This window comes from Chelon labrosus (assembly GCF_963514085.1).
Source record: "Chelon labrosus genome assembly, chromosome: 1".
Classification (NCBI taxonomy): Eukaryota; Metazoa; Chordata; class Actinopteri; order Mugiliformes; family Mugilidae; genus Chelon; species Chelon labrosus.
This window is the reverse complement of record NC_140337.1, coordinates 30,219,489-30,363,667: the sequence shown is the minus strand read 5'-3', so window position 1 is coordinate 30,363,667 and position 144,179 is coordinate 30,219,489. Positions and strand designations below refer to the sequence as shown.

The 144,179-nt window shown below is 40.2% G+C and overlaps 6 protein-coding genes and 1 long non-coding RNA gene across 13 annotated transcripts; 6 read left to right on the top strand and 1 right to left on the bottom strand.

The window, feature by feature from the left end:
* Positions 1-49,576: 49,576 nt before the first annotated feature.
* Positions 49,577-53,919, bottom strand: LOC311492325 (sialoadhesin-like; the record flags this gene model as incomplete). Its single annotated transcript, XM_084550577.1, has 6 exons — positions 49,577-51,812; positions 51,908-52,153; positions 52,902-53,165; positions 53,257-53,553; positions 53,651-53,716; positions 53,889-53,919. The coding sequence occupies 6 exons, from the start codon at positions 53,917-53,919 to the stop codon at positions 51,643-51,645; spliced, it is 1,074 nt and encodes a 357-aa protein (XP_084406703.1). The 3' UTR covers positions 49,577-51,642.
* A 15,591-nt stretch (positions 53,920-69,510) lies between these two features.
* LOC311488516 (myelin-oligodendrocyte glycoprotein-like) lies at positions 69,511-74,218 on the top strand. 2 transcript variants are annotated; one of them, XM_084545271.1, is made up of 5 exons: positions 69,511-69,624; positions 72,857-73,189; positions 73,265-73,330; positions 73,419-73,541; positions 73,656-74,218. In XM_084545271.1, the coding sequence occupies exons 1-5, from the start codon at positions 69,561-69,563 to the stop codon at positions 73,760-73,762; spliced, it is 693 nt and encodes a 230-aa protein (XP_084401397.1). In that variant the 5' UTR covers positions 69,511-69,560; the 3' UTR covers positions 73,763-74,218. The 2 variants fall into 2 exon arrangements, with proteins under 2 accessions (XP_084401397.1, XP_084401396.1); XM_084545270.1 differs by having other exon boundaries at positions 72,848-73,189.
* Positions 74,219-76,117: 1,899 nt separating this feature from the next.
* On the top strand, positions 76,118-79,003 carry LOC311488505 (myelin-oligodendrocyte glycoprotein-like). 2 transcript variants are annotated; one of them, XM_084545250.1, is made up of 6 exons: positions 76,118-76,408; positions 77,560-77,901; positions 77,986-78,051; positions 78,140-78,268; positions 78,386-78,490; positions 78,687-79,003. In XM_084545250.1, the coding sequence occupies exons 1-6, from the start codon at positions 76,345-76,347 to the stop codon at positions 78,707-78,709; spliced, it is 729 nt and encodes a 242-aa protein (XP_084401376.1). In that variant the 5' UTR covers positions 76,118-76,344; the 3' UTR covers positions 78,710-79,003. The 2 variants fall into 2 exon arrangements, with proteins under 2 accessions (XP_084401376.1, XP_084401377.1); XM_084545251.1 differs by lacking the exon at positions 77,986-78,051.
* Positions 79,004-80,177: 1,174 nt separating this feature from the next.
* On the top strand, positions 80,178-85,802 carry LOC311488531 (myelin-oligodendrocyte glycoprotein-like). Of its 2 annotated transcripts, XM_084545290.1 has the most exons (7): positions 80,178-80,310; positions 82,879-82,935; positions 83,067-83,154; positions 84,413-84,754; positions 84,839-84,904; positions 84,993-85,112; positions 85,230-85,802. In XM_084545290.1, exons 3-7 carry the CDS (start codon positions 83,091-83,093, stop codon positions 85,334-85,336), a joined length of 699 nt encoding a protein of 232 aa, XP_084401416.1. In that variant the 5' UTR covers positions 80,178-80,310; positions 82,879-82,935; positions 83,067-83,090; the 3' UTR covers positions 85,337-85,802. The 2 variants fall into 2 exon arrangements, with proteins under 2 accessions (XP_084401416.1, XP_084401415.1); XM_084545289.1 differs by lacking the exon at positions 82,879-82,935.
* A 4,965-nt stretch (positions 85,803-90,767) lies between these two features.
* On the top strand, positions 90,768-93,877 carry LOC311488545 (myelin-oligodendrocyte glycoprotein-like). Its single transcript, XM_084545314.1, has 5 exons — positions 90,768-91,012; positions 92,424-92,765; positions 92,856-92,915; positions 93,004-93,129; positions 93,247-93,877. The coding sequence occupies exons 1-5, from the start codon at positions 90,949-90,951 to the stop codon at positions 93,351-93,353; spliced, it is 699 nt and encodes a 232-aa protein (XP_084401440.1). The 5' UTR covers positions 90,768-90,948; the 3' UTR covers positions 93,354-93,877.
* A 1,643-nt stretch (positions 93,878-95,520) lies between these two features.
* LOC311488486 (butyrophilin subfamily 3 member A2-like) lies at positions 95,521-123,827 on the top strand. 4 transcript variants are annotated; one of them, XR_014699083.1, is made up of 10 exons: positions 103,567-104,166; positions 107,311-107,382; positions 107,503-107,590; positions 109,387-109,728; positions 111,045-111,332; positions 111,416-111,544; positions 111,662-111,764; positions 115,289-115,343; positions 115,597-115,684; positions 120,809-120,860. XR_014699083.1 is itself a non-coding variant. In XM_084545222.1 (8 exons), exons 3-8 carry the CDS (start codon positions 115,621-115,623, stop codon positions 122,299-122,301), a joined length of 924 nt encoding a protein of 307 aa, XP_084401348.1. In that variant the 5' UTR covers positions 111,681-111,764; positions 115,289-115,343; positions 115,597-115,620; the 3' UTR covers positions 122,302-123,827. The 4 variants fall into 4 exon arrangements, 2 of the variants coding, with proteins under 2 accessions (XP_084401348.1, XP_084401347.1); XM_084545222.1 differs by lacking the exons at positions 103,567-104,166; positions 107,311-107,382; positions 107,503-107,590; ... (1 more) ...; positions 111,045-111,332; positions 111,416-111,544 and adding exons at positions 121,376-121,663; positions 121,752-121,874; positions 122,000-122,083; positions 122,279-123,827 and having other exon boundaries at positions 111,681-111,764; positions 120,809-121,150; XM_084545221.1 differs by lacking the exons at positions 103,567-104,166; positions 107,311-107,382; positions 107,503-107,590; ... (1 more) ...; positions 111,045-111,332; positions 111,416-111,544 and adding exons at positions 121,376-121,663; positions 121,752-121,874; positions 122,000-123,827 and having other exon boundaries at positions 111,681-111,764; positions 120,809-121,150.
* A 13,918-nt stretch (positions 123,828-137,745) lies between these two features.
* Positions 137,746-140,868, top strand: LOC311488554. Its single transcript, XR_014699087.1, has 3 exons — positions 137,746-138,158; positions 139,360-140,065; positions 140,183-140,868. It is a non-coding gene; the product is annotated as an uncharacterized lncRNA (long non-coding RNA).
* Positions 140,869-144,179: the final 3,311 nt, after the last annotated feature.

Sequence of the window (144,179 nt, the reverse complement as noted above, 5' to 3'; positions counted from 1 at the left end):
TAGACAGACAAACTGAGATCAGATCTCAAGTGCTGGCTGGGGACACATGTGGAGACGCATTTTAATTAATATCAGATGTCGAGACAGGAATTTAAAGATGGACAGATGAGCTCAGGATGCTCAGGATGGATGTTAATTGAAGGTCTGAACGAGGCCTCAGAGCAGTGGTTCCAAGTTTTTTTTAGATAAGAATATTTTTGGAACATACCCCGAACCCACCGCCAGTTCCACTCTTTGTTGTCAGTCTCTTCATCCATCTGTAGATTAAAGTGGCTTCTTTCTCGTACCTTGTCCTTAAGTTGCTCCTCTCCCTCTTTCAGATCAGATATGCGCCTCATGACTATATTGTTTGACGGAGGAAATGCTTTTAGCTCGCTGTTGCTTCACCCACCAGTCGTTGAGACCATACTGATGGCAGAGTATTAATTACTCTGCTACAAGTGTGTGTTTTTTTTACGCTGAGCAACTCTACAGGCGACTTTATATGAGGCAAGTTGAGTATTAGAACACAATCGACTTGTTCTTATAAGCTGGATGTGCTGCCACCAAGTGGTGTCTTGTAGTTCTGCAATAGTTCCTCACCCCCCACTTTTAGAACCACTGCCACTAAACGCTGTTATTGCAACAAGTCACCTTCATAAAATGTCTTATCTTGTCCATCAGGTGCTGCCTCCTCACCTGCCATAGTGAGCATTGATAGAACCAGCAGTGGAGGAGGAGTGGTGTTACAGTGTGAGTCTGCAGGCTGGTATCCAGAGCCTGAGGTGTTGTGGCTGGACGCTGAGGGAAACCTGCTCTCTGCTGGACCTCCAGAGACAGTCAGAGGTCCTGATGACCTCTATACTGTCAGCAGCAGAGTGACTGTGGACAAGAGACACAGCAGCAGCTTCACCTGTAGAGTCCAACAGAACAACATCAACCAGACCAGAGAGGCTCACATCAGGATAGCAGGTAAATGAAGTTTTCGAATTTGCTCCGTTTTTCAACTTTGAAAAAGTTCACTTTTATGAAATCATCTTCTTGTTCTTTGATTTGTCTCTACAGAGCAACTATTCGCCACCACGTCTTCTTCCACTATTCGGATAATTTTGATCTTGTGTGTCGGCTTCATGGTGTTTCCTGCAGTTGTCTTCGTTTTGTGGAAGCAGAGACAAAAACCAGCCAGTGAGTAATGAATACATCTCAGCAGCTTCAGCTTTAAATACCTGTTTGATGGCATGGTGTTGGTTAAAAGTCACGTTTCTGTTAAAAACGCAAGTAAATACAGCAGATTTTATGGTTTGCACAGGGAACGAGACACTCGGTGACAAAGAAACGCCAGAAGAACGAGAGCCTCTTTTCAAAGGAAGTGTGAGAAAAGATTTACAGATGAAAGAGGAAGAAAAGGAAGACATGAATGATCTGATTTCATTATTAATAGGACAGAAGAAAGAACTGGAGTCGCACAGAGACAAACAGAAATCCCAGCAGGAAGTGGTGGAGGAATGGATAAAGAAGAACAAGAAGAAACTTGAGGAAGAACAAAGTAAAGGAATAAAAAAACATAAGAAAATAAGTAAACTATTAGAGGTCAAGGTGGAACTAGACAAGATGAAAGCAAACCATGAGATGTCTTTTTCGGCCACAGAGGAGATGATACAGAAAACAGAAGGCATGATCACTAAAGTTAGGAAGAAGCAGAAAAAAGTAGAAGATCAGATAGGGGAAATTAAAAAACAAGTGGCGGAAGAGGAGAGGAAGCTGGCAGAGGAGGAAGAGGGGAAGAAGCTGGCAGAGAAGGTGGCGATAGAGGAGGAGACAGATCAAAACACCACCGGTACTTAATGATTAATGAAATAATCACACTTGTTTTATTCCAGTATTTGCAGATTTACATATCGTGTTCAGTGCTACTCAGAATCTTTTTATTTCGTTATTTTTTTTAATGATTTAAAAAAATAAAAATTCTAGTGTCAAAATTCAAATGATATGTTTATAGAGAATCAGGTTGTTCTGTGACACTAAATACGCTCAAAATCAATTATAAAAATAAAAATGTAGAACAATAATTCAACCTGTGAGGAAGCCTACCTGTCACTCAAAGCAGCAGCCACACGCATAATTCAGCAGAACTTTAAGCCTCGATATGAGTTTTATAAGAGAAATCTCCCTGTACAGTTGTCATAAATAAAGAGATTATCTACACAGACTAAAACATTAACAGCACCAGGTCGTTTTTGGTATTTGGCAACACAGCATCAGCCGACAAAATGAGTTAAATCAGATTGGAGCAGGAGTAAATTCATTTTATCAGGAACGTCTGTGAAACTCACCTGGAATTAATCTGAACAACAGATTAAATTACGACCAACAACGATGACACTAGAGATGTGCTGTTCACGAGAAACAGCCTCTAAGAACTGATTCTTTGTAGTGAATGAGGAGAGCCAATTCCGCAAATTTAAATGCAAGAGTGTTGAGAAAAAGAGAAGAAATGGACATCCAAGCTGAGGCATCTGGTATTTCTGAATGCTAACCTGCACTAAAGACGTGTCATAATGTTAAGACTTTGGCCTGTGTGTATTTGACTTGTTTGCTGTGGTTCAGCTGATCATTTAAAGCTTTAATTAAAATGTTGGTAGTAATTAAAACAATAGTAGCTGTATTTTTTTTTTTTTGGTAACAAGGCTTTTATGAAAACAGCAAATGAAAAATTGCTGAACACACAAACCATTCACAATTGCTAAATTAGGCTAAAGTAGAAGGCTCCAAGTAAAACTAAATGAAGAGTCGTCTGGGAGCCATGAGAACTGGCCCTTTGAGACGAATCTTTGAAAAGAGCCAGATTTGCCATCACTAGATGACACCACAGACTGTATGAATATGGACAATGTGTCCCCACTTCCTTGCCCTTGCCACTGGCCTCTACTTGCTTTGGCTTCACTTGTGAAGAGCAGTTCATCCGTCCATCTTTATACTGTCTATGGATGACACACTTCTTACTCTTCTGCCTGTGAATGGTTTATAGAAACAGAAGCAGTGACCTCTCCTGGCCTCAGTGTGCAACAGCAGGTACAGCTCCACCTCTTCACAGGTTGTATGAAGGAGTTTGATGACGACAAAGCTGCTTTTGCACAGATGACATTCATGTCAAAGCCGATCCTTTCCCACGATCTTCACTAAGATGTGCAGCACTCAATGAAATTCAGGATCCTTGTCATTGTGTCCTCCTCTGTAATCCTACCCAGACCTTTTAAAGTTACTAAAAGGTCAAATGAGCGTTTCAAGCTTGAAACACTTAAACATTTATCTTCTTTACACTGTTCTGCAAAATGCAATGGAGAAAAGATTATTATGATACAGAACCAGCAAACAACCGTCTGAAGCAAAGAGCTGCAGAGAAGATCAGCACACAGCTCCTCAGGCTGCTCTTTGGTGTAAAAGGTCAATAATTTAACAGAATATCTATCAGAGTTTGTACTGAAAATTGTGTACTACATACACTAGAAAGTTAGCAACCTGAATATCTATCTTGGTGTACATTTATAGACCTAATGATTCTATCAAGGGAGGGAGGACCCACATGAAAGAGGGGAGGCAGGAGCAGGACATAAAACGACTTTAATAATAAAAAAAAAAATAAAAAAAAACAACAACTCTTAAACCAGAACTTTAGGTGCTTTACGAATGAAAGACCAAAAACCAAGGAAGAACCACAAGGAAAACTCCAAAGAGATAACAGGACAGAAAAAGAGCAGACAGTTTGACAGAGAACAAAAGGAAAGGCAGGGCTATATATACACATGGACACATGGGGTTAACGAGACACAGGTGAAACGCAAGGAGAAACCAATCAACCAATCAGAGGGGGGAAACACAGGAAGTAAAACAAGACAAGAAACACTGAGGAAAAAACTTTACAAACTAAATCCAGGAAACACGATGAAAACCAAACAAAAACTAAACAGCGTCTTTTGAACATAAAACATTTCACGCTTAAAATTAAAAGAATGTTGATTGCACTACTTCATCATGTTTACTTTTTTCAACACATTTCATTTAAAGGTTGTCATAGGACCAGCTTGATTCGTCTGATGCTCTTCTAAAGCTAAAAATAAAACATGCAATCCTGACACTCGGTCATGTACAAATAAATTAAAGTATGCACTAAACTCTCTGACATTTTTGACCTACTGTGTTTGTGGTTTTGTGTGTGTGTTTGTGAAGTTTCACACTTGCACTTCCGTTTCCACACATCCTCCACGGCCTCATGAAAACACTGCAGACGTGATAAAATGTGGTCTTCGCTCCTCTTTGACTCATGTTTGCCGTGCAAAGCTGCGTTTTGCAAGTAGGAAATATCTTTCCCTCCAGTCACCATGCAGTTCAGTGCAGTTCACAGTGATGGAGGCGTTTTGAAAGAACTGCAGTGCGTTTGGTTCGATACAAGGAAAAGACAAATCTGAGACACAGAGAACAGAAGAAGAAGAAATGAACTGAATAAACCAGTTGGATGAGCGGGGAAACACCTTCAAGACAGCTCAAAGAAATCCAGCCTCCTTTGCTAGATATTTCACCAGCATGTTTGTCCTCCATGTGTCTCACTGAAAAATATGATGTATACACTAAGAAAGGCAAATTGATGTAAATAAACCAGACTGTCCTCCTCTACAGAACGACCACAGTTGTCGTTTTTCCTGCACCCAAATTACGACCCAGTGTTACGTTTGGGGGTGACTAGCCGCGCTAGTGCCCTCTAGCGGCATCGTAATAAGCAGGCTAAAAGCTGTTTTAATTCCCGCTCTATAGCTGTTAATACGTCACTTTATTAAGTTTTAATATTTTTTCATGCTAGAAAGTAACGGTGCAGATCCCCAATATGTGATCAGATCCCCAATATGTGATCAGTTTATTCAAATAATGCCTGGAAAACATCGGAGCAAACTTGCTCCGATGTTTTCGGAGAAGTGAAGCGCCACCTAGGGAACCGGGGGCGGCGGGTCATCTCAGAGACGAACGGCCGGCCTCCTGATGTGATCCGCCGGTCAACCTCCGTCGTCATCCCGGGGTAGAAAACGAGCCGATTAGTGTAAAAATACTACCCACATCCTCAAAGTGAATGCTAGTAATGCCGTGTTACTCAATGCATTCGTTAAACCTGGTCCACACGTGCATTTTAAACTGTATTATTAAAAGAATCTTATGAGGTCGGGAGAAGGCCTAGTGACGTAGATGGACTCATTCGATTCCTGTCTATAGCTGTCCGCCGTGGATTGGCTGCGTTCGGTTTCTGCCGCTCAACCAAGCTACAGCAAAGCTTCATAATATTTTCAAATAAACGACTAAAATGCAGTGTTGTGTGTCATTTCTTAACTTAAAGCAACTATAATCACTGCCGTTACAAGTTCGGCTGTAGTAAATATTTCATGTGTTCAGCAGATAAACCAATCCAAACCCTGCCTACTGTAAGCCTATTGAAGCGGGAGAACCAAACTGCAATGCTGTTTGGCGTAAATCTATATTGCGCGGTTCTAAACACATCCTAAATAAACTCTCTTTACTTTTTCTTAACATATATCGACTTAAAGCAATGTCATCGCTAGTTCGGCAATACTAGATTCGATGTAATCAGTATATATATCTTTTTACAACAATATTTTAACATATATGTTTGAAAACTGAAAAAACTACAAATATCACGTGACTTGGTATCAAGCTATATGTCGCAGCTCAGGGGATTTGTAGTTTCTACCACGATTAGTGATTTCCTTGAATAGGAGGTTATAAATAATAAAATGAATACATAGCCGGGGGTTTAAGGGTGTGGGAAACACATTTCTTACCAGAATTTAAGCATATAATTGTCAAGTGGGTGAAAAGATACCATTTTGGACAGCGCTCCCACTTTCTGTCTATATCCACTAGGTATAGTCACACAGGCACAAAAGGCAGAGTTCATAAGCTTTCTAAAGCACTTTGTCCCATGTCTATAGCCCCTTTTGATGCAGAATTACAAGCCTTCAACAATTCTCAGAAGTCAGGGTTCAAAGGTCAATAGTTCAAAGAAGGAGTCAGTTACAACCCCTAAACTAACATATGTTATTCCCCACGCTGAGACCTTTCCAACAATATCTTTATTATAGTCCTACAACAAAGTATGGATTTTCACATTTCATGAACACAGCTGTGCCCAGGCTTAGATTCAGAGAGCCTTTTGAGGGCTCAGCCCATGATATAAGAATTTTTTTTTTTAACAATGAGAAAAAATCATGTAAGGTAATAATATCTGACAGATTTACAACTGAATTAGTAATTTATATTGTATCTGCTCATTTGTTTTTGCCAATTAATTCCACCAGACATCTTGAACTTGTGTGTAAATTAACATCACAACAGCTATTTGTCAAGAGACTTTGAGTAAATCAGTTACACATACCGTTGTTATGATGTCCAATAGGTCATTTCTGACATCTGTGTGTTTCAATGAAAAAACAGCATCTCAACAAAACACTAATATGCGACAGGGGGCATTCCTTGATTTCAGAATATTGTAACTTCTATCCTCACCTATAGTGTAACTACTGGTTCACAGCTTATGCCTTTAACAATAAATGTTAATCAAAACTAAATAAATTCTGAGTAATTAACAAGCAATATAAGCACAAGAATTCAGCTGATGGGTAAGAATGTACTTCTTGATGACATGGGCTTGTCTTTTATGCTGGCTAAGCTACTGTAATGGGTGTGATTGGATGAAGTTGTCTGTTAACCCCTCACCTTTTTTTTAGTGAAAACAAACCTATTCAGGCTGCTAATTTATAAACTGTAAGCAATCGTGAAACTGAATTGAATGGAAATGAACACAGACAGAGACAGGTGGCAGGTATTTTATTTTAAAACATTACCAGACATTAACATTTATCATTCACGTAGCCAGGGTGGTTAGCACTGATGCCTCACAGCGAGAAGGTCAGCGGTTCGAATCCATGGGCCGACTGGTTCCTTTCTGTGTGGAGTTTGTATGTTCTCCCTGTGTCTGCGTGGGTTCTCTCCGGGTACTCCCGCTTCTTCACGTCGTCCAGAGACATGCTGGTTAGGTTCATTGGTGATTCTAATTGGTCGTAGGTGTGCACATGAGTGTGAATGGTTGTCTGTCTCTCTATGTTAGCCTTGCGTTAGACCCGCCTCTCGCCCGATGACAGCTGGGATAGGCTCCAGCAGACCCTGCGACCCTTAACAGGAATAAGCGGTTACAGAAGATGAATGAATGAATGAATTCATGTAGCCTGTCTCCTCAAAGATCAAGCAAAACAGATCATAAAGCAAATATATCAAAGAATACATAATAACTCAGTCTCCATAACTGGCATACAACACAGCAACAATAACAAAATCACTATGACACAGTAACAGTGTCAAACAATTTATTGGCTATTTCAGGATGTTACCTTTGAATGTTGTCTTTTGGCTCCCAGGAGTTTTTCCACTTTGTCCCACTGCAAGACAGACAGATAGACAGCATTAAGTATTACTGTTAAATTGCTTTAAGATTATTGGAAAATGTACAACGACACATTCCTCAGGTATGCAGATATTTTGTAATCAGAATACCTGGCTATGTATGCAACAGCCTGTATTTGAAGATGACGCGATAAATTAGTGTAGCCAAGTTAGATAAAAAGGTGCATTATGTAACACAGTATGCATGTAGTACACAATCTAGTATGTACATTGTGTACTACTTCACACTTTAAATGATCCATTGATCACTCTGACCTGTCATGAGGGCCTCAGGTTCTCAGGGGCCATGTCTGATTTCATACATAGGGCAGTTATATATTAATATATTACTTAACTACTTCAACAAACGCTTTCTCTTCAGAACAATAGATACTGTGATTTGTAAATTAAGTATGTAAAGTATGATAATAGCATTTGAAAACCTGCTTACAGACACCAATGGACACTTGTCTTATCTGTCTGTCCTTTTCCATTCCAGGTTTTCACTTTTTAAACAACTTTATTTAGCTTTAGCAACATGGTTACAAACATGATATTCACCTGTGCATGTCCTGACGTCTTCTAAAAGTCATATTTACGTAACTGTTATCATGCTAGCTAGCTAGCTAGCTACCTTTTAAAAAAAATAACTTTTGGCTAGTTGTTTTGATTTAACGTTAGCTCTTATAACGTTAATTATCCCCCGTAGTAATTCTAGATAGTATACTAGAAGGCGAATCAACATTGAAACGAGCTGACAACATGTTATATTGTTCTCAAATGTTAATTAAACACATTTGCTGTATTTACCTTAATTCGTCCAACTATGACACCGATGTAGTGGATTAATCCAAGCAATCCGCAATACTCTCCTGTTACCGGTAGGAGCGCTAGTGCAAGAAAGGAAAACGACCCAGTGGGTCGTTTTCCAGTGCATGTACAAACGACCACTGTGGTCGTTGGACAGAGTACACACCTTCACTACTTGAGTAAAAGTACAGATACTCCTTGTCAAATATTACTCCAATACAAGTAAAAGTAGCTTAGTCAAAATATTACTTAAGTAAAGTACTAAAGTATTTGCTTAAAAAATACTTAAGTAAAAGTATTTAAAAAGTATCTCAGGAAATACAGGAAAGGAAAGTATTGTCATTATACAATCCACTCTACAATCCACAGCCTCACTCTTTCTCTTGCAGTTTCTGTCTCTCTCTCTTTCTCTCTCTCTCTCTCTCTCTCTCTCTCTCTCTCACTCACTACAAGCTCATACAATTAAGTTTAAAATGTTCATCAGCAATTTAACAAACATTAAGCTAGCTAACGTCAGTAGCTACTTTACATACCGCAAAGTGCTTTTTCAGGTTGGAAGACGAGTTCTTGTAGGCCGTGATATAATTTGTTCGTGGTAAACACAACAAACATTTAAACTGGAACGAATCAGTTTTTGTAGCAAAAATCTCAAACATGGGTTTGAGATAAGGCCACAGGTGCTCGGTGGGAGTTTCTCCAGGTGTTTCTCCAGTTTCTTCCCGCATTGTATAGATTGTATGACATAACGTAGCGAATCAGCGAATCAGCAGAAACAGTTTATTTTCTCAGAATTTTGAAAAAAATAAATAAAACGAAAAAATAATCAGCTGACGTAAGCTCAAAAGTAGCGAGTAACGAGAGCATCAACAGAAATGTAGTGGAGTAAAAAGTACAATATTTGTCCTTCAAATGTAATGGAGTAAAAGTAAAAGTAAAATACAGATACTCAAAAACTGTACTTAAGTACAGCACTCAAGTAAATTTACTTCGTTACTGTCCACCACTGTAAATAAAACAACTATAAAGAAGTATTAGAGTGAGTGAAGAATGTCTCCCATAGTGATGCAAGGCCGGTCCCTGCATTTTTTGGCACTAAAAGTTAAATCTAAAAACTATAAAACGAAAATAGAAACATTTCTTTTATTCTGTAGTGATTCAAAAACCTAAAAAAATGCTGAATTTTCCTTCAGTGAACCATGAAGTAGCCAACATGTTGAATGTCCAGCGCTCCAACAGGCATGGATCATTTTGTTGAGCACTAAATGAACCTGGTTCTCCTCCAGATTCACAAGACAAACGTCCAGAGAGAAATTCAGATCACCTTGTGTCAGAAAGTCTAAAATAACATCTGACTATTGTTCCAGAGTCATGTCCGTGCTCCGACCAACAGAAAAGATTTGAAATCACAGACTGATTTAAAACAACTTCTTCTTCACCTACAAAAACTGCTTTTATACGAATCAAATAAAGACTTTTTTCTCCTTTACACTTTTATATAAAGTCCAAAACTAAACTTAAAATACAAAAAGTTCACAGACTGAGACCTGACCATCCTGCAGTTGAAAAGAGTACAAGATATCAGACAGTGTTTGGGCTACTGCTTTAAATAAATGAAACATATTTCTTAAAAAGCATCCTAAGTCGCTGCTACTCACCAGCTTTCTGAGAGCACCAACAATTTTGAGGCTGTGCACAAAGTAGCATCAACAGGTTCATCACTTTGCATTGAAAGCAAATGAAAGAATTGTCTCTTGCATTTCGACTTTATGAAGCTATTGTACTATATCGTCATGCATCACTATGGTTTTACTCTAATTACTGTACGTAGCATCCATGTGATACTCTTCTTGTCCAAGGATCAACGTTAGGGCCTCCAGTTTTCACCATTTGCAACAATCTTTGGGGAATGCGCAAAAAAAACATTCTCTTTATATATAAAGTGTTTCAGTCTTCAGTCAGACTCTTGGACATGGAAGACAAAAGATTTTGAAAAAATATGTAAATTCACAAAAAATATATAAAGATCCATGAGTTATCTAGTATCTAAATGATTGTGACTTTTGTTTTAGGTACTCCCTGGCTTCATCCATATTTAGACAATTTAAAGTACAACCATGTGCAGACTTCATCAGTGTATGTCAAGGCATTGTGTTTATTTAGTAAAGACAAGAACGTATATGTCCTCTCTCAGGACAGCTGCCTCCATGTTGGGCCTCTCAGGTTACCTTCCACCTTCTCACACATCACTACACTCAACGTCATCCATGCAAGTCTTTCAATACTGATACCCTGCACTAGTATCCCGCTATTCCATATTTTCTTACTGATATAAATAAATGAATTAGCTAAATTGACTTTCTCTGTGGACAAGCAGTTACTGACGATGAAGACCTTCTCTGTGTGTGAGGCCTTCTTGTTATAGACTGGAGCCGGGTTGGTGGCAACAGCCTTTGAATGGGATTTATGACCTAAGTTCTTGTAATTCTTGCAAAAAGGAATTTCTGGAGATTAGAATCAGGCTACCTTTACACGGAAACGATCTGAACCAAAAGCGCAAAAGTGGCGTTTCGTTTTCACTTTTAACTCCGCATTTAGACGAGCGTTTCTGAAACAAATCTGTGTTCAAACGGAAACGCAAAAGTGTGTGAAATTTCATACACATAGATGCAGTATACCGCCAGATGGCTAGGTGGCTACACTCCCAAGAGTGCCTGCATAGAGGTATTTACTTTTCTTCTACTTTTCCACGCTTAGCGCGAGAAATACATTAACCAAAACAACCACTTGGATACAAATTATTGCGGCTAGGGCCTGTTGAACCTCCATCGCGGAGCTCGACATGTTGTTTACTTGTTTTTCCGGTCCTGTCGCATGCTTGTCACGTCATTTCTATTCGACGAGAAACGCAGTTTTGCGTTATTCACCCTTTGCACGGTGACGCGAGGGTGGAGCGTTTTTAAGATTTCCACTCTGGAGGGTGGTTTCACTTTTTTGCGTTTTCAACCCCCAAAAACGCCGTCACCATCTGAACGATATAGGACATCCGATAAAATGTTTTGCGCTTTTCACCTCCAATCGTTTCCGTGTAAAGTGCCCCTCAGTCGGTTTCTTACCTACGTGATTATATAATATACACAATCAGAAGTTGCATCTGGTGCACGCTGGTAGGTTTCAGTTACAGGAGCGCTGGTATTCTTGCCAGATTCTACTCGTTCTGCTTTGGAAACAAGTTAAATACATTACCAGGTTGGCATGCACAGTTTTTCAGTGACTATATATATGTCTGAGGAATGTCTCCTCACAGAGTCACAGGTTCTCCCGCCATCACAGGGAGGACAGGACTCTCCATGATCACAGGGCCGGCTGAACAAAGACATTATTGGTGCCAAAACAAGGAAGGAAGGTTGTTACTTATTGAATATTATGATGATTTGAGTTTAAGGCATGACACCTATTTTAACATGTTGGATTTGCATTATATTAGATTCAGTGTTTAATGAGTTCATTTATTCATTCATTTCCAGCTTCTGGAGGGTGTGGGTGGGGTGGAGCCTATCTCAGCTGTCCTTTGACGAGAGACAGACAACCATTCACACTCACACCTACGACCATATTGTATGTTCTGCTGTGTTTTCCATCTTTTGTCAGTCATTCACTAATTCAGAATCAAAACTGCTCAGTACAAACCTCAGTCATAAAACAGGTCTTTCACTGTGATACGGCAGTAGTAGATTGGCATGTGTCCCACACGTTATCCATTTACAGTAGGTAGGGGTCAAAGTACACTTATTACTTGGAGGACTTTGTGCAGTTGAGGTGATTCTCGGAAACACACAACAGGTATGTACGTAAAAATAAATGTTTTAGTAACTAATAATGATGTTTTCTCCGTTCGCCTCTCCGAGCTTTTTGCTGTTAAACTTAATCCCAGTCACAAAACATAATAATAATAATAATAATACATTTTATTTAGAGAAGCGCCTTTCAAGGTACCCAAGGACACTGTACAAAGTAGGTATAGGCAAAAACATGTTGTAATGTATTACTGGATGAAACGTAAGCACAATTATTTTTGGTGTTGAGTTTTTCCGCCCTTACAGATGTTGTTAAACTTCTTAAACATGGCTTCTAGGCTACCGTTTCACCATTCTATCCTGTAGCTGTAGTACTACGTAGTGCATGTTTTTTTGTATGTGTGTTGATCATTGATGGACTGATTGGAGTCACTTTTCATTAAAAAAAAAACAAAAAACAACAACTGTTAAAACCAATCTTTCCCTTTCTAAAGCTGATCATTTCTGTTGTCAGGATGTTTCACCAAGGGAACAGACGCTTCTTTGCATTGCGTCTTAGTGCCACCAGCATTGTCTCTCAAATAGGAGTCTTTCTACTTCTAACACATTATTGTGGAGGTAAGTTTATTGTTTTTTGTTTTATTTTGATCCCCATTAGCTGCAGCAGAACTGCAGCTATTCTTTCTGGGGTCCGACATATAGTACAGTACAAGACAAAATTTAAAAGAAAAAAGAACACAAAAACAGACAAACAAAGAAATACAAAATATGTATAAAATAAATAAATAAATAAAATTTACAGAAAAATAAAAAATAAAAGAGAGATACCATTTATTTACAACAATACTTCAAACTCTTAAGCAATTAGATACATTATTCATGATTAGAATAATTCCATAACTTCTGTATGTATCCATTTAAAAGATGTTTTTTCACTAACAATTTAAATTCTCTTGTGCTATTAGTTTGTCCAAGGTGTTTGGGGAGTAGGTTCCAAGCATACATAGCTCTGTACATACTACTGTACTGTTAATTTACTGTAGTTCGTCTTTATTTTTGGCAATGAAAGCTTTCCATTGGCCACATGTCTCGTTGTATAACTGTGATTGTCTGAACTATACTGTAGTTTTTTGAATAGAACTTGTTGGGTTTTTGTTATAAGTACATTTCTTACAAATATCAGTAATGAATAAAACAATCTATCACCAACCATCAACCAACCGAGATTTCTATGCATTTTAAATACATTAGTTCTGAGATCACAACCCAGGACAATGCAAATTGCTCTATTTTGCACTTTTTGAAGTTTATTAATTATATCTGCTGTGGCGTTTGACCAGACCACTGAGCAGTAGTCAAGATTTAACAGAATTAAAGCTTGTATTATTAGTTTAGTTGATTTTGGTGATAAATATGCTTTGCATCTTCTGATAACAGAGATGCCACTTCCTATTTTATTAAAGGTGCAATAGGCAAGTCTTATAAAACTAACTTTCTGTCATATTTGCTGAAACTGACCCTATGTTCAAGTATAATTGCATGAAGCAGGTCATTTAAAAAAAAAAAAAATCGGCTCCTCTGGCCCCACCTAGAGCCTGTAGCGCGATTTGCAAGACATCCACCGCTCCACATCCAGATGCACCAATCAGGTCCAGGGGTGTATCTAACAGAGTGTCAATCACTGTTCATGGACACGCATTTCATAGCGCCCTCACCTCCCTCCACCACCTCGCACCACTTGTCCGTGGGCGTGTAGAAGGAGCCGGGATGTAATCCTCGTCTGAGGCCTGTGCCTCAGCTTCACTCTCAAACGTCTAACCACATCAACAGGTAGCGGTCATATATCTACCACATAGCAAACTGATAAATCTAAACTGTGGAATAAAACGCCACAATGAATGCTTCTAACTGTTACTGATAGCAAACATCACTGATGTAGGCTACTTTCAGAAACATCCTAACCTTGGTTTTGTCCTAAAGTTGACTATTGCTAAATATTTTGACCTAAAATTATTTAGCAATAACGAAGGGTATTATAAAAACTATTTTGTTGTTGTTACGTTGGTGTGTTCCATGCTAGTTTGTTTACTCGCTCTCTCTCGGTTCTCTGCTCGTGCACAGTATTCCAGGGCCGATATGCACGTGCTCTATCGTGCACAGCTCTCCCTTGTGGGGGGAGGGGCTTGCGAGACCTTTTTGGGCTTTAGTGGAAAGTGGGGAGGGACTGAGAAGTTGTCGATGTTCAAATGTTTTGGCTAAGTCCTGGATCTTCGCAATCCTGCCTACTGCACCTTTAACGGCCATGTTTACATGTAAGTTTGTCATCAATGGCAACTCCCAGCAGCTTGGTCTCCTGAACCTGATTGATTTTCAGATCTAACTGAGGATTTTTACTAATGTTGTGGCGTGAGCCCATTACAAAACAGTTGGTTTTGGATACATTCACAACAAGTCTGTTGCAGTTAACCCAGTCCACAACTGCTTTAAACTCTTCTTTCAAAACCGCATTTAGTTCCCCGTTGGTTAGTGCAGAGGCGTATATGATTGTGTTTCAGCAACTTGTCTTTGTCAATATCTCTTACCATCAAGCCGCCGCGCGAGCCAAGGCGAGGGGATTTCGGACGCACGTTCAAACTTAAAATAATTCCAACCAAAATAGGATTTCTATCCTTCTAAATTGAACTGAAATATCTCAAACGATGTATGCGCGTATCAATGTAAATGTAAACAAAAAGCTTCTAATTTTTAATGTATTTCATGTTCTGAAGTTATCTCTATGTGTGTGTAGTTATATGTGATTATATGTGGTCAAAAAACTATATCGCTCCCGACTGTGGCTAGCGTTTTCCTCATGTCGTCACCTCACAGGCCTCACTTCCTGTCTACCTATAAGCGGTTCCTGGTGGTGTCGTTGGGCAAAATAAAAGTGCCAGCAGGGGGAGGTAAATTTCAATAAAATAAAAATGAAGATTAAATTGGCCCTAACAGATTGAGTCATCAGCATACATTTCTCAGAACAAGTGGTAGGTCATTGGTATAAATAATGTACAATAACGGTCCCAAACAACTCCCCTGTGGTACTCCACATGACACAACATTCTCTTCAGAAAAGCACCCATTAAAGAAAACTGTCTGTGTTCTATCAGTTAGATAACTCCTTAGGAAGGAGTCAATTAGGTCGAATGCAGCTGAGAAATCAAGCGTAACCACACCAACTAGTTTCTTTTTATCTATTTCCCTCAGCCAGTCATCTTTCATTTGAGTTAGAGCTGATGTTGTGGAGTGACCCTTACAACATGCGTTATGAAAATCTGTTAGTAAATTGTTCAAAAATAAGTAGTTAGTCATTTGTTCCAATATTACACTTTCCATAATTTTACTTAATACAGGTAAAAGGCTAATTGGACGACTGTTGGCTCCTGAAAATTGCAGTTTCTTGTTTTTTGGTAATGGAATTATCTTGGCACACTTCCATTGTAGTGGACACTGACAGTTGGCAAAACTCATATTTACAGTGTGACAGATAGGAGGTGCAATTTCTTCTGCGACCAGCTTTAGTAGCTTACTATCAAGATTATCAATGCCTGGTGGTTTATTTTTACAAGTTTATACCATATCTTCTACTGTCTTAATACCTACTTTATCAAACTTAAATGAACATTGTTTATCCTTCATAATATTATATTTTATCAATAGACTGGATATGTTATTAATATCAATAGACGGCATATTATTATTTAATTGATCAATTTTATTTATGAAATATTTATTAAGATAGTTAGCAATGGCAGATGGTCGAGTGAGGAAGTTGCCATCCACCTCTAAGAATGGTTTGTTGAGGGTTTTTGCCCATTAATTCATTTAGTGTTTTCCATACTTTTTTGTTATCATTTTTGATATCAATAATCCTATTTTCATAGTACAATTTCTTTTTTATTCTATTTAACTTTGTAACAAAGTTTCTTAATTTACCAATTTTATCCAGTCAGACTCATATCCTGTTAGTATTGCAGTTTTCTTTGCTTGATCTCTGTGTTTCATGTGCTCTCTGGTTTCGTGATCTAACCATGGTGTATGTGTGTTTCTGACTGTGAATTTTCTGAGAGGAGCATGCCTGTTTATTACCGGCATCAGAATTTCATCAAATATGTTCAGAGCTTTGTTTGGGTTACATTCTTTTAGAATTTCCTCCCAACTTAGGTTCTTTACCTCCTCCCTAACGCACTTAGTTTTAAAACATTTGTATGATCTTTTTAAAATTATGTTGGGTCCCGTTTTTGAAATTTTTGCCTTCCTTACGACCACCACCATGATATGATCACTACAACCAATAGGCGATGAAAAAGTTGTGAGACATTGTTTAGGAGCATTTGATGTAGTCTACCATCTGACATATTTTATCTACGGACCTAATGTTGGCACTTGGCGGTCTGTAACAGCAGTCCACTAAAATCGGTTTCAGGTGAGGCAGTCTGTGAGGCAGATGTATTTGCAGCCAAAGCACTTCAATTTCAAAGTTCATCAGGTCTTCTCTAATTTTAGTAGGTATGCTACCCCACCACCAAATGCATTTCTGTCTCTTCTGTATATGTTGTATCCCTTGATGTTTAAAGCATTGTCTTCAAATGAGTCATGCCATTAAGTGTCTATAGATGGCTTTGGAGTGCTGCTGCGAGGAGGGATGACTAGTTTGTCATATCTGAGGAAGGCAGTGTCTCCTTTCTCTCTCGCTGCTCTCAACTTTAGCATGAGTTCTTTCCTTTTTTGTCTGACTGTGTCCATGTAGTCCTCAGTAATGAAGATTTTAGTTCCTTTCAAGTTTTTGGCTCTTTGAAGTACTGCAGATCTGTCTTTGTGTCTTAAAAATTTTACCACTATGGGTCTGGTTCGCTGGATAGATGGGTTGTAGCTGGGCCTGGGCCTGGCCTGGTGGATGGATAGGCTGCAGCTGGGTCTGGGCCTGGGCCTGGCCTGGTGGATGGATAGGCTGCAGCTGGGCCTGGACCTGGCCTGGCAGATGGATAGGTTGCAGGTCCACAACCAACATCACTCCACATCAACCACAATAAGTATACAAAAGCAAATTCTACAGAATTGTGATCCAAAAAGTGCAAAAAAAACTTTTCAGTGCTGCTGCTCAGTGCTGCTGCTCAGTGCTCTGTCACTGGGAGTCAGTCCTCTGTCAGACCCACAAGTGACACACAAACAGGTCCGAAGCTGTTTAAAGGTAACTGTCTTGATCCCAGGTATTAACAGCATTAGCTCTTAGTCTGTCTGACTTCTTTTTTCACAGTAAAATACTTCCACACAGCAGACATGATGATGATGATGGATTTATTTGTCCTATGCGGAAAATTGTTCTGTGCCATACAGTACATCTGATACATTTATACAAAGACAGTAAGACAGACAAGACGAAATACAAGACAGAATATACAACAGAATTTCCCTCACCCCAACCACCCCCACCCTACCATACCCCCACACATTCACAACATCTGGACAGAAGACACAGACCCCACTACACATAAACAGGATAATAAAGTGCAGTTGTGCATACTGTGACAGTCCAGCTGGAAAGAAAGTGCATGGTGCTATTTAAAGTGCTGTCCTACAGGTAACTTCTTGTTCATCAGTGTAATACTGGTTGGAATGAATGACCGACTGGCTCGATTTGTTTGGAAAGAAGGTGACCCGAACCTCCTCCCTGATGGCAACACCTCATATGCCTGGTGTAGGGGATGTGACAGATCTTCATTTATTGCTTGACCTTTCTTCACTACCCTTCTTTCACAGGTCACAGCCATACTGTCTAGTTTTTGCCCCGCAACCTTACTGGCCATGTTGACTATCTTGCTCAGTTTGTTTTCATTGGTCATAGACAAGGAGAAATACCAGGCAACACAACAAAAAAGTAGCATGCTCTCCACAAATGAGTGATAGAAAAGTAACATCATATCCCTTTCCACTCTAAATTGTCGTAATTTGCGCATAAAATGCAGCCTCTGCAGCCCCTTTTTATAGATTGTGTCGGTGTTACTGTTCCATTGCAACTTATTATCTATTATTGTGCCTAAGTACTTGTACTCGGCTACAATCGCAACATCCTCTCCATTTATAACCACACACTGGTGGGGCTGACTCCCAGTTCTGAAATCTATTATTATTTCCTTGGTTTTCTTTATATTTAGAAGAAGACAGCTGGACCTACACCAGTCTGCAAATTGATCCACCCAGGCCCTGTAGTTGGTCTCATCGCTATTTTGTAATAACCCCACTATTGCTGTGTCATCTGCAAATTTTATTGTGAGATGCTCAGGTGTGTTACTTCTACACTCGTTGGTGTCAAGAGTGAACAATACCGGTGAGATGACGCTGCCTTGTGGGGATCCTGTATTGGTCATAATCGGGGAGGACACAGTTTCATTTACCCTAACACACTGTGTTCTCTCCGTCAGAAAGGACTCAACCCACCTGATTATGTTAGGATTTACCCCTAACTGCCCTAGCCTCTCCATCATGATGTGGGGCCTGATGGTGTTAAAGGCGGAGGAGAAGTCTATGAAGAGAACCCGGATGTTTAATTATGGGTTTCATGGTCTTCCTCTTTGATTTTTGGCAGCTTTGCTGCTAGCCAGCCACTAGCCAAAAAGAAAAGGACAAAGACGCTTTGATGCTACATAGATGTGGTTTAAAGGTGTTGGTTTTTTCATTGTTCATCTTTTCCTGGCTCCTGGATGCTGGCCAGCTATGTGTCCTCTCAGGTCTGTGTAGACTTTCAATGGAAGCTCACTGGCATACATGTTTTGATTGGGAATCGTTTCCCTGTGAGTCCACCACACACAAATTGAGGCACTTGTGTACTTTCTTAGTTCAGCCGCCACCTACCCTAAACATGCCATCACGTGTCATCATAGGTACTATTAGAGTATTCATTTCTTGTGTTTCTTCTTCAGGTCAGTCTCAGATGGTAGGCCCTTCTGAGCCATTGCAGGTGATGGTCGGAGAAGACATCATTTTGCCATGCCAAGTGAAACCCGCCACCGACGTCATTTCTGACTCGCTGGAGTGGACGAGACTTGACCTGGACCCCCAGTTTGTCCATCTGAGACGAGACGAAGTGGATCTGCTGCTTAGTCAGAATTCATTATATGATGGGAGAACATCACTGTCCACTGAGAGCCTCAAGTACGGAGACATTTCACTAAAACTCTCTAAAGTCAAGGTCTCTGATGAGGGAAAATATAGATGCAACATTCCGGATATTGGCCACGCTATGGTTCAGCTTTTTGTTGGTAAGTTGACGTGTTATATTTTTAATACATACAGATTTGATTCCAAGAAAATGGTACTGTGAACACACATCGATTCCTGGGTCACATTAAAGACCACCTACTCAACAGGGCTGATCTGTGGAAGAGGAATTACGATGTGTATAGAAGTTTTCCATTTACAGACGATGTCCTGCTTTATATTTCTGTCAATGTATCGAGTGCAACCTTCACTCTGTCACTTTTATGCATAATTTTTTGTGGTTACTGACATTTTTCTGATAATTTTGTAACTTTAAACCAACAAGGGAACCATTAAACATATTGATAACGCTAACATAGCAATGTGGATTTGGCCAAAACAATACTCAGATTAAAAAAATCATCAATCCTCTGATCAGTGATTTATGAGACTTTCCATCTTGTTCCAAAATCTGGATCATGTCTCCAAGTCAACAACCAGCTGTTCATGGTTCTGATCCAGCGGTACGTAGAGATCCATTAGAGACAGCAGCTGGTACAATATTCTACTGACCACATGATGGCGCTGCTTATTTACAGACAGACAAACTGAGATCAGATCTCAGGTGCTGGCTGGGGACGCAGGTGGAGACACATTTTAATTAAGACCAGGTGTCAACACGGGAATTTAAACATGGAAAGATGAGATCAGGGAAGGATGTTAATGGAAGGTCTGAACGAGGCCTCAGAGCAGTGGTTCCCAAAGTTTTTTTTAGATATTGATATTTTTGGAGTTCAATTTTCCAGTTCAACACGGATATACATATCTGACGTAATCAGTAAACAGTCTTTGTTGTCAGTCTCTTCAGCCATCTGCAGATTAAAGTGTCATTAAGTTGCTCCTCTCCCTCCTTCAGATCAGATATGCGCCTCATGATTATATTGTTTAATGGAGGAAATGCTTTTAGCTCGCTGTTGTTTCACCCACCAGTCGTTGAGACCATACCGATGGCAGAGGGAAGTATTAATAACTCTGCTATAACTGTGTTTTATTATTTTTTTTACGTTGAGCAACTCCATAGGTAACTTTATAGGAGGCAAGCTGGATGTGCTGCCACCAAGTGGTGTTCCGCAGTAGTTCCTCAGCCCCCACTTATAGAACCACTCCCACTAAACGCTGTTATTGCAACAAGTCACCTTCATAAAATGTCTTCTTATCTTCTCCATCAGGTGCTGCCTCCTCCCCTGCCATAGTGAGCATTGATAGAAGCAGCAGTGGAGGAGGAGTGGTGTTACAGTGTGAGTCTGCAGGCTGGTATCCAGAGCCTGAGGTGTTGTGGCTGGACGCTGAGGGAAACCTGCTCTCTGCTGGACCTCCAGAGACAGTCAGAGGTCCTGATGACCTCTATACTGTCAGCAGCAGTGTGACCGTGGACAAGAGACACAGCAGCAGCTTCACCTGTAAAGTCCAACAGAACAGCATCAACCAGACCAGAGAGACTCACATCAGGATAACAGGTAAATGAAGTTGTCGAATTATCTCCATTTTTCAACTTTGAAAAAGTTCACTTTCATGAAATCGTCTTCTTGTTCTTTGGTTTGTCTCTACAGAGCAACTATTCGCCGCCACGTCTTCTTCCACTATTCGGATCATTTTGATCTTGTTTGTCGGCTTCATGCTGTTTCCTGCAGTTGTCTTCGTTTTGTGGAAGCAGAGACAAAAACCAGCCAGTGAGTAATGAATACATCTCAACAGCTTCAGCTCTAGATACCTGTTTGATGGCATGGTGTTGTTTAAAAGTCACATGTTTTTGTTAAAAACACAAGTAAATACAGCAGATTTTATGGTTTGCACAGGGAACGAGCCACTCGGTGACAAGGAAACGCCAGGAGAACGAGAGCCTCTTTTCAAAGGAAGTGTGAGAAAAGATTTAGAGATGAAAGAGGAACAAAAGGAAGACATGAATGATCTGATTTCATTATTGATGGGACACAAGAAAGAACTGGAGTCATACAGAGACAAAAAGAAATCCAAGCTGGAAGAGGTGGAGAAATGGAGAAAGGAGAACAAGGAGAAACTTGACAAAGAATGTAAAGGAATGAATAAACATAAGAAAAAAAGTGAACTATTAGAGGTCAGGGTGGAACTAGACAAGAAGAAGACAAAGTATGAGATGTCTCTGCAGACCACAGAAGAGAAGATACAGAAAACAGAAGGCATGATCACTAGAGTTAGGAAGAAGCAGAAGAAAGTAGAAGATCAGATGGAGGAAATTAAAAAACAAGCGGCGGAAGAAGAGAGGAAGCTGGCAGAGGAGGTGGCGATACAGGAGAAGACAGATCTAAACACCGTCTCCCAATGAATAATCACACTTGTTTGATTCCAGTATTTGCAGATTTACATATCAGGTTTAGTGCTACTGAGAATCTTTTTATTTTGTTATTTTTTTTAATGATTTTTTTTTATTTTCTAGTGTAAAAATTCATATGATATTATGTTTATAGAGAATCAGGTTGTTATATGACACTAAATACGCTCGAAATTAATTATAAAAATAGAAATATAGAAGAATAATTCAATCTGTGAGCCACACGCCTAATTCTGAAGAACTTTAAGCACTGATATGATTTAAACAGGTGTTTTATAAGAGAAATCTCCATGGTCCACAGTATGAAGAGATTATCTTTGTTAAAAAGTTGCTGGCTTAAATTTTGACCAACAACAATGACACTAGAGATGTGCTATTCATGAATGAGCCGCCTCCAAGAGCTGATTCTTTGTTGTGAATGAGAAGACCTGTTTCCACAGATTTAAATGCAAGACTGTCAAAAAAAAAGAGAAGAAATGGACATCCAAGCTGAGGCATCTGGTATTTCTAAATGCTATCCTGCACTAAAGACGTGTCATAATGTTAAGACTTTCGCCTGTGTTTATTTGATTTGGTTGCTGTGGTTCAGTTGATCATTTAAAGCTTTAATTAAAATGTTAGTAGTAATTAAAACATTAGTAGCTGTATTTTATTTGGTAATGAAAACAAATTCATAAAGATAGGCTTTTATGAAAAATTGCTTAACACACAAACCATTCACAATTGCCAAATTAGGCTAAAATAGAAGGCTCAGAGTGAAACTAAGTGAAGAGCCGTCTGGGAACCATGAGAGCCAGCTCTTTTTACAGGAGCTGAGCTGTAAGAGCTGAATCTTTGAAAAGAGCCAGACTTCACATCACTAGTTGACACCATAGACTGTATGAATATGGACAATGTGTCCCCACTTCCTTGCCCTTGCCACTGGCCTCTACTTGCTTTGGCTTCACTTTTGAGGAGCAGTTCATCCGTCCATCTTTATACTGTCTATGGATGACACACTTCTTACTCTTCTGTCTGTGAATGGTTTATAGAAACAGAAGCAGTGACCTCTCCTGGCCTCAGTGTGCAACAGCAGGTACAGCTCCACCTCTTCACGGGTTGTATGAAGGAGTCTGATGACTACAAAGCTGCTGTTGCACAGATCACATTTACATCAAAGCCGATCCTTTTCCAGGATCTTCACTAAGATGTGCAGCACTCAATGAAATTCAAGATCCTTGTCATCACGGCCTCCTCTGTAATCCTACGCAGACCTTTTAAAGTTACTAAAAGGTCAAATGAGCGTGTCAAGCTTGAAACACTTTTCTCTTCTTTACACTGTTCTGCAAAATGCAATGGAGAAAAGATTATTATGATACAGAACCAGCAAACAACCGTCTGAAGATGTCAGCAAAGAGCTGGTGTAAAAGGTCAATAATTTAACAGAATATCTATCAGAGTTTGTACTGAAAATTGTGTACTACATATACTACAAAGTTAGCAACCTGAATATCTATCTCAGTGTACATTTATAGACCTGATGATTCTACTTCAGGTCACAGCTGTGGTGCGTCAGGTATCAAGGGAGGGAGGACCCAAATGATAGACTCTAAGGGGAGGCAGAAGCAGGACAAAATGACTTTAATAAAAAAAAAAAAAAAAACAGCAACTCATAAACCAGAACCAGGGATGAAAGACCAAAAACCAAGGTAACAGGACAGAAACAGAACAGACAGTTTGACAGAGAACAAAAGGAAAGGCAGGGCTATATAAACACATGGACAGAGGAGTCAACGAGACACAGGAGAAACACAAGAAGAAACCAATCAACCAATCAGAGGGGGGAAACACAGACAAACAAGACAAGAAACACCAAGGACGAACTTTGCAAAACAAAACCAGGAAACATAAAGAAAACCAAACAGGGTCACAGGAAACACTTAAAATTCAAAACCATGACAGCTCTCTTCTTATATACAGCGTCTTTTGGACATGAAACATGTCACACTTAAAATTAAAAGAATGTTGATTGCACTACTTCATTACGTTTTCTATATTCAACACATTTCATTTAAAGGTTGTGATAGGGCCAGCTTGATTCTTCTAATGCTTTTCTAAGTCTAAAGTCTAATGCTGTTATAAGGCCCACGATGGACATTAATGCAATGTCTGAATGAGGCCTATGAGATGTTTGTAACCGCAGAAACCGTGTGAGTAAGGTTTCATGTCTCGATGGGGTTTACCTGTTCGTGTTTTTTTTTTGTTGTGGTCCGTGTGCAGCTCACTTTATCACCGGCAAGAATAAAAAGCATCACTTAATGAGCTATTAAAATAAAAGTTAAAAAACACAACTTAATCTTACTTTATGGATGTGAAACACAGTGTGCTCAAAAAATAAGTCAAGAAATAGAATAGTAATAGTGAGATGGATAAAGTTTTACTTCTTTTTGCAACATGGCTGAATATTTTTTCAGATTCTGAGGTTGTGGATGAACCATAGCAGTAGCAAATTACAGGTAAACAAGCCGCGTGGTACTCAGAGATGACATCATCCAGGTCAGAAGACATCACCGGATAATGATAACAGGTAACTCTGGACTCAACAGGGAATAGCACTAGTGTACGATAACTAAGTATTGGCAAAATTAACGAGTTTCGCGGCAGATAATGCGTTACTTTGAGGCTGCATTTCGGCGCTCCATTCCCTCCCACTATATGGATATATATCATGGCAGATGTTTAAAATAATCTGCTAGCTGTACACAGAACTAAATCTCTGACCGGTGGACGTGACTTTATCAGCTACCTTCTTCAAAATAAAACTGTGCATCCACCAGTATTCTCCACTGTCTGATGTCGAGGCAGATTTAATAGTGACAGATCTTGATGATGTTTCCCATCGTGTGATAACCGTTGGCTCGTCCTTCAGCTTCCTCTTCATCCTCCAGTCGCCACCCATTTCCATGCAGTTCACAGTGATGGAGGCGTTTTGAAAGAACTGCAGTGCGTTCGGTCCGATATGAGGAAAAGACAAATCTGAGACACAGAGAACAGAAGAAGAAGAAATGAACTGAATAAACCAGTTGGATGAGCGGGGAAACATCTTCAAGACAACTCAAAGAAATCCAGCCTCCTTTGCTAGATATTTCACCAGCATGTTTGTCCTCCATGTGTCTCACTGAAAAATATGATGTATACACTAAGAAAGGCCTAAAAATGTCACATTGATATAAATAAAACAACTATAAAGAAGTATTAGAGTGAATGAAGAATGTCTCCCAGTGATCCAAACACTGCATTTTTTTTGGTTTTAAAAGTTAAATCTAAAAAATGAAAATGGAAACCTTTCTTTTATTCTGTAGGCTAAAATGAAACAAAGAATTTAAACATTTTACTTAATTTTCTTTCTTCCTAACGTGATTCAAAAACCTAACAAAAACTATTGAATTTTCCTTCAGTGAACCAGGAAGCAGCCAACATGGGTCATTGTTGAGCACTCGCATTCAGATGGCCAGATACCTTGTGTCAGAATGTCTAAAATCCCGTCTGAATATTGTTCCAGAGTCATGTCTGTGCTCCGTTTAGACCACCGACTGATTAAAACAACTTTTTCTTCTTCACCTGCAAAAACTGCTTTTATACGAATCAAATAAAAACTTTTTTCTCCTTTACACTTTTATATAAAGTCCAAAACTAAACTTAAACTACCAAAAAGTTCACAGACTGAGACCCGACCAGCCTGCAGTTGAGTAGAGTTTAAGACATCAGACGGTGTTCGGGCTACTGCTTTAAATAAATTAAATTAACACATTTATTAAAAAGCATCCTGAGTCGCTGCTACTCACCAGCTTTCTGAGCGCACCAACAATTTTGAGGCTGTGCACCAAGTAGCATCAGGTTCATCACTGCAGAGACAGAGTTTTGTGTCAGATGCAGATGATGTTACAAAATAAAATGTACTATATGGTATTATTTCTGTATCTTTAGTTTTGTGATCAGCTTTGTATTGAAAGCAAATGAAAGAATTGTTTCCTGCAGTTTCTTGCATTTCGTCTTCATGAAGCTATTGTACTATATCATCATGCATCACTATGGTTTTACTCTAATTACTGTACGTAGCATCCATGTGATACTCTTCATGTCCAAGGATCAACTTTAGGGCCTCCAGTTTTCACCATTTGCAAAAATCTTTGGCGAATGCGCAAAAAACATTCTCTTTATATATAAAATGTTTCAGTCTTCAGTCAGACTCTTGGACGTGGAAGACAAAAGCTTTGAAAAAATATGTAAATTCACAAAAAATAGATAAATATCCATGAGTTATCTAGTATCTAAATGATTGTGACTTTTGTTTCAGGTACTACCTTGCTTAATCCATATTTAGACAATTTAAAGTACAACCATGTGCAGACTTCATCAGTGTATGTAAAGACAAGAACGTATATGTCCTCTTTCAGGACAGCTACCTCCATGTTGGGCCTCCCAGGTTACCTTCCACCTTCTCACACATTACTACACTCAACTTCATCCATGCAAGTCTTTCAATACTGATACCCTGCACTAGTATCCCACTATTCCATATTTTCTTACTGATGTAAATAAATTAATTAACTAAATTGACCTTCTCTGTGTGTGAGGCCTCCTCTTCGTGTTATAGGCTGGAGGTTGGTGGCAACATCCTTTGAACGGGATTTATGACCTAAGTTCTTGTAATTCTTGCAAAAAGGAATTTCTGGAGATTAGAATCAGTCCATTTCTTACCTACATGATTGTATAATATATGCAATGAGAAGTTGCATCTGGTGCATGCCGGTAGGTTCCAGTTACAGGAGCGCTAGTATTCTCGCTGGATTCTCCTTGTTCTGCTTTGGAAACAAGTTAAATACATTACCAGGTCGGCATGCACAATTTTCCAGTGAGTCGGTTTTAGCTTCAACACTTTCAAATTGAAATATTGCTCAAGCATTTGCTGACTGTCACACAGCAACAAGCGCTGGGCCTCAACTGGCATTCATTTTCAGCCGTGGTTGCTCCACAATACGTGTTGAGTGTTGCTAAGATAAAGGGCTGCCGTATAAGTTCTGACCATTTACTTGACTCATTTCCTGTTGCTTTTTTGTTGGTTGTGTGAAAACAGCTGATTAGATCTGAAAGCAAAGGTAATTTATACTTCACACTCAGGTGCTGAACTCTGAGGAAGTCAAACGGCCACATTTGGATCACGCCGTTCATTCCGCATTAACCATGCCCACTGCTGTTTACACTTTACCTCTTTGTTTTCCACATCGTCTGAAGGCGAGCAGTGACAGAAACGGCTGCAAACAGAAAGATGGTAATACCTGTCAGCCCCCTGATCTCTACTTGCACCGCCTCTTTTATTTTATTTTATTTTCCCTGTTTTTATCTGTCCTCGCTTTGTGCTCAGTGTACTGTTGTGTGTGTCTGGGGGTGTTTTGTGTCTGGGGGTGTTTTGTGTTTTGTGTTCCTTGCCTATACCTACTTTGTACAGTGTCCTTGGGTACCTTGAAAGGCGCTTCTCTAAATAAAATGTATTATTATTATTATTATTATTAATAAACAGGAAGAAGATGTTACGAAAATGACAAGCCTGTTCAGGAGGCTTCTGCAGAAAACTTAATAGTAGGGTGTTTCAAAGGTGTGTCTCACCTGTGGTGGCCAGAAAGCTCTCTGCTGACTCCCCTACGCCGACGATGTTACACTTGTAGAGAACTTCACTGGACTTCACAACCTCGTGGATGGTCATGGTCTCTTTATTGCCAGTGCTTGTGAGGTTGCCGTTTTTATAGAAATGGAACACAAAGCCTGAGGAATGTCTCCTCACAGAGGCACAGGTTCTCCCGCCATCACAGGGAGGACGGGATTCTCCATGATCACAGGGCCGGTTGAACAAAGACATTATTGGTGCCAGAACAAGGAAGGAAGGTCGTTACTTATTGAATATTATGATGATTCGAGTTTAAGGCATGACACCTATTTTAACATGTCGGCTTTGCATTACATCAAATTCAGTGTTTAATGAGTTCATTTATTCATTCATTTCCAGCTTCTGGAGGGTGGGGGTGGGGTGGTGTCCTTTGGCAAGAGACAGACAACCATTCACACTCACACCTACGACCATATTGTATGTTCTGCTGTGTTTTCTATCTTTGGTCAATCATTCAGAATTCAGAATCGAAACTACTCAGTACAAACCTCAGTCATAAAATGCAAGGTAACAGACCCTAGAAGTGAATGTCTTTCACTGTGATACGGCAGTAGCAGATTGGCATGTGTCTCACACGTTATCCATTTACAGTATAGGCTCAAAGTACACTTACAGTATTATACTTGGAGGACTTTGTACAGTTAAGGTGAACACACAACAGGTATGTACGTAAAAATAAATGTTTTAGTAACTGATAATGATGTTTTCTCTGTTCGCTTCTCTGAGCTTTTTGCTGTTAAACTTAATCCCAGTCACAAAACATGTTGTAATGTATTACTGGATGAAATGAAACCGCAATTATTTTTGTTGTTGAGTTGTTTCGCCCTTACAGATGTTGTTAAACTTCTTAAACATGACTTCTAGGCTAGCGTTTCACCACTCTATCCTGTAGCTGTAGCACTATGTATTTAAAGTTGTAGTTGCAAGGCTTGCGCATGTTTTTTGTGTTGATTGTTGATGGACTGATTGGAGTCACTTTTCATTCAAATAATAAAAAAAACAAGCGTTGAAATCAATCTTTCCCTTTCTAAAGCTGATCGTTTATGTTGTCAGGATGTTTCACCGAGGAAACAGAAGCTTCTTTGCATTGCGTCTTAGCACCATCAGCACTCTGGTGATTCCTCAAATAGGAGTCTTTCTTCTTCTAACACATTATTGTGGAGGTAAGTGACACACAAACAAGTCCGAAGCTGTTTAAAGGTAACTGTCATGCAGGCTTGTGCACAATTCAGAATTGAATTGAGAATGACTCCTAAATTCCAATTCAATTCTTGAATTTGAATTGAATTTGAATTGATGTCAAAAACAGGATCGAGAATTACAATTCGAATTTGATTAAAGGAAGCAGAATTGCAATTCAATACAAATTCAAAGAAATTCATATACATAAGTGAAGTGTTTAACAATGAAGCTTTACAATATGTCAGATATGATTTCATTACATATTCTATAAATGATATTAGTTTGAACTACTTGTACAGACTACATTAACAGGAAATGTTTCCCCCCAGCAATGAAAGTTAAAAGCTCTAGTCACAGAACACATAATTAAGTTTGATTTATTGGAATTGTAATTTTGTGGAACACAACTGAACGTGACTCCATATCCCAGAATGCTTTGCTTTAACCAAGTATTTAAAATGGTTGCCAAACAATTTGAGGTGGACATTTGTTTGAAAGCTTCTTTTCTACACAATTTGATGGTCAACGCCGGACTTTTTAAGTTTCAGAAGTCCCTTACAGCTTCAGATTACAAACGTTTATAGATTTAACACCTGTAATAACAGCAACATGGAAAATAATAGCAGGCCTAAAAGGTCATTTGTAAATATCTTGCCATACCAGCTTCCTCTGCACCTGTTGAGAGAATCTTTAGTGTTGCAGGAAAGATATTCAGACCAGAACGGTGCAGACTCAATGATAAAACATTTGAGGAGCTATTGAGAATTAGATGCAACAGTGTTGCTCAATGAGTTTTGCATTGGAATAAATGACAACTGCATTTACAACGACTTTGTGTTATTTGATTACTTTGAAATGAAAATAACATTTTGAACAAAACCAATCAAACATTGAGGGAGTAATTTATTTCAAGAATTTGATCATTATCTATATGTTGGAACAAAATGTATGCAGGGTTGAGGAGTGACTAGTTATGTGTAATGACATTATGCTATTAAATTACAAAATTAATGTAATTGTATGTGAGATTCAACACACTCTCTATCTGTTGTATGACTGTGTGGAACTTCTTTGAATTGCCATGAATTTAATTCCACTTCCTGTCATTCCAACTCCAATTCAAATTCAACTTCCTGTGGGGCGGAGTCAATTCAATTCAAATTCCAACTCATGAATTGAACGGTGGCCAATTCTGAAATTCTGAATTGTGCACAAGCCTGCTGTCATGATCCTAGGTATTAACAGCATTAACTTTTAGTCTGGCCGATTTCGTTTTCCACAGTAAAATACTTCCACACAGCAAACGGGTCACGGGTTTCTGGGTCTTCCTCTTAGCCAGCCACTAGCCAAAAAGAAAAGGACAAAGATGCTTTGATGCAACATAGATGTGGTTTGAAGATTTTGGTTTATCAATGTTCGTCTTTTCCTGGCTCCTGGATGCTGGCCAGCTATGTGTCCACTCAGGTCTGGGTAGACTTGCAATGGAAGCTCACTGGCAAGCACTGTACATGTTTTGATTGGGAACCGAGTCCACCACCCACAAATCAAGGCACTTGGGTACTTTCTTAGTTCAGCCGCCAAACATGCCATCATTGTGTTTCTTCTTCAGGTCAGACTCAGATGGTAGGCCCTTCTGGGCCACTGCTGGCGATGGTCGGTGAAGACATCATTTTGAAATGCCAAGTGAAACCTGCCACCAACATCATTTCAGACATGCTGGAATGGGCGAGACTTGACCTGGACCCCAAGTTTGTCCATCTGAGGCTATACGAAGTGGATCTGCTGCATCGTCAGAATCCATTATACAAGGGGAGAACATCACTGTCCACTGAGAGCCTCAAGTACGGAAACATTTCACTAAAACTCTCCAAAGTCAAGGTCTCTGATGAGGGAAAATATAGATGCAACATTCCGGATATTGGCCACGCTATGGTTCAGCTCTTTGTTGGTAAGTTGACGCTTTGACGTGTATTTTTTATACAGATTTAATTGCAAGAAATTGGTAGTGTAAACACACAATGAGTCCTGGGTCACATTAAAGACCACCTGCTCAACAGGGCTGATCTGTGGAAGAGGAGTTTAACTCATTCATATCACAGTAGTGAAATTACAATATGTATAGAAGTTTTACAGACGATGCCCTGCTTTATACTTCTGTTAATCTAACGAGTGCAACCTTCACTCTGTCACTTTTATGCAGTCATCTGTTGTGCTTACTGATATTATTCTTATAATTTTGTAACTTTAAACCAACAACGGAGCCACTAAACATCTCGATAGAAATGTTTAACATAGTGATGTGGTTTTGGCCAAAATAATACCCACATAAAAAAATCATCAATCGTCTGATCAGTGATTTCTGAACTTAACGTGTGAGAGACTTTCCATCTGGTTTCAACATCTGGATCATGTCTCCATGTCAACAAGCAGCTGTTGATGGTTCTGATCCAGCAGTAGGTACAGATCCATTAGAGACAACAGCTGGTACAATATTCTACTGACCACATGATGGCGCTGCTTATTTACAGACAGACAAACTGAGATCAGATCTCAAGTGCTGGCTAGGGACGCATGTGGAGACCCATTTTGACAAAACCAGGTACCCAGGAAGGATGTTAATGAAAGGTCTGAACGAGGCCTCAGAGCAGTGGTTTCCCAAGTTTTTTTTAGAAATTAATATTTTTGGAGTTCAATTTTCCAGTTCGACACGGATATACATATCTGACGTTATCAGTAAACAGTCTTTGTTGTCAGTCTCTTCATCCATCAGCAGATTAAAGTGGCGTCTTTCTCATAACCTTGTCATTAAGTTGCTCCCCTCCCTCCTTCAGATCAGATATGCGTCTTTTGACTATATTGGTTGATGGAGGAAATGCTTTTAGCTCGATGTTGCTTCCAAACCGATGGCAGAGGGAAGTTTCAATTCATCTGCTATAAGTGTGTGTTTTTTTAAGCTGAGCAACTCTACAGGCAACTTTATATGAGGCAAGTTGAGCATTAGAACACAACTGACTTGTCCTTATAAGCTGAATGTGCTGCCACTAAGTGGTGTCTTGTAATTCGGCAATAGTTCCTCACCCCCACTTTTAGAACCACTGCCACTAAACGCTGTTATTGCAACAAGTCGCCTTCATAAAATGTCTTATCTTGTCCTTCAGGTGCTGCCTCCTCCCCTGCCATAGTGAGCATTGATAGAAGCAGCAGTGGAGGAGGAGTGGTGTTACAGTGTGAGTCTGCAGGCTGGTATCCAGAGCCTGAGGTGTTGTGGCTGGACGCTGAGGGAAACCTGCTCTCTGCTGGACCTCCAGAGACAGTCAGAGGTCCTGATGACCTCTATACTGTCAGCAGCAGAGTGACTGTGGACAAGAGACACAGCAACAGCTTCACCTGTAGAGTCCAACAGAACAACATCAACCAGACCAGAGAGGCTCACATCAGGATAGCGGGTAGATGAATTTTTCCAATTTGCTCCATTTTTCAACTTTGAAAAAGTTCACTTTTATGAAATCGTCTTCTTGTTCTTTGATTTGTCTCTACAGAGCAATTATTCGCCTCCACGTCTTCTTCCACTATTCGGAACATTTTGATCTTGTGTGTCGGCTTCATGCTGTTTCCTGCAGTTGTCTTTGTTTTGTGGAAGCAGAGACAAAAACCAGCCAGTGAGTAATGAATACATCTCAACAGCTTCAGCTCTAATTACCTGTTTGATGGCATGGTGTTGTTTAAAAGTCACACGTTTCTGTTAGAAACACAAGTAAATACAGCAGATTTTATGGTTTGTACAGGGAACGAGACGCACAGTGACAAGGAAACGCCAGGAGAACGAGAGCCTCTTTTCAAAGGAACTATGAAAAAAGATTTACAGATGAAAGAGGAAGAAAAGGAAGACATGAATGATCTGATTTCATTATTAATGGGACACAAGAAAGAACTGGAGTCGTATAAAGACAAACAGAAGTCTCAGGAGGATGTGGTGGAGAAATGGAGAAAGGAGAACAAGAAGAGACTTGAGAGGGAACAAAGAAAACAAACAGAAAAGGACCATAAGAAAATAAGTAAACTATTAGAGGTCAAGGTGGAACTAGACAAGATGAAAGCAAACCATGAGATGTCTTTTTCGGCCACAGAGGAGATGATACAGAAAACAGAAGGCATGATCACTAAAGTTAGGAAGAAGCAGAAAAAAGTAGAAGATCAGATGGAGGAAATTAAAAAACAAACGGAGGAAGAGGAGAGGAAGCTGGCAGAGCAGGTGGCGATAGAGGAGGAGACAGATCTAAACACCGCCAGTACTCAAAGATTAATGAAATAATCACACTTGTTTGATTCCAGTATTTGCAGATTTACATATCGTGTTTAGTGCTATTCAGAATCAATTATAAAAATAAAAATGTAAAAGAATAATTCAACCTGTGAGGAAGCCTACCTGTAACTCATAGCAGCAGCCACGCACCTAATTCAGCAGAACTTTAAGCCTCGATATGAGTTTTATAAGAGAAATCTCCCTGTACAGTTGTCATGAATAAAGAGATTATCTACACAGACTAAAACATTAACAGTACCAGCTGGTTTTTGGGATTTGGCAACACAGCATCAGCCGACAAAATGAGTTAAATCAGATTGGAGCAGGAGTAAATTCATTTTATCAGGAACGTCTGTGAAACTCACCTGGAATTAATCTGAACAACAGATTAAATTACGACCAACAACGATGACACTAGAGATGTGCTGTTCACGAGAATCAGCCTCTAAGGCATCTGGTATTTCTAAATGCTAACCTGTGCTAAAGAGGTGTAAACGGTAAATGGCCTTGCTTTTAGCGCTTTTCTACTTATTGGCACTCAAAGCGCTTTACAGTCATGGACGCATCTACCCATTCGCTCACACAAGCACACACACTACTTAGCTTGCTAGAGTTTTGCAGCAAAATGTTAGTCTTACTCAATTACACTCAATGTGCCTCTTCCATGTGGCACATTCCGGGGATCGAACCGCTAACCCTCTGGTTCGTGAACAACCCGCTCTACCTACAGCCGGTGTCATAATGTTGAGACTTTGGCCTGTGTTTATTTGATTTATTTGCTGTGGTTCAGTTGATCATTTAAAGCTTTAATTAAAATGTTAGTAGTAATTAAAACAATAGTAGCTGTATTGTTTTTGGTAACAAGGCTTTTATGAAAAACCTCTCATGGCCTCAGTGTGCAACAGCAGGTACAGCTCCACCTCTTCACGGGTTGTATGAAGGAGTTTGATGACTAAAAAGCTGCTTTTGCACAGATGACATTCATGTCAAAGCCGATCCTTTTCCAGAATCTTCACTACCCTTAGGAAAAAGTAGTATACTTGAAGTTTATTTTATTAAGTATACTTGAGTATAAGTATAAGTATAGTAAGTATACTACAGACCATGTACTTGTAGTGTACTAGAAAGTATACTAATTTAATACTTCTTCCGGCTAAATTGGAACGTTTTAAGTATATAAAAGTATACTTTAAGTTTACTTATAAAAGTATACTTTAAGTATACTTTTATAAACTAAAATGTAGACTAGAAGTATATAACTAGTACACTAGTAGTATATAGATGAGTGTACTTGTAGTGTACTAGAAAGTATACTAATTTAATACTTCTTCCAGCTAAATTGGAACGTTTTAAGTATACTTTAAGTATACTTTTATAAACTAAAATGTAGACTAGAAGTATATACCTAGTACATATAAAAGTATACTTTAAGTTTACTTATAAAAGTATACTTTAAGTATACTTTTATAAACTAAAATGTAGACTAGAAGTATATAACTAGTACACTAGTAGTATATAGATGAGTGTACTTGTAGTGTACTAGAAAGTATACTAATTTAATACTTCTTCCGGCTAAATTGGAACGTTTTAAGTATACTTTAAGTATACTTTTATAAACTAAAATGTAGACTAGAAGTATATACCTAGTACACTAGCAGTATATAGATGAGTGTACTTGTGGTATACTTAGAGTACACTTTTATAAACTAAAATGTGGACTAGAAGTATATACCTAGTACACTAGTAGTATATAGATGAGTGTACTTGTTGAATACTTGAAAGTGTACTTTTGTAAACTTAAAATGACCTTATAAAATATAAAGTATACTTTTATAAACTTAAAAATGTTCCAATTTAGTCCGAAGAAGTATTAAATTAGTATACTTTCTAGTACACTACAAGTACATGGTCTGTAGTATACTTTCTATACGTATACTTATACTCAAGCATACTTAATAAAATAAACTTCAAGTATACTACTTTTTGCTAAGGGTAAGTATGAACTTAGAATTACTAAAACTGAAAAACACAATTTTTTGGTATTTTACTAGTTTACTTGTCATTATGCTACAAGTATACTTGTAAGTTTGCTTAGCATATCACTTGTAGCATACTATTTATATACTTGAAATATACTTCTTCTAGTATTCTCTAAGTATTCTTAAAGTTAACCCATACTGTGTGTGCACTACACTGCATTGTATTTACAAAATCACAAGACAGAATGTTGAGAACAAGTTTGATATATTTATAGAACATTTTATAACATACAGTGTATTTACAAATACCTGCTTAAAGATGTGCATTTCAAAAACAAAGAGCTTCTATGAAATCAAGTCCTTCTTTGCAGAAAAATTAAAAATGTAAACAAAACAGTGTCTGCAACTGAGAACTGAAGTCCTTCCTTGTCAAAAGAAAAAGGTAAAAGAAAAGTGCACGTCTTTGGAACCAAACATAATAAATACCTTGACAGAAACAAAAACGTTACTTTTATGACTTCTTTTCAGCTACTTGCTTGGCATAGCTTATATTGTTGCATTTCTTTCTTCTGATTGGTCTCACATCTTGCATGGTGGTGTCAGGGAACTTGGCCTGGACATGGACTGTAAGTGAAAAACACAAATCATTACTTCAGTGTTATTTTTATTCACCATCCACAATGAACACAATTGTTAAAGAGGCATGAAGGACGGTTTATCAGGTACATTTCTGAACTTAAATGCAATCAGGAAAAAACTCTATAGAGGGAATGCATATATGTGTATATATATATATGTGTGTGTGTGTGTGTGTGTGTGTATATACATATATATATATACATATATATGTTTACTGAAGCAAACAAAAATAACCACTTAGTTATTAGTTATTTTTTTTTAGTGCAAAGGGCTCATGAAAATAAAACATAAAAATCACCATCCTCTTCAAGGATGTCAGAAACCTGCAGAACATTAGACAAACATTAATTGCAAGAACTTATTTGTGAATTTTTACACTAAGAAAGAACTGAACATTTTCCCTACCCACTCTACCTCACCACTACCAGCAGTGGCCACTGGTAAAAAGTCGCTGTTGTTTGTGTACTTTTGATTTAAGGTCTGCTACGATAGCAGCCCTTGCAGCTTCAGTATACTTCTCGTATTTATCTTTGTGCAACGTGTTGTAGCGGCGACTTAAATTGAAATCTTTCAAGGCAGATAACGTCTCTAAGCAGACTAAGTTCATAGGTTTGCTTTTAAATTCTGTGAACAGATAATCTTCTTCCCATTTCACCTGAAACACACACACTATTTTCTCGATCAAGTTTTCTCTCTCCTCCGCTCTTAGCCACGGCTCAACGTCTCTTCTTCACTGGTAGAGAATAGTGATGTGTCGGTCGCGAACGAGACGGCTCTAAGAGCCGGCTCTTTGAAGTGAACGATGGGAGCCGGCTCTTCATTGGGAGCCGATTTAGTTTTTTTCTTTCTTTTTTTTTTTTTTCCTCCGCTTGTTTCGGTGAAAGCCACACGGTGATTGGTCAAGATGTGTGGCGACAACTGCAGTGTCCACACAAAGAGCAGTAGGGGCGGGGGGAAGGGAGGGTCAGACACACACAGCAGTGAGCACACACACACACACACGGAGGAAGACAAGAGAGCGAGAGAGAGGAGGAAAGAGCAAACGAGAGAGAGAGAGGACGAAAGAGCGAGCGAGAGAGAGAGAGAGAGAGAGAGAGAGAGAGAGAACGACGAAGAAACGGTGAGAAAATGAGCGACAGCAGCAGGAAACGTAGTAAAATTTGGACCCATTTCAATGTTATAAGCAGCTCAAATGCGAGTGTAACTTGTGCAAGGTAAAAATATCATATAGAGCAGGCTCCACAAATAACCTGCACAGGCACATGAGAACTCTTCACCCATCAGTGCAATGGATGGCCCTGGATGGGTCTTTGTTTTTTATAGCATACTTTATAGTTTATTTATTTTTTTATTATTTATATATTTTTTTTATTCTCTGTTAAAAAATTTTATTCTCTGTTCAAGTTTGAGTGTGTTCAGTTGCTAAATAAAGCCATATAAATGATAAATATTTGATATAGTGTATGTTTTTTACATTAGTAATTCATTTTACACATAGTTTTGCATTATTTTTGGTGATAAACTTTAAGCAACAGAAAATCTGATGAGGCACTTGGGAGCCGAAAGAGCCAGCTCTTTTTAGTGAGCCGAGCCAAAAGAACTGGCTCTCCAAAAAGAGCCGGAATTCCCATCACTAGTAGAGAAGACCCGGTGGAAGCGTGTATGAGGCGGCGTCTGCATTAGAGGCCATCTAGTGGCCAACTGTGTCATTACAACTGATTCAGTGCCGCAGAGGACACATTTTTATAATCATCAAAAATTAATCTAAAGGCCACTTCGAGTGAGGTCGCGGGCCGTGTGTGTCCCCGGGCCGCCAGTTGCTCATCCCTGAGCTAGACTGAATATGACAGAGTGGTAACTGATGAAAACAATGGGCAGCATGCCGGCGGTGACGTCACGTGCAAACAACTGGGCTATGACAAAGTGACAGATTAAATCAATGCTATCAAGGTAACTGGGAAGAAATAAAATGCAACAACTTACCACCACACATTAAAACCTTTGCTGGGAAAAAGGCTGGACCGTCTGACTTTTCTCTGCCTTTAATGTCCCACTTCACCTCCATGTCGTTTTCTCCTTCTTTCCTTGTTGAGAACGGGACCGTTGGTTTTTCTTTGGAGAACAAGATCGTTACCTGCAGCGGTGGACGCCAGTTTGAAACTAGGCTCCCATTGGCTGCCAGGTAGGGAGGCGGGAACATGGACCGGAAGTGCAAAGCGCGACCCTGTGACAGCGAGAGCTGGAGAAGCTTCTGAATTAGCTCATTAGAGCTAACATCGCGAAACGTCGTAGACCTTATAAAATACATTTGGAGGATTACACAGCAGAGATTCCAAGGACTACCAAGTACAGATGGAAAGTAAAAGTAAGTAACAGATAATGATCATGATGTCTAAGATCAGAACACAGCAGCTAGCTTGCTGCTTACAGTGCAGCAGAGCTTTATGTTCTACAGAGTTGGTAGAATATTCCATTCCATTACTTTCCACAGGCTGCTGGTGATGTGAGGTCAGCTCCAAGATTATCATGTGACTAATTTTATATTAAATGACCGTTTCCAGTTGCATATTTATGTTGAACTGGTTTGATATGTAAGAAAAATCATCATCAGTTGAAAAGGTCAGACTGAAATGTAATGTTTTATTTTAGTTTATTTGGGGACTATATAAATTACTAGTTGCATTAATTTGTAATACATTTAGTTGAGCAACATTGATTGAATTCATCAATTTGTATCCTAGTTTTGAATGTATATATTGTTTCCCACAGAGAAATTAGAGATGATTCAACAGTAGGAGCTCCTCCACACTTAGGCTTTTGGATACTGCCTTTCAACAGGTAAATACACAATGACACAGTTTGTCCAAGTTATTACAGACATCCAATCTTGAAATATGTCAGGACATATTCTGTTGCCAGGATACATTAACCCATGTATAACTTTCTTATCCTGCTTGATTGAATTTTAAGAATCTGATTTATATAATACTCATCAGAGGGCTTCCAGTGACACCCTCAAAAAGGGTCAACAGTGCACACATGTAGTTAGAGGTTTGCTGTAATAGTTGAGTGCATTCATACCATCTAACAGACAGTTTATCTTAATTGTGGTACATTTTGACCTATCCTCTAGTCCAACCCAAGTGTAGACGAATGACAACATTGTCAGCACAAAGCAAAAGCTACAGCAAACCACCTGCACAATTTCAGTCATCGTTTTATGAACTACATTTTTCATTCTCTTTCCTTGGTTCACATGTAGAATGATAATAAAGATAACCAAATCAACACAGAAGAACACTGGAGTAACACTTCCAGCAGTGAAGAAGATGATGATGAAGTCAACACTGGGAACCCTACCACAAGTAAACTGGATGTGGACATTTCAGACTAAAGAAGAGATACAACAGTGCAGTATGCTTGGAAGATAATACATTTAGTTTAATTAATGACTTGGTTATTTTTAAACAAACGTGTTGACATCAAATTTCTGCTTTTTGTTCATGTGCCAAACTATGTTGTGTTTTAGTTGAGGTACTTACTGAATCAGACAGGCCTGTATGTAAAGATTCACAGTACAAAGTAATTTATATATGAGGATAAAACAAAACAAAACTGTTAATGCTGTGTGGCCTGACATGATTAAAACTAAATGTGTTCTTGTTGAAACAGATGATGCTGTGTACATAACACCATTGCCAAACTCTTGTGAAAGGGACTAGAACTTGATCAATAAAGTCAAGTCAATGTTTCTGTTGTTGTGTATGTTTTTAAGGTATATAAAGATAATGCTAGTGAACACACATACCATTTACTGTAAACTTTTAAAGTTCAGCACTATATGATCTTGAACATGTAAGTTTCTAACAGGGGTAATACCTCAAAACAAATTATGTAGTGAAAAAACATTTTTATTCTGCTAAATCAAATATATGCACAAGTCAATGACTTGATCTTATTCTGTACTTGGACTAAGATATACTAAGTATTAGTACTTTGTGGCAGAAAGAAGTAAAAAGTATACCAAAGTACAAGTATAAGCTTTAGTCTTAAAGTATAAGTGTAAGTCTTAGTATATATATACTTAGTCTTAGACTTTTCTTTATACTTTTCAGTATAAGCTAAGTATACTTCACTATACTATTCTTAAGTATATGAAATATAGTATATGAAAAGTAAACTACTAGTATACAGTACTACCTCAATTTTAGTATGAAATAAGTATACTTGTAGTACACTTGAATAAACTTATTTTTGCGAAGGGACGATATACTAAGTATTAGTACTTTGTGGCAGAAAGAAGTAAAAAGTATATCAAAGTACAAGTATAAGCTTTAGTCTTAAAGTATAAGTGTAAGTCTTAGTATATATATACTTAGTCTTGGACTTTTCTTTATACTTTTCAGTATAAGCCAAGTATACTTCTCTATACTATTCTTAAGTATATGAAATATAGTATATAAAAAGTAAACTTCAAGTATACTACCTCAATTTTAGTATAAAATAAGTATACTTGTAGTACACTTGAATAAACTTCATTTTGCTAAGGGTAAGATGTGCAGCACTCAATGAAATTCAAGATCCTTGTCATCGTGTCCTCCTCTGTAATCCTACCCAGACCTTTTAAAGTTGCTAAAAGGTCAAATGAGCATGTGAAGCTTGAAACACTTAAACATTTCTCTTCTTTACACTGTTCTGCAAAATGCAATGGAGAAAACATTATTATGAAACAGAACCAGCAAACAACTGTCTGAAGATGGCAGCAAAGAGCTGCAGAGAACATTAGCACACAACTCTTCAGGTTGCTCTTCGGTTCAAAAGATCAATAATTTAACAGAATATCTATCAGAGTTTGGGCTGAAAATTATGGACTACATATACGAGAAAGTTAGCAACCTGAATATCTATCTCGGTGTACATTTACAAACCTGATGATTCTATCAAGGGAGGGAGGACCCACATGAAAGAGGGGAGGCAGGAGCAGGACATATAATGACTTTAATAAAAAAAAAAAAAAAAAAAAAAAAAACAACTCTTAAACCAGAACTTAAGGTGCTTCACGAATGAAAGACCAAAAACCAAGGAAGAACCACAAGGAAAACTCCAAAGAGGTAACAGGACAGAAATAGAGCAGACAGTTTGACAGAGAACAAAAGGAAAGGCAGGGCTATATAAACACATGGACAGAGGAGTTAAGGAGACACAGATGAAACACAAGAAGAAACCAATCAACCAATCAGAGGGGGGAAACACAGGAAGTAAAACAAGACAAGAAACACTGAGGAAGATATTTACAAAATAAAACCAGAAAACACAATGAAAACCAAACAAAAACTAAACAGCGTCTTTTGAACATAAAACATTTCATGCTTAAAATTAAAAGAATGTTGATTGCACTACTTCATCATGTTTTCTATATTTAACACATTGCAATCCTGACACTCGGTCATGTACAAATAAATTAAAGTGAGCACTAAACTGTCTGAGACTTTTGACCTACTGTGTGTGTGGTTTTTGAGTGTGTGTTTGTGAAATCCCTACACTTCACACTTGCACTTCCGTTTTCACACATCCTCCACGGCCTTGTGAAAACACTGCAGAGGTGATAAAATGTGGTTTTTGCTCCTCTTTGACTCGTGTTTGCCGCACAAAGCTGCATTTTGCAAGGCCATTAGACAGCCGCTGGTTTACTGTAAACAGTCTGAATGCGGTTGCAGTGCTTGGTCTTTAGTTCAGACTCCTCTCTAAGCAGGTGTGGACCTGAAAGAAGAAAAATAAAATAAAACTGTTGGCTTGGTGTAAGTCCCTGAATTGGCGTGCAGTGTCTGTTTTATTCAGGTGAAGTTGGGTTGTTTAGAAAATAAAATTAATCACATCTACCCCTCTCCAGCTTCTCAGCCCATTTCTACCTTAATATTGTTTAAAACAATGAAAACAAGATGCTTTATACATGTTTCTATAGTCCTACCTGTTGTGGATTGTGGCGTAGACAACTTCTGTCATTAGTCCGGCTGAGTTGCTGGATGATTCGGGTTCTGATTTGGATAAAATGAGGTGTAATTTTTATTAAATGATAAAAAGTATACATAGTATTATTGACATTCTACATTATCTCATCCACGTCTGACATATTTCAGTTAAGATTGTCCAAATAAACTCAAACAAACTTAAAAATTTGCCTAAAACTTGATGCATCGATCAAACACATGGAAAAACATTTTCCGTCCATTCGCAGACGATGTCCTGCTTTATATTTCTGTTAATCTAACTGGCAGCACCGTCACTCTGTCACTTGTATGCAGTCGTTTTTCATGATTACTGATGTTTTTCTTATAATTTTGTAACTTTAAACCAACAAGCGATCAGCCGTTCACGGTTCTAATCCAGCGGTAGGCAGAAATCCATTAGAGACAGCAGCTGGTACAATATTCTACTGACCACATGATGGCTATTAATGCAACATCTGAACGAGGCCTTTGAGTTGTTTGTAAGTGCAGAAGCCGTGGGAGTAAGGTTTCATGTCTCAGTGGGGTTTTCCTGTTTGTGTTTTTTTGTTGTGGTTCGCGAGCAGCTTGCTTTATCAGCGGCAGGAATAAAACACATCAATTAATGAGATAAAAACACACAATCTTATTTGATCTGAAACACAGTGTGCTCAAAAAAGAAATAGAATATCGAGGTGGATAAAGTTTTACCTCTTTTCTTGCTGCGTGTTGTAACTTGAGCGTATATCACTGGTTGTGAATCAGCAAAACTTGTCTCCTCAGAAACTGGACATAATATATGAAAAATTAAACAAATAAACTAGTTCATCATGTTAACATACATGCACTGGATATGTACCAGTCTACATAGTTTGGGCCTTGTAGATAAACAGTATCATATATTTAAATCTATTTTTAGACTAACCAGGTGCCGCTGTCTCTGAAGAAAAGCAGGAAACTAAAGTCCAGAAAAAGAATGGTTAAAGTGATTAGAGTAAGAACATCAATGACATGAGAGTGTCTGCATATTTATATCTAGATTGTGTGAGTTCCTGTGTGAAATAACCTGAAATCTGAAAAAATACGTTACTTGATAAAAATAAGCTTTACCTGTGTGTTTGAAGCAGTAAACGAGCCCCATCACCAACAGAAGAACGGCCACAGATGATATGATATGAACATAATATACTGAATGACTGGAGGGCGGAGGGGAGGCATCCACGGAAGGAGTCTCTGGAGTTGGTGAAATAATTTGCGCTGCAACATCATTAGAAAAAACACTTTTAGAGACGCTACCGTAGGCCACAGAAAAGGTCTAAGAATACCGACTTAAAATGTGATTGGTTAAAGGAACACCATCATTACAATGTGTTTTAATTGTCAGTTTTATTTGTGAAGGCCCAGGCAGATTTCTTTGACTCCGGCAACACATGATGGCTAAAATATGATTGGATAAAAGCTCTAATGCAAAAGTTATACTATTGGGAATAATTTAACAAGATTATTGGGCACATATTAAAATGGAAATCAGTGATTTTGATAAGATTCAGGCTGCAGAGAAGACTTTGCTGGCCCTGACGGCCCACCACTGCTTTTTGTGGTTTTCTGTCATTCTTCTTCTCTTACCTCTCACAGTCAGCCAGCTCTGTGCCGATTCTCCGTATCGATGGTTTATGCACTTGTAGAATCCTTCGTTGGCTTTTGAAACATTGTTGACGAGGAACCTTCCTTCACGGTCAGTCACTCTGGGGAGGCTGTCTTTAAAGAAGTCAGCCAAGAAGTTGTAAGAAGTCCTTTTCTGTCTGCAGTACAGGGTCACGTTGTCTCCTTCTGTCACAGCAGCAGGGATCTCTAGGATCACATCACCAGCTGAACACCATGACAGATGTTTAAAATAATCCGCTAAATCTCTGACTGAAATGCATCCAACTGCAGACACATAAAAAACTCACCAGTGACAGTGATGTTGACGCCGTTGCTTCTTTCCCCGTCTTTATTTTCACACCAGTATTCTCCACTGTCTGATGTTGAGGCAGATTTAATAGTGACAGACCCTGGCGATGTTTCCCACCGCGTGATAACCGCTGGCTCGTCCTTCAGCCTCCTTGTCACCCTCCAGTCACCACCTAGCTCCATGCATTTCACAGTGATGGAGGTGTTTTGAAAGAACTGCAGTGCGTTCGGTTCAATACGAGGAAAAGACGAATCTGAGGCAAAGAGAACAGAAGAAGAAGAAAATAACTGAATAAACCAGTTGGATGAGCGGGAAACATCTTCAAGACAGCTCAAAGAAGTCCAGCCTCCTTTGCTAGATATTTTACCAACATGTTTGTCCTCTATGTGTCTCACTGAAAAATATGATGTATACACTAAGAAAGGCATAAAAATGTCACATTGATTTAAATAAGACAACATTAAAGAAGTGTTAGAGTGACTGAAGAATGTCCGCCATAGTGATGCAAGGCCAAATATAGAAACCTTTCTTTTATTCTGTAGGCTAAAATGAAACAGAGAAAGTAAACATTTCAATTTCCAACACTCCAACAGGCATGGATCATTTTGTTGAGCACTAAATGAACCTGGTTCTTCTTCAGATTCACAAGATGAACGTCCAGAGAGAAATTCAGACGACCTTGTGTCAGAAAGTCTCAAATCACATCTGAATATTGTTCCGGAGTCATGTCTGTGCTCTGTTTAGACCAAGAGAAAAGATTTGAAATCACAGACTGATTGAAAAAACTTCTTCTTGTTCTTCACCTGCAAAAAATGACTTTTTTCTCCTTTAGGGTTTTATTTTAAAGTCCCAAACTAAACTTAAAATACCAAAAATTTCACGGACTGAGACCCGACCAGCCTGCAGTTCAGTAGAGTACAAGACATCAGACGGCGTTCGGGCTACTGCTTTAAATAAATGAAATAAACACTTTTATTAAAAAGCATCCTAAGTCGCTGCTACTCACCAGCTTTCTGAGCGCACCAACAGTTTTGAGGCTGTGCACCAAGTAGCATCAACAGGTTCATCACTGAAGAGACAAACATTAGAGTTTTGTAATCAGCTTTGTATTGAAAGCAAATGAAAGAACTGTCTCCTGCTGTTTCTTGCATTTCTTCTTTATGAAGCTATTGCACTATATCATGCATCACTATGGTTTTACTCTAATTACTTTAAGCATCCATGCGATACTCTTCATGTGCAAGGATCAATATTAGGGCCTCCATTTTCCACCATTTGCAACAATCTTTGGCCAGCGTGCAAAAAACGTTTTCTTTATATGCCGACGACTCATTTATATATGTGTCAAATCCATCCATCCGTTTGATTTGAAGCTGTGTTACTGTGGCAACAGACTAATCAGGTAATTCAGACGTGATTCTCCCTCTAGCAACACAAATACAAATTCATACAGTTTTAGTACTCTAAATCTATTTTCCTGTATATCTTTACTGCTCTATATCTTTAAACGACTTCAAATGAGAAAGTTTCGACTTCACACCAGGCCTAGATTTCCTCCTGATCTTTCTACTTTATTTATTTTCAATTATTCGTCGACTGAATAAAGCTCTAGTCTTAGATTATTGACTGAATAGACTCAGTACTCACACAGTCTGGAGCAGAGAGCTGTAACCTCCATGTCGCTGGCGACTTTCTGAGCATCAGGTTGAAATACAGAACAAAGTGTGACACTAAGAGCCTCCCCTTCCTGCTGGGTTTTCTAGAGAAGAGGTCACGGCAGATCAAACTAAAACAGCTTTTCTCAGGAAGACATAAAAAAATTACTTGTGTAATTTGGAGGAGCTATTTTCTTCCAGATGGTGAAACAATAAACATTCAAGTAGAAAGTAAGGCCAAAACAAAGTTAAATAAGAACGTGTTACAATCATTAAGCTTTAAGGTCAAACTCTGCAAAAGCACAAGCCACAAACTGTCAGGAATACGGTTTGATATTTTATTAAGCCACAGGCAACTTTAGCTGCATAACTGGGTCAAAATAAAACTGAAATGTGTACAGAAATAGTGCTTCAGATTTATTCGTTAGTCCTAGTCCGCCCTCTGCAGTAAATCATCACTCATGTCAGATGTTTCCTTCCTCCGTGTAACCACATGCTTTCCCTTTAAATGCAAGTCATCTCCGTCTGTAGCTTCTCGCAGGCCTCTCTGGCTACAGGGCTACATGTTTCTGACTAGCTGTCAATTAACCAGGGTCCTTAGTAATTATTTGCATAATTGTTCATCAATCAATTTCAAAAATAAAGAAACCGAACGGAAACATATCAGATGTTTTGACGTGCAGACACTTAAATATGAGCAGTGTTGGGAACGTTACTTTAAAAAAGTAATTAGTTAAAGTTACTCACTACTTGTTCCAAAAAGTAACTGAGTTAGTAACTGAATTACTCTATAATAAAAGTAACTCGTTACCAGGGAAAGTAACTATTTGCGTTACTGTAAAAAAAAAAAGTTGCTATATGTCAAAGAATGTGGATTTTTTTTAGCAGTTTTCACAAGTCAGTTGAAATGAGGAGAACAGACAGGTGTTTGTACATAACTTTGGATATTTATATATAGATTTTATAATTATATTTATATATAATATTTATATTTCGATAGGGTTTAGACAGCGAGCTGTCATCTGTGGTGGAGGTATCAGTGTTTTTGGACACCAGCTTTGTAGATGCGTGTGTCGTTGTGAGATGCTTCATTAAATTAGAGTTGCTTACAACGGATGTCGACAAAGTCCTGCTCCTGGACATAATGTACACATTACATGCACGTTCCTCCCTTTGACCACAATGAATTTTTTTATTTATTGAAGTAGTGCTTATATCTCTACCTTGAAAATGCCAACTTTTCATCGGATTGCTCCTGACTCGCCATCTCTGCTGCTTCATCGAATCTCTGTTTAGCTGTTGTGTGTGTGTGTGTGTGTGTGTGTGTGTGTGGCGCGTATGCTGGCATGTGTGTAAAAACACTGGCTCTGATTGGCTACCATGAAACATGACTCTGCCTTAGCCAATCATAATCGCTTACCTCGTTATTAACCCACCTCCTCACTAGCGGTGAGCCAGGGGTGCGTTCGGATTACACAGTTTATTCAATCAATGCATAGTAACGCACCGCATTTAACGTCCAGTAACGTTAACGGCGTTGTAACGACGGGAAAAGTAATTAGTTAGATTACCCTGTTACTGAAAAAATAACGTTGTTACCTAACGCCGTTCTTTTAAACGGCGTTATTCCAAACACTGAATATGAGGTATATATAAACACCTCAGAGTTTAAACAGTGTGAAACAGATTATGACTGCATTAAACTCAAATGCAAATTCACAGAGAGAGATATGACTATTCAAACAGGAGCGAGCGGCTAAAGACTAAAGTCGTTTGTGGAGAAAGGACTCAGAGATCGACGGCAGGTGAGCTCTTCATGTTTAAATGATTAAACGTTGCAGCAACTGAATCTGTTTCTTCCGACCGCCTTGTACGTACTGTACTGTATATTTCTGAACTGCGAGGCAACTTGTTAGTACAATCATTCATTTATATGAAAATGTCGCATAATAATTGTCTTGAAGTTGAAACCACACAGATAAACAGGCCTTTAAAATCCTTTAAAGACGGTGCTGTACAGTTTAGTTTTCCGTTATTTGTCTTTATTTCTGTTCCTAAAGTAATAACTTATCATTCCTTTCCTTGCAGACACCCAGGATGTGTTTCCTGGACCGAGTCCTAAATCTTCACCTTGTCCTTTCGTCGTTTCTTCTCCTAGTATTTAGTGATCAAGGTAACTTCACACAAACACAGTGTTCAGTGACAGCTTAGTATGTGCCAAAGTTCCAATAATCATCGGGGTTTAAGTGAAGTACATTCACTGTTTTAAATTTACATGGAAAGCAGACAGATATCTGCTCATATCTGCATAAGCAAAGTTTAGTTCACTCCACCAACCGTTCAGCAGCTCATTTTATTATCTGCAGCCTGAAAACATCCCTTGTATGGGACAGGGACAAAATGATTGGTGCAGAACATCTGCAAAATACATGAGGTTGTGTACTGTGTATGCTAATAGTCAGGAAATTAAAAAAAAAAAAAATCATAAATAAATTAATAAACTCTCAATTAAAAAACAAAAGTAAATGGACAAAAATATAATTTTTATTGACAATTTTATTTTATTCTAAAAAAGAGAAAAATACTCAGAAAATTAAGATTTTTTTTTGCTTATGTAGTAAAAACCATAAACAAACAAATAAAATAAAACATCCCTTCTCTATGCAGCAGCTCAGACAGATGTTTCTTCATCAGGTCAGTTGCAGGTGATTGGTTCCTCTCAGCCAATAGCAGCGCTAATCGGCGATTACGTCACCTTGCCGTGTCGCCTGGGCACCGGCGCTGACGCTTGGGACATGACCGTCGAGTGGACGAGGCCGGACCTGGACCCCAGATTCGTTCTCGTCTGGCGCGACGGCAACGAGCTGGCGAGTAAGAAACATCCGTCCTACAGAGGGCGCACGTTGCTGTCCGTCGAGGGACTGAGGCGCGGAGACATTTCACTGACACTGTCCAAAGTGACACAGGCTGACGAGGGGAGGTACAGATGCTTCAGTCCAGACGTGGGCGACACTTTTATCAAGCTCGTTGTTGGTAAGAGGAAGCGTCTTCATTTGACTCGTGATTTACTCAAAATATGAACGTCTTCATTTGCGTTCAGTTCTTGTTGCACCTGTTCTTTCAAAGCAGTCAAAATGCAACAAATCAATCAGTACATCAGTGGATTTTCATAAAACCCACCAACATCTCAGAACTGAAGTGGTTCTGTTCTGAGGAATGGGCTAAAATTCCTCAAGCTGCTGCAGACCACTGATCAGCAGTTACCAGAACTATTTAGTTGCGGGTAACTGCTGCACAAGGAGGTCACAGCAGAGACTGAAACCAAGCACAGATATGAACAAATGATTCGTTTTCTTGATTAAATAAACACAATGGCAACATATTTCAGCTGCATTTGTTTGATTGGGTAGATGATAGACACGGGCACCACCTTCGCAATCTATCTGTTGATTACAATCTACGTACTGGGCACCCCTGCTCTAGTGCACGATCCCCTGGAACTGGTCTACAGTTAGAAAAAAGATTGCCTCCACATGAGAACAATCTGGGGGATTTGCAGACATATTAAAATCACCCTAAACGAGCAGGCCTCAAGTACTTAGCCTCGAATATTTAGAGCAACTAGGACTAAATGTCTACAATGAGGAAAAGTCACTACACTGTCCCCTCTCGTGCAGGTGCAGCGTCCTCATCTGTTATAGTCGGCATTGACCGAGCCAATAGAGGAGGAGGAGGAAGAGTGGTGTTACAGTGTGAGTCTGCAGGCTGGTATCCAGAGCCTGAGGTGTTGTGGCTGGACGCTGAGGGAAACCTGCTCTCTGCTGGACCTCCAGAGACAGTCAGAGGTCCTGATGACCTCTATACTGTCAGCAGCAGAGTGACTGTGGACAAGAGACTCAGCAACAGCTTCACCTGTAGAGTCCAACAGAACAACATCAACCAGACCAGAGAGACTCACATCAGGATAACAGGTAGAAAGACTCAATGAGTGTAAGGTTGATCCTGAAGGGGGCGCTGGAGGATAAACGCTCATTTTATTGTTGTTTTCGACCGATAATCAAATGTTCTATCTTTTCAGATGATTTCTTTATGGCTCAGAAGAGTCCAGCTGTTTGTATCGGGGCTGTTATTGGCTTTGTGGTTTTCCTTCTACTCTGCCTTGTGCTGTTCTTTGCTTATCAAAAATGGAAACAAAAAAATACTGTGAGTCCTGCAGATTAAATCATTTTTTTATTTACTGACGATATTTACTTAAGGGGCAATTAAACAAGTTGAAAATGTTACAGCATATTATTCTGAGAGCAAATAAATAGTCTCCCTACACCATAAAACAGGAAATAAAACAGTTTTTCCTTCCTGTGTGCAGAGATTCAGAGAAATCCCAAAACAACACGGAGACAAAGAGCTTCAACTGGTGGAAAAAGAAGAGGACAAGGAAAGACCGGGAGACAGAAAAGCACAAAAAATATGAGTTACAGTATTAATTCTCGTGAGTCCAAATCCAGTCAGGAAACAAAGACAATAGAATAGAATTTGGTCAAAATGAACTGAACTCAAGCACTTAAAAAAAAGTTCTCTCAACTTTTAAAAAAAAGTTCAACCTTAATATGTTTAATGTTCATCTTATTATGACTAAATAGACTGTTTTTCTCAGTCACTGTTATCTCAGCTGGAGGGTATTTGAATAAAAACTGCCTCAGACGGGGATTACCCTACTCTCATGACAGATAATTGGCTTGTGTTAATGTGAACTCACAGCTGGAGGGTTTTATTGAGTTAGAATGAGCAAACGGTTGAACATGAGCTGTCACGCCACAGACTGTGACCTCAAATGACATTTTACTTTGAGACGTGTTCAAAGAGCGTTTATACAGCTTCATCTGATATCGATCACAAGCTCATTTTTCAAGTTCAAAATGCTTTATCTGTTCTTTTTATGAATGGATTAATAGACACCCCTTAGCAAAACAGACATCAAACATATTAATGTTACAACCTATAACATATATAAACTATGTGTAAAAAGGTAGATGGACCCTCCCTGACATCACCCACAGACTTCCTGAAGGTTTTGAAGCTCAGTGTGTGACATCAGTGTGTTGCTATGTTGCTAAAGACTAACCGATTGGCACTGATAAATGCTTGCTGGAGCAGAATCAGTTTGGTCTGGTTTCCAGGCTGTGACTCCACCTAGCTACGGTACAAGGAAGCCTTCGTGATGTAATGAATACAGCCATGACTGGTATGATGAGGCCTCCTGAGCAGCATGCGTTGCAAGGCTTCATGTCACCACAGGGAGGCGCAGTGACGAATATAACCCTGCACAGTCTAAAACCTCGAAAGCCACTAAAGATGCCTCATTCAACAGAACTGCATGAGAAATAAAAATGGCTGTGTGCACACTACATCTGTGCAGCTCATATGTTATTAACAGTGCATAGTGTAGGAAACTAGGACTTCAAGGTTCACAGTGAAATTTGGAAACACCATCAGGAGAAGGGAGGCTACTGGGAATGCACTGGAAACTGGACCTAAGGCTAAAGACAGCTAGCAACCAGTAACTTTATACAATTTTAACTGTCCAGTAAAGTTTCACTGAATGTAGAAATTACCTTAAGAGACTAAAAGTGTGTTCATACCAAGCTTTAATTGTGTTTATTTTTTATGTAAAAATTATTTTAACACGGAGGTCAATGGGTCAATGACTCACTCTTAGAGCCATTAGATGAACTGCAGGTTGATTCTTGATAATAATAATAACACAGTGTTAAAACACAGACAGTCAAAAGGGTTTGCTTTGTTATTGTGTAATATTTTAACTCAACACAACTGTTTGGTTTCTTTTAAATTGTGAAAAAAATGTGGCTTGCCTACCTGCTGATGTCAGTTAACATAAATAAACTGTAAAATGTTTGCTTGGACATCTTAATTTTTTTATTTGTTATCCAAGGGCAGTGGTTACAAGTTCTCATAAATGACCTGCATAGAGTTTTGTGTTGAAAATTTTCAAATATTTTTCATATTTTGAAAAAAAATTGAGGAGACTGTAAACCATGGCCTCACACTGTAATAAACAGTCATCAATTTTGTTAACAGATTTTAACATATTCTGTAAATATAGTTCTCCTTCTGTCATTTCCTTGTTTAGCCTTTAATAAGACTAATGGTGAAAAATTAAAAGGTATGCAGCAAGGCCAGGAACTATTTTAGCACATTACCGAAGCTGAAGCTTGTTCAAGCTGAGACACGTGTTCAGTTTCTCTATGAAGTGAACGAACGTCTCGCCCGTTGCTGTTCTGATGAGCTCCTATTATTATCTATATCTACAGCACTTAAATTAACCCCCCGAAAAACTCAGTGCACGCCTTTTAAAATACACACTCGTGTCTGCAGCCGCTGTGGTTTTAAACTGCGTGTCAGCCACTGCAGAGTGAGAAGGCCGCAGACAACAGCTACAAGATATGTCTACAATAGCCATTTTCTTATTTCTTAAAATATGCATTACACCAACGTTTATAGAACATTTAATACTGAGTTGAAAATGATTTTAAAAGGACTCTAGGGGCTCTCTGTGTTCTCCTCGGGATCCTTTTTCCTGCGAGTGATTTTCTTCTCTCGACCTCTGAGGAAAAAAAGCAGCACCAGCAGCATTGCCATCATCACCACAGGGAGCACATTCCTCAGGAGGAAGTGGAGGAAGACGTGTGGACACGACTCTGCTGGCAGAGCTGCGAAGGCACCAAAGAGAAATGTTCACAAGCCGTCAGAAAAACCAGTGAGCGTGTTTATAAAGTAGTATAAATGCACGGTAAAGTTGTCCAACCTGTGACAGACAACCAGTTTCCTGGTGATTCTCCAGCTCCAGATATTCTGCAATTGTAGAGTCCTTCATGGGACTTGTAGACGGTGCGGATGGTCATGTTTCCCGCGGAGCCGGTACCGATGAAGATGCCGTCTTTGTAGAAGGCAGCCGGGAGGGGGGCGGGCGACGTCTCGTCTCTGCAGATCAACGTCGCCGAGTCGCCCTCCATCACGGGAACAGCAGGGCTCTTCAGGGCCACTGACGCGACTGAAGCACACGCAAAGGTTTAGCGCTTCAATAAAAAAACTAATCGACACAGAAACCACAGAAACGAATGTTCTGGTGATAAAACATCAGACTGAAGGATCAGGTGCAGCGGTCTGGTGAGAAAAGTGCTGCATTAGATCCTGTGTTTCTGAGCATGTTCCTGCCAACTCAACCCAGCTGTACTAACAGATAACTCCATGTTTATTAATGTTAATGAGCATTACTGCACCTTATCAGCCTTCCTGTGAATGTAGCGTACATTTACTTCTGTGTCTATTTCTTGTATATTTGTACATATGCAAAAAAAAGTAATTTCCCTTGTAGGTCAGTAAAGTCTGTCTAGGTCTAAAACTGTCCACCAGTCCTCTAGAACTGAAGAAGCTACTGGGATTAAACATATTTTACAAGTCCAGTTGCCTTTGTTTCAGTCCATTTTTTTGGGATGAGATTCCATCCAAGTAGCTTCTTTACTTTTTAAAGACTGGTGGGGGGTTGGGGTTCCTGTAATCTGGAAGTTTCCTTGACGTCCTCTCATATCTTTTATGAGTAGAAAGCCGCTTGTCCCAAAGACAGACCCTAGTCAAGTACGATACAAGTGTGCAACACCCAAAGGTGTTCCTATTTAACCCCCCACCAGTCTTGTAGATCTGACCAACAAGTCCAAAGAAGGGCAGGAAGTCTGACTCCAACTCAAAAACATAAAGGTTTACGGCCTTACAAATAAACTCTCAAAGGAAAAGCTAAATACCTTCTTTGTCTTCGCTATTTATCACGTACAGCCAGCTCTTTGCCGACGCTCCAGCTCCGGAGATGTTACACGTATACTGTCCTTGATCAGATCTGGAGACATTGTCGATGACGATCTTCCCATCGTGGCTGGTCCACAGGTGGACGCCGCCTTTATAGAAGTCAGCCATGGGACTCTGAAGAGTTGCCTTCTGTCTACAGAGCAGAGTCACAGATTGTCCCTCCTTCACGGGAAAAGACGGACTCTCCAAGATCACGGGGCCACCTGTTTTCACACATCATGCACATTCCTCAGAAAAATCTCACTGGTCACCATTAGAGCTGGTCCCAGAGCAGACGTGAATCCTTGAACCTACCGGTTACGACGATGTTGACCGGGTTGCTTTTCTCTCCTTCCTCGGTTTCACACCAGTACTCTTTGCTGTCGGGTTCGAAGGCGCTGGAGATGGTGCAGTTCACCGAGGAGATGGCGGGATGGACATGGTGTGATGGAGATGAAGATGGTGGGTCTGGCGGCCGCAGACACATAGAGATAAACTCCTTGTTGTTTCTCACCCCCATCCACTTGGGCCAGCCGTTAAAGGCCACGCAGCTGAAATAGATGGACTCATACTCGAAGAACTGCAGTCTGTCCGGAGAGATGTGAAGGAAGTCTGCATCGAAGGCAAAGAGAGAACAGTGCATGCACAGTTATTTCACACTTTCTCCCAAACATTACCCTCAAATTTCCAAGGATGTTTTGTTACTCACTGCCTTTCTGAGCACAACTGAGGCGACCATGTGCAGCCAGCAGCAGCAGCAGAAACGCTCCCGGCACTGGACGGACAAAGAGCTGCACATCAGACATGCCACGACATGTTAAACCATGGGAGCTCTTAGCTGTTGTAAGATGCAGATGAATCCAGGCAACAGAGAGCAATTAACTGACAAACTGTTAGGACAATTTTATGAAAACTAAATTGAGGTAAAAGGAAGACTGAGTACTTACACGGTCTGACGCTCACAGCTCCTGCCTCCATGCTCAGTTCTGACTGAGTGGCTGCGGGTCTTCAGACAAATGCGAGCTTAGAGCCACTTCCTGTTGTTTTTAGTTCTCACGAGGCGTTGACGCTCTTGTCAGAAGTAGAGACGATCTGGAGGCAGAAATAGTCTCTTTAGATGAACCTCAAAGGTTAAAAAGACAGATAGGGTACTATTTACTCTCTACCTGTCTACTAACACTCTGCTCTCGCGTCCCGGCCTCCAACCAGACGCTAACTGTTACTAGTAGCTGAGGATTTTCTTTTAGTCCAATCCAAAGGTTGGGTTGGGGCTCTGAGGCCGTTTATCAACACCAAGCATGAGAACTTTGGACTTGTGTTCTTGGTAGTTCGGACTTGTCAATTTTGATTCTGAAAGACGGACTCTGGAAGACGAAGGACAATCATTCTGTAATTTCAAACTTGATGATGCCCGCAAAAATGCATTCTGGGAGACCTGGCTTTCCCAAGTCCACACAAGTTCCCCCCAGATAGGTCTTTGGACTGTACTTGGTCTGATGGCACTTTGATTTGGAATAGTACTTGGACAGCAACTGAAGTTACAGACAAGAGCACATACAGTGTCAAGGACACACTGCACCAATGTTAAGGAATTAAATCAAATTAAAACCTTTAACTGGTATACAGGACATCTTGAAATTGTGAGTAGCCATCACAGCTGTCTGACAGATGTCCGTTGTTTGGTGTATAGACACGTTCAGGAATGTTTTTTGTTTTTTTGGTTTATGTTTAGTTACACTTTTTTTTTTTTTTTAATTATTGCTTTAGGCCAAAAAAATACAAATGTAAATTAAATACTTTACAAAATGCAGTCACAAACAATCCCACAACAAACAGACAAAGACCATAATATATACTTTAAATATACTGGACAGATGTGTAAATATGAAGGAGGGCTTTCTAGTCACTGAGTGTGCTTATTAATGCACTGGATGACAAGTGTTTATGGGCCTGTGGCGCCTCCCAGAGGACAGGAGGTCAAACAGGTGATGGACAGGGTGAGAAAAGTCCGACATAATGGTTCTCTGTTGATGTTTAATATTCAAGTTGTTTTTATTCAGGACTTTCAGGAAGTGCATGCACTGCTGTGGCCATAATCTACCAGTAGAGGTCGTCAGATATGTGGGTTCCTTGAGCTATTAGAGATGGGAGACAGGGTCAGCCCAGTACTTCCTGAAGTCCTGAATAAAATAAACACTTTATAATAACTACACACTATGAATAATCAGAAATTCGTCAGCAGTTATACATGTAGTTATAAATGATTTATTCATAAGTATAATGCGTTTAATAATGGTATTTTCATACTTTACCAGTGATCAATTTATGAATTATGAATCCAATACATATATATTTATATATATTTAAATATATATTTACACACTAGTTATTAAGGGTTCATGTCATTTTATTTTCGGTTTAATGTGCCAGGTTGGTTTGGTGTATTATCGAATAATAAATTTAAAACAAGGTATTTGGAGTAAAAGCAACAATGTTTCTGTAAATATTCTGAGAATATGAAATGTTGAAAGCTACTGCTGTCATGAGACTGAGTTTTGAATTCTCTGTGGATTTTTGTTATTTGCATTTACTTCCTGTTTCACTCATCATTTGGTTTGCTCCTCTCATTAATTACACGTGTCTTGTTTCCCATGTGTTTATTTACATCCATTATATTTATTGTGTTTTTTAGTTTGGACTCACTCTTTGTTCAGTTCTCCTTCCTCTGGTGTCCTGTATCTGTATTTGTTCCCTTTTTCAAACTCACATCATGTAAAATGTAATCCAAGGCAAACAACGCTGCAGGGGAAAAACGTTATCTGCGTTGCCTGTTTGCAAATCATTAACACAGAATGGTTTCTGCACCTGGTTTCCCAGAGACGGAACTCATAATGTTTCAGCTTGTCACAGACAGAAGGTGAGTATCTGAACCTTTTCTAGTTGATCATTTCAACTGTCTGCATGTGAACCTGATTCTATCGTCTTTATTTAGTGTCATATCATTGATATTTGAATTCATTCATCTGGATCATGTTGTGGTTTGTGTAGGATGCTGCTAGGATCTAAAGTGGGATGGATAAATTGTGGCTCTCTGTCTTCACTGCTCTGGTTTTCCAAACTCTTCACTCCTGCACAGGTAACTAAACAGAGCCATAGATGAACCAGGTGTGTTTTGATAGAAATGTTATGTTTTATTCTCATATATCACCTCTGATGTTTATGGAACAAAAACTGTTGAACACGACACACAGAACACCAGCTAGAGATCATTTATCTAGGTTCTATTTGTCCTCTGAAGTCTAACATGTAATATGATGGTTTACAGTAGAAGACATTCTCACCAGACAACATGAAAATAAATGAACAAAAACTGTTTGTTATCTGATAAGAGATCCTGGCTCTACCTTTCTGTCCTGTGGTGTTTCCAAATCATTTACCTCATCAGTAAATGATGACATGTAGAATTTAATGATGGCTGTAAAGGTCTGTCCAGCTGGAGAATGGACCAAAAAGCAAGAGACTAAAGCTACGTGTTAAAGTCAATAAGTTTGAGTTGAGTTTGTTTACTAAAACTCAGCTGGGAAGTGCAGCAGCAAGGGGGGGAAAAAACAAACAAAACAAAAAAACAGCTGCAAGGACAGGAAATTGTCTCTCTCAGGGAGGAACCGAAAAAAGAGAAAAAAAAAACACAAGAGATGAGATCTATATTTGCAATAAGTGAATACCACAAAAACAAGAGGCAAGACTCAAGTGCTGACCTATCTGGCTCTGGAGGAAAGCTACAACCTTTTAAAGAGAGTTGATTGATGATAGGCTGCAGCTGAGTCAGGTGCTGCTGCCAGTTTCCTGCCCAGGTGAGCCTCATGAGAGGGAGAGAGAGAGAGAGAGAGAGAGAGAGAGAAAAGAACAAAGCACTGGATGCACAGGAAACCCAGGACCATGACAATATTATCAGGAATTAATATTAGTACTAACACAGACCATAGTATAATTTTCATGTGTACCACTGGTATATGGTTTAAACCATGTAATTCAAATACTGTAAATGGGCTAGGTCAAAGACTTGCTCAAAGACCCTTCAGCATATGGCATGTTTCAGGGATTAAACCATCAACCCTCCAATTCATTGACAACCTGCTCTACCCACTGAGCCACAGCTGACACAATGTACAATTTAACATTTCCAAAGTTATTACAAAGTTATAAGTCTCATGTTTCTCCTTGTAGGTCAACCAGATCTGATTTGCTCCCGTGGACCAATCACAGTCCTGGCTGGTGATGATGTCATTCTACCATGTCGTCTTGAACCTTCCACCAGAGCTGATTCCATGACAGTCATGTGGATCCAACCTGGTCTGGACCCAAAGTACGTTCATCACCATGAAGATGGACGACTGATTTATGAGAATCAAAATCCATCTTATTATTACCGCACACGACTGTTTGTAGATGAACTGAAGAATGGAAACGTGTCCATGAAAATAATGAAGGTGGTACTGTCTGATGGAGGAGAATACAAGTGTTTCATTCCGTCAATACAGAAGGAAGCTTCCATCCAACTCATTGTTGGTGAGTCAGACAATGTGACATTTTAAAAGATGGAAGCTGGAAGGAATTAGTTAACAAAAGAAATGTTAAAAAAATGTATGGGATATGTAGAAGGAACTACTTTAGTTCCTGCTGCATCTAATCACATGTTGATATGTTTACTTACATTCAGTAATTATTTTCTGGATTACTTTGTTGTTTCGTTGGATCACGGCTATGAGGACCAAAGGTATCAAAAGGCTTAATGGGTTTTCCCTTTTTTCATGATCATTCAAAATAGTAGGTTGTGTTTCGTTCGGAATAAATGAGGCATAACTCTGCTTACACAAGAGGTTAATGGGGCAAAGTAATGGGACATAGTTTAAACTATAGCATAGCTATAGCAACTATAGCAGGACTCATGTTAATACCAGGTCTGAAGAGATGATTGGCGAGACCTTAAAGGGGTCCTAGAACACATTTTTTGACCATTAGGAATTGATCTTTGAGCCTAAATAATGGCATATGTAAATTTGTGGGGCTGAAAACGCCCCAGGAGCACTGCTAGAGAGCCTAATACAAGGTCATAAATAAGCCCTGCAATGAAACAGTTTGTTTTTCCCGCCCACTCAGCAAGTTCATGAATAATGAAATGAGCTGCGTGCTGATTGGCCAGTTTACCCAAAGGCTGATTGGCCCACATATCCTGAAAGCTGATTGGCCTAATCCACCGGGCTGAAGCTAGAGCCAAAGCCGGCTTGATACTTTTTTTTTTTTTTTTTTGTTAAATATATTTTTTGGGGGCTTTTTGTTGCCTTTATTATAGAGATAGCTGAAGATAGACAGGAAAGGGGGCAGAGAGAGAGGGGATAACACGCAGCAAAAAGCCACAGGTCGGACTCGAACCCCAGGCTGCTGCAACAAGGACTCATCCTCGGCACATGGGTCACCAGCTCTACCCACTGAGCTATCCCGGCGACCCAGCTGGCTTGATACTGTCCGAGGTTGGAGAAACACTCCGGGGTGAAGTGGGCAGAACAAACTACCAACCTCGGGTTGAAGCTCTGTGGAACGCGGTTGTAAATGAACATCAACCATTCCCGCTGACAGCTGAGTTCTTGGGGAAGTCTGTGTAGAGTCTTGACCTGCCCCAAACATCCTGGAACATTACACGCATAGTCCGACATACCGTATCCCTCTTGACAGAAACTGCGGTTAGCTGTCGCTGGGGCTAGCTAGCTAACGCCTCCGCCCTTACAGTGGGCTGGAACATGCAAATGAGAGAGGGTGTATCCAAAAGGGCTGGGCGCCTATTACGTAATATCGGAGCTCTGTTCAGATTTGCCCATTTCAACACGGCCGTTTCTAGTTTTGAATTTGCATACGAAAGCAGGCTGGAGAAGGCGGTGAAGTTTTTGGTGTGGTCCTTAGACACCACTCGGAGCCTAAATTCAACAGGAACAACGTAAATGTGGTTTTGATTCTAGGACCCCTTTAACCAATCCCAGCTGCCTCTAGCAAATCAACCTGATGCTCACATGCTAAAACAATGCTAAACTGAGCAATACTGCAGCTACAGAGGCTCATCTGCAATGCTTACATGTTAGTAATGTTGGCGCAATAACATTAGATGTTAGATTGCACGGAGTGGATCTGTTTAAATTAGGCAGCTTTATTCTACCACCAAAGTAACAAAGAATAGAACAAACAACAATACACAAAATGTGCTCAGCCTAAAATAGAATTAACTACTGAGATCACAACTGAGACCACGGAGGACCCACCACCAATGAATGGAGGCATCTTCTGTCTTAACCTTGCAGCAACTTCTCAGCAGCTGTCCTAAGGACGTGGCTGACGGTTGCTACCGCTGGTGCCACAACCAAATGCTCAAGGCAATTGCAGATCAGATCCAGCAAATTCCACGCTGGGAAGAATTCCATTCTCTTCCCGAAAGTCGATGAGAATGCCCCACATCGACAGACAAGACCGTGCCTCCTCTCTACCACCCCCTGGACCGGCAGCTGGGAGTGGATCTTGGCGAATAGCTTCAGTTCCCAGAGTCCATCACCCACACCTCACTCAACCCCAACATGGCCATTTACTCAGACTCTACCAAGCATGGGATCATGTAGGGACTCACGGCGCCTTGGGAAGAAAATCTGGAGAAGGCCCATGAGAGCAAAAGGAAGCCAAGGCTGCATGACGGGCTCTCTGTCGCCCGCATCTTGGGCCAGTCTGGCTTTGGCTCTGTGGTGGTTCATCTGAACTGCACCTTACAATCCCCTCTGGAGGCTGATCTGGTACTGAGAGTACTGTCAGTTCGTCTAATAAAGTCCACCAGGGGCGGGGGTGCCAGACCATGAAGGGATTTAGAGAAGGAACAAGCTTAAAATTTTCAAAGCTCAGTAAATGGTATTTCTCTAAAATTGCACAATGGTGAACGGCTTGTGTCAGGGAGGAGTTGCAGGGTATTGGTGGTAGGAGCCAACTGCAGGACTGAGAGGGCTGAGGCAGGAGTAGGTAAATAGGTATTTAATGAAAAACAGACAAAACTAAAAGCGCTGCAGTCATGGCAGGAAGAACTACTGCATGACATTAATACAAGGACTAGACAAACCTGAGGTACAAGTAACCAGACAAGTGACAAGTACAACAAGACAGAGAATAAAGGGGAAGGCAGGGCTATATATACACACAGGGGACAGAGGGGTAATGAGACACAGGTGAAACAAATCAAGACAGAGACACAAGGAGAAATCAATGACAATCAAAAGGGGGAAACACAGGGAGGAACACAAAAAAGGAAATCAAGAAGTTAACAAAATAAAACAGGAAACAGAAAGACTGGACAACTAAGCACCAAATCATGACAGTTTGTTTGACAGTTTGGCCACTTTTTGAATGTTTTTTAAAAGTCAAATTGGAGTCCAACATGAGTCTGAGGTACTTGAATTGTGACACCAAATCGAGTTTCTCTTCTCCTGTATAGATGTTAGATCTGTTCTGCTCTACTGGCCCTTTAAAGAATGTCATGCAAACTGTTATTTTTGTGTTCAGCATAAGGCAGGTGTCATTGAGCCAGTCTTGTATCTTGTCTAAAGCATTTGTGAGTTTGGCTGAGGTGATGTCAGTGGTCAAACCGTGGGTGAAAATGACAGCGTCATCTGCGTTCATTTGAAAGTTGAGATCAGGACATACATCTGGGATGTCATTTATGTACAGTGACAATGGCCCAAGAATCAAACCGTGTGGGACACTAAACCTTAAACAAACCAAGACATAACCAAACACATTAGAGAAGGGCAACTGGACTTGTTGAGTTTCTTGAAGACGTTTCATTCGAGTCTTCAGCTCCTAATGATGGTGTGGAGTTAAATAGGAACATCTGTGGTTGTTATCTAACAAAAACTCACATGACTAGTGTCTGTTAACAACCACATACTCACCTATAGTTGGAAGAAACCCTGTCCTCTTTCTCCAATAAATGGTTCTCTGACAACCTAGTGTCAATCAGAGACTCCAGTCTGAAGGTATGAGTGAAACTTCTTGTGGACAGATGTTCAGACTGTGTTGTAGACTGAGGGCAGATTAGATCTAATGATCAAATTATTATTATTTTTTTTTTCTTTTTGGTCACCAGGTTCTGTCTCCTCACCTGTTGTCAGCATCACCAATTCCACCTCCATCAGAGGAGGAGTGGTGTTACAGTGTGAGTCTGCAGGCTGGTATCCAGAGCCTGAGGTGTTGTGGCTGGACGCTGAGGGAAACCTGCTCTCTGCTGGACCTCCAGAGACAGTCAGAGGTCCTGATGACCTCTATACTGTCAGCAGCAGAGTGACTGTGGACAAGAGACACAGCAACAGCTTCACCTGTAGAGTCCAACAGAACAACATCAACCAGACCAGAGAGGCTCACATACATGTTCCAGGTAGAACATGGTTTATGATGACTCTAGTTAAGAAGGAGACATTTGTTATTAAACTGATTCTGTCTTGTTCTGTGTTTTATCATTTCAGATGATTTTTTTGAGACACCATCAAGTCCCAGTCCATCCATGTCTCTCATCATCTCATTAATTTTGGGCATCGTGATTCTCATCCTTCTCATCGTTGCCTCAGTCATGTTCATAAGGAAACAAAACCAAAGTACGTCTCAGATTTTCACTCCACTATCTCCATGTTATTAAATCTCTGTTATCTTGTTCTGACCTTTTAACTGTGAAGCTTTTACAGTTTTATTATTACACTGTTTCTGTTCCACAGAGAAAAGGAGAAACCAAGGGTCAATAAACAACAACCAGTCCAGCTCTACCAACCATAACCTCCTGCCTCTCAATGACAGAAGACAGAGGAACCTGGACACGTAAAACTGAAATCTGCTTTTCAGAGGACTGAGAGAGAACTTGAGAGCAGCTCTTGGAAGCAAAAGTAAAATCTCATCAGAGCAACTAAGAAGCTAAATAATGAAGTAGAAACTGAAAGGCGTTTAAAACTCACAGAACCAGAACAGATGCCTGGACGACTGAGAATCAAAGATGAGCAGCTTTTGGTTTCAGAAGAAGACTGAGAAGAATAAATCTGGAGAAAGAAGGATGGTTTGGACAGAAGATTGTGGACCTTACATTTGATGAAGCTGAATGTTTCTCCTGTGAGTAAATGTTCTGTATGTATTTATGACTTTCTGCTGTGTTTGTATTGATTTCTGTTTTTTTATAATAAATATCTGCAGCAACTGACTCCTGTTCTTCTCTCTGGCTTCAAGTATCATTAACGCTCATAAACACCAGGTGATGGATGAGCTGTGATAGTCTGCAGATGAACAGAGCGCTGTCCTCCCTCCCTCCCTCTGCAGCCTCTCCCTTTAACCCACATCCAGAGTCTCTTGTGCTGCCACTGTGAGACCAGCAGGGGGCGGAGATGGACGAGCTCTTCAGTGGAGAGGACGCTCATCCTCATCCTCAAAGACAACATGTCCTCTGGTTTACTGCATTCAACATTACAGGTGTTTCTTTTAAGGTCAGACTCATCTCCCAGCATGCCTAGGGACAAAGAGGCTATAAAACTGGAGTAAAGATACCAATCAGCTATTTAATCAGCTTCATGTGCAAAAATTGACAAAATGTGATCATATATATTGTGTTTGGAACTGATCAAGGAGGTTTCCTTTCATACCTCACAGTACAGACAGGGGGCGGCATTCCGCACATTGTTGATAAGGAGACAAAACCAAAGTACGTCACAGATTTTCACTCCACTATGTCCACGTTATTAAATCTCTATTAACTTGTTGTGATGAGCCGTGATAGTCTGAAGATGAACAGAGTGCCGTCCTCCCTCCCTCCCTCCTCTCCAGCCACTCCCTTTTATCTGGATCTAGAGACACTTGGACTGCCACCGTTTGCCACTGAAAGATTGTTTATGTAGTGCTTCAGAGGAAACGAACTTTGAAGGTGCTCCTACCTGCTCCCACTATGCAACCCACATGTTATTTCATGCAGTTCCTCGCTCTCAGGATAATCCAGGTCTCTGGTGTGGCAGCTTCTCACAGACAGAAGGTGAGTGTCTGAACATTTTCTAGTTGATCATTTCAACTGTCTGCATGTGAACTTGATTCTGTCGTCTTTATTTAGTGTCATATCATTGATATTTGAATTCATTCATCTGGATCATGTTGTGGTTTGTGTAGGATGCTGCTAGGATCTAAAGTGGGATGGATAAATGGTGGCTCTCTGTCTTCACTGCTGTGGTTTTCCAAACTCTTCACTCCTGCACAGGTAACTAAACAGAGTCATAGATGAACCAGGTGTGTTTTGATAGAAATGTTAGATTTTACACAGATAGATAGATAGATAGATAGATAGATGAGTATATGTATGAAACTATACAAGATATTTAAATACTGTATAACATATAGTTATTTAAGTTATATTAATTGTTAAACATGTCATACTGTATCTATTTATTTATTCTCAGGCTGAATCTAGTTTCAGTTTCTGTCACCTGTTGTTTATGGTACAATCAACCATTTGAACACCTGTTGACACATAAAACACCATCCAGAGATTCCTTATCTTTCGTTCTGACTCATTGTTTGGATGAAATAACAATGGTTTTATGTGTCCTCTGAGGTCTAGCATGTAATATGATGGTTTACAGTAGAAGAAATACTCATCAGACAGCATGAAAATAAATGAACAACAACAGTTGGTTATCTGGTAACCGATCCTGTCTCACCCTAACCTTTCTGTCCTGTAACGTGTCAGCAGGCCTCATCATTACATTCTTATATGTAGACTTTATTTATTTATTTTATTATGTCATCCATTCATCTGTCATTGAAGCAGTATGCCCACACTGTTCATTACAAAACATCACTTCATTCTAATGATGCACTGTGGATATATAGTTTGAACCATTTTACATCACATTCTACGTTGTTAAGACCGTCCCAGGAGAAACCAGTACGTAACAAAAAAATCTTCTCCCTTTTCCCTGCTCTCAAGTAGAACCAATGCTCAACGAACTTGCAGCCTGGCAGAAGTCTATTTGTGATCATCATTTTTAACTTACCTACCAAAGAAATCCAAAATAAAATACAGGAGACCTTCCCTGGCTCCCTAATCAAACAGGAAAACCATGATGAAAACAAAACTGGCTTCTCACCCCTACTTGGCAAGATTGCAGTTGTAACATACCTACCTACTGAACCACAACCGCACCAACCACAATGTCCAATTTAATATTCCCAAAGTTCCTTTTACTCACATATTTCTCGTTGTAGGACAACCAGATCTGATGTGTTCCCGTGGACCAATCACAGTCCTGGCTGGTGATGATGTCATTCTACCATGTCGTCTTGAACCTTCCACCAGAGCTGATTCCATGACAGTCATGTGGACCAAACCTGGTCTGGACCCAAAGTACGTTCATCACCATGAAGATGGACGACTGATCTACCAGATTCAAAATCCATCTTATTATTACCGCACACGACTGTTTGTAGATGAACTGAAGAATGGAAACGTCTCCATGAAAATAATGAAGGTGGTACTGTCTGATGGAGGAGAATACAAGTGTTTCATTCCATTGATACAGAAGAACACTTCCATCCAACTCATTGTTGGTGAGTCAGACTCACTAAAAGTATCAGCGTACATGTATGAATATAGTCCACAAAGTGAAAAAGACAGTGATAAAAGGAATGCCCAAGCACAGACAAATGTAAGCATCAGTGAATAAATTATTAGTAATAATAATCAATAAATAATGTCAATTAAATAAAGAAATGTAAAATGCATACAAAATGTACCTTTTGCATTCATATGGGTCTAACAATAATGCTTCAAACCCCATGTAATGTTTCTTCTTCCTCATATCACCAGGTTATGTCTCCTCACCTGTTGTCAACATCGCCAAGTCCACCTCCATCAGAGGAGGAGTGGTGTTACAGTGTGAGTCTGCAGGCTGGTATCCAGAGCCTGAGGTGTTGTGGCTGGACGCTGAGGGAAACCTGCTCTCTGCTGGACCTCCAGAGACAGTCAGAGGTCCTGATGACCTCTATACTGTCAGCAGCAGAGTGACTGTGGACAAGAGACACAGCAACAGCTTCACCTGTAGAGTCCAACAGAACAACATCAACCAGACCAGAGAGGCTCACATACATGTTGCAGGTAGAACATGGTTTATAAAGAGTATTCTCACTGGGTCTGGTGTGGTCATGTGATGTTGCTACCATCTATTTCACCTGCGGATGTCAGATTGATTGTGAACGTGAACCTGATGAAGCAAATTGCGAAATACGTTGTTCACGCCAAATAAAGTCAGCAAAAATACTCTCCAGTGTGCGATGTATACTACTTTTTGATTTTGTAATGGTTTATAAAGACTCTGGTTTAGACAAAGACCTTTATTATGAAACTGATTCTGTCTTGTTCTGTGTTTCATCATTTCAGATGAATTCTTTAAGACACCAACAAGTACCCAGTTATCCACTTATGTCACGGTTGGCGTCATTATTTGCATCGTGATTGTTCTCAATGTTGCCTCAGTCGTGTGGAAATGGAGACCAAACCAAGGTATGTCGTATACTTTCACTCACTATCTCCACGTTATTAAATCACATGTTAACATTGTTCTGATCTGTAACAGTGACACTTATACAGTTACATTATATATTTTATATATCTTATAAAAAACAAAGGGTCAATAAACAACCAGTCCACCTCTACCAACCATGACGTCTTACCTGACAGAAGACTAAGGGAACCTGCATACTACAGGTAACTTGTGTAAGAAAGATGCATAATAAAGAAACTCAAAAACTAAATCTGGACAAACAAGGACGTCAGAAATGTCCTGTATTATGATAATATTATATATAAAAATCAAGTCTCATACCTGTGTCTGTGTGCTTCTACTACATTATAATCTGCTTGACATTTTGACGTCTTTGTTACAGGAGGGGAGCAAGAAGACAGTTAATGCCAGCTGCTGATGTCAGGTGACATTAATGCTCGTTCCTCATGAACAGCCCTGGAGCTGCTGTGGCCTCAGGATAAAATGTTGGATCTATTGTCTGGGTCTAGATTAACACGGGTCATTTATGAAGCTAAAACAGGAAACACACTCATCCTCACCCTAAACATGAGCTAACACATGCTAACACGTGTCAACTGATTAACTGCAAAGAGCACGAAATCACTTTTTCTTTACCTTTGGAACATTTATCAGTCCCAGTGTTTGTTTCAGGGTCATTCAAACTGTATTCAAGTGCTTGTCTTTAATACTTTGCTGCACATTGTGCACTGTTGCACTTACTATTTCTACTCTTTATATACTTAAAATCATTTTGTTAATTATTATGTTACTTGTTTTCTTTCTTTTGCATTGACAGTTTAAAGCCAGTGTGATCATCTCCTCAGTGTTAACAAATTAACTCAGTGACTGTATTTAAAATCTGCAGCAGCTCTGACACAAGGTGCTTAAACTGTAGCTCTAATAAACTAATGACACACTAATGCTATGAAGGAAAACACTTCAACAAGGACATGACAAGACATGCAACATGTATTATTTTTAACTCAAATAAAACTGTGATTTCATATGTCGCCTCAGTTACTGGTTTTGGTTACAACTTTGTGAATTTTCACTTTCAAGTTGGCTTCTAATTCATCGTCAAGCGTTACACAACTATGGAGAAAAAAAACCTGTAGACGCTGTCATGAGAGAGATGCTTTTAACACACACACATACTAAAGTGGTCAAATGTTTTTAGAAACCAATCACAGGTCTCCTTCTCTCAGCCGAGTAATAGTAGCTGTCTTGAGGACGTTCATTTTCTTTCAGTCTGATCCAAAGGTTGGGTTGATTCAGAGGCTGAGGTCTATTAGTTGGTTAATGTCACTAGAGGCTCTGATGTGTAATCTCGTCAGTGTCACTGGATGGCAAGTGTTTATGGGCCTGTAGCGCCTCCCAGAGGACAGCAGGACAAACAGGTGGTGGACAGAGTGAGAAGAGCCCTTCATAATGTCTTTTTGGTGTGTTACATTGAGACAGTTTGTTAAGATGCTCTCTGTTGGTGTTTAATACTTGTATAGTCCAGGCCCTGCTGTGGTGGTAATCATCCAGGAGACTGACAGACTGAGGTGCAGATTTGGAACAGTTTCCTTATCAGTGTTGGGACCTGAACCTTTTGGTGAGCAATGGAAACTCACCACGCATAACCAAGTTTTAACCACATGGCTTTCTTTGTCTTTAAGACAAAGGGAAGCACCAGTTTTCCACCAGGAACTGCCAGCTAAAAGAGTAATACACCAGAGAGCGACATTTGCACCAAACTAGTAGTATGACCTGGCCCTAGTCAAGCTAAGCGAAGCATACAACTATAAACTTTGATTTCAGAATCAGAATCAGCTTTAATGACCAAGTATGTGCGCATACAGGGAATTTGACTCCAGTAGCTTTACTCTCTTGTACATAAACACACAAACTTAAATAAGTGAAGAAAATTAAAAATAAGATAAATAAACAAAATCTCAATCTATACATATTTGTTTTTATTGAGTTGTTGTGGTCATAAGGTGATAGTATCGTTAGCTCTGTCACATTGTTAAGTTGATGTTAGTTTAGATTATGCAACACATAGACTCAGGGTCTCTAGCATGCTAAGCTAACCATCCTTCCTCTAACCTGGCACCTCATAAAACACTCTTATCAAATTCTACACATACTCAGCCAGCACATGGTCTGAGTGTCCTTACTTGGTCAGCCATCTTGTCTTCTTTGTTCATGGCCTCAGCAGCCGTTTTGACACACGTATGACAGTGAAAGGTGGAGCTGTAGTCGACAAAGAGACAGTAGGTGTGGCTCTGTGTGGTGTCCTCGGGGCACATGCTTTCCCTGCATGCAAACTGGTTGTTATCAAAGATGGGGGGAGTAAGGCTTTCATATACACTATATTACCAAAAGTATTCGCTCACCTGCCTTTACTCATTCTATGAACTGAAGTGCCATCCCATTCCTAACTCATAGAATTCAATATGATGTCGGTCCACCTTTTGCAGCTATTACAGCTTCAACTCTTCTGGGAAGACTGTCCACAAGGTTGAGGAGAGTGTTTATAGGAATTTTTGACCATTCTTCCAAAAGCGCATTGGTGAGGTCACACACTGATGTTGGTCGAGAAGGCCTGGCTCTCAGTCTCCGCTCTAATTCATCCCAAAGGTGTTCTATCGGGTTCAGGTCAGGACTCTGTGCAGGCCAGTCAAGTTCATCCACACCAGACTCTGTCATCCACGTCTTTATGGACCTTGCTTTGTGCACTGGTGCACAGTCATGTTGGAAGAGGAAGGGGCCCGCTCCAAACTGTTCCCACAAGGTTGGGAGCATGGAATTGTCCAAAATGTTTTGGTATCCTGAAGCATTCAATGTTCCTTTCACTGGAACTAAGGGGCCAAGCCCAGCTCCTGAAAAACAACCCCATACCATAATTCCTCCTCCACCAAATTTCACAGTTGGCACAATGCAATCTGAAATGTACCGTTCTCCTGGCAACCTCCAAACCCAGACTCGTCCATCAGATTGCCAGATGGAAAAGCGTGATTCATCACTCCAGAGAACGCGTCTCCACTGCTCTAGAGGCCAGTGGCGGCGTGCTTTACACCATTGCATCCGACGCCTTGCATTGCACTTGGTGATGTGTGGCTTGGCTGCAGCTGCTCGGCCATGGAAACCCATTCCATGAAGCTCTCTGCGTACTGTACTTGGGCTAATCTGAAGGTCACATGAAGTTTGTAGCTCTGTAGCAATTGACTGTGCAGAAAGTCGGCGACCTCTTTGCACTATGCGCTTCAGCATCCGCTGACCCCTCTCCGTCACTTTACGTGGCCTACCACTTCGTGGCTGAGTTGCTGTTTTTCCCAAACGCTTCCATTTTGTTATAATAGAGCTGACAGTTGACTGTGGAATATTTAGGAGCGAGGAAATTTCACGACTGGATTTGTTGCACAAGTGGCATCCTATGACAGTTCCACGCTGGAATTCACTGAGCTCCTGAGAGCGGCCCATTCTTTCACAAATGTCTTGTTTCACAGTCTGCATGCCTGAGTGCTTGAATTTATACACCTGGGGCCAGGCCAAGTGATTAGAACACCTGATTCTGATCATTTGAATGGGTGAGCGAATACTTTTGGTAATATAGTGTATATTAGTTGTAGCCTGTCAAGGTCTGTTAGCATTTAAACTGTCATTTTCTTATGAACTGAAAAACACAAAGGTTTGGTACATACAGCTGCAGGTGCAACAAACTGTCAGACTAGAGAGGACGCTGATTTGCTGGCTCATGGTCAATTCATGTACGCCCCGCCTCAGGCGTATCACTGAGCTATGACTCAGAATCATTCAGGACTCTGGTGTGGAGGCTTCGCACAGACAGAAGGTGAGTGTCTGAACCTTTTCTAGTTGATCATTTCAACTGTCTGCATGTGAACTTGATTCTATCGTCTTTATTTAGTGCCATGTCATTGATATTTTAATTCATTCATCTGGATCATGTTGTGGTTTGTGTAGGATGCTGCTAGGATCTAAAGTGGGATGGATAAATGGTGGCTCTCTGTCTTCACTGCTCTGGTTTTCCAAACTCTTCACTCATGCACAGGTAACAGAGTCATAGATGAACCAGGTGTGTTTAGATAGAAATAGAAATATTATATCTAAGATAAATGAGTTATTTATCCTGCATCAAATTCAGTTTCTAGGAGCATCATTACGCAGAGACAAGAGGAGTTAGTGTCAAAAAATGAAAGTATCATGGAGGTAGAATGAGTATATTTTTTATGTATATACAACATATATAAAAACTATAAAATATTTGAGACATTTAATATATTTAATTTGTAAGATACATAAATGAGGTTGGAACCTCTAACGGACAATAGTCGTTAGAGCACCATTCATAGGGAAGAGGACGGGAGGACGGGGACAACCCGCCCCAACAGGGAAGTACCCAACCGTTAATGTAAATTAGCTGCATCGGTTTCTGGTTGTTAACACAACAAGCAAGGTCCAGTAGGAGTTCCTACTTAAACCTCAGACTTCCCACCAGTCCCCTAGAACTGAAGAAGATACTCGGATGAGTGGTGAAACATCTTCTCAAGAAACTTTACAAGTCCAGTTGCCTTTTTTGAACCTTTTTTTGGATATACACATGTTATACCTTATCTATTAGTGGTGTACAATACTGCTAGATTTGGTATCGATCCAATACCAAGTAAGTACAGGGCCAGTATCGCTGATACCGATATCGACACTTTTTAATAATTACGGTGGATGTGTCATCAGTCTGAATCAGTCTAAATCTAAATGAATTTTCATGACCGTAAGTGTTTATGTGATTTGTCTTTTCAATTATTAATCAGTTAAAATCTAGTACAGAATGTGGGCAAAGTTTATAAGTAAATAGAAAGTGTACAAATTTCAAAAAATCACTCCACAACAAATAAAAAATGTGAGGAAGTGTTTAGGAAGTACGACAACATTTCTCCCCTTAGTGCACTTTTTTTTTCTTCTTTTAATAATTTTAATAAATTTAATAATTTCCATATGCTTATACAAGTTTGTTGTGTTACCACTGTATCTTACAGCCTTTTTACAAATAATACAACTTGCTATCGTTTCATTTTCGGCCTGAAAATATAACCAAACAGCCCTACTCTTTCTCTCTGCCATTCTCCTGCTCCGTCTCTGTGCACCTGGCTCGTAGCGGTGGGCGGAGCTTGGTTACCTGGCGCCGCGAGGTCATGTGATGGTACAACAAACACACGAGAGGAGGAGGAGGAGCAAAGTGAGCGTGCTCTGCTTTGTGACAGCAGCAGCATTTAAACAAACACAGCCAGGTCGCCTCTTTAATGAAACGAGGGAAACTGAAACTTCAGTATCTCATTAATAATATAAGATAGTATCATAAGATAATATCGATATTTGGATCGATCCGCACACCACTGTTATCTGTCTTACTTATTCTCAGGCTAAATTTAGTTTCAGTTTTATCACTTGTTTATGGTACAAAGAAACGTTCGTTGAGCACCTGTTCAAACACAAAACACCTGCCAGAGATTTATGTACACACAAAGACATCTGTCAGACTCATTGTTATGAGGTTTTATTTGTCCTCTGAGGTCTAACATGTAATATGATCCTTTATGGCTGTTGGGCCTGTGTACTAAGGGCACTAAATATTGGGGTTTAGCTATCATGAATAATGAATAATTATCAAAAATTATTATTATTAAATAATTGGATCTAAATTCGATCACCTCGGGGCACCACCCCCACTCTGAGAAGGGAAAAGATAACCAATTCATTAAATCAGACTCATAATATTTACTAAATTGTCAATTTGGTGCTCTAATAACTAATAAGTATAACCAAAATTACCACATTAACATCTCGTTAAGGTTGAATGAATCTGGAGTTCTTGACAGTACAGAGGTTGGCAAAAGTCATCTTTTGTTGGCAAAAGTCATTTCTGTTGGCAAAAGTCTTTTGGTCTGTTTAAAAGCTATTTATTGACAACAATAAAGGCCTTGAACAAAGAAAACAAGATGGCTGACCAAGTAGGGAAAGTCAGACCATGCGCTGGTTGAGTGCATGTGTAGAATGTGATAAGAGTGTTTCATGAGGTACCAGGTTAGAGGAAGGATGGTTAGCTTAGCATGCACGAGACCCTGAATCTGTGTGTTGCATAATCTAAACTGACAGCAACTTAACAATGTGGCAAAATGATAACAACAACTCAAGGAAACAATTCACAACATCAAATCAAAGTTTAGAGTTCTGCTTAGCTTAGCTTACCTTAACTAAGCCCAGGTCATACTAGCAGTTTTAGAGGAAAAGTAATTCTCTGGTGTTTTGCTTTTTAGCTGGTGGTTCCTGGTGGAAGGGCCAAGCTGGGAAAAGTTGGAATTCCAGTGTTGAAAGGCAGTTTTTGCTGTGTGGTCCTGATGGCAGACGTTGGAGGGAAACTGGCCACTCCTTTTAGATCCTTTGAAGTAGCTTGTTAGCAGCTCGGTGCTAACTAGCTGTGTGGCTCCTGTTGTTTGAAGGGTTAGCTTGCAAACCTTGAGTTTGGTGGCTAATAGAGCTTGTGCAGTTTCCTCAACAGGCTCTCGTGTTGCTGCTGTGAGGAAAGGCCTGGAGTAGCTGCTCTGGTTAGCAGGCTACTGGAGGCAGTCAGCTGCAGCTGGGCAGCTGGAGGTCCACAGTGGAGAAGAGTGGAAGAGAGAGAACAAAACCTGGTGACCTCAGGGGTCACATGCCACAGTCAGCCAGTGATAACTGCTGCATCAGGTTTCACACCTGGAGGATTGTGGGCTTTTAGGGTTTTGTTGCTTTCCTTTGTCAAAAAAAGCCATGTGTTCAAAACTTGGTTATGTGTGGTGAGCCTCAATTGCTCACCACCAGGCTCAGGTCCCAACACAGTAGAGAAATATTCACCAGACAACATGAAAATAAATTAACAACAATTGTTGGTTATCTGATAACAGCTCCTGTCTCAGTAGGCCTCATCATTAAATGACGACCTTATGGTATAACATGTAGACTGTGGTTATGTAGAGAGGAATGGGTGACATCATTACCAGGAATCTATAGTACAATTCCTGATATAGGAAACACTGTGTTTGTGTCATTTCTGGTACTTCAGCATTTTAAAGACAGATCTTTTTTTTGTCATCTCTGTTATACACCAACACTTATGAAATGATTTTTTCTAATATAAACTGTTGGTGTAACTCTTATTCACTTTTCTATATATAATTTAAATCATGTACAATATATTAATATTTCCAAATTTCCATTTACTCCCATGTTTCTCCTTGTAGGACAACCAGATCTGATTTGTTCCCGTGGGCCAATCACAGTCCTGGCTGGTGATGATGTCATTCTACCATGTCATCTTGAACCTTCCATCAGAGCTGATTCCATGACAGTCATGTGGACCAAACCTGGTCTGGACCCAAAGTACGTCCATTACCATAAAGATGGACGACTGATCTTCCAGAGTCAAAATCCATCTTATAGTTACCGCACACGACTGTTTGTAGATGAACTGAAGAATGGAAACGTCTCCATGAAAATAATGAAGGTGGTACTATCTGATGGAGGAGAATACATCTGTATTATTCCATCGATACAGAAGGAAGCTTCCATCCAACTCATTGTTGGTGAGTCAGACTGTTTGAGAACATTAACTGAGATATATTTAGTTTAGATCAAAGCTCACTGTGTCTCATCATCAGGTTCAGTCTCTACACCTGTCACTGAGGACACTTCCAACATGACAACAACTCACACACCTGATCCAGGTACAACATGGTTTATGATGACTCTAGTTAAGAAGGAGACATTTGTTATGAAACTGATTCTGTCTTGTTCTGTGTTTTATCATTTCAGATGATTCCTGTAAGACACCATCAAGTTCCAGTTCATCCACTTGTGTCATCATTGGTACAGTTATTGGCATCGTGATTCTCATCCTCATCGTTGCCTCAGTCGTGTTGAAGAGACAAAACCAAAGTACGTCACAGATTTTCACTCCATCTCCATGTTATTAAATCTCTATTAACTTGTTCTGATCTTTTAACTGTGAAGCTTTTACAGTTTTATTATTACACTGTTTCTGTTCCACAGAGAAAAAGAGAAACCAAGGGTCAATAAACAACAACCAGTCCAACTCTACCAACCATGACGTCCTGCCTCTCAATGACGGAAGACAGAACAGCCTGGACACCACGTAAAACTAAAATCTGCTTTTCAGAGGGTTGAGTTAGAACTTGAGAGCAGCTGTTGATGGAAGGAAAAGTAAAATCTCGTCTAAGAAGTTAGATAATGAAGTAGAAACTGAAATAATTAAGACATGAAGTAGACTGAAGAATAAATGTAGAGAAAGAAGGATGGTTTGGATAGAAGTGACCTCAGAGGTCATGTTTATTAGACTCTACTGCAACAGATTCTATTCATCTTTATTACAGGAGGGTACAAGAGGAAAGTCAACCTCACAGCATTGATTAAAAGATGTGAAAAGTATTTATTGTGGACCTTCCATTTCAGATATGAAGCTGAATGTGTCTCCTGGTGCTTGTTGTGTTTGCTGCCTTAAAAAAAGCACTGAAGTATGAAAATGTTGTGGACGTATTTATGTCTTTCTGCTGTGTTTGATTTGATTTCTGCTTTTAATAATAAATATCTGCAGCAACTGATTCCTGTTCTTCTCTCTGGCTTCAAGTATCATTAACACTCAGTAACACTTGAACAGCCCTGGTGCTGCAGCGGCATAAGGTGAAGACTTTAGGATTGTAGAACCAGAGACCAGCAGGGAGCGGAGAGGGACGGGACACAGAGCTGGATCTGTCACGAGCTCTTCAGTGAACAGGACACTCATCCTCATCCTAAAGACAACATGTCCACTGGTTTACTGCAAAGAGATTTTGGGTGTTTATTTTAAGGCCAGACTCAACTCCCAGCATGCCTAGGGTTATAAAACTGGAGTATGAAGTATGGAGTAAAGAGGTTAATCTGATATTTAATCAGCTTCATGTGCAAACATTCATATAATGTGACCATCACAGTGTTTGGAACTGATCAAGGGTCATTCAAACTGGATGCAAGAGTTTTCCTTCAATACCTCACAGTACAGACAGGGGGCGGCATTCTGCACTATTGAACTTATTACTACTGTTTATACAATGAAAATCATTATTATGATGATTGTGATTATTCTGATTATTATGGGTTTGCATAGACAGATAAAAGTGTGAACATCTTCTAAGTGTCACCATCTGACCACAGTGACTCTTTCATTGTTTTATTTAGGGGTTAACATGGTTTGACGGATGGACCCCGAGTTGTTGGTGAGTTTCTCAGCTCAGGGCTCATCATGAACTAGAATCACCCTCTTGTGTATTGGAACCTCAGCCATCTCAAATTTTGGACAAATAAAACCACAACTTCAATCTCCTATGACAGATACACTAGCAGCTATCCACTGAACTGACCTGCAGCTACTGAGACACAGGCTCTGGTTTCAAATCATCATGTTTCTTTCATAGCTCTACACCACTAGTCACCTGAACCACTAATAAACCCTTCATGTTCATGTCTGATGGAAATGTGAATTAAAAGCGTAGTGTTCCCCAGCCGACTAATACATCACACCCGCTGAGATGAGACGTAGGGTGTGGAGTGGTGTGGTGGTTAGCACTGATGTCTCACAGCAAGAAAGTTCAGGGTTCGAAACAATCGGCCAACTTGGGCAAGCAGTATCAGGAAATGAATGAATAAGTCATAATAACCAGATAATCTCTTTGTCCGTTAGTGGTCATAATGTTATGGGTGATCAGTTTGATCACATTAAACTTTAACTTTAATAAATATAAAACGGTTTGATGATTTCTGGACAAATTAAAATCATGTTTTGGTGACACTGGTTTCTGGTGTTCCTCACAGGTTGTAGTAGCACCATAGTGACCACTAGATGGTGACATTGATCAGCTTAGTCTTGGAGGTAAAGGGTCAGTAAAGGATCCAGTTCATCAGTTCATTGTTTTATTTTAGCTGCAGCTGATCATCCTGTGGTTTATTGCACTAATTATACTTAAAGTTCACTCATCTAACTGTTTTTTTTTTTTATTACAGAGAGACCATGAGAACAGTATGGATGACTGGATGAAGCATGAGGACACAGGGGTATCCTGAAGGTCAGACCAACTTCCCCTCTTACAAATGTTTGGTGGCCTAACATCTTATGGGCCAATCATGTCGTTTGGGGGTGGGGCTTAATGTGGTGATGGACAGAAGGGTAACAGTTGCCATTCAACTAAGTGGCCACTGTCTGAGAAGAGAACTGTTTAGATTCCACTATGACATCTGTTGTAATAGGTTCGCCTCCTGCTGTGTCCATGGCTGAGGAGCCCTGAGCAAGCATCTAAACCCCACAATTGCTCCCCGGGCGCGGCTTAAGTTTCTGGTCTCTGGTGTCCAGCAACCATTTATACAAACTTAATCTAAAAGTTATTTCATATACTGCTGCAGGAACTACTATGACGCTACTCTTGTCTGCCCTCATCAGTCAATTTGCATGATATGCAAAAAATGATCTGGTTCCACAGAGCTGTAGAGGCAGAATGATCCAGGACTCTGGTGTTGCAGCTTGTCACAGACAGAAGGTGAGTATCTGAACCTTTTCTAGTTGATCATTTCAACTGTCTGCATGTGAACTTGATTCCATCGTCTTTATTTAGTGTCATATCATTGATATTTGAATTCATTCATCTGGATCATGTTGTGGTTTGTGTAGAATGCTGCTAGGATCTAAAGTGGGATGGATAAATGGTGGCTCTCTGTCTTCTCTGCTCTGGTTTTCCAAACTCTTCACTCCTGCACAGGTAACTAAACAGAGTCATAGGTGAACCAGGTGTGTTTAGATAGAAATGATATGTTTTATTCTCATTTATATCACCTCTGATGTTTATGGTACAAAAACTGTTGAACGCAACACACAGAACACCAGCCAGAGATCATTTATCTAGGTTTTATTTGTCCTCTGAGGTCTAATATGTAATATGATGGTTTACAGTAGAAGAAATTCTCACCAGACAACATGAAAATAAATGAACAACAACAGTTGGTTATCTGATAACAGATCCTGTCTCTACCTTTCTGTCCTGTCAGCAGGCCTCATCAGTAAATGATGACATGTAGAATTTAATGATGGTTGTAAAGGTCTGTCCAGCTGGAGGCAAGAGACTAAAGCACTATGTGTTAAAGTCAGTAAGGTTGACTTTATTTAATAAACCTCAGGTAGAAAGTAAACCCAAGAGCAAAAAAACTAAAATTTAAATGGGAAAACCAAAGGTGCTGGTAACTCCAGTAGCAAGGGAAACAAAAAAACAAAAAACAAAAACAAAACACAAAACAGCTGCAAGGACAGGAAACTGTCTCTCTCAGGGAGGAACCAAAAAAAGAGAAAAACACAAGACATGAGATCTATATTTGCAATAAGTGAATACCACAAAAACAAGAGGCAAGACTCAAGTGCTGACACAAAATGTAACATGCAGAACTATCTGGCTCTGGAGGGAAGCTACAACCTTTTAAAGAGAGTTGATAGATGATAGGCTGCAGCTGAGTCAGGTGCTGCTGCTAGTTTCCTGCCCTGGTGAGCCTCATGAGACCGACAGAGAGAGAGAACAAAGAACAAAGCACTGGATGCACAGGAAACACAGGACCATGACAATATTATCAGGAAATAATATTAGTGTTAACACAGACCATAGTATAATTCTCATGTACACCACTGGTATATGGTTTAAACCATTTTACTTTACATTCTACATGTAATTCAAATACTGTAAATAGGCTAGGTCAAAGACTTGCTCAAAGACACTTCAGCATATGACATGTGTCAGGGATTAAACCATCAACCCTCCAATACGTTGACAACCTGCTCTACCCACTGAGCCACAGCTGACACAATGTACAATTTAACATTTCCAAAGTTATTACAAAGTTATAAGTCACATGTTTCTCCTTGTAGGACAACCAGATCTGATTTGTTCCCGTGGACCAATCACAGTCCTGCCTGGTGATGATGTCATTCTACCATGTCATCTTGAACCTTCCATCAGAGCTGATTCAATGACAGTCATGTGGATCAAACCTGGTCTGGACCCAAAGTACGTCCATTACCATCAAGATGGACGACTGGACTACCAGATTCAAAATCCATCTTATTATTACCGCACACGACTGTTTGTAGATGAACTGAAGAATGGAAACGTCTCCATGAAAATAATGAAGGTGGTACTGTCTGATGGAGGAGAATACATCTGTATTATTCCATTGATACAGAAGGAAGCTTCCATCCAACTCATTGTTGGTGAGTCAGACTGTTTGAGAACATTAACTGAGACATATTTAGTTTAGATCAAAGCTCACTGTTTGAAAAATGTCTCCTCATCAGGTTCAGTCTCTACACCTGTCACTGAGGACACTTCCAACATGAGAACAACTCACACACCTGATCCAGGTACAACATGGTTTATGATGACTCTAGTTAAGAAGGAGACATTTGTTATGAAACTGATTCTGTCTTGTTCTGTGTTTTATCATTTTAGATGAATTCTTTAAGACACCATCAAGTTCCAGTTCATCCACTTATGTCATCATTGGTATAGTTATTGGCATCATGATTCTCATCCTTCTCATCGTTGCAGCAGTCGTGTTGATAAAGAGACAAAACCAAAGTACGCCACAGATTTTCACTCCACTATCTCCATGTTATTACATCTCTAATAACTTGTTCTGATCTTTTGACTGTGAAGTTTTTACAGTTTTATTATTACACTGTTTCTGTTCCACAGAGAAAAAGAGAAACCAAGGGTCAGCAAAGAACAACCAGTCCAACTCTACCAACCATGAAGTCCTGCCTCTCAAGGACAGAAAACTGAGGAAACAGGACACCAGAGGTGAAACTGAAATAGATTTCCTGGGTTACTTGTGTAAGAAAGATGCAGAATAAAGAAACTCAAAGACTGAATAATGAATAAATCTGGACAAAGAAGGATGTCAGAAAAAAAAATAAAAAAATATAAGTCTTATACCTGTGTCTGTGTGCTTCTACTACAATATTATCTGTTTGACATTTTGACGTCTTTATTACAGGAGGGGAGCAGGAAGAAAGTTAATGCCAACTGCTGATGTCAGGTGACATTGAACAGCCCTGGAGCTGCTGTGGCCTCAGGATAAAATGTTGGATCTATTATATGGGTCTAGATTAACACGGGTCATTTATGAAGCTAAAACAGGAAACACACTCATCCTCACCCTGAACATGAGCTAACACAGGCTAACACGTGTCAACTGTTTGACTGCAAAGAGCAGGAAATCACTTTTTACCTTTGGAACATTTATGTGTTCCAGTGTTTGTTTCAGGGTCATTCAAACTGTATTCTAGAGCTTGTCTTTAATACTTTGTTACACATTCTGCACTGTTGCACTTACTGTATTTCTACTCTTTATATACTTAAAGTCATTATGTTGATTATTATATTTCTTGTTTTCTTTCTTTTGAATTGACAGTTTAAAGCCAGTGTGATCATCTCCTCAGTGTGAACAGATGAGCTCAGTGACTGTATTTAAAAACTGCAGCAGCTCTGAAACAAGGTGTGGAGCTGTAATAAACTAATGACACACTAATGCTATGAAGGAAAACACTTCAAACAAGGACATGCAACATGTTTTATTTTTAACTCAAATAAAACTGTGATTTCATGCGTCGGCTCAGTTACCAGTTTTGGTTACAACTTTGTGAATTTTCACTTTCAAGTTTGCTTCTAATTCATTGTCAAATGTTACACAACTATGGAGAAAAAACCCTGAGAGAGATGCTGTTAACACACACACGTACTAAAGTGATCAAATGTTTTAGAAACCAATCACAGGTCTCCTTCTCTCAGCTGAGTAATAGTAGCTGTCTTGAGGACGTTCATTTGATCCAAAGGTTGGGTTGATTCAGAGGCTGGGGTCTATTGGTTGATTAAAGTCTCTAGGCTATGCCTTTTATCAACACCAGGTATGAGAACTCTGGATTTAACAGCTGCGACTCGACAAGTTTGATTCTGAAACAGTCTATGGACTGTTGGACTATGGACAGGAGGATGGATGAACAACAATCATTCTGTAATTTCGAAAATGCATTATGCATTCTGGGAAACCTTGCTGTCTCAAGTACACACAAGCACCCCCCCCCCCCAATGCGTCTTCAAGGCATGCACTTGTGTAAGGGGATGGTTTTAGTAAGATGGCCCTGAAGGTCAAAACACAACAACAATACAGAAAACACATTACAGATTACAGAAAGGGCAGGCAGGGACAATACTTCTTCTTACTGATTGGACAGAACCGCTAAAATATAAGCTGATGTTATTGGTTGTTTCGCTGCCAGTCAAGAAATGACGCTTTGTGAATGGTCAACTATACGCATGAGTGTAGACACTGTGATGCGCTTTGAAAGCAGAAGACAACATGTACTGTCCACATTGTGGAAAGAAGTATTCGTCGTTGCCAAATTTCTGCATGTCTTGTGGCATTATTTAAAGAGGCTGAGGGGACACTTGATGAGGACATAGTTGACCGGTCTCCTCAGTCCTAACAGTAATCTGTAGTGTTGTTGTGTTTTTAACTTCAGGGCCACTGTATTTTAGGACCCAGGGGAGGTAGAGTAGAGGCAGCTCTCTCTCGCTACCTACCTACGGGTGTGGCAGACACGGAAGTGCAGACGGGACAGGTAGGCCACGTTTTACTGAAAAAGATATTATTTACAGCATAAAGAGTGACTGATAGAACATGTATTTATTGTCAGAGTTAAACAGGGTGCTCTGTCAGCCTCTAGCCACCTGCACGTCGAGCAGTCCGAACTTTGAGATAGGATTTATTTACTGCGACATGGTCTGGGGGGCGCTGGTTAAAAACACCGGAAGTTACAACATATTGAGTTAATTAATTTATTAAGAATATTGTTTTATGACACGCTGAACACTAGTGATGGAGAAACGGAAGCTTTCTGAACCACTGAAATCAATCTGAAGCGATTGTGTTGAAATGGTTCAGGTGTTTCGAAGCATTTGATACAATTAAATGTGGCGACATCTGCTGGATAATATGATACATAGCATTCGCATGAAACTAGGGGTTGTGAAACAGAAAGTTGTTTTTGCTTAACAATAAAGGATCTACAGTATGTGCATATTGAAATGCTTGATTTTTTTTCTTTTACAGAAAATAATATACTTGTATGAGTTTGACATCATATAATACTGTATGTTTTAAATGTATGCTTTTATAAGATTGATAGACATACAAAAATATATTTACAAAATCGGTGAAATGCTTGTGCATCTAGGGACGGTGATGACAGTAGTTGTACAAAATGCTTGTGGGGGAACTGGGAAGGGGATTTGGGTGTTTTAGAAATTTTTATTTAAAAACAAGATGATTTCAGCTGAGTTAGGCTTTAGTATGTATGTCTATGTATGTGTACAGGCATGTAAATCAATGTATAGTGTGTGAATGCCAATGTGAACATGCAAGTTAATCTAATGTTATACTAATCTTACCTTAAACTTCACTCTCCTTCGTTTGAAATCAATGAAACACTAGTCAACTCTCCTCTCAAAAACCCACAACCATCTGAAGGATTGTACCCATTTATAAGCACTGTGAGTTTGACAATCCCGTGACACTTTGCCGATGACGGCCGATACGTGTGTGACGTAATGAAGCTTCATTTGGGGAGTCACGTGATTTTTCAACTGATGAAGAGAGGCATCGAAACATGTTGTCGCGATACTTCTGCTTTGAACGCTCGACACTGTTTCGAGCGTAACATCTCCACTGAACACAGCTTGACACCCATGACTGTGTTTGTAGGACTGTATGCGGGTGCAGTGTCTGTCACTGTTTTGTTTTTCCCTTTCCAGCTGTTAGTTTTAATTTTGGGCCTTCTTGTTAGGTAGGCCTAAGATTTAGTCACCCTTGGTTTGCGCGTTGTTAGTGTAGCGTTTTCCACAACAACATTGTGTGTGTGTGTGTGTGTTTTGATTCTGTTTGCCCTTTTTTTTAGAGTTCTCCTTTTTTAATAAATACACATACTTTGCCTAACAAGTTGCATTTTATCAGAATTGCTACTGTGTAGCTACAGGGCCACATATTGTCCTAATTTTTTAGTTTGGAATCTATTTTGTAATAAACTTTTATATTTTGTAAGTTGTCAGCCACCTGTCGTGACAGATCGTGAAGCCTTAACTATATTAACAGTGAGAAGCTATTTCAATCACTACACTTGGAACAGGACTTCAACAGCGACTGAAGTACAGACGCGAATACGTATTGAGTCTATGACACACAGCATCAGTGTTAAGAAATGATGATGCACAGTGTTGTACAAGTTCACACTAAACAAGAACTAGTTCAAGTTCATAGTTTTTAACATTTTTTAATTTTGAACTAAGTTCATAGACTCCAAGCTGCTCATTTAATAAAAACAATGAACGTGAGGTCACGTTCATTGTTTTTATTAAATGCTTGAAGCTATTTTTGTTGAGTAGAATCTCTGACAGACTTGTCCATCCATCCCCAGCTGTGATCTGTGCTGCTTTTTTTTGAATAACCATTGACTGTCTATACTAAGAAATACTTAAGATGTTTGTGTGGGTCAGTTGTTTCTGTGGTGACGGAGGCGGCTTCTCTTTCAGCTGCACCAGCCACGTTGCCTGACATCTGTCGTGAAACTTTTTGTTTCTTTTTTTGTGTGTTATGTGTTAAGTTCACAAAGATATGAACGTGTTCAATGAACGCTGTTCATGTGCAACACTGCCCACAACAAACCGACAAAGACCATGATACATACTTTAAATATACTGGACAGAGGTGTAAATATGAAGGAGGGTTTTCTAGTCACTGAGTGTGACTGGATGACGAGTGTTCATGGGCCTGTAGCGCCTCCCAGAGGACAGGAAGTCAAACAGGTGGTGGACAGGCTGAGAAAAGTCCTTCATGTTTTGTTGTTGTAACACATTGACACAGTGTGTTAAGATGCTCTCTGTTGGAGCTCAGCTACTCAGAGGTTATTTTTTCCCTCCATGCAAACTGGTTGTTATCAAAGATGTGGAGGGTCTGGCTTTGATATGCATCAGTTGTAGTCTGTCAACACACTTTGTAACAATAACAACAGGTCTGTTAGGATCTTTTTCTTATGAACTCAAACACATAAAGGTTAGGTACATACTGCTGCAGATTCCTATATGCCCGGCCTCAGGCAGTTTGCAAACCCTTACATCTGCTTCTGGTTCCACAGAGCTGTGGAGGCAGAATGATTCAGGACTCTGGTGTAGCAGCTTGTCACAGACAGAAGGTGAGTATCTGAACCTTTTCTAGTTGATCATTTCAACTGTCTGCATGTGAACTTGATTCTATCGTCTTTATTTAGTGTCATATCATTGATATTTGAATTCATTCATCTGGATCATGTTGTGGTTTGTGTAGGATGCTGCTAGGATCTAAAGTGGGATGGATAAATGGTGGCTCTCTGTCTTCACTGCTCTGGTTTTCCAAACTCTTCACTCCTGCACAGGTAACTAAACAGAGTCATAGATGAACCAGGGGCCTCATGTACGAACGTTGCTTAAATACAAAAACGTTACGTAAGTACTCGCTCACGTAAAAGGTCAGATGTATCAAGAGTGAAATGTCCGGGAATTTTGTACGTGGCTACGCCAACGACGTGGCCGACGTAAGTAGGATTCTACAGATATCGACCCTTTGGCGACACTTAGAAGTGATGCCGGGAAACTGTCATCAATGTGAAAACTATTACTCCGACCGATTGGGACTGTGCCGGTCGACCCTGAGCAGAGCCATGCAAGCCGCGTGGGACGGAATTATCCTCATGTCAGCCCGGTATATCAGATTCCCATATAATGCATCTGAACAGCTCAACATTAAAGAGCAATCTGCAGCGAGAGACGGTTTTCTGAATGTAATCGGAGCTATCGACTGCACACACATTGCTATAAAAGCGCCATCGCATGAATTTGTAAATGTCAACAGGAAACATTTTCATTCGATCAGTGTGCAGATCATACATGATGCGCAAATGCAAGTAAACATTGTGGCAGCGTGCCAAAGAACACATTTTACGCATCCCCACTCCAGTGAGTAGCGTCTCCAATTCTACTTCTGTGAAGTTCTTCTTCTTTCCCGTCTTACTCATTCTTATGTTTTCGTTTTCTGATCGCGCAGAGATGGGAATCTCAGGTGCAGAGTCAATTTAAATATAATTTCCATATTTAAAAGGGGCGTGGACAGGGAGGAGTCGGGTACGTTCAATCGGGATGTACAAAGGAAATGTGCTTCGAAATGCTTCTAAATCTGAACTTACGTCACGATTTACAAGGAAATCTACGCAACTGTTAGTACATGAGGCCCCTGGTGATTATAGCACAAAAAACTTTTGAGCACATGTTCAAACACAAAACACCAGGAGAGATCATACCTGACAGTAACATGTCGACTATGGTTATGTAGAGAGGACTGGGTTTCATCATTACCAGGAATCTATAGAATAATTCCTGATATAGGAAACACTGTATTTGTGTCATTTCTGGTACTTCAGCATTTTAAAGACAGATCTTTTTATTTGTCATTCATGTTATACACAAACACAGTTTTTTTCTACATATAATTAAAATAATTCATTCATTCATCTTCTGTACCCGTGTATTCCTGTTAAGGGTCACGGGGGTCTGCTAGAGCCTATCCCAGCTGTCACAATTCAGATAATGTACAATTTAATATTATCAAACTTCAAAGTCACATGTTTCTCCTTGTAGGACAACCAGATCTGATTTGTTCCCATGGACCAATCACAGTCCTGGCTGGTGATGATGTCGTTCTACCATGTCGTCTTGAACCTTCCATCAGAGCTGAGTCCATGACAGTGGTGTGGACCAAACCTGGTCTGGACCCAAAGTACGTCCATTACCATCAAGATGGACGACTGATTTATGAGAGTCAAGCTCCATCTTATTATTACCGCACACGACTGTTTGTAGATGAACTGAAGAATGGAAACGTCTCCATGAAAATAATGAAGGTGGTACTGTCTGATGGAGGAGAATACATCTGTATTATTCCATCGATACAGAAGGAAGCTTCCATCCAACTCATTGTTGGTGAGTCAGACTGTTTGAGAACATTAACTGAGACATATTTAGTTTAGATCAAAGCTCACTGTTTGAAAAATGTCTCCTCATCAGGTTCAGTCTCTACACCTGTCGCTGAGGACACTTCCAACATGAGAACAACTCACACACCTGATCCAGGTACAACATGGTTTATGATGACTCTAGTTAAGAAGGAGACATTTGTTATTAAACTGATTCTGTCTTGTTCTGTGTTTTATCATTTTAGATGAATTCTTTAAGACACCATCGAGTTCCAGTCCATCCACGTATGTCATCATTGGTACAGTTATTGGCATCATGATTCTCATCGTTGCCTCAGTCTTGATGATAAAGAGACAAAACCAAAGTACGTCACAGATTTTCACTCCACTATCTCCATGTTATTAAATCTCTATTAACTTGTTCTTATCTTTTAACTGTGAAGCTTTTACAGTTTTATTATTACACTGTTTCTGTTCCACAGAGAAAAGGAGAAACCAAAGCTCAGTAAAGAACAACCAGTCCAACTCTACCAACCATGACGTCCTGCCTCTCAATGATGGAAGACGGAACAGCCTGGACACTACGTAAAACTGAAATCTGCTTTTCAGAGGATTGAGTTAGAACTTGAGAGCAGCTCTTGATGGAAGGAAAAGTAAAATCTCATCTAAGAAGTTAGATAATGAAGTAGAAACTGAAGTAATTAAGACATGAAGTAGACTGAAGAATAAATCTGGAGAAAGAAGGTTGGTTTGGATAGAAGTGATCTCAGAGGTCATGTTTATTAGACTCTACTGCAACAGAATCTATTCATCTTTATTACAGGAGGGAACAAGAGGAAAGTCAACCTCACAGCACATTGATTAAAAGATGTGGAAAATATTTATTGTGGACCTTACATTTCAGATATGAAGCTGAATGTGTCTCCTGGTGCTTGTTGTGTTTGCTGCCTTAAAAAAAGTACTGAAGTATGAAAATGTTCTGGACGTATTTATGTCTTTCTGCTGTGTTTGTCTTGATTTCTGTTTTTTTGTAATAAATATATGCAGCAACTGATTCCTGTTCTTCTCTCTGGCTTAACGTATCATTAACGTTCATAAACATGTGAACAGCCCTGGTGCTGCAGCGGCATCAGGTGAAGACTTTAGGATTATAGAACCAGGTGATGGATGAGCTGTGGTTCTACACATCCAGAGTCTCTTGTACTGCCACTGTGAGACCAGCAGGGGGCGGAGAGGGACGGGACACAGAGCTGGATCAGTCACGAGCTCTTCAGTGGACAGGACGCTCATCCTCATCCTAAAGACAACTTGTCCTCTGGTTTACTGCAAAGAGATGAAGATCAGTTTTTATTTAGCTTTCTAACAGCTTCAACATTTCAGGTGTTTCTTTTAAGGCCGGCCTCATCTCCCAGCATGATTAGGGACAAAGCGGTCATTACTGAGTTTCTCAGGTCTGGGCTCATCATGAACTAAAATAACCCTGTGGTGTATTGGAACCTCAGCCATCTCAAATTTTGGACAAATAAAACCACAACTGCAATCTCCTATGACAGATCCACTAGCAGCTATACACTGAACTGACCTGCAGCTACTGAGACACAGGCTCTGGTTTCAAATCATCATGTTTCTTTCATAGCTCTACACCACTAGTCACCTGAACCACTAATAAACCCTTCATGTTCATGTCTGATGGAAATATGAGGCTGAGAAATTCTCTGGAAAGCTTTAAGTCAATAGTGTCAGTAACCATTTAACAGAGACAAAATGTTCCCCTGCTGACTAATACATCACACTCACTGAGAGGAGATGTAGGGCGACACAGTGGTGTGGTGGTTAGCACTGATACCTCACAGCAAGAAAGTTCGAGGTTTGAAACCACCGCCTGACTGGGGCCTTTTTGTGTGGACGCTTTAGAGGGCAAGCAGTATCAGGAAATGAATGAATAAGTCATAATAACCAGATAATCTCTTTGCCTGTCAGTGGTCATAATGTTATGGCTGATCAGTCCGGTAAAAGGTTTTTGATCACATTAAATTTTAATAATAAATATACAACAGTTTGATGATTTGTGGCCAAATTAAAACCATGTTTTGGTGACACTTTGGTTTGTGATGTTCCTCCCAGGTTGTAGTAGCACCGTAGTGACCACTAGATGGTGACATTGATCAGCTCAGCAGCCTTGGAGGTAAAGGGTTAGTAAAGGATCCAGTTCATTGTTTTATTTTAGCTGCAGCTGATCCAGAACAAGGAGAAGCTCGTCCTGTTGTGGCAGCTTCTCACAGACAGTCACTCACGTAACTGTTGGAATTACAGAGAGACCATGAGGAAAAATATGTATGACTGGATGAAACATGAGGACACAGGGGTATCATGAAGGTCAGACCAACTTCTCCTCCTACAAATGTTTATTTGGAGCCTCTCCTTTGGAAACTGATTCTGCTCCTGCAAAGATCTTATGGGCCAATCATATAGTTTGGGGGTGGGGCTTAATGTGGTGATGGACAGAAGGGTGACATTAGTCATTCAACTAATGTCTGAGAAGAGAACAGCTTAGATTCCACTATAACATCTGTTATAAAAGATACTGGTAGTGAGATAAGAGTAATTAAGGCCTTTATGGAGAATGTCACATACGTTATTGCTCTGATTGTTACGTTAAAACTAAACAGTCACTGGTGGCTAGCCAATCCATCTTATTATTACCGCACACGACTGTTTGTAGATGAACTGAAGAATGGAAACGTCTCCATGAAACTAAAGAAGGTGGTACTGTCTGATGGAGGAGAATACAAGTGTTTTATTCCATCGATACAGAAGGAAGCTTCCATCCAACTCATTGTTGGTGAGTCAGACTGTTTGAGAACATTAACTGAGACATATTTAGTTTAGATCAAAGCTTCCAACATGAGAACAACTCACACACCTGATCCAGGTACAACATGGTTTATGATGACTCTAGTTAAGAAGGAGACATTTGTTATGAAACTGATTCTGTCTTTTTCTGTGTTTTATCATTTTAGATGAATTCTTTAAGACACCATCAAGTTCCAGTTCATCCATGTCTCTCATCATTGCTATGGTTTTGAGCATCATGATTGTTCCCATTGTTTTCATTAATGCCTCAGACATATGAAAATGGATAAAAAAAAAGCTAAGTGTGTTATTGATTGTGGACAAAGAAGTCAGAAACATACTACATTATGATCATAATGTATATAAAACAGCTAAACAGGAAACACACTCATCCTCACCCTAAACATGAGCTAACACATGCTAACACATGTCAGCTGATTAACTGCAAAGAGCAGAAAATCACTTTTTATTTACCTTTGGAACATTTATGTGTCCCACTGTTTGTTTCAGGGTCATTCAAATTGTATTCAAAAGCTTGTCTTTAATACTTCGCAGCACTTTCTGCACTGTTGCACTTACTGTATTTCTACTCTTCATATACTGAAAGTCATTATATTTCTTGTTTTATTTCTTTTGCATTGACAGTTTAAAGCCACTGTGATCATCTCCTCAGTGTTAACAGATGAACTCAGTGACTGTATTTAAAATCTGCAGCAGCTCTGAAACAAGGTGGTTAAACTGTAGCTCTAATAAACTAATAAACTAATAACTGTAGCTCTAATAAACTAATAAACTAATAACTATAGCTCTAATAAACTAATAAACTAATAACTATAGCTCTAATAAACTAATAACTGTAGCTCTAATAAACTAATAAACTAATAACTATAGCTCTAATAAACTAATAAACTAATAACTGTAGCTCTAATAAACTAATAACTGTAGCTCTAATAAACTAATAAACTAATAACTGTAGCTCTAATAAACTAATAAACTAATAATTATAGCTCTAATAAACTAATAAACTAATAACTATAGCTCTAATAAACTAATAAACTAATAACTGTAGCTCTAATAAACTAATAAACTAATAACTGTAGCTCTAATAAACTAATAAACTAATAACTGTAGCTCTAATAAACTAATAACTGTAGCTCTAATAAACTAATAAAATAACTATAGCTCTAATAAACTAATAACACACTATGAAGGATGCTATGAAGGAAAACAACGAAACAAAGAAATATATCACCAGAGCTTCTAGATTCATGTTTAAAGTGAATTTTATATAAAAATGTTCTTCAACAAAATCAGACATGCAACATGTTTTATTTTTAACTCAAATAAATGAAAACCTGTGATTTCATGCATTGTCTCAGTTACTGGTTTTGGTTACAACTTTTGCTTTTAATTCATTGTCAAACGTTACACAACTATGGAGAAAAAACCCTGTAGACTCTGTCATGAGAGAGATGCTGTTAAAACACACACGTCCTAAAGTGATCAAATGTTTTAGAAACCAATCACAGGTCTCCTTCTCTCAGCTGAGTAATAGTAGCTGTCTTGAGGACGTTCATTTTCTTTCAGTCTGATCCAAAGTTTGGGTTGATCCAGAGGCTGAGGCCTATTAGTTGGTTAAAGTAACTTGAGGCTCTGATGTTTAAATATGAAGGAGGGGTTTCTAGTCACTGACTGTGACTGGATGGGAAGTGTTAATGGGCCTGTAGCGTCAAGGTCTGTTAGCATTTAAACTGTCTTTTTTTATGAGCTCAAACAAACAAAGGTTACGTAGATACTGCTGCAGGTGCAACAAACTGTCAGACTAGAGAACAATGAGTGCTGGTACAACATCAGTTCCTGTATGCCCCGCCTCAGGCAGTTTGCAAATCATTCATGCAAAACAGCATCACAGAGCTGTGGTCGCAGAGTGATCCAGGTCTCTGATGTGGCAGCTTCTCCCAGACAGAAGGTGAGTATCTGAACCTTTTCTAGTTGATCATTTCAACTGTCTGCATGTGAACTTGATTCTATCGTCTTTATTTAGTGTCATATCATTGATATTTGAATTCATTCATCTGGATCATGTTGTGGTTTGTGTAGGATGCTGCTAGGATCTAAAGAGGGATGGATAAATGGTGGCTCTCTGTCTTCACTGCTCTGGTTTTCCAAACTCTTCACTCCTGCACAGGTAACTAAACAGAGTCATAGATGAACCAGGTGTGTTTAGATAGAAATAGAAATATTAGGGTTAGGGCATGATAAATGATAATAATGACAGAGTTGTTGTTCCAGATGTTCTGGAGCCATGTGCAGAGCTACAGTGAGGGTGATCTCAGTGGACATGTGTTTCCTGTATGTAAACTGGTAGTTATCAAAGGGAGGAAGGATGCCTGGCTTTGATATGCCTATAATACAAGTTAACCTGGGCACCAGACGTCCATGAAAGCTCTTTTCCATCTTTCTGCTTTGAACTGAGTCATGAATGACTGCAGACCTGGGATCAGCTGAGCAGCCTCTTAAACATGAATGCATAAAATAAAGACTTTATAATAACTAAACACTATGAAAAATCAGACATTAGTCAGCAGTTATACATGTAGTTATAAATTATTTATTCGTAAGCTTCCATATAACATGTTTAATAATGGTATTTTCATACTTTACCAGTGATCAGTTTATCATTTATGAATCAAATATATAAGTATTTACACACTAAGCATTAAGGATTGATGTAATTTTAGGTTAGGTTTAGTGTACAAGGTTGGTTTGGCGTGTTACCAAATAATACATTAAAAACAATGTAACAGCAATGATGTTTCTGTACGAGTCTGAGAATATAAAATGTTTTACATTACAACTACTGCTGTCATAAGACTGAGTTTTGGAGTTTTTTCTGATCTATGTTTTGTTGTCTTTGCATTTGCTTACTGTTTCACTCATCTCTCTTGGTTTCCTCCTCTCTCATTAGTTTCATATGTATCTTGTTTCCCATGTATTTAGTTTCGTCTTAGTTTTATTTGACAACAATATGTAAAATATGATCCAAGCCACACAATGCTGCAGGGGAAACACACTGTTATCTTATCTGTGTTGCCATGGGCAATTTGCAAATCATTTATCCAGGCCAACGTCTGCTTCTGGTTTCCCAGAGCTGCGTTATTATGATCCAGGTCTCTGGTGTGGCAGCTGCTCATAGAGTATCTGAACCTTTTCTAGTTGATCATTTCAACTGTCTGCATGTGAACTTGATTCTATCGTCTTTATTTAGTGTCATATCATTGATATTTGAATTCATTCATCTGGATCATGTTGTGGTTTGTGTAGGATGCTGCTAGGATCTAAAGTGGGATGGATAAATGGTGGCTCTCTGTCTTCACTGCTCTGGTTTTCCAAACTCTTCACTCCTGCACAGGTAACTAAACAGAGTCATAGATGAACCAGGTGTGTTTAGACAGAAATAGAAATATTAGGGTTAGGGCATGATAAGTGATTATAATGACATAGTCAATAGCACTTAATTTTCATTTATTTTTAATTAATATTCATAATATTCAATATTCATTCATTAAATGGTAAAAAAAAAAAAAAAAAAAAAGGTTTTTGTTTTTTTTTCTGTGCTCACTGCAACATGCTTTGCATTTAGATGGTACCGTAGGGTTGAAGTGCTTCGGTGGTATGGTACTCCGCTTTTATCAAGGCTTCCAGGTAGTTTTTTAAAAAAAATAAATAAATAATTTGTAAGATATATAAATGATTACATATGTTATACTCTATCTTTCTTATTCTCAGGCTGACTCCACTTTCAGTTTTATCACCTGTTGTTTATGGTACAAAGAACCGTTGGTGGAGCACCTGTTCAAACACAAAACACCTGCCAGAGTCATTTATCTACACACAAAGACATCTGTCAGACTCATTGTTATAAGATTTTAACAATTGTTGGGGCCTGTGTAACACGTGGTCACCATTTGTTGGATCTGCCTCCTAATGGCATTAAATGTTGGGGTTTGGCTGTCATGAATAATTAATAATTATCAAAAATAATTATTTGTTATTAAATAACTGGATCTAAATTACTAGATCACCCCGGGGCACCACCCTTCTGAAAAAGGAAAAGATTCATTGGATTCATTGAATCAGTCTCATAATATTTACTAAATTGTCAGTTGGCACTCTGATTAATAATTAACTAATTACTATAAACAAACTATAACTGCTGGATCAGGTTTCACACATGGAGGACTGTGGACTTTTAGGATTTTGGTGCTTTCTTTTGTCTCCAGGACAAAGGAAGCCATGTGTTCAAACCTTGGTTATGTGTGGTGAGCCTTATTTGCTCACCACCAGGTTCAGGTCCCAACACAGTAGAGAAATATTCACCAGACAACATGAAAATAAATGAACAACAACTGTTGGTTAGGGTTCTGATAACAGATCCAGTCTCAGTAGGCCTCATCATTTCCTGTTCATATGATGGTATAACATGTAGACTGTGGTTATGTAGAGAGGACTAGGTGGCATCATTACCAGGAATTAATATTAGTATTAACACAGACTGTGTAAATCAGTGAACACCAATACATGTACTACACATTAGAACGACACACAGTGACACATCTACCAGTGCCAAGCACTAGGAGCAACTGGGGGTTCAGTGTCTTGCTCAAAGACCCTTCAGCATATGGCATGTTTCAGGGATTACACCATCAACCCTCCAATACGTTGACAACCTGCTCTACCCACTGAGCCACAGCTGACACAATGTACAATTTAACATTTCCAAAGTTGTTAGAAAGTTATAAGTCACATGTTTCTCCTTGTAGGACAACCAGATCTGATTTGTTCCCATGGACCAATCACAGTCCTGGCTGGTGATGATGTCATTCTACCATGTCATCTTGAACCTTCCATCAGAGCTGATTCAATGACAGTGGTGTGGACCAAACCTGGTCTGGACCCAAAGTACGTCCATTACCATCAAGATGGACGACTGATTTATGAGAGTCAAGATCCATCTTATTATTACCGCACACGACTGTTTGTAGATGAACTGAAGAATGGAAACGTCTCCATGAAAATAATGAAGGTGGTACTGTCTGATGGAGGAGAATACATCTGTATTATTCCATCGATACAGAAGGAAGCTTCCATCCAACTCATTGTTGGTGAGTCAGACTGTTTGAGAACATTAACTGAGACATATTTAGTTTAATTCAAAGCTCACTGTTTGAAAAATGTCTAAACATTATGTTCAGTGTCTACACAAGTCATTGAGGACACTTCCAACATGAGAACAACTCACACACCTGATCCAGGTACAACATGGTTTATGATGACTCTAGTTAAGAAGGAGACATTTGTTATTAAACTGATTCTGTCTTGTTCTGTGTTTTATCATTTCAGATGAATTCTTTAAGACACCATCAAGTTCCAGTTCATCCACTTATGTCATCATTGGTACAGTTATTGGCATCGTGATTCTCATCCTCATCGTTGCAGCAGTCGTGTGGAAATGGAGACAAAACCAAAGTACGTCACAGATTTTCACTCCACTATCTCCATGTTATTAAATCTCTATTAACTTGTTCTGATCTTTTAACTGTGAAGCTTTTACAGTTTTATTATTACACTGTTTCTGTTCCACAGAGAAAAGGAGAAACCAAGGGTCAGTAAAGAACAACCAGTCCAACTCTACCAACCATGACGTCTTGCCTCTCAATGACGGAAGACGGAACAGCCTGGACACTATGTAAAACTAAAATCTGCTTTTCAGAGGATTGAGATGGAACTTGAGAGCAGCTCTTGATGGAAGCAAAAGTAAAATCTCATCAGGGCAACTAAGAAGTAGAAACTGAAAGGTGTTTGATTTTCAGTCGTCCAGGTATCTGCTCCGGTTCTGAGAGTTTTAAAGATGAGCAGCTTCTGGTTTCAGAAGAAGACTGAGAAGAATAAATCTGGAGAAAGAAGGATGGTTTGGATAGAAGTGACCTCAGAGGTCATGTTTATTAGACTCTACTGCAACAGAATCTATTCATCTTAATTACAGGAGGGAACAAGAGGAAAGTCAACCTCACAGCACATTGATTAAAAGATGTGTTAAGTATTTATTGTGGACCTTACATTTCAGTTTTGAAGCTGAATGTGTCTCCTGGTGCTTGTTGTGTTTGCTGCCTTAAAAAAAGCACTGAAGTATGAAAATGTTCTGGACGTATTTATGTCTTTCTGCTGCGTTTGTCTTGATTTCTGTTTTTTTATAATAAATATCTGCAGCAACTGATTCCTGCAGGGGGCGGAGAGGGACGGGACACAGAGCTGGATTAGTCAAGAGCTCTTCAGTGGACAGGACGCTCATCCTCATCCTAAAGACAACTTGTCCTCTGGTTTACTGCAAAGAAGATCAGTTTGTATTTAGCTTTCTAACAGCTATCAACATTTCAGGTGTTTCTTTTAAGGTCAGCCTCATCTCCCAGCATGCCTAGGGACAAAGAGGTTATTATTGAGTTTCTCAGGTCTGGGCTCATCATGAACTACAGTTGCACTGTGGTGTATTGGAACCTCAGCCATCTCAAATTTTGGACAAATAAAACCACAACTGCAATCTCCTATGACAGATACACTAGCAGCTACTGACCTGCAGCTACTGAGACACAGGCTCTGGTTTCAAATCAACATTCTTCTTTCATAGCTCTACACCACTAGTCACCTGAACCACCAATAAACCCTTCATGTTTATGTCTGATGGAAATATGAGGCTGAGAAATTCTCTGGAAAGCTTTAAGTCAATAGCATCAGTAACCATTTAACAGAGACAAAATGTTCCCCTGCTGACTAATACATCACACCCACTGAGAGGAGACATAGGGCGGCACAGTGACTTGGTGGTTAGCACTGATGTCTCACAGCAAGAATGTTCGGGGTTCGAATCCATCGGCCAACTGGGGCCTTTCTGTGTGGAGCATTTAGAGGGAAAGCAGTATCAGGAAATGAATGAATAAGTCATAATAACCAGATAATCTCTTTGCCAGTCGGTGGTCATAATGTTATGGCTGATCAGTTTGATCACATTAAACTTTAACTTTAATAAATATAGAATGGTTTGATGATTTGATGATTTGTGGCCAAATTAAAATCATGTTTTGGTGACACTGGTTTCTGATGTTCCTCCCAGGTTGTAGTAGCACCGTAGTTACCACTAGATGGTGACATTGATCAGCTCAGCAGCCTTGGAGAAAAAGGGTTAGTGAAGGATCCAGTTCATTTTTTTATTTTAGCTGCAGCTGATCCAGAATAAAAAGAAGCTCATCCTGTGGTTTATTGCACTAATTATATTTTAAGTTCACTCATGTCATGTAAATTCTAACAAGCTGAGTTTACTTAAAGAAATTTAGGAAACCGATTACCTTGGTAAAAGTAAGTAAACAAATTTTATTGTGTTACGTAGTGTGAAATTATTTAAGTGAGCTGTACTTGTTTGAAGTGGATTACACTAAGATACCTCAAGTGAAGTATATTACAAATTTCAAGTGATGTCTGCTTGTTTTGGTAGAATATATTAAGTTAATGTGACACAAAGTATTTGAGTTGTAACAACTTGATTTGAATTTAACTGTACTGAAATACATTAAGTTATTACAACTTAAAAAACAAGTACAGCTCACTTAAATATAATAATTTCACTACTTCACACAATTAATTTTGTTTACTTACTTTTCCCAAGGTAATCGGTTTCCTAAATTTCTTTAAGTAAACTCAGCTTGACCGAAACTCAGTAAAGATAAGTCACATTCACTTAATATACTGTGCCAAAAATAAGAATTCACAAAATGGCATTACAAACATGTTTTTTTATTTCAGTATCTGTAAACAACAACAATAATAATCAACATGCTGTTCATTCGGAAACTTATCTAGAAAGAGATCATCAACGAGTTTGGCTGAACAACGGGGGGGGGGGGGGGGGTAGATAAATAAAAGGTCAGAATATCTCTTTAGCACCACTTATACTTAGTTTTTAAATGGGGTTTACCAGATTTGAATGTGCAAATACACTGCTGATGAAGACATGGTATTAGGGAGGTTCTTGTGAAGCCACCATGCTTTAATCTATGATGCTTTAATAGCTGGCCTCGTTTTGGAGAGACAAAAGTGCAGAACTTACACGTCCACTGCATCCGTCTTGCAGTAGACAAAAAAATACAGGAGAACAATAAATTAGACTAAAAGAGACAGTCACCACCTATTGTAATGTCTAAGGTTGAAGTATTTGGGATTAGCAACCTGCCCATTGAGATGTTACTAATTATTTATCATTGTTATTATTCATCATCATATTTTATATTTAAATCCAGTGATAGAAATAAAAACAAGTTTAAAATGTTGTCTATATTCTAGAAGACAAAACCTTCTCGGAAGGATTTTGGTCCAGTATACTGAGAAAGCTTCTTGTAGGAGCCACATCTGTTTATTTGTTTGTTTCGTGGGTTACGTCAGGTCTCCACAGGTGGCAGTATGACGTTTTCTTTATAAGCACGGGGTCAGAGGGCCATGGGGGAAATGGGTTGGAAGATCATGCGGTTTTTACCGCTTGCATGGCTCACTCACCTCAGTTTCTTTTGTTTCCAATAGCATCACATCAGTTATTTTCTTTGCATCTGTATGATTACGTTTTTGTTGTAACTTGGATTAAATGGGAACATCACCCAAACATGGAAAAGCGTATGGAGAGTCATTAAGAGCGCGTCAAAAACAGTCTCCCACACCCATTCACCAGTGACTAAAGGAGGACAGGATAGTCGCTATACAAGTAAAAACCCGATCCTACCCGGAGACTTGGAGCTTCTTCTGGATAACATCTTGGGACGCATCAATTCCATCACCGTCATCCCGAAAGGAAGGAAACGTTTATGGGCACGGAGTAACACCTGGGAGGTCCGGTTAGTACACTCACCTGTACGGATGCTTGCTCGTTTGGAACAGCATTGCGCTAATACGGCAGTCGGCCGCTTTGATGTTTCTCATTCAAGACTTTATTCATTGATGACTTGTGAATTCATGGACATTGAAGGAAAAAGATAATAGTTCTCGTTGTGTGACTGTGATTGAGTCATATGGATAAAGTGCGCACGGCGTGCGCATACAGGCCGGCAACATAGCGCAGCACTCTGAAGCGTCTACACCAGAGGTCTTCAACAGGGGGTCCGCGACCCCTAGGGGGTCCGCGGAGGTACTGCAGGGGGGTCGCGAAAATGTTTTGATTGATTAGACATTTTTTTATATTCACCTCCACAATTTTTTTTAAACACACATGAAGTTCTTTTTAAATGTTATACAGCTTGGGGATTATGGGGAAAAGAATCAAGGCTCTAACTATTATATAACATATATTTATGGGCGATTTCCTGATAGTAGTGATCATAAACGGCAACAGAGTCAACCATCTTGATGTAAATAAACGATCTATGCTGCTGTGCCATACTATAGGACCGGTTTAATATAAAACACAATTTTATACAATATATATATATAAGTAGGGGGTCCCCGCTCCATCTCTCCATCAGATTGGGGGTCCTTGGCCTGGAAAACGTTGAAGACCCCTGGTCTACACTTTAAAGCGCCAGTACGCTCCGGTTAAAAATGAATGAAATGCAATGTGTTAATCCTGAAACCGACTCGACTGTGAAAAGTGATGCCTCGGAAAAAAGAACAAGGAAACCTACTCTTAAAGGAATCATGTTTGTGATTGAACGACTCCAAAAGGAAAGGAAAGACCATTTTGCACATGCAAGCAAATTAAAGACACATATCAAACCTCTCTTGGTGTCTAAGGAAAATGTCTTTGCTGTTCAACATAATCTAAAAAGGTTCAAACAACTATGTCGAAAGGCCTCTGAGTGTCATAACACATTGCTCACTGAATTTTCTCTCCCAGAGGAGGAGCAGAGAAAACAAGAAACATGGTTTCAGTCCAAAAGGTCCAACAATGATGTGTTTGTTGAAGAAATATCAACATGGTTGAAAGGGAATGGAATGTCTAATGATGATGATGGCAATGTTGATGAAAATGATGGTGGTGTTGATAAAAATGATACTGATCAAAATGATGATGGTGTTGATAAAAATGCAAAGTCTGAGTGTCAATATGATATTAATCCTGAGGACAGTGTGTCTAATGTGCCAAGTAAGAGATCAAGCAGGAGAAGTCATTCTAGATCAGCCACATCTAGTACTTCATCTGCACGCTTAAAGGCAAAGGCTGAGAAAGCAGCTTTAATGGAGAAAGCTGTTGCTCTGCAAAGGAGACATGAACTGGAAGCACAAGAGGAGAAACTCAGACAGGAAAGTGACAAACTGAGGAAAATTAAGGAGCAGCTGGACATTGATGCACAAATAGCTGCTGCTGCTGCAAGACTCTCTGTGCTGGAAGGCAGTGATGTTGGAGGAAAGTCCAGTTCAAATGGAATGAACTCATACATAAGCAAAGGACTTAAAGAGCAAAAACTGGAATTCAACCCAAATGCAAATGAATTTGTACCAAAAGGAAAAATCCTGGCTTTGGATCAAGGCTCAACAGCGCCACCTGTCTTATCTAAGCAAGATGTGCGACCAAAGGTGAATGTGCAAACACAACCACAGGACCAAATCCAACATGGAGCCTCAATTGGAATGGATAACACACTCAGGTCACAGTTGCAGCCAAACACTGAAATGTTCCATACAAGTACATTAAAGCACCAACCTCAAAATATTCTCATAGCCTCTACTGGTGCACCCCTCAGGTCAGTAGCTGCACAGGAGCAACAACTGCCCAGGTTTCAAAATGGACATTCACCACTGCAAAATACAGCTGAGCACGACATCATTTGTGGAGTTATGCAAAGGCAAAATGAAATCACTACCATGCTTGTACAACAGCAAATGTCAGTCACTTTGCCACAAAAACAAATACCAATTTTTGATGGTGATCCATTGCAATGTACTTCATTTTTTAGGACTTTTGAACATTGCGTTGAAGAGAAGACCAGCAGTTATCAAGACTGTTCGTATTTTCTAGAGCAATATACCAGGGGGCAGCCCAGAGAGCTGGTGAGAAGTTGTCTTCATATGACACCACAACAAGGTTATCAAAGAGCAAAAGGTCTTTTGAAAGAACACTTTGGTAACGAGTACAAGATAGCAACAGCCTACATGGACAAGGTATTTGCTTGGCCCGTTGTTAAGGCAGAGGATGTTCAGGCACTGAATGAATTTGCTTTGTTCCTCAGAGGATGTTGCAACGCTATGACCGAGATACACTACATGGAGGAGTTGAATATCCCATCCAACATGAGGAATGTTATTATGAAGTGGCCGTACAAGCTAAGGGAAAGATGGAGATCTACAGCCTGTGACATTCAAGAACGACGAGGCTACAGAGCTACATTTCCTGATATGGTGAACTTTTTGGAGAATCAAGTTAAGATCTTGTCTCATCCACTCTTCGGTGATATTTCAGATCCACGGCCAAGCACATTAACAAAGCCTGTTAACAGGGGCAAGCCGCTAACCAGGAGCAACATTAAAGGAAGCAGCTTTGCAACAACCATTGCAGCTACCAACCACACTGTACCTCCTATGTCAACAATGTACAAAATGCAAAGGGAGCCCATAACATCAAAAGAGCTGTCACCAGAAGCCTGTCTTTATTGTGAAGAGCTCCATCTATTATCCAAATGTTCAAAACTGAAGAAAATTTCTCAAAGGGAGAAAATCGAGTTCCTGAGAGGAAAAGGAATCTGTTTTGGATGTTTGAAGGTTGGCCACATGAGCAAGGAATGCAGAAATCGGCTGTCATGTGATGAATGTAATCTAAAGCACCCAACTATTCTGCATATCCACAATAAAGACAAAGGCAGCAAACATCAGGACACACCAGTGAGTAGTGCACTTGTCTCTCTGCAAGCAGGTGGTTGTACTGGGGCCGGAGACCAAGACTGTACTCTTTCCATCATCCCAGTACAGTTGAAGTCTGTGAAAGGAGATAAGGTGCTGCAGACGTATGCCTTCTTAGACCCTGGAAGTACAGCAACCTTTTGTACCATCAGCTGCATGAAGAAGTTGAATTTACCGGGCACAAAAACTCACATTATGTTGCGCACCATGGGCCAAGAAAGGGTGGTTGAAAGCCAAATTCTTACAGGACTTGAGGTGTCAAGGCTGGACAGTAATCAATTTGTGGAGCTCCCAAAGACATTCACGCAAGAAACAATTCCTGTGTCAAAGAACAACATCCCAACTCAGCGAGATATTGAAAGATGGGAATATCTGAAAGAGATTAGGATCCCAGAACTGGATGCTGAGGTTGGAATCTTGATTGGGACTAATGCACCAAAACTCATGGAGCCATGGGAAATAATCAACAGCAAAGGTAATGGACCTTACGCCGTGAAGACCCTACTGGGGTGGGTCATCAACGGACCTTTGAGGGGCAACAGTGGTTGTCAGAAAGGCTGCTCGACCATATATGCCAATAGGATATCCATCGTCAGACTGGAGGAGCTGTTGATTTCTCAATATAACCAGGACTTCAATGAGAAAATAATGGAGGAAAAGCAGGAGATGTCAAGGGAGGATTTGAAATTTATGGATATCATTGAGAAGTCCATTTGCATGCAGGAAAGTCATTACTGCATGGACTTGCCCTTTAAAATGGATGACATCACCATGCCAAACAACAGGTGCATAGTTGAACAACGCATTCAAAGTCTCAAGAGGAAGTTTGAAAGGAATAAGAACTATCAGGAGGAGTATACAGCGGTTCTCACCGAGTTGATTGACAGTGGATATGCAGAGATGGTTCCTCTAGACCAACTGGAACGTAAAGATGGCAGGGTGTGGTATCTCCCTCATCACGGAGTCTATCACCCAAAGAAGAAAACCTTGAGAGTGGTCTTTGATTGTGGAGCAGGATTTAGAGGAACTTCTTTAAACTGTCAGCTTTTGCAAGGCCCCAATCTCACAAATTCTCTCTTTGGTGTCTTAACAAGATTCAGACAGGAAAACACTGCTCTAATGACTGATGTTCAAGCTATGTTCCACCAGGTGAAGGTGTCAGAGAAGCATGTGGATTTTCTTCGCTTCCTCTGGTGGCCGAAAGGAGACACGTCACAGAGTCCACTGGAACACAGGATGAGAGTTCACATCTTTGGAGCAGTTTCATCACCAAGTTGTGCTAACTATGCTTTGAGGAGGACTGCAACAGACAATAAGAATGACTTCAAAGTGGAGGTAACTGATACCATTTATAACAACTTTTATGTGGATGATTGTTTGAAATCCCTGCCCACAGAAGAGGATGCACTGCAGTTGGTTGTTGATCTTGCTGACATATGTGCAAAAGGAGGATTTCAGCTGCTAAAGTGGACCAGCAACAGTCGAAAGGTATTGTCATCTATTCCAGAGGCAAAGCGGTCCAAAACAACCAGACAGCTGCACTTGGAGCAGGACAACTTGCCAGTGGAGACAGCGCTTGGGCTGAGTTGGTGTGCTGAAAGTGACACTTTCACATTCAAGCCTGCAGTGGAAAAGAGACCACATACCAGAAGAGGTATTCTTTCAATTGTCAGTTCCATCTATGACCCACTGGGATTTTTGTCACCATTCACTTTGCTGCCAAAGATGTTGTTGCAAGAAATGTGTCGCAAAAACATGTCTTGGGATGATCCTGTACCCCCCACTTTCTCGCAGCAGTGGACAGAATGGCTGATGGACCTGGAGAAGGTGGTGAAGTTTAAGGTGGATCGCTGCATCAAACCAAAGGACTTTGGAGAACCCATACATGCACAGTTACATCACTTTGCAGATGGTAGTGACCGCGGCTATGGAACAGTGTCCTACCTGAGGTTGGAGAACCAGGATAAAAGGATACATCTTGCATTTATGTTGGGCAAAGCTAGAGTTGCACCATTAAAACAAACAACAATTCCTCGCCTTGAACTTACTGCTGCTCTCCTTGCAGTTAAAGTTGACAACATGCTCAGGAAAGAACTGTCATTACAGTTGAAGGAGTCCTGCTTCTGGACTGACAGTCAGACTGTACTAAAGTACATTAATAATGAGAATAAAAGATTTCACACCTTTGTGGCAAATAGAGTGGCCTCTATAAGGGAAGCAACAAATGTGGTTCAGTGGAGGTATGTCGGCTCAAAGAGCAACCCTGCTGATGAAGCATCCAGAGGTCTGTCTGTGGATAACTTCCTGGCATGTAAAAGATGGATTGAGGGTCCAGACTTTCTTCAAATGCCAGCAGTGGACTGGCCACAACCTTTTGCTCAAGAGCCCATTTCCACAGAGGATCCAGAGGTCAAAAGGGACCTAAGGGCAAATGTCATCATCTCTGGCTCTGAGGATGCCACCACAAAACTTATTCATCATTTTTCGGTGTGGACTAAACTCAAGACCTCAGTTGCCTGGTTTCTTAGGCTCAAAACGATTCTCCTGGAACTAAAGAGAAAAAGGAAGGAGGTGATGGGGTCTTCTGCAAGCTCATCGACACATGCAACTGAAGAGGAGATGAGAAAGGCTAGAGACGCTGTTGAAGGTCAGTCACTTTCTGTGAGTGACTTTTCCAGAGCAGAATCTGCCATTATTAGCTTTAGTCAGCAGGCAGCTTTCATGGAAGAAATCACTTCACTGGGGAGTGGAGGCTCAGGTATAAAGAAAACCAGTGACATCTACAGGCTGGATCCTGTGTTGCAGGATGGTTTGTTGAGAGTGGGAGGAAGACTCAGTAGGTCAGCTTTACCTGAGGAGTTGAAACATCCTGTAATACTGTCCAAAGGTCATCATGTATCCAATCTCATTCTTCAACATATTCATCAACAACTTGGCCATGCTGGGAGAAATCACATGCTCTCAACCTTGCGACGAAAGTACTGGATCACAAATGCTAACTCTGCCTGTCGAAAAATAATATCTAAATGTGTGGTTTGTCGACGGTATCGAGGACAGCCAAGTGAGCAGAAAATGGCCGACATGCCAAGGGAGAGAATTATTCCAGACCTGCCCCCTTTCACCAATGTAGGAGTGGACTACTTCGGGCCCATTGAGGTCAAGAGAGGACGTGCAATGGTTAAGAGGTATGGAGTAATATTCACCTGCATGGCAAGCAGAGCCGTACATTTGGAGGTTGCATATTCTCTAGACACGGATTCTTGTATTAATGCTATAAGAAGATTTGTGTGTCGCAGAGGTCAAGTGTGTAGTGTGAGGTCAGACAATGGCACAAACTTTGTTGGAGCAGAGCGAGAGTTAAGAGAAGCCTTAGCCGCCATAGACCAAAGCAAGATTCGAGGCACTCTCCTGCAGAAGGGCATCGACTGGAGGTTCAACACCCCTGCTGCATCCCATCATGGCGGTGTGTGGGAGCGACTCATCAGGATGGTCAGAAAGGTCTTATTTTCTGTTCTGCGACAACAATCTTTGAACGATGAAAGTTTGCATACTATCCTGTGTGAAGTGGAGGCTATTCTCAATGATCGTCCTCTAACCAAGGTCTCCGATGATGTCAATGACTTGGAAGCTCTCACTCCAAATCATATTCTTTTGCTCAAAGGCAAACCCACTCTTGCTCCTGGCCTGTTTCAAAGGGATGATGTTTACATCAAGAGAAGATGGAGGCAGGTTCAATACCTTTCAGATCTGTTTTGGAAGAGGTGGATAAGAGAATACGTACCACTACTGCAAGAACGGCAAAAGTGGACAAAGCCTCGGAGGAGTTTTATGAGTGGAGATATTGTTGTTCTCATGGATCAAACGGCTCCTCGTGGTTCATGGATTATGGGAAGAGTAACAAAGACTTACCCAGACAAGAAGGGTCTTGTACGTGCAGTACAGTTAAAGACAAAAACGGGGCATTTGGAGCGGCCCATATCCAAGCTCTTCTTGCTTCAAGAAGCAGTGTGAAGGTCACACGTGCTGGAGGATCTTGACTCAGGAGAGGGACGACAGTAGCTTAGATTGTTTTGTGACTCCTATTATGCTTTGATGTAATTGTTCTATCATCACAATTAGGGGCCGGTGTGTAGGAGCCACATCTGTTTATTTGTTTGTTTCGTGGGTTACGTCAGGTCTCCACAGGTGGCAGTATGACGTTTTCTTTATAAGCACGGGGTCAGAGGGCCATGGGGGAAATGGGTTGGAAGATCATGCGGTTTTTACCGCTTGCATGGCTCACTCACCTCAGTTTCTTTTGTTTCCAATAGCATCACATCAGTTATTTTCTTTGCATCTGTATGATTACGTTTTTGTTGTAACTTGGATTAAATGGGAACATCACCCAAACATGGAAAAGCGTATGGAGAGTCATTAAGAGCGCGTCAAAAACAGTCTCCCACACCCATTCACCAGTGACTAAAGGAGGACAGGATAGTCGCTATACTTCTTATCAACGAAGCAGCAGTGAGGGCGGAGGCGCAGTAGGACGAAAAGCTGCGGTACCAGATAACTGTTGGCTGTGATAGTTATCTGGTGTCCTGGTGGCCAGTACAGTCTTGGTGACCTCTCTTCTAACTGCCACAGACACCACCTAAGGTAGGCTATATGGAAAAAATAAATAAACAGAAAAATGTATTAAATCAGAACAATTTTAACAGTCATGTGTTACCACATTCTCATGTCATTCATATCTAAGCAAGCAATGTATTACTTAAGGATAAGCATCAGTAATTAATCTGACCTGCATTTTTGAATGTCTAAATGAAAACAGTACCCACCTGTCTCCTTTCTTCTGGGTTGGTTTGTTGGTTTTAGTGTTTAGGATCATACCACCTGCATGAAATAAACCAAACTGGGTAAAGTCACTAAACTGTGCCAGGCGTCACCATTTATCAAAATACTGTAGTTATAAATAAGTGTAAAAATTATTGAGTGTAATGTCCGGTTGTGGCGGCTATGATAACATGATATTTTCCGTGCTTACCGCGTGGACTGGCCCGCTGCTCCAGCGCTTCACTCAGACTGTATTACCTTTCTCTGCTGAGTCAGTTATGACTTCTGTCTGGAGCAGCGGGCGTGTACTGAGCCCTAGAAGAAGAAAGCGCTCAGTTTGAATGTTGTGTCTACAAACTGTAACCAACAAACCTTAACTGACATTACACACACACCGTCTGGACTGACCGTAGCTAATGTTTACGTCCCAGCAGCACGAGCATGACTGCACCCTGACACACTTATAAATTCTGCTGCCTGGAGCTAGTGGTGAGCGGATCGATCCAAATATCGATAATCTCGATACCAACGTTGGTATCAAGATTGATCGATACCAATGTAATGAGATCGATACTTTAGTTTCAGTTTCTCTCGTTTCATTAAAGAGGCGACCTGACTCTGTCTAAATGCTGCTGCTGTCACAGAGCAGAGCAGGTTCATTTTGCTCCTTCTCCCCCCTCGTGTGTTTGTTGTACCGTCACGTGACTCCGCGGCACCAGGTGACCGAACACCGCCCACCGCTACCAGCAGGTGAATGGCAGAGAGAAAGAGTAGGCTGTTTAGTTAAATGATAGCAAGTCGTACTATTTGTAAAAAGGCTGTAGATACAGTGGTGACACAACAAACTTGTATAAGCATATGGAAATTTTTAAAATCCCCCATCCCCTGGCCCTGACAGACCCCTGAAAAGAAGAAAAAAAGTGCACTAAAGGGGAGAAATGTTGTCTTATTTTTGTATTGTATTGTACTTCCTAAACACTTCCTTACATTATTTATAATATTTCTTGTGAAGTGATAATTTTGTACATCCACATCCAGAAAGAAGTGCAATGAAGGGATACATTTAGTTTTATAATTGTATTGTAGGTTCTGAACACTCTGCCTGAAAAATAATTTGTTTTTATTTGTCCTCGAGGGATCATTTTGTGTTGTTTCTGAACAAAAACTTATATTGTGATTTACTGATAAACTTTGCCTAAATTCTGTACTGGATTTTAACTGATTAACAATCCTAAAGGCAAATCACACTTAAATGTCATGAAAATTCATTCAGAATTATATTGATTCAGAGTGATTATGCATCCACTGTAATTATTCAAAAGTATTGATATCGGTATCGGCGATACTAGCCCTGTATTTACTTGGTATCGGATCGATACCAAATCTAGCGGTATCGCACACCACTACCTGGAGCTGAAGCAGGCCCCGGAGCCGCCGCCCATAGCCTGTTAAGCTAACTGGTTAACGCATACAGCTAAATTAGAAGCGCGTCGTAATCCAGCAGCTAACAGACAGGAACCGGCAGAGACATGTTAAATATTAACACTACACTGGTGCTCATCCAGACAGGATCAAAGCACTTTTCCCACCGAAGCCAGCCTTTGGTAGGAGCACTGGGTCCAGGTGCGCGGCTTTGACCTCTTGCGTTTTAATGAGTTTGGACATGCGCACTGGGCTGCACAGCTATGTAACTTAATGAAACAAGTATGCGGGTAAAAAGTGCAGAAAACTCGGTGAGAGAACGTAAACTTAAAAAAACTAGAATGAATCATAACTCAGGACATTGTTTGAATTTACAGTGCAGGTTGTAGTAGCACGATAGTGACCACTAGATGGTGACATTGATCAGCTCAGCAGCCTGGGAGGTAAAGGGTTAGTAAAGGATCCAGTTCATTGTTTTATTTTAGCTGCAGCTGATCCAGAATAAAGAGAAGCTCGTCCTGTTGTGGCAGCTTCTCAGAGACAGTCACTCACGTAACTGTTGGAATTACAGAGAGACCATGAGAACAATATGTATGACTGGATGAAACATGAGGACACAGGGGTATCATGAAGGTCAGACCAACTTCCCCTCCTATAAATGTTTATTTGGAGCCTCTCCTTTGGAAACTGATTCTGCTCCTGCAAAGATCTTATGGGCCAATCATGTTGTTTGGGGGTGGGGCTTAACGTGGTGATGGACAGAAGCGTAACAGTAGTCATTCAATTAAATGGCAGTCGCTGTCTGAGAAGAGAACAGTTTAGATTCCACTATAACATGTGTTATAAAATTTACTGACAGTGAGATAAGAGTAATTAAGGCCTTTATGGAGAATGTCACATACGTTATTGCTCTGATTGTTACGTTAAAACTCTGATACTTATACAGTCACTGGTGGCTAGCCAAATACTGTGGTATGTAAAAGCCCTTCCTCTTTTTCATGACGTGTTGCCTCAGGGGACTGGTGAGAAACTCAGCTCAAGTTGCTGTTTGAGTTTATAGTTCTGGTTCAGGGTTAGGGGTGGAAACTCCCATGACAGATACACTATCTACTCTCTACTGAACTGACGTACAGCTACTAACTACTGGCTGGAGACCTGGGATCAGCAGAGCAGCCTCTTAACCATGAATGTATTAATAGTAAATGAAAAAGTTGCTGAGTCTGAGAATGGAAAGTGTTTTATATTAAAGCTACTGCTGCACGTGCATTTACTTCCCGTTTCACTCATTGTCTCTGTTGGTTTGCTCCTCTCATTAACTACACGTGTCTTGTTTCCCATGTGTTTATTTATATCCATTCTATTTATTGTGTTATTTAGTTTGGACTATTTCAGCTCATTCTTTGTTCTGTTCTCCTTCCTCTTGTGTCCTGCACAACAACTTTTACATCATCAAGTAAAATTTGATCCAAAGGGTTATTTCAGTATATACTGCTGCAGAGTCAATGAACTGTTTCCATCTCTCCATTTGCATGTCATGCACAAAAGGATCTGGTTCCACAGAGCTGAGGAGGCAGAATGTTTCAATTCTCTGGAGTAGCAGCTTCTCACAGACAGAAGGTGAGTTTCTCGTTGATCATTTCAACTGTCTGCATGTGAACTTGATTCTATGGTCTTTATTTAGTGTCATATCATTGATATTTGAATTCATTCATCTGGATCATGTTGTGGTTTGTGTAGGATGCTGCTAGGATCTAGAGTGGGATGGATAAATGGTGGCTCTCTGTCTTCACTGCTTGGGTTTTCCAAACTCTTCACTCCTGCACAGGTAACTAAACAGAGTCATAGATGAACCAGGTGTGTTTAGATAGAAATGTTATGTTTTATTCTCATTTATATCACCTCTGATGTTTATGGAACAAAAACTGTTGAACACGACACACAGAACACCAGCTAAAGATCATAGGTTTTATGTGTCCTCTGAGGTCTAACATGTAATATGATGGTTTACAGTTGAAAAAAAAACAAAACAAAAAAAACAGTTGGTTATCCGATAACAGATCCTGTCTCTACCTTTCTGTTCTGTCAGCAGGCCTCATCAGTAAATGATGACATGTAGAATTTAATGATGGCGTGATGGTTGTAAAGGTCTGTCCAGCTGGAGGAAAAAGACTAAAGCCACGTCCACACGTATGAAAACGATCTTTTCCCTCTCCGTTTTCGAGGGCATCGTTTCAAGAAATATCCGTGTCCGCACAGATCCATTTCAGCACGACCGAAAACGCTACTTCATATTCCAGGCCTATAGGTGGCACTGTTTCAGTTTCAGAAATTCACCAAAAACGGAGAGGAAGAGGCGGAGCATGCGCACAAATCTTGAGCGCTGTTTACAAATCGCCTTTTTTGCTCAGCGTGGTGGCACAGCAGCATGATATGTTGCCTTAGTAACCCTAACAGGCTCAATATATTCTCCAGCATGAAAACTAGCATGTAGTCCGCCATTGTTGTTGATGTTGTTATGAGACGTCTTGCGGGATGTGTAAGGCTGCTCGGGAGTGTGGCGATGACGTCATCGTTTTCTCCGTTTGTGTCCGTCTATACAGAAACGCAAGAGGTGCGTTTACGAATTTCTCCAACCTGGGACCCGTTTTCAGAAAAGTGCACTTTAGGGCAATGCGTTTACAGGATACGTGTGGACGATCGGCCAAAACGATGCAAAACTTCTGTGTTTCTGCGTTTTTGCGTTTCTGTGTGGACGGCCCCTAAAGCACTATGTCTTAAAGTCAACAAGGTTGACTTTATTTAACAAAACTCAGCTGGCAAGTAAATCCAAGAGCAAAAGAAAAAAACAAAAATTTAAAAGGGAAAACCAAAGGTGCTGAAAACTCCAGCAGCAAGGGAAACCAACAAAAACAAAACACAAAACAGCTGGAAGGACAGGAAACTGTCTCTCTCAGGGAGGAACCGAAAAAAGAGAGAGAGAAAAAAAACACAGGAGATGAGATCTATGTTTGCAACAGGCAAATACCACAAAAACAAGAGGCAAGACTCAAGTGCTGACACAAAACATAACAGGTAGAATGATCTGGCTCTGGAGGAAAGCTACGACCTTTTAAAAAGAGCTGATAGATGATAGGCTGCAGCTGAGTCAGGTGCTGCTGCCAGTTTCCTGCCCAGGTGAGCCTAACAAGAGGGAGAGAGGGAGAGAGAACAAAGAACAAAGCACTGGATGCACAGGAAACACAGGATCATGACAATATTATCAGGAAATAATATTAGTATTAACACAGACCATAGTATAATTCTCATGTGCATCACTGGTATATGGTTTAAACCATTTACTTTACATTTTACATGTAATTAATATACTGTAAATGGTCTAGTTCCTATATAGAGCTTTCTGAACACAGTGACACATCTACCAGTGTCAAGAACTAGGAGCAACTGGGGGTTCAGTGTCTTGCTCAAAGACCCTTCAGCATATGGCATGTTTCAAGGATTAAACCATCAACCCTCCAATTCATTGACGACCTGCTCTACCCACTGAGCCACAGCTGACACAATGTACAATTTAACATTTCCAAAGTTATTACAAACTTATAAGTTTCATGTTTCTCCTTGTAGGACAATCAGATCTGATTTGTTCCCATGGACCAATCATGGTCCTGGCTGGTGATGATGTCATTCTACCATGTCGTCTTGAACCTTCCATCAGAGCTGATTCAATGACAGTCATGTGGACCAAACCTGGTCTGGACCCAAAGTACGTCCATTACCATCAAGATGGACGACTGATTTATGAGAATCAAAATCCATCTTATTATTACCGCACACGACTGTTTGTAGATGAACTGAAGAATGGAAATGTCTCCATGAAAATAATGAAGGTGGTACTGTCTGATGGAGGAGAATACAAGTGTTTCATTCCATCGATACAGAAGGAAGCTTCCATCCAACTCATTGTTGGTGAGTCAAACAATGTGACATTTTAAAAGATGGAAGGTGGAGGGAATTAGTTAACGTTGCCTTTTTTGTTGTTGTTGTGTAGAAGAGAAATGTATGGGATATATACAGTACATGGAACTAATGTAGTTCCTGCTGCATCTAATCACATGTTGATATGTTTACTCACATTCAATAATTCTTTTCTGGATTACTTTGTTGTTTCGTTGGTTTACGGCTACGAGGACCAAAGGTATCAAAAGGTTTAAACTATAGCATCACTCAGGACTCATGTAAATACCAGAGGCCTCACGTACAAAGACTTGGGTGGATTTCCTTCTAAAACGTGGCGCACGCTCAGATCCAGAAGCACATTTCCTTTGCACATCCTAATCAACGTGGAACTGAGCGCACGCATGTTGTACCCGACCCCTCCCCGTCCACGCCCCATTTTAAATATGCAAATTATATTTATATTGACCCTGTACTTGAGATTCCCCTCTCTGCCTGCTCAGAAAATGAAAACGTAAGAATGAGTAAGATGGGAAAAAAACAAGAACTTCACAGAAAGTGAAGTGAAGACGCTACTCACTGGAGTGGAGGTACGCAAAAATGTCCTCTTTGGCAGCTGTCCTCCACGCGCCACAATGTTGGTTAATTGCATTTGCGCATCACATATGATCTGTATATTGATCGAATGAAAATGTTTCATCATGTGATGGTGCTTTTATATCAATGTGGGTGCTGTCAATAGCTCCGATTACATTCAGAAAATCGTCTCTCGCTGGAAATTGCACTTTAATGTTGACCTGTTCAGATGCATTGTGGGAATTTGATATACCTGTCTGACATGAGGATAATTCCGTCCCACACGGCTGGCATGGCTCTGCTCAGGGTCAACCGACACAGTCCTGATCGGTCGGACTGATTGTTTTCACATTTATGACAGTTTCCCAGCATCACCTCAAAGTGTCGCCAAACGATCAACAGCTGTAGAAGCCAGTGCTCACCAGACATGACGTTGGTGTAGGCACGTACATGTTCGTGGTCATTTCACTCTTGATATATGTGATTTTTTCTGTGAAAAATAACGTACGGGACGTTTTTGTGCGCACGCACCCTTCGTACATGAGGTCCCAGGTCTGAAGAGATGATTGGTGAGACCTTAAACAATCCCAGCAGCCTTTGGTGATTCACCCTGCAGCTAACATGCTAAGACAAAGCTAAACTGAGCAATACTGCAGCTACAGAGGCCAATCTACAATGCTAGGTTTAAATTAAATGTTACAAAAAGACATTCAAAACAAATGATGTTGAAAATCGGCTGTTTTTTTTCTTAGGTTCAGTCTCCTCACCTGTTGTCAGCATCACCAATTCCACCTCCATCACAGGAGGAGTGGTGTTACAGTGTGAGTCTGCAGGCTGGTATCCAGAGCCTGAGGTGTTGTGGCTGGACGCTGAGGGAGACCTGCTCTCTGCTGGACCTCCAGAGACAGTCAGAGGTCCTGATGACCTCTATACTGTCAGCAGCAGAATGACTGTGGACAAGAGACACAACAACAGCTTCACCTGTAGAGTCCAACAGAACAACATCAACCAGACCAGAGAGGCTCACATACATGTTCCAGGTAGAACATGGTTTATGATGACTCTAGAACCAGACCTTTATTATGAAACTGATTCTGTCTTGCTCTGTGTTTCATCATTTCAGATGAATTATTTAAGACACCAACAAGTACCAGTTCATCCACTTCTAACATCACTCGTATATTTATTTGCATCGTGATTCTCGTCCTTCTCATCGTTGCCTCAGTCGTGTTGATAAGGAAACCAAACCAAAGTACGTCTCAGATTTTCACTCCACTATCTCCATGTTATTAAATCTCTATTAACTTGTTCTGATCTTTTAACTGTGAAGCTTTTACAGTTTTATTATTACACTGTTTCTTTTCCACAGAGAAAATAAAAAACCAAGGGTCAATAAACAACAACCAGTCCAACTCTACCAACCATGACGTCCTGCCTCTCAATGACAGAAGACAGAGGAACCTGGACACTATGTAACTCAAATAGACTTATTTCTACTCTTTATACACTGAAAATCTTTATGTTGATAATTATTTTCTTTAAAGTGAATTTTCTATAAAAATGTTCTTGAACAAAAGCAAAGAAAACACGAAAACATGCTTTATTTTTTTTGTAAGATTTTAATGTAAGAAATAAAATTCTTCTGACTTCTTTTCACTTTCAAGTTTCTTAATCATTGTCAAACATTACACAACCACGTAGAAAACATACACTAGAGAGATGCTGTTAACACACACACATACTAAAGTGATCAAATGTTTTAGAAACCAAACACAGGTCTCCTTCTCTCAGGTGAGTAATAGTAGCTGTCTTGAGGATGTTCATTTTCTTTTAGTCTGATCCAAAGGTTGTGTTGATTCAGAGGCTGAGGTCTATGAGTTGGTTAAAGTCACTTGAGGCTCTGAGGCCGTTTATCAACACCAGGTATGTGATTTAATAGTTTAGACGTGATAAGTTTGATTCTGAAAGACTCTATGGACTGTTGGACTTTGGAGGACGGGAGGACGAAGGACAATCATTCCCCCCCCCCCCCCCAGTGTATTTGGACTGCACTTGTGTAACGGGATGGTTTCAGTACGGTGGCCCTAAAGGTCAAAACACAACGACATAACAACACAACGACATCACAGAAAACACAACAACATTTCAGCTTACAGAAAGGGTAGGGACAACAAAGCCCGTGCTAAAATATGAGCTGATGTGATTGGTTGTTTCATGCAAGTCAAGAAATGACACTTTGTGAATGGTCAGCTATGTGAAGTGTAGACATGATGAGCTTTGAAAACAGACAACATGTTCTGTCCACACTGTGGAAAGAAAGTATGAGTCGTTGCCAAATCTCTGCATGTCTTGTGGAAAGACATTGGCATTATTTAAAGAGGCCGAGGGGACACATGATGAGGACGTAGTTACCCCGTCTCCTCAGTCCTAACTCCTTCAACCGTGCTTTAAGGGTTCAGAGGGACATGTTAAAGGAACAGTATGTAAGATTGTGGCCAAAACTGGTACTGCAATCACTTTCAAAATACTGTAGAACGGTGTATCCCCTCCAACCTCCCCCCTGACTCGAGGTTGCCAGGTTACCGAGGTAACATTAGGCTACTCAATACGTCTCAATTATGTTTCACATTGCCATAATCGACGTGCTAATGTTGTTTTCCTCGGCGTTTCAGCATAATGACAGACAAACGGGCTCATAATGCATCGCTAATGTTAGCAATGACGACTCGCCGTTTTTATTTCCCAAACAATTCCTTACCTTTTCAGTTCGATGACCCACCTCCTCTGTATGCGCTAACGTAACGTTACTTTGCACAAACATGCATAACTTTGTTCGACTGTTGTGAATATTTTAAATGTCCATTTACTTTATGTACAAGTAAGTTAGCTAGGAGAAAATTAGCAACGTTGGCGTCTGTCTTCAAATTCTTCTCCGTTTTCAGCCGTCTCCATCTTTCAAAGGCATCTCCTATACAAATCCTTGTTTTATTTCGGACTTTGTCACGACGTAGTTTCGTAACGTTATACATGTTTTATCCGTCACGTTCGTAGCTGCAGCTGCGGTAACTAGAGCAGAGCTGGCAACCCGGATGACGAAACTCTACTGACTTGGTGATTAGTAGATAGGTGGAGGGTGACAACAATAACATCAGTTGAGGGCTGCAACTCTCACTTTTAAATGACAATATCCTGGCCGGACCACTGTTGTCAGTGATATAAGTATTTGAAATGAACATGATTTCTTCATGTCTAGTGACATATCAGGGCCATTTTATGATTAACTGAAATACATTTCTTACATACTGTTCCTTTAATGTCATGATGGGTTGAAAGCATATCAAGAATGACATTATCCGTATCAAAATATTCCTCTATTAATGCCACCTCCTTCTCCATTCTTTCCAATGAGGTTTAAAACTTGTGCACGGACAACACAGCTGTCGGGTTCTGTCCAGTCAGAAACAAGAAGTGGTGTCCCTGCACTTTCTGTAATCTGAAATTTCGTTGTGTTTTCTGTAATGTTGTTGTGTTTTTACCTTCATACCTTCAGGGCCACCACTGTATTTTAGGACCCAGGGGAGGTAGAGTGCAAGCATCGCCTGCTCTCTCTCTCTCTCTCTCTCTCTCTCTGATCTCTCTGATCTCACCTGGGTACCACAGAGTGTAGTATTTTTATCCAGGGAGGAGGGAGGACAGGGCCTCGTTCACCTGGCCAGTAGAACAGCCACGTTCAGGTTACAGTCCATCCAGAGGTTCCTGACAGGTCCAGACCTGGAGAGAAGTGACTAGTTGTATTCTCAGGTGTCAATAACCTGGGACTGGATGCTGCTCTGTTTTTAACTGATTCTAAACTTCTAAATTTAAGGGTTTTACCTTCATTTTATCTGGGTGTTTTTAGATCCCGGACTCTTTTTAGCCTTAAAAAAGGTGAAAAGTCTAACTCTCTGCACTGGTTGTTGAAGGAGCCACTGATCCACGCTGCGAGGCTGGATGTGTGCAGCACCGCCATGCCTGGGCTGATGGGGGCGCTGCGCTAAACTTAGACCTTGTGCCTGAAGCAGCTGGTGGATGCAGCAGGTCCAGACTTGACTGATGCCCGGGCCGTGGGCTCTCTGCTGGGTCTTCATTCTGCTCAGGTGGCTCAGAGGGTCTTGGTATGGTCGGGGAACTGCTGAACCTGACCACAGAGACCCGTTCCCTGAGATTGTCCTGAGCCCTGTTCTTGGGGGGCTGAGGGGGGCCCCTTGCTGAACACATACAACCCTGACAGACTGAGCCTGTACAGAGCGGACAAAAAAAACTCTGTACATGAACTGTGTTAAAAGTACAAAGAAGAAAGTTCTGAGCAACAGAGCAGTCACTGTGTGGAGCAGCAGGCTGAGAGGAGACGATGCTCTGAGCCCACAGTGGAGAATTTTATATAAACCCCCCCTCAAGAAAAGGACAGCTGACCTCCAGTGGAGGCTTTTACATGGGGCTATTGCCTCAAAGGCTTTTATCTCTGTTCTTAACCCTGCTGTTACCAATAAGTGTCCTTTTTGTGAGCTGAATGAGACTGTCTTCATCTTTTCACTGAGTTTACAAGACTCACTGAATTCTTTAATCTTTTAACTGTTGTTTTTAGATTTGGTGAAAGGTTCTCTGAGACTAGCTTCATCTTTGGTGCAGGCCACAAAAAGACAAACCACATTAAGTGGCAGCTGCTGAACTTCCTGTCAGTCAGAGGACTCGTTTGAACAACTGTGGTGTTATAAGATGTTATTTGCACTGAGGAAGACGAAGAATTGCAATTTGCACAAACTTTTACTGTATGAATCTGTGTGCGTCTTATTTATTAACATGATGATCTTTATGTAAGATGACTCATGTGTTCAAGTAAATAAAGTATTTTTGTAAAAATCAAAATCTCTCTCTTCCTCTCTCTCTTCCTCTGATCTCTCTCTCTCTCTCTCTTCTCTGATCTCTCTCTCTCTCTCTCTCTGTACCAACCTAACAGTGTTGGCAGACACGGAAGTGCGGGCAGACACGGCAGACGGTAACCAGTTGTCGAGGTAGGTTTCACCCAAAAAGATCTAATTTACAGCATCAAGAGTGACTGATAGAACATGTATTTATTCTCAGAGTTAAACAGGGTCCTCTGTCAGCCTCTAGCCACCTGCACGTCGAGCAGTGTGAACCTTGAGTTAGGATTGATTTACTGCAACATGGTCTGAGGGGCGCTACCGGAAGATACGGCACATTGACTTAATGAACTTATTAAGAATATTGTTTTATGACATCTGGATCATGTTGTGGTTTGTGTAGGATGCTGCTAGGATCTAAAGTGGGATGGATAAATGGTGGCTCTCTGTCTTCACTGCTCTGGTTTTCCAAAGTCTTCACTCCTGCACAGGTAACTAAACAGAGTCATAGATGAACCAGGTGTGTTTAGATAAAAATGTTATGTTTTATTCTCATTTATATCACCTCTGTTGTTTATGGAACAAAAACTGTTGAACACGACACATAGAACACCAGCTAGAGATCATGTATCTAGGCTCAAAGACGTCTGACGGACTCATTTGTCCTCTGAGTTCTAACATTTAATATGATGGTTCACAGTAGAAGAGATATTCACCAGAAAACATGAAAATGAATGAACAACAACAGTTGGTTATGTGATAACAGATCATGTCTCTACCTTTCTGTCCTGTCAGCAGGCCTCATCAGTAAATGATGACATGTAGAATTCAATGATGGCCGCAAAGGTCTGTCCAGCTGGAGGCTGGACCAAAAAGCAAGAGACTAAAGCACGTGTTAAAGTCGATAAGGTTGAGATTGTTGAACAAAACTCAGCTGGGAAGTAAATCCAAGAGCAAAAAAAATGGAAATGCAAAGGGGAAAACATAAGGCATTAAGGCATTTTTTAACCCTGACGGTCAAAATGTCCGATGAAAAAAAGACGCCACCGCTGTAATGACAGCGCTCCGCAGTTATGGAGGCTTGAACCTCTCAACAGCCTGCAAAGTCCGTGAAAGAGATTTCCGTGAAATCTACCCAGAGTGGACTAAACTGGCCAAGATAGTCTGCGTGATCCAGTGTGCCGGCTCATATAACCACCCATCAAAGAAGACTCAAGAATCATGAATCTAGAATCTATTTAACCGGCTCAGTTGAGTCCTACCACATTTGATTGATATATAATCAATAAACGGAACCATTCAAACATCTTACATCTCACTCGGCAGAGAAACAAAACGTACTGATTTATGAACTACACGTAGAGAAACAAAACTTAACCAGCTGATAAAAGGCAATCACAGGTAACTGTAATAATCTGTTCTTAGGTGTTTACTATGCTTTATTATGTCTCCAGTGAATGTACTTCGAACACTTTCTTTCGTAATCGGCCCATTTTGGGTCAAGTAACTAAAGTGACTCGTACAGCCCGGCTCATATCAGTGAGTGAATCAGAATGATCCAAATCCCCGGAAAGATCCGGGTTTTACACTACTAATACAGAACCGAATCAAAACAGCGCAACAAAGTCGCCTGGGGTTGAACAAGGTCACAAGACTAATGCACATTGCAAGTTACGAGACACTTATGATTTAAATTCTGCTGTTGCACATTTCGCTGCAGCAAAAATGTGTATGAAGTTTTTTTTTAACTGATTTATTTTCAGTTTGTTTATATAGCGTTGTTATTACATATATTTCAAACTCATATCAAACAGACTTTTTTTTATTTCAAGTAGCAGCACACTGCATTACTAAAGTGGTTTGAGCCAGTCCAGATGTGTTTTTTGTTTACTAATTGTTTTATCAGAGAATAGGCCTTCAGTTTCTTTGTTAAATAAGCGCAAGGTTGTGCAATATTTATTTTACAAGTTACGCACGTTAGTCAGTTGAAGGCACTTTCAATAAAACGATTAAATTGACATGCTTTAATATCGGTATTATATAGCCTGCATATCATTTAGCATTTTAAGCTTAATAAATTCAAATAATATTTGACCGGAATTTCAAACATTTGTCCGGTAAATTGAAAACCTGCTGGTCACATTGTGCGGTGCCAGTTTTTTCTAGCGGAAACTCTGTGATAGGCTGCAGCTGAGTCAGGTGCTGCTGCCAGTTTCCTGCCCAGGTGAGCCTCATGAGAGCGACAGAGACAGAGAGAGAGAACAAAAAACAAAGCACTAGATGCACAGGAAACCCAGGACCATGACAATATTATCAGGAATTAATATTAGTTTTAACACATTCAGTAATACACAGGATAAGATGTTATAATCCCTTGTGCCAAAATCCCAGGCAAAACACATTTAGAGGCACTGTTCAGCTAAGAGACCCTACCAAACCTATGGTCATATAATATGACAATTAACCTATACTCAGGACTCAGGTCAGATAGTGGAGCACAGAGTTAAAACCAAACACGGTGAAGCAGCATTTAGCTGTTACGCTGCACACAAATGGAACAAACTACCAGCAGAGCTGAAATCAGCCCCAGCTGTAAGCACTTTTAAATCCAGGTTAAAAACATTTCTTTTTTCATGTGCATATGGCTGAGCCCTTTTAAATTATTTTAAATCGTAATCTTGGATTTACACTGTAAGTCCTCTTAATCGTTTTAATATATGTATATATATAATACACTTTTCTTTTTCTTTTTTTTTTCTTTTTTCTTTTTCTTTTTCTTTGTTCTTGCTTTTAACTGTGTGTTCTAATTTGTTCTGTTTTTATGTAAAGCACATTGAGTTGCCTCTTGGTATGAAATGCGCTATATAAATAAAAATGCCTTGCCTTGCCTTGCCTATAATCTACATAAACTAAGTAAAAGCTGCTGGCTTGTAAGCCCATTGAGTAGCATATTTCAGACATTGTAAAACATAAACTAACTAAACGCTGCTGGCTTGTATGGCCCGCTCAGCAGCTAACCATAGCTACCAAGTAACATGAAGACAACAGCAGTATCCAGCATATCATTGGGGTTTTCAAGTGGGCACCTCCCTTCACCGATGTTTCGTTAAGTTAGGCCCACGACACCTTGAGAAGGCTTAACAGTGAATTCCAGCGTCCTGGAGTCACTGAAATTTTTGACAGCAAGGTTTTCTGTTATTATTGTATGTATAATATATTGTATTTTATTGCGAATAAAATTACACATATTTGCCTCCAAGAAGCTGTAGAGTCATTTCAGGACGTACGTTGTAGCACATTTCCGCTTCCCCAGAAAATCTCCCTCTTTTTCATAGTTCAATGTTGGCAGGTATGGTGAGGCTGCTTGCACAAGTTTGTAAAAATCACACAATGTAGTAGTAGCATATAACTAAATACCGGCCTGGTGCCGTAGTATCAGTATGACTGAAAGTTGTTATAGTTTATAGCCATATGCAGCACAAAAGTCCGGCATCTTCCCTCGCTTTCACACTGTGAAAATGCGTAGTCAAACGACTGAACCCCTGTACCAAGATGGCGGCCGTATCGACGCATTCCAAGAGGCTCAACGCGACTTCTAGTGTTTATTTCTATGCGTACCCATAACCAATCGCTGGCTCTCTCTGCTGCCCGGGACATATTGCTAACCGCAGTCCTCTGTCTTCTTCCTCGTATGCCCAGCTCACTCAGTAGAGCAATCACCGACTTTGCCACAAATCCACGGCAACCCACTTCTACCGGGCGGACATAAGCCTTCCATCCATTCTGCTCTGCATCTGCTGCTAACTCTGCATACTTAGCTCTTTTTCGCTCATTAGCCTCCTCAACTCTGTCTTCCCACGGGACAGTCAGCTCTAATAAATAAACTACTTTCTCTGGCTCAGACCACAACAGCAGATCTGGCCGTAGTCGAGTGCTAACTATCTCAGCTGGAATAACCAGTTGTCCATTTAAATCCGCTCTCATCTGCCAGGCTTCTCCTACTCTTAGCTGTCCCGTGTTATGCCTGATGCCTGCCGGTCTAGCCTTTTCTCCCTCCCGTACAAACTTAATACATCTATTCTCTCTGTTAACGGCCATGGAATTTACATTCACCCGTTTTTCCTCTATTGCAGCTGCTAAACATTTCAGTACCTGGTTGTGACGCCAGGTATAACGTCCTTGGGAAAGACTAACCTTACAACCTGTCAAAATATGGCTAAGCGTGCACACACAAGTGCACAGTGGACAGGCAGCATCCTCACCTACCCACTGGTTTAGGTTCTGGGGAGTTGGCAGCACATCATAAGTAGCCCCTAACATAAATCTAATCCTCCTAGCCTCCATGCTCCAAAGCTCTCTCCACTTCACCTTCCTTTTCTCCACACTCTCCCAGTTCACCCACTGACCCTGCTTAGCCTGCGACACTGCCTTCGAGCATCTAACTGCTTCCTCTTGCTTCTGTACTTCTTCCACTACCATCTTTCTCCTTTCTACTGCTGATTCCTTGCTCCACAGAGGTTTCCCTGCACACAGCCCTAGGCCTCCACGCCCTTGCTGTACATGACCTATGATATCCCTATGTTTAAGAGCTGCCTGTGCTTGCTGCACTGCCTCTTTTGCCTTCCACTTCCTCCCTGTCTTAACAGTAGGCACTACACTCCTAACCACTGGATCCTTTGACTGAGTTAGAGTCATTTCCAGTCTAACTTTAGTACACTTAAACTCCTCTGTTAAGCTAGTAACTGGGAGCTCCAGAATGCCTTTCCCATACAAGGCTGTGTCACTTAAGCAGCGTGGGACACCAAGCCACTTTCTGATAAATGAATTAATCATTCTTTCCAACTTTTCTACCTTTGAAAGGGCAACCTCATACACCGTCAGCGGCCACATTAGCCGAGGCAGTAAACCAAATTGCCAGCACCACAATTTTAACTTCCCTGGTAGCCCTGACCGGTCTATGCTTGAAATGCCTTGAATCATTTCCTGCCTCAACCCTTCAAACTGCGCCTTATCACTAAGACTTGCATCATACCATCTTCCCAAGCTCTTCACTGGCTTTTCCAGCACTGTGGGAACCACCTCATCATTTATAACAAACTTCTTATCTACTACCTTTCCTTTAACAATAGAAATACTCCTGGATTTAATAGGCTTCACTTTCATCCTAGCCCACTGCAGGTTGCTATTTAGCTTATCCAGCAATCTTCTGGTACAAGGAGCGGTTGACGTTGCTGTCGTCATGTCGTCCATGTACGCCCTAATTGGGGGGAGGCGAAGCCCTACAGACCATAGTATAATTCTCATGTGCACCACTGGTATAAAGTTTAAACCATTTTACTTTACATTCTACATGTAAATACTGTAAATGGTCTAGTTCCTATATAGAGCTTTCCAAACACAGTGACACATCTACCAGTGCCAAGAACTAGGAGCAACTGGGGGTTCAGTGTCTTGCTCAAAGACCCTTCAGCATATGGCATGTTTCAGGGATTAAACCATCAACCCTCCAATACGTTGACAACCTGCTCTACCCACTGAGCCACAGCTGTCACAATGTACAATTTAACATTTCCAAAGTTGTTACAAAGTTATAAGTCACATGTTTCTCCTTGTAGGACAACCAGATCTGATTTGTTCCCATGGACCAATCACAGTCCTGCCTGGTGATGATGTCATTCTACCATGTCATCTTGAACCTTCCATCAGAGCTGATTCAATGACAGTCATGTGGACCAAACCTGGTCTGGACCCAAAGTACGTCCATTACCATCAAGATGGACGACTGATTTATGAGAGTCAAGATCCATCTTATTATTACCGCACACGACTGTTTGTAGATGAACTGAAGAATGGAAACGTCTCCATGAAAATAATGAAGGTGGTACTGTCTGATGGAGGAGAATACATCTGTTTTATTCCATCGATACAGAAGGAAGCTTCCATCCAACTCATTGTTGGTGAGTCAGACTCAATGAAAGTATCAGCGTACATGTATTATAGTACACATAGACGAAAAGACAGTGATGAAAGGAATGCACAAATAATTGCTGCACAGACAAACAGAAGCTTCAGTGAATAAATGCACATAAAATGCATAAAAAAATTTTACCTTTTGCACTGATATGGGTCTAACAATAATGCTTCAAAGCCCATTTAATGGTTCTTCTTCCTCATATCACCAGGTTATGTCTCCTCACCTGTTGTTTCCAAAACCAAGTCCACCTTCATCAGAGGAGGAGTGATGTTACAGTGTGAGTCTGCAGGCTGGTATCCAGAGCCTGAGGTGTTGTGGCTGGACGCTGAGGGAAACCTGCTCTCTGCTGGACCTCCAGAGACAGTCAGAGGTCCTGATGACCTCTATACTGTCAGCAGCAGAGTGACTGTGGACAAGAGACACAGCAACAGCTTCACCTGTAGAGTCCAACAGAACAACATCAACCAGACCAGAGAGGCTCACATACATGTTACAGGTAGAACATAGTTTATAAAGACTCTGGTTTAGAACCAGACCTTTATTATGAAACTGATTCTGTCTTGTTCTGTGTTTCATCATTTCAGATGAATTCTTTAAGACACCAACAAGTACCGAGTTATCCACTTATGTCACGGTTGGTGTCGTTATTTGCATCGTGATTGTTCTCAATGTTGCCTCAGTCGTGTGGAAACGGAGACCAAACCAAGGTATGTCGTAAACTTTCACTCACTAGCTCCATGTTATTAAATCACATGTTAACATTGTTCTGATCTGTAACAGTGACACTTTTACAGTTACATTATATATTATATATATCTTATTAAACACCAAGGGTCAATAAACAACCAGTCCACCTCTACCGACCATGACGTCCTGCCTTTCAATGACAGAGGACAGAGGAACCTGGACACCACAGGTAAAACTCAAATACATTTCCTGGGTTACTTGTGTAAGAAAGATGCAGAATAAAGAAACTCAAAGACTAAATCTGGACAAACAAGGACGTCAGAAACGTCCTGTGTTATGGTAATAATAAACATATAAATCAAGTCTCGTAGCTGTGTCTGTGTGGTTGTACTACATTATAATCTCTTTGACGTCTTTGTTACAGGAGGGGAGCAAGTAGACAGTTAATGCCAGCTGCTGATGTCTGCCCTGCTGCTTTGGCCTCAGGATAAAATGTTGGGTCTATTATCTGGGTCTAGATTAACACGGGTCATTTATGAAGCTAAAACAGGAAACACACTCATCCTCAGAAGAATCAGAATCAGAACTAACTACGGCGCAGCCCTGGGACCCCGCCTGTTGCACTGGATGGGTAAAGCTGCGAAGGCGTGGGATTGGGGCTAGGGAGGTGAATTGCATATGTGCATGTGTGTGAGTGTCCTTGTGGTGTGTGTACATAAGCCTGGAGAGTCGCTTTGTCTAGCCTCCCAGTCAGTGTCTCAATTCGCAGGATGTCGTCGCGCTAACACAGCAGGTTGCCATGGAGACGTCCCTGATTGGGTCCCAGACGAAGTCGACCATCGCAGGTGTCCGTGAAGGAAGGGGGGCAGGGATGGGACAGAGTGTCTCACTGCAGCGATCTCCTGGGGTTGTTGATCCAGCAGCGGCCTTGGCCAAGGCCAGCTGGCTCCGGAATGCAGATTAGAATATGATTGTTTGGGTTAGGGCGAGTAGTCGCATTTCAATAGACACGGCTTACTCTATTTGTCCATTCTGGTCTCCAAGTTCGTTCATTCGCCTTTGCAAAGCCGAAAGCTTCTCCATGATGTTTTCCATGTTGCGGTTACTGACCACATTCAGAGCACGAACAGCCCTGTCCAGGGTGTTATCCATGTTGCGGTTAATAATCATAGTCAATCTCTCCAAGGTGTTATCCATGTTGCGATTTATAGCCACAGTCAGTGCGCTGATAGCTCTCTCCATGGAGTTCTCCATGGTTACCGGCCACAGTCTGAGCGCTAACAGCTCTGCACATTCCATCAATTAATTCGGGCAGCTTCGTGGGGCTTTGGACTGCTGGCACCGACATCCGAATTTTCTGATACACCAGGGCAGTGCCTAATCCAATCAGCAGAAAGCCTGTTATCATGGTTCCGAATATGTAAAGATCCTCTATGTCCTCTACGGAAAGAATCGCCAGGCACACGACCCTCCACCTCTTCCAGCAGTCCATCATGTATCCAGCGGCAAACGTTCCGTCAGGGCAGGCAGGTTCCCCCGAACCTGAGCTTCTCGTCGAGAAGATTCTGTCAATTGCATTGAGAGACCAGTTGACCAATTCCATGATTTAGAATTTAGAGAGCAGTGCGGAGAGAGGCTCTTAGGCTCTTTAATACTTCGCTGCACATTCTGCACTGTTACACTTACTGTATTTCTACCCTTTATATGCTTAAAGTCATTTTGTTGATTATTATATTTCTTGTTCTCTTTCTTTTGCATTGTCAGTTTAAAGCCACTGTGATCATCTCCTCAGTGTTAACAAATGAACTCAGTGACTGTATTTAAAATCTGCAGCAGCTCTGAAACAAGGTGGTTAAATTGTAGCTCTAATAAACTAATGACACATTAATGCTATGAAGGAAAACACTTCAACAAGGACATGACAAGACGTGCAATATGTGTTATTTTTAACTCAAATAAATGAAAACCTGTGATTTCATGTGTCGTCTCAGTTATTGGTGTTGGTTACAACTTTGTGAATTTTCACTTTCAAGTTTGCTTGTAATTCATTGTCAAATGTTACACAACTATGGAGGAAAAAACATGTACACTTTACCATGAGAGATATACTGTTAACACACACATACTAAAGTGATCAAATTGTTTAGGAACCAAACACAGGTCTCTTTCTCTCAGCTGAGTAATAGCAGCTGTCTTGAGGACGTTCATTTTCTTTCAGTCTGATCCAAAGGTTGGGTTGATTCAGAGGCTGAGGTCTATTAGTTGGTTAAAGTCACTAGAGACTCTGATGTGTAATGTAGTCAGAGTGTGACTGGATGGAAAGTGTTTATGGGCCTGTAGCGCCTCCCAGAGGACAGCAGGACAAACAGGTGGTGGACAGAGTGAGAAGAGTCCTTCATAATGTTTTTTTGGTGTGTTACATTGAGACAGTTTGTTACGATGCTCTCTGTTGGTGTTTAATACTTGTATAGTCTAGGCCCTGCTGTGGTGGTAATCATCCAGGAGATTGACTGACTGAGATGCAGATTTGGAACAGTTTCCTTATCAGTGTTGGGACCAGAACCTTTTGGTGAGCCATGGAAGCTCACCACGCATAACCAAGTTTTAACCACATGGCTTTCTTTGTCTTTAAGACAAAGGGAAGCACCAGTTTTTCCCAGCTTGTCCCTTCCACCAGGAACTGCCAGCTAAAAGAGAAATACACCAGAGAGCAACATTTCCACCAAACTGGTAGTATGACCTGGCCCTAGTCAAGCTAAGCTAAGCTAAGCTAAGATAAGCATACAACTATGAACTTTGATTTGATGTGATATTTGTTTTTATTGAGTTGTTTTGCTTATAAGGTTATAGTTAGCTATGTCGCATTGTTAAGTTGATGTTAGTTTAGATTATGCAACACATAGACTCAGGGTCTCTTGCATGCTAAGCTAACCATCCTTCCTCTAACCTGGCACCTCATAAAACACTCTTATCAAATCTACACATACACTCAGCCAGCACATGGTCTGAGTGTCCTTACTTGGTCAGCCATCTTGTCTTCTTTGTTCATGGCCTCAGCAGCCGTTTTGACACACGTATGACAGTGAAAGGTGGAGCTGTAGTCGACAAAGAGACTGTAGGTGTGCCGCCCTCAATATATGCGCTGAATATATCTTGGCACTAAGTTAAACGCCTTCTTCTCATCAATACTCTGGAGACAGTCATCAGTTTATCCACAGGTTTATTGGCTTCAAAAAGGGTGAAACTGAGAACAGACAAACATGGCAGAATCAGACAAATTGCTTACTGTAAATCTCTTGTACATACGCTGTAAACAGATTTTTATCATAAGTCACTCACTTTTAAACCTTTTTAACTCACTCATGTTTACATCTGTATTGTGTATAGGTTTTAAACTATCACTCTAGTTAGCTATAACTTTCTTATTCTTAACATGTTATCGATCTTTTACTGTACTATAAACTCCTGACTATACACACAGCATATGTTAAATGAAATCAATAGAGACTAGCTTGGCAGCAACTAGCTTGAAATCGACTGACAATTGTTATCAGCATTTTTCCTCAAACTTCACAACCTTTTGTAATGACAAATAATGAACTGTAATTAAACATAAGAATATACAACGATATATACATACCGACAATGCTCCGTATAGCATAAGATGTTATTAACAGTTATTTGCTCATGTAAACAAACAGCATCTCTGTTCTCTAACATGCTTCCTGCAGATCTCAAACATGGCTTCTTGAAGCCACCTCCTGTGTCTCTTAAGAGACCACTGCCCTCTAGTGGTGGTGTTATGAACTTACTCCTAAAACTATAAAACAAAACTATGGTAACAGAACAGTAGGTGTGGCTCTGTGTGGTGTCCTCAGGAGACATTTTTTTTCCCTGCATGCAAACTGGTTGTTATCAAAGATGGGGGGAGTAAGGCTATGATATATATTAGTTGTAGCCTGTCAAGGTCTGTCAGCATTTAAACTGTCTTTTTCTTATGAACTCAAAAACACAAAGGTTTGGTACATACAGCTGCAGATGTCAGACTAGAGGACAGTGATTGCTGAGTCATGGTCAGTTCCTGTACGCCCCGCCTCAGGACATAATTACATCAGCAACAGCATCACACAGCTGAGGAGGCAGAATGATCCAGGTCTCTGGTGTAGCAGCTTCTCCCAGACAGAAGGTGAGTGTCTGAACCTTTTCTAGTTGATCATTTCAACTGTCGCATGCAGAGGAACAGAGCGCTGTCCTCCCTCCTTCCCTCTGCAGCCTCTCCCTTTAACCCCCATGCAGAGTCTCTTGTACTGCCACTGTGTGACCAGCAGGAGGGACGGGACACAGAGCTGGATCAGTCACGAGCTCTTCAGTGGACAGGACGCTCATCCTCATCCTAAAGACAACATGTCCTCTGGTTTACTGCAAAGAGATGAAGATCAATTTGTATTTAGCTCTTCTAACAGCTTCAACATTTCAGGTGTTTCTTTTAAGGTCAGTCTCATCTCCCAGCATGCCTAGGGACAAAGAGGTTATTATTGAGTTTCTCAGGTCTGGGCTCATCATGAACTACAATCACCCTCTTGTGTATTGGAACCTCAGCCATCTCAAATTCTTTTGGAAACTGATTCTGCTCCTGCAAAGATCTTATGGGCCAATCATATAGTTTGGGGGTGGGGCTTAATGTGGTGATGGACAGAAGGGTAACATTAGTCATTCAATTAATGTCTGAGAAGAGATCAGCTTAGATTCCACTGTAACATCTGTTATAAAAGATACTGACAGTGAGATAAGAGTAATTCAGGCCTTTATGGAGAATGTCAAATACGTTATTGCTCTGATTGTTACGTTAAAATTTTGATGCCTATACAGTCACTGGTGGCTAGCCAAACACTGTGGTACATAAAAGCCCTTCCTCTTTTTCATGACGTGTTGCCTCAGGAGAGTGGTGGGAAACTCAGCTCAAGTTGCTGTTTGGGTTTACAGTTCTGGTTCAGGATTAGGGGTGGAAACTCTCCCATGACAGATACACTATCTACTCTCTACTGAACTGACGTGCAGCTACTAACTACTGGCTGGAGACCTGGGATCAGCAGAGCAGCCTCTTAACCATGACTGTATTAATAATAAATGAAAAACTAGTTGAGTCTGAGAATGGAAAGTGTTTTACATTAAAGCTACTGCTGTCATGAGACGTTTGCATTTACTTGCTGTTTTACTCGTCGTCTCTGTTGGTTTGCTCCTCTCATTAACTACATGTGTTTTCATGTGTTTATTTATATCCATTATATTTATTGTGTTATTTAGTTTGGACTCGGTTTTATTTCAGCTCATTCTTTGTTCTGTTCTCCTTCCTCTTGTGTCCTGCACAACAACTTTTACATCATCAAGCTAAATTTAATCCAAAGGGTTATTTCAGTACACATTCCTGCAGGGTCAGTAAACTGTACCCGCATCTCCTTTCCATTTGGCTGGCCTATAGAAAAAGGATCTGGTTCCAAAGAGTTGTGGTAGCAGAATGTTTCAGTTCTCTGGTGTAGCAGCTTGTCACAGACAGAAGGTGAGTATCTGAACCTTTTCTAGTTGATCATTTCAACTGTCTGCATGTGAACTTGATTCTATCGTCTTTATTTAGTGTCATATCATTGATATTTGAATTCATTCATCTGGATCATGTTGTGGTTTGTGTAGGATGCTGCTAGGATCTAAAGTGGGATGGATAAATGGTGGCTCTCTGTCTTCACTGCTCTGGTTTTCCAAACTCTTCACTCCTGCACAGGTAACTAAACAGAGTCATAGATGAACCAGGTGTGTTTAGATAGAAATGTTATGTTTTATTCTCATTTATATCACCTCTGATGTTTATGGAACAAAAACTGTTGAACACGACACACAGAACACCAGCTAGAGATCATTTATCTAGGTTTTAGGTGTCCTCTGAGGTCTAACATGTAATATGATGATTTACAGTAGAAGAAATTCTCACCAGACAACATGAAAATCAATGAACAACAACAGTTGGTTATCTGATAACAGATCCTGTCTCTACCTTTCTGTCCTGTCAGCAGGCCTCATCAGTAAATGATGACATGTAGAATTTAATGATGGCTGTAAAGGTCTGTCCTAAACGTGAGAAATAAAGCACTACATGTTAAAGTCAATAAGGTTGAGTTTATTTAACAAAACTCAGAACAGCTGCCAGGAATCGGTCTCTCTCATGGAGGAACCGAAAAATGAGAAAAAACACAAGAGACAAGTTCTATATTTGCAACAGGTGATACCACAAAAACAAGAAGCAAGACTCAAGTTCTGACACAAACCCTAACATGTGGAATTATCTGACACTGGAGGGAAGCTACGACCAGACTTTTAAACAGAGTTGATTGATGATAGGCTGCAGCTGAGTCAGGTGCTGCTGCCAGTTTCCTGCCCTGGTGAGCCTCATGAGAGAGACAGAGAGAGAGAGAGAGAGAGAGAGAGAAGCACAAAGCACTGGATGCACAGGAAACCCAGGACCATATCATCAGGAATTAATATTAACTATTAACACAGACCTCTCATGTGCACCACTGGTACATAGTTCAAACCATTTTACTTTACATTCTACTTTTACATATAACTCAAATACTGTAAATGGTCTAGTTCCTATATAGAGCTTTTCAAACACAGTGACACATCTACCAGTGCCAAGAACTAGGAGCAACTGGTCAAACCTCCAATTCATTGACGACCTGCTCTACCCACTGAGCCACAGCTGACATAATGTACAATTTAACAGGTAACTAAACAGAGTCATAGATGAACCAGTTGTGTTTAGACAGAAATGATATGTTTTACACAGATATAGATAGATAGATGAGTAGTTTATAGTATATATGTATGAAACTATACAAGATATTTAAATACTGCAGAATATATCAGCGTTATTTAAGATATACTAATTATTAAATATGTCATACTACCTATCTTATTCTCTGGCTGAATCTAGTTTCAGTTTATATCACCTTGTGATTATAGCACAAAAAAAACTTTTGAGCACATAGGGTGACGCAAAACACCAGGAGAGATCATACCTGACAGTAACATGTCGACTGTGGTTATGTAGAAAGGACTGGGTTTCATCATTACCAGGAATCTATAGAATAATTCCTGATGTAGGAAACACTGTGTTTGTGTCATCTCTGGTACTTCAGCATTTTAAAGACAGATCTTTTCATTTGTCATTCATGTTATACACAAACACAGTTTTTTCTACATATAATTAAAATCATTCATTGATACATTCATTCATCTTCTGTGCCCGCTTATTCCTGTTAAGGGTCGCGGGTGTCTGCTGGAGCCTATCCCAGCTGTCACAATTCAGATAATGTACAATTTAATATTACCAAACTTCAAAGTCACATATTTCTCCTTGTAGGACAACCAGAACTGATTTGTTCCCGTGGACCAATCACAGTCCTGGCTGGTGATGATGTCGTTCTACCATGTCATCTTGAACCTTCCATCAGAGCTGATTCAGTGACAGTGGTGTGGACCAAACCTGGTCTGGACCCAAAGTACGTCCATTACCATCAAGATGGACGACTGATTTATGAGAGTCAAGATCCATCTTATTATTACCGCACACGACTGTTTGTAGATGAACTGAAGAATGGAAACGTCTCCATGAAAATAATGAAGGTGGTACTGTCTGATGGAGGAGAATACAAGTGTAACATTCCATCAATACAGAAGGAAGCTTCCATCCAACTCATTGTTGGTGAGTCAGACTGTTTGAGAACATTAACTGAGACATATTTAGTTTAGTTCAAAGCTTCCAACATGAGAACAACTCACACACCTGATCCAGGTACAACATGGTTTATGATGACTCTAGTTAAGAAGGAGACATTTGTTATGAAACTGATTCTGTCTTGTTCTGTGTTTTATCATTTCAGATGAATTCTTTAAGACACCAACAAGTTCCAGTTCATCCATGTCTCTCATCATTGCTATGGTTTTGAGCGTCGTGATTGTTCCCATTGTTTTCATTAATACCTCACCCTAAACATGAGCTAACACATGCTAACACATGTCAGCTGCAACATTTGTCAGTCCCAGTGTTTGTTTCAGGGTCATTCGAACTGTATTCAAGAGCTTGTCTTTAATACTTTGTTGCACATTCTGCACAGTTGCACTTACTGTATTTCTACTCTTTACTGAAAGTCATTATGTTGATTATTATATTTCTTGTTTTATTTCTTTTGCATTGACAGTTTAAAGCCAGTGTGATCATCTCCTCAGTGTTAACAGATGAACTCAGTGAATGTATTTAAAATCTGCAGCAGCTCTGAAACAAGGTGGTTAAAGTGGAGCTCTAATAAACTAATAAACTAATAACTGTAGCACTAATAAACTAATAACACACTATGAAGGATGTTATAAAGGAAAACAAAGGAAACAAAGAAATATATCACCAGAGCTTCTAGATTCATGTTTAAAGTGAATTTTACATAAAAATGTTCTTCAACAAAATCAATCATGCAACATGTTTTATTTTTAACTCAAATAAATGAAAACCTGTGATTTCATGCATCGGCTCAGTTACTGGTTTTGGTTACAACTTTGTGAATTTTCACTTTCAAGTTTGCTTCTAATTCATTGTCAAATGTTACACAACTATGGAGAAAAAACCCTGTAGACTCTGTCATGAGAGAGATGCTGTTAACACACACATACTAAAGTGATCAGATGTTTATAGAAACCAATCACAGGTCTCCTTCTCTCAGGTGAGTAATAGTAGCTGTCTTGAGGACGTTAATTTTCTTTCAGTCTGATCCAAAGGTTGGGTTGATTCAGAGGCTGAGGTCTATTAGTTGGTTAAAGTCACGAGAGGCTCTGATGTGTAATCTAGTCCAGTGTGACTGGATGGAAAGTGTTTATGGGCCTGTAGCGCCTCCCAGAGGACAGCAGGACAAACAGGTGGTGGACAGAGTGAGAAGAGTCCTTCATAATGTTTTTTTGGTGTGTTACATTGAGACAGTTTGTTAAGATGCTCTCTGTTGGTGTTTAATACTGGTATAGTCCAGGCCCTGCTGTGGTGGTAATCATCCAGGAGATTGACTGTGTTGGGACCTGAACCTTTTGGTGAGCGATGGAAGCTCACCACGCATAACCAAGCTTTAACCACATGGCTTTCTTTGTCTTTAAGACAAAGGGAAGCACCAGTTTTTCCCAGCTTGGCCCTTCCACCAGGAACTGCCAGCTAAAAGAGAAATACACCAGAGAGCGACATATCCACCAAACTGGTAGTATGACCTGGCCCTAGTCAAGCTAAGCTAAGCTAAGCATACAACTATAAACTTTGATTTTAAGTGATATTTGTTTTTATTGAGTTGTTTTGGTTATAAGGTTATAGTATAGTTAGCTCTGCCACATTGTTAAGTTGATGTTAGTTTAGATTATGCAACACATAGACTCAGGGTCTCTAGCATGCTAAGCTAAGCATCCTTCCTCTAACCTGGCACCTCATAAAACACTCTTATCAAATCTACACATACACTCAGCCAGCACATGGTCTGAGTGTCCTTACTTGGTCAGCCATCTTGTCTTCTTTGTTCATGGCCTCAGCAGCCGTTTTGACACACGTATGACAGTGAAAGGTGGAGCTGTAGTCAACAAAGAGACAGTAGGTGTGCAACCCTCAATATATGCGCTGAATATATCTTGGCACTAAGTTAAACGCCTTCTTCTCATCAAAACTCTGGAGAAAGTCATCAGTTTATCCACAGGTTTATTGACTTCAAAAAGGGTGGAACTGAGAACACGCAAACATGGCAGAATCAGACAGATTGCTTACTGTAAATCTCTTGTACATACGCTGTAAACATATTTTTATCATGAACTAAGTCACTCACTTTTAAACCTATTTAACTCACTCATGTTTACATCTGTATTGTGTATTTATAGTTTTTAAACTATCACTCTAGTTAGCCATAACTTTCTTATTCTTAACATGTTATCGATCTTTTACTGTACTATAAACTCCTGACTATACACGTAGTATATGTTAAATGAAATCAATAGAGACTAGCTTGGTAGCAACTAGCTTGAAATCAACTGAGAATTGTTATCAGCATTTTTCCTCAAACTTCACAACCTTTTGTAATGACAAATAATGAACTGTAATTAAACATAAGAATATACAACGATAATACATACCGACGATGCTCTGTAACATAAGATGTAAACAGTTATTTGCTCATGTAAACAAACAGCATCTCTGTTCTCTAACATGCTTCCTGCAGATCTCAAACATGGCTTCTTGTAGCCACCTCCTGTGTCTCTTAAGAGACCACTGCCCACTAGTGGTGGTGTTATGAACTTACTCCTAAAACTATAAAACAAAACTGTGGTAACAGAACTGTTGGTGTGGCTCTGTGTGGTGTCCTCAGGAGACATTTTTTTCCCTGCATGCAAACTGGTTGTTATCAAAGATGGGGGGAGTAAGGCTTTGATATATATTAGTTGTAGCCTTTTAAGGTCTGTCAGCATTTAAACTGTCTTTTTCTTATGAACTCAAAAACACAAAGGTTTGGTACATACAGCTGCAGATGCAACAAACTGTCAGACTAGAAGACAATGATTGCTGACTCATGGTCAGTTCCTCTACTCCCTGCCTCAGGAAATCTGCAAATAATTACATCAGCAACAGCATCACAGAGCCGTGACTCAGAATGTTTCAGTTCTCTGGTGTAGCAGCTTGTCACAGACAGACGGTGAGTATCTGAACCTTTTCTAGTTGATCATTTCAACTGTCTGCATGTGAACTTGATTCTATCGTCTTTATTTAGTGTCATATCATTGATATTTGAATTCATTCATCTGTTGTTGGTGAGTTTCTCAGCTCTGGGCTCATCATGAACTAGAATTGCATTGTGGTGTATTGGAACCTCAGCCATCTCAGATTTTGGACAAATAAAACCACAACTGCAATCTCCTATGACAGATACACTAGCAGCTATCTACTGAACTGACCTGCAGCTACTGAGACACAGGCTCTGGTTTCAAATCATCATTCTTCTTTCATAGCTCTACACCACTAGTGTCATAATGTTATGGCTGATTAGTTTTATCACATTAAACTTAAACTTTAACATTTAAGTTTACATTACATTAAACTTTAAGAAATATAGAACGGTCTGATGATTCGTGGCCAAATTAAAATCATGTTTTGGTGACATTTTGGTTTCTGATGTTCCTCCCAGGCAGAGATGGGGACTCGAGTCAGAGACTCGAACTCGAGTCGCACTTAAGTCGCACAAACAAAGACTCATGACTTGACTTTCGACTTGCCCTCAAAGACTTGAGACTTGACTCGGACTTGGGTGTTATGACTTTCGAGTCGTGAACATCATGATCATGAAATTATCTATTTCATGATTTAATTCATTTCAGTTTTTTTTTTCAATGTGTTGCCTGTTATGGAAAAATCGCAGGAAATAAGGAAATAATTTCCCTCCCTTGATATTACGAGCCACGCACGCACTGTGCCGCATGTCTCCACCTACAGATTTCATATTGACACTGACCATGGCGGCAGCAAGTTCAAGCAGAGCTGCACCATTTGTTGTAGCGTTCGCTTTTAAAGATTTCACCCAAACTGCTACTAAACGGACGGCCACTTGCAAAGAGTGTGGCATGAAGATTACTGATGCTGGCTCTACAACATCGAATTTCCTCAGGCACCTCAGAACTCACAAGGATAGGTCAGTGAGTCCCTGTATTATGAATGAATCACTTTGAAAGGGAAACCTAGCTTGTATGGGAAGGTAACGATACCGTTAGCAAACTAATGAACTAGCAAGCTAACGAATTAGCTCACTGAAATGAATGGTGGTAACTATGACAACAGCACCTATGTGCTAAACGCTAACAGTGATTGGACTCACTTTGAATTTAATACATTGCTATAACCTTATAACTTTATATTACTTTGTCTACTTAAACTAATGTCACTGTTAGTATCTAGGCGGCTGTTAGACAGTGAAGTGACAGCTCTCAATTTAAATCATTACGTTACCCTAGATCGCTAGCGTTAGCGCGCTAACAACCTAAGTGGCTGCTGCTTGACCTAATATAAAGCTAATTTTCTCAAAATCCAAACAGCAACAACTTACACTATTAGGTTTGCAATAATCCCAAGTACTTGCAAATTGTGACACATGGTTCCAAAAAAACTCCAACAACTCCAGAAAGACGAAATGACCAATTATTAGTTAAACACCACATCTCCCATTCATTCAACGAGTCTTCACTCTGCGCTGTATAAAGGGGGATTAACCCTCCCCCTAGCGGCTGCTGTACTGAGTGAATGGCGTATTGCTTGAGTCCATTTCTAACCCGCTCCCACTGTATAGTAATGTTCTATAAACAACAATATTATTAGCTATATCATCCATATTTACATTATAGTAAGAAAGTAAATTAATTCACATGTTTATCTACAGGTTTGCAGAATTCAGCAAGGCAAAGAAAGGGACCAGTGAGGAGGGACAGAGCAGCATTGAGTCTTTCTTGGTTCAGGCAAGAGGTGTGCAAGCATACCACCAAGGTCATCCTAGACAGAGGCTCATCACTGAGTCAATAGTCAATGACCTCATCATAGGATGCAATTTGCCCCTGTCTTTAGTTGAGCATCCCAATTTCAGGAATTTTTTGTCAGTGGCAGAGGAGAGATATAACCCAGTGAGTCGATGCACGATTACAAGACGTGTGAGTGAGCTAGCATCAGAGAAACAGGCCTCTATCAAATTAAAACTGGAGAAGACAAACACTCTATCTGTGACTGTGGACATTTGGACAGACAGAGCCATGCGTGGGTTTTTAGGGGTAACAGCCCACTTCATGGAGCTAGACAGAAGTAGTCCAAAACTCCAAACAGTTCTATTAAGTTGTGAAAGATTCACAGGGTCACACACTGGTCAAAGAATTAGTGATGCATTTGAAGAAATTTGTGACTGCTTTCACATCAAGCACAAAATAGACTACATTATCTGTGACAATGCATCGAACATGAAGAAGGCCTTCACAGTTTGTTTTCCCTCTGCCACAAGTAGTGAAGATAATTATGATGATGATCTGGAAAACAATGACCTCTGGGAGGACTTAAGTGAGGAGTACCAGGATGAAATGGAAACCATCCACAGCAGTTGCCGACAGCAACGGCTGCAGTGCTTTGCTCATTCACTTCAGCTTGTCGTCCGAGATGGACTGAAAGAGACAAAAGTTCTGAACAGTGCTATGGCAAAGGTGACCAAATTCTGCAGTTTGCTACATTCTACTTGCGGGCTAAAAGAAGCATTTGAGGCAGAGTATGGAGCTAACCGCAGCATCCCCTCAGCTGTATCAACGCGATGGAACAGTACTCTCCGCCTTGTGGAGTCAGTCACTAACTTGGATGTCCAAAGTCTGAATTCACTCCTGGAAGCCCAAGGTCATAAAGGCCTGTGCCTATCAGCCAGAGAATGGGGCCAGCTGAAAGAGCTTGTGGATGTTTTGGCCCCATTTCAGCAAGCCACAGACCTTACTCAAGGGGAGAAAGTGGTGACCCTTAGTGCAGCGCTCCCGTGTGTACTCTCACTGAACAGTCACCTCATCAGGATGCTGAACACAACACGTCACCTGGTGGGTCTAGTAAGAGCACTACAGAAGTCCCTCCAGATCCGGTTTAAGGGGATGTTTGTGAATGTCAGAATGGATGACTCCAGTGACCTCGCAGTGGATCTTCCATTTGGAGATACCATCTACATGATTTCTGCATTGCTAGACCCATCATTCTGCTTCTTTTGGCTAGAGCAAGATGTCCAAGGATCAGATGAAGTTAAGAGTGAGGTGAAGGAGATGATCATAGGTAGGTATATACACAGCCTTGCTTAACAACTGAACCTCACATTATAGAACACAATACAAAAGAAAACAATAATATTAATTAGTTTATTTATTTCAACTATATGTGTACTGTTGTCATTATAATATAACTGTGTGGATTTATTGACATTTTTAAGATCTTGTCTTGGCGGATGCACGCAAAGTCCCTGTACCAGACAGCAGTAGTAGTGGTGATGATGACCAAGAGCCATCACCACCGAAAATTCCATGTCTCTTCTCTGGATACAAAAAAAGCAAGAAAACCATTGATCATGGCTCATCTGTGAGGGCCGAGCTGATCCGCTATATGCAGTTTTCAGCTAATGGAGATGACGAAGGATGTCTGGACTTTTGGCAAAGGCATCAGAAGTCTTTCCCAAGGCTTTATCTGGTGGCTATGAGAGTCCTGGCTGTGCCTGCCACCAGTGCACCTGTGGAGAGGGTGTTCAGTCATGGTGGCATCATAATGCGCCCTCACAGAGCCAGACTTAGTGCAAAGACACTGTCAGAATTACTGTTTTTGAAATGCAATTATGTTGTCTAAACCCATTCCCAGGATATAAGTAATGTTAAAAGGTCTTGCCACAGATGTTTGGTGTAGATGACTGATTTTATTGTTATTATTTTTTAAAATTTGTGTTATTTTCCTCAATTTCCTATTTTCTGTTGTCATTTTCCTCAATTTTCTATTTTTATTTGGTAAAGGACAAGAATATACACGTTTGTCAATATATCCTGTGGTATTCATTTTAAAATACATTGATCCAAGTTGAAACAAAGCTTTTGTGGTGTTTCTTCACATTGCACATTAAAATAGTCTTCATAATTGCATTGTTCTGATCAATTTTGATTGTTGTGTGCAATAATAGATTATATAGTACAGTACATGCTTGTAATCCAAAACAATACAGCAGTGCAGTATTATCTCAGATAGCATCTAATGTGAAAACGTTCATTTCAGCCATTTGAGACTTGAGACTTGACTTGGACTTGGAACGAAAGACTTGAGACTTGACTTGGCATTGCCCCTCAAAGACTTGAGACTTGACTTGGACTCGTGCACAAAGACTTGAGACTTGACTTGGACTTGGAAAAAATGACTTGTGAACATCTCTGCTCCCAGGTCGCAGTAGCACTGCAGGACCACTCGCATGGTGAACAGTTTTTTCCCATCCGCAGTGCGTCTGCTGAATAATGCCTAGCCCCCCCCCCCCCCCCGAACACATTAAACCCACTACCATCCCACAGTAAATGTTCTGGTGGAATATATTTATATGTATATATATTTATGTAAATATATACTGTGTATATATTTTTTGTATTTTTTGTGTTTTTATATATCTGAGAGCAAGTTCTATAGTTTCTATATTTTATTTTATGCGTAACAACACCAAAGCAAATTCCTTGTATGTACAAACATGCTTGGCAGTAAAGTTATTTCTGATTCTGATTCGGACAGAAGGGTAACATTCATTCATTCATTTAACTAAATGGCCACTGTCTGAGAAGAGAACAGATTCCACTATAACCTCGTAGTAAAAGGTTCGCCTCCTGCTGTGTCCATGGCTGTGGAGCCCTGAGCAAGAATCTAACCCCCACAATTGCTCCCCGGGCGCAGCTCAAGTTGCTGTTTGGGTTTTCAGTTCTGGTTCAGGGTTAGGGTTTGAAATTCTCCCATGACAGATACACTATCTACTCTCTACTGAACTGACGTACAGCTACTAACTACTGACTGGAGACCTGGGATCAGCAGAGCAGCCTCTTAACCATGAATGTATTAACAGTAAATGAAAAAGTAGTTGAGTCTGAGGATGGAAGGTGTTTTACATTAAAGCCACTGCTGTCATGAGATGTTTGCATTTACTTGCTGTTTCACTTGTCTCTGTTGGTTTGCTCCTCTCATTAACTACACGTGTCTGGTTTCCCATGTGTTTATTTATATCCATTATATTTATTGTGTTATTTAGTTTGGACTCAGTTTTATTTCAGCTCATTCTTTGTCCTGTTCTCCTTCCTCTGGTGTCCTGCACATCATCAAGCTAAATTTAATCCAGAGGGTTACTTCAGGACACACTGCTGCAGGGTCAATGAACTGTTATGCACAAAAGGATCTGGTTCCACAGAGCTGTGGAGGCAGAATGATCCAGGACTCTGGTGTGGCAGCTTCTCACAGACAGAAGGTGAGTATCTGAACCTTTTCTAGTTGATCATTTCAACTGTCTGCATGTGAACTTGATTCTATCGTCTTTATTTAGTGTCATATCATTGATATTTGAATTCATTCATCTGGATCATGTTGTGGTCTGTGTAGGATGCTGCTAGGATCTAAAGTGGGATGGATAAATGGTGGCTCTCTGTCTTCACTGCTCTGGTTTTCCAAACTCTTCACTCCTGCACAGGTAACTAAACAAAGTCATAGATGAACCAGGTGTGTTTAGATAGAAATGTTATGTTTTATTCTCATTTATATCACCTCTGATGTTTATGGAACAGAAACTGTTGAACACGACACACACAACACCAGCTAGAGATCATTTATCTAAGCTCAAAGACGTCTGACAGACCCATTTGTTCTCTGAGGTCTAATATGTAATATGATAGTCTACAGTAGAAGAAATTCTCACCAGACAACATGAAAATAAATGAACAATAACGGTTGGTTATCTGATAACAGATCCTGTCTCTACCTTTCTGTCCCGTCAGCAGGCCTCATCAGTAAATGATGACATGTAGAATTTAATGATGGCATGATGGTTGTAAAGGTCTCTCCTGAAAGCAAGAGACTAAAGCACTGCATGTTAAAGTCAATAAGGTTGAGTTTATTTAAAAAAGACTCAGGGAAGTAAATCCAAGAGCAAAAAAAACGAAAAATTCAAAATGGAAAACCAAAGGTGCTGAAAACTGCAGCAGCAAGGGAAAAAAACAAACAAACAAACAAACAAGCAAATAAATAAATAAATAAACGGCTGCAGGAAGGAACTGTAAAAAAGGGAAAAAACACAGGAGATGAGTTCCATGCAACAGGTGAATACCATGAAAACAAGAGGCAAGACTCAAGTACTAACACTAACCCTAACATATGGAACTATCTGGCTCTGGAGGAAAACTACAACCAGACTTTTAAGGAGAGCTGATAGATGATAGGCTGCAGCTGAGTCAGGTGCTGCTGCCGGTTTTCTGCCCAGGTGAGCCTCAAAGCACTGGATGCACAGGAAACCCAGGACCATGACAATATTATCAGGAATTAATATTAGTATTAACACAGACCATAGTATAATTCTCATGTGCACCACTGGTATATAGTTTAAACCATTTTACTTTACATTCTACATGTAATTAAAATACTGTAAATGGTCTAGTTCCTATATAGAGCTTTCCAAACACAGTGACACATCTACCAGTGCCAAGAACTAGGAGCAACTGGGGGTTCAGTGTCTTGCTCAAAGACCCTTCAGCATATGGCATGTTTCAGGGATTAAACCATCAACCCTCCAATACGTTGACAACCTGCTCTACCCACTGAGCCACAGCTGACACAATGTACAATTTAACATTTCCAAAGTTATTACAAAGTTATAAGTCACATGTTTCTCCTTGTAGGACAACCATATCTGATTTGTTCCCATGGACCAATCACAGTCCTAGCTGGTGATGATGTCATTCTACCATGTCATCTTGAACCTTCCATCAGAGCTGATTCCATGACAGTGGTGTGGACCAAACCTGGTCTGGACCCAAAGTACGTCCATGTCCATAAAGATGGACGACTGATTTATGAGAGTCAAGATCCATCTTATTATTACCGCACACGACTGTTTGTAGATGAACTGAAGAATGGAAACGTCTCCATGAAAATAATGAAGGTGGTACTGTCTGATGGAGGAGAATACATCTGTATTATTCCATCGATACAGAAGGAAGCTTCCATCCAACTCATTGTTGGTGAGTCAGACTGTTTGAGAACATTAACTGAGACATATTTAGTTTAGTTCAAAGCTCACTGTTTGAAAAATGTCTCCTCATCAGGTTCAGTCTCTACACCTGTCACTGAGGACACTTCCAACATGAGAACAACTCACACACCTGATCCAGGTACAACATGGTTTATGATGACTCTAGTTAAGAAGGAGACATTTGTTATGAAACTGATTCTGTCTTGTTCTGTGTTTTATCATTTTAGATGAATTCTTTAAGACACCATCAAGTTCCAGTCCATCCACTTATGTCATCATTGGTACAGTTATTGGCATCATGATTCTCATCCTCATCGTTGCCTCAGTCGTGTTGATAAAGAGACAAAACCTAAGTACGTCACAGATTTTCACTCCACTATCTCCATGTTATTAAATCTCTATTAACTTGTTCTGATCTTTTAACTGTGAAGCTTTTACAGTTTTATTATTACACTGTTTCTGTTCCACAGAGAAAAGGAGAAACCAAAGCTCAGTAAAGAACAACCAGTCCAACTCTACCAACCAGGACGTCCTGCCTCTCAATGACGGAAGACGGAACAGCCTGGACACTACGTAAAACTAAAATCTGCTGTTCAGAGGCTTGAGTTAGAACTTGAGAGCAGCTCTTGATGGAAGGAAAAGTAAAATCTCATCTAAGAAGTTAGATAATGAAGTAGAAAATGAAGTAATTAAGACATGAAGTAGACTGAGAAGAATAAATGTAGAGAAAGAAGGTTGGTTTGGACGGAAGTGACCTCAGAGGTCATGTTTATTAGACTCTACTGTAACAGAATCTATTCATCTTTATTACAGGAGGGAACAAGAGGAAAGTCAACCTCACAGCATTGATTAAAAGATGTGGAAAGTATTTATTGTGGATCTTAAATTTCAGATATGAAGCTGAATGTGTCTCCTGGTGCTTGTTGTGTTTGCTGCCTTAAAGAAAGCACTGAAGTATGAAAATGTTCTGGACGTATTTATGACTTTCTGCTGTGTTTGTCTTGATTTCTGTTTTTTTATAATAAATATCTGCAGCAACTGATTCCTGTTCTTCTCTCTGGCTTCAAGTATCATTAACACTCATAAACACCAGGTGATGGATGAGCCGTGATAGTCTGCAGATGAACAGAGCACTGTCCTCCCTCCCTCTGCAGCCTCTCCCTTTAACCCACATCCACAGTCTCTTGTACTGCCACTGTGAGACCAGCAGGGGGCGGAGAGGGACGGGACACAGAGCTGGATCAGTCAGGAGCTCTTCAGTGGACAGGACGCTCATCCTCATGCTAAAGACAACATGTCCTCTGGTTTACTGCATAGAGATGAAGATCAGTTTGTATTTAGCTTTCGAACAGCTTAAACATTTCAGGTGTTTCTTTTAAGGTCGGCCTCATCTCCCAGCATGCCTAGGGACAAAGAGGTCATTATTCAGTTTCTCACCCTCTGGCGTATTGGAACCTCAGCCATCTCGAATTTTGGACAAATAAAACCACAACTGCAATCTCCTATGACAGATACACTAGCAGCTATCCACTGAACTGACCTGCAGCTACTGAGACACAGGCTCTGGTTTCAAATCATCATGTTTCTTTCATAGCTCTACACCACTAGTCACCTGAACCACTAATAAACCCTTCATGTTCATGTCTGATGGAAATATGAGGCTGAGAAATTCTCTGAAAAGCTTTAAGTCAATAGTGTAGTGTTGCCCTGCCGACTAATGTATCACACCCACTGAGAGGAGATGTAGGGTGGCACAGTGGTGTGGTGGTTAGCACTGATGTTTCACAGCAAGAAAGTTCAGGGTTCGAAACAATCGGCCAACTGGGGCTGGGTAACATACGTTATTGCTGTGATTGTTTAAAAACACCCCTTAATGAAATCCACATGGAGAGTTACCTGGCTTAAAATCTGATACTTATACAGTCACTGGTGTCTAGCCAAATACTGTGGTATGTAAAAGCCCTTCCTCTTTTTCATGACGTGTTGCCTCAGGGGACTGGTGGGAAACTCAGCTCAAGTTGCTGTTTGTGTTTACAGTTCTGGTTCAGGGTTAGAGGTGGAAACTCTCCCACGACAGATACACTATCTACTCTCTAGTGAACTGAAGTACAGCTACTAAATACTGGCTGGAGACCTGGGATCAGCAGAGCAGCCTCTTAACCATGAATGAATTAATAGTAAATGAAAAAGTAGTTGAGTCTGAGAATGGAAGGTGTTTTACATTAAAGCTACATGCTGCATTTGTATTTACTTCCTGTTTTACTCGTCGTCTCTGTTGGTTTGCTCCTCTCATTAACTACACGTGTCTTGTTTTCCATGTGTTTATTTATATCCATTATATTTATTGTGTTATTTAGTTTGGACTCAGTTTTATTTCAGCTCATTCTTTGTCCTGTTCTCCTTCCTCTGGCGTCCTGCACATCATCAAGCTAATTTAATCCAAAGGGTTATTTCATTATACACTGCTGCAGGGTCAATGAACTGTTATGCACAAAAGGATCTGGTTCCACAGAGCTGTGGAGGCAGAATGTTTCAGTTCCCTGGTGTAGCAGCTTGTCACAGACAGAAGGTGAGTATCTGAACCTTTTCTAGTTGATCATTTCAACTGTCTGCATGTGAACTTGATTCTATCGTCTTTATTTAGTGTCATATCATTGATATTTGAATTCATTCATCTGGATCATGTTGTGGTTTGTGTAGGATGCTGCTAGGATCTAAAGTGGGATGGATAAATGGTGGCTCTCTGTCTTCACTGCTCTGGTTTTCCAAACTCTTCACTCCTGCACAGGTAACTAAACAGAGTCATAGATGAACCAGGTGTGTTTAGATAGAAATGTTGTGTTTTATTCTCATTTATATCACCTCTGATGTTTATGGAACAGAAACTGTTGAACACGACACACAGAACACCAGCTAGAGATCATGTATCTAGGTTTTATTTGTCCTCTGAGGTCTAACATGTAATATGATAGTCTACAGTAGAAAAAATTCTCACCAGACAACATGAAAATAAATGAACAACAACAGTTGGTTATCTGATAACAGATCCTGTCTCTACCTTTCTGTCCTGTCAGCAGGCCTCATCAGTAAATGATGACATGTAGAATTTAATGATGGCTGTAAAGGTCTGTCCTAAAAGTAAGAAATAAAGCACTGCATGTTAAAGTCAATAAGGTTGAGTTCGTTTGAAAAAACTCAGCAAGGGAAACCAACAAAAAAATAAATAAATAAATAAATAAAAAAAAAACACAAACCAGCTGTCAGGAAACTGTCTCTCTCATGGAGAAACCGAACAACGAGAAAAAACACAAGAGACAAGTTCTATATTTGCAACAGGTGAACACCACAAAAGGCAAGACTCAAGTGGTGACACAAACCCTAACATGTGGAATTATCTGACACTGGAGGAAGGCTACGACCAGACTTTTAAAGAGAGTTGATAGATGATAGGCTGCAGCTGAGTCAGGTGCTGCTGCCAGTTTCCTGCCCAGGTGAGCCTCATGAGAGGGAGAGAGGGAGAGAGAGCAACGAACAAAGCACTGGATGCACAGGAAACCCAGGACCATGACAATATTATCAGGAATTAATATTAGTATTAACACAGACCATAGTATAATTCTCATGTGCACCACTGGTATATAGTTTAAACCATTTTACTTTACATTCTACATGTAATTCAAATACTGTAAATGGTCTAGTTCCTATATAGAGCTTTCCAAACACAGTGACACATCTACCAGTGCCAAGAACTAGGAGCAACTGGGGGTTCAGTGTCTTGCTCAGAGACCCTTCAGCATATGGCATGTTTCAGGGATTAAACCATCAACCCTCCAATACGACCTGACAACCTGCTCTACCCACTGAGCCACAGCTGACACAATGTACAATTTAACATTTCTGAAGTTATTACAAAGTTATAAGTCACATGTTCTCCTTGCAGGACAACCAGAACTGATTTGTTCCCATGGACCAATCACAGTCCTGCCTGGTGATGATGTCATTCTACCATGTCATCTTGAACCTTCCATCAGAGCTGATTCAATGACAGTCATGTGGACCAAACCTGGTCTGGACCCAAAGTACGTCCATGTCCATCAAGATGGACGACTGATTTATGAGAGTCAAAATCCATCTTATTATTACCGCACAAGACTGTTTGTAGATGAACTGAAGAATGGAAACGTCTCCATGAAAATAATGAAGGTGGTACTGTCTGATGGAGGAGAATACAAGTGTTTCATTCCTCTTTTAAATCACTTCTTAAAACTCAATTTTATAGACTCGCCTTTTTGTGATGTCGTCTTCGTTTTACTCATTAATTTTTAAGTTTTGAGTTTTAATTTAACTGTGTTCCTTTTATTTGTTCTGCTTTGTTTGTCAAAGCACTTTGTAAACCCTGTTTTTAAAAGTGCTATATAAATAAAGTTATTATTATTATTATTATTATTATTCCATCGATACAGAAGA

Excerpts from the sequence above, each read along its gene's own strand:
- LOC311488516 (XM_084545270.1), top strand. The coding sequence starts at position 69,561 with ATGGATAAATGGTGGCTCTCTGTCTTCACTGCTCTGGTTTTCCAAACT. Across the intron at positions 73,190-73,264 it reads TTCCATCCAACTCATTGTTG|GTTCAGTCTCTACACCTGTC; the intron begins GTGAGTCAGACT and ends TCTCATCATCAG. Across the intron at positions 73,331-73,418 it reads AACTCACACACCTGATCCAG|ATGATTCCTGTAAGACACCA; the intron begins GTACAACATGGT and ends TTATCATTTCAG.
- LOC311488531 (XM_084545289.1), top strand. The coding sequence starts at position 83,091 with ATGGATAAATGGTGGCTCTCTGTCTTCACTGCTCTGGTTTTCCAAACT. Across the intron at positions 83,155-84,412 it reads AACTCTTCACTCCTGCACAG|GACAACCAGATCTGATTTGT; the intron begins GTAACTAAACAG and ends TTCTCCTTGTAG. Across the intron at positions 84,755-84,838 it reads TTCCATCCAACTCATTGTTG|GTTCAGTCTCTACACCTGTC; the intron begins GTGAGTCAGACT and ends TCTCCTCATCAG.
- LOC311488486 (XM_084545221.1), top strand. The coding sequence starts at position 115,621 with ATGGATAAATGGTGGCTCTCTGTCTTCACTGCTCTGGTTTTCCAAAGT. Across the intron at positions 115,685-120,808 it reads AAGTCTTCACTCCTGCACAG|GACAACCAGATCTGATTTGT; the intron begins GTAACTAAACAG and ends TTCTCCTTGTAG. Across the intron at positions 121,151-121,375 it reads TTCCATCCAACTCATTGTTG|GTTATGTCTCCTCACCTGTT; the intron begins GTGAGTCAGACT and ends TCATATCACCAG.
- LOC311488505 (XM_084545250.1), top strand. The coding sequence starts at position 76,345 with ATGGATAAATGGTGGCTCTCTGTCTTCTCTGCTCTGGTTTTCCAAACT. Across the intron at positions 77,902-77,985 it reads TTCCATCCAACTCATTGTTG|GTTCAGTCTCTACACCTGTC; the intron begins GTGAGTCAGACT and ends TCTCCTCATCAG. Across the intron at positions 78,491-78,686 it reads GAGGAAACAGGACACCAGAG|GAGGGGAGCAGGAAGAAAGT; the intron begins GTGAAACTGAAA and ends TCTTTATTACAG.
- LOC311488545 (XM_084545314.1), top strand. The coding sequence starts at position 90,949 with ATGGATAAATGGTGGCTCTCTGTCTTCACTGCTCTGGTTTTCCAAACT. Across the intron at positions 91,013-92,423 it reads AACTCTTCACTCCTGCACAG|GACAACCAGATCTGATTTGT; the intron begins GTAACTAAACAG and ends TTCTCCTTGTAG. Across the intron at positions 92,766-92,855 it reads TTCCATCCAACTCATTGTTG|TGTCTACACAAGTCATTGAG; the intron begins GTGAGTCAGACT and ends CATTATGTTCAG.